General features: G+C 44.2%; 3 protein-coding genes, 1 non-coding gene and 1 pseudogene across 5 annotated transcripts; 4 read left to right on the top strand and 1 right to left on the bottom strand.

Annotated features, from left to right (window-relative positions):
- The first annotated feature begins 30,717 nt into the window (after nucleotides 1–30,717).
- On the top strand, nucleotides 30,718–45,462 carry LOC135527288 (uncharacterized; annotated as a pseudogene).
- A 6,781-nt stretch (nucleotides 45,463–52,243) lies between these two features.
- LOC135526782 (dynactin subunit 4) lies at nucleotides 52,244–69,262 on the bottom strand. 2 transcript variants are annotated; one of them, XM_064955439.1, is made up of 14 exons: nucleotides 69,095–69,262; nucleotides 68,006–68,076; nucleotides 67,275–67,453; nucleotides 66,766–66,809; nucleotides 66,066–66,173; nucleotides 64,773–64,793; nucleotides 64,332–64,405; nucleotides 63,796–63,908; nucleotides 61,741–61,850; nucleotides 61,482–61,555; nucleotides 61,309–61,363; nucleotides 60,319–60,426; nucleotides 55,115–55,212; nucleotides 52,244–53,455 (listed from the first exon to the last, which is right to left on the bottom strand). In XM_064955439.1, the coding sequence occupies exons 1-14, from the start codon at nucleotides 69,227–69,229 to the stop codon at nucleotides 53,239–53,241; spliced, it is 1,407 nt and encodes a 468-aa protein (XP_064811511.1). In that variant the 5' UTR covers nucleotides 69,230–69,262; the 3' UTR covers nucleotides 52,244–53,238. The 2 variants fall into 2 exon arrangements, with proteins under 2 accessions (XP_064811511.1, XP_064811512.1); XM_064955440.1 differs by lacking the exon at nucleotides 64,773–64,793.
- A 6,109-nt stretch (nucleotides 69,263–75,371) lies between these two features.
- LOC135526781 (DNA-directed RNA polymerase II subunit RPB7) lies at nucleotides 75,372–82,752 on the top strand. The gene is made up of 8 exons (XM_064955438.1): nucleotides 75,372–75,532; nucleotides 78,311–78,420; nucleotides 78,662–78,821; nucleotides 80,028–80,078; nucleotides 80,176–80,241; nucleotides 80,370–80,441; nucleotides 82,143–82,176; nucleotides 82,448–82,752. Exons 1-8 carry the CDS (start codon nucleotides 75,521–75,523, stop codon nucleotides 82,459–82,461), a joined length of 519 nt encoding a protein of 172 aa, XP_064811510.1. The 5' UTR covers nucleotides 75,372–75,520; the 3' UTR covers nucleotides 82,462–82,752.
- Nucleotides 82,753–83,842: 1,090 nt separating this feature from the next.
- On the top strand, nucleotides 83,843–105,049 carry LOC135526780 (elongation factor 1-gamma). Its single transcript, XM_064955437.1, has 11 exons — nucleotides 83,843–83,883; nucleotides 88,983–89,060; nucleotides 89,345–89,425; nucleotides 89,851–89,914; nucleotides 95,298–95,440; nucleotides 99,317–99,460; nucleotides 100,322–100,451; nucleotides 100,967–101,195; nucleotides 102,044–102,216; nucleotides 103,717–103,841; nucleotides 104,262–105,049. Exons 1-11 carry the CDS (start codon nucleotides 83,872–83,874, stop codon nucleotides 104,418–104,420), a joined length of 1,338 nt encoding a protein of 445 aa, XP_064811509.1. The 5' UTR covers nucleotides 83,843–83,871; the 3' UTR covers nucleotides 104,421–105,049.
- Nucleotides 89,643–89,720, top strand: LOC135527312 (small nucleolar RNA SNORD36). Its single transcript, XR_010453429.1, has one exon. It is a non-coding gene; the product is annotated as a small nucleolar RNA SNORD36 (small nucleolar RNA).
- Nucleotides 105,050–144,179: the final 39,130 nt, after the last annotated feature.

Raw genomic sequence — 144,179 nt, 5'->3', positions numbered from 1 at the left:
CGAGAGTTTGGGTCTGGGGCTGAGGTCCTAGGGGGTTAGTGGACTAGGATGGCTGGGGGCTCCCCTTCCAAAATACATTTGTGGGGGGCTGTAAGAAATGGCTAAAGGTTTCATCTTCCTGACCTACTTAATGGAGCCGGGTGGATGCCTGTGTGTTGGGTAACGCTCTAGAGAGGTCCTGGCTGGTCTGGCAGCAGAGTAGACACGTTCCTTCTGGCATAAAGCTACACTCTTATTTTACCTCTTAAATGAGAGGAAGGATGGATGGAGAGAGAGAGCGAGAGAGAGAGAGAGGGGAAGGGAAGGAGGGAGGGGGGAGAAGGAGGGGGGAGAGAAAGAGAGAGAGTAGGAGAGAGAGAGAGAGAGTAGGAGAGAGAGAGAGAGAGAGAGAGAGAGAGAGAGAGAGAGAGAGAGGGGACAGGAAGGAGGGAGGGAGGGGGGAGAGAGGGGACGGAGGGAAAGAGAGAGGGAGAGAGGGGACAGGGGAGAGAGGGAGGGGGGGAGAGAGGGGACAGAGGGAGAGAGAGAGAGGGAGAGAGGGGACAGGGGAGAGAGGGGTTGGAGTATAGGGAGAAAGAAAGAGGGGGAGTGGGGGAGGGAGAGGGAGAGAGAGAGAGGGGAAGGGGAAGGGAAGGAGAAAGAGAGTGAGAGAGAGAGGGGGGGGGCAGAGAGACAGGGGGGGAAGAGAGAGACAGAGAAAGGGGGGAAGAGAGAGAGAGAGAGAGAGAGAGACAGAGACAGAGAAAGGGGGGAAGAGAGAGAGAGACAGAGAGACAGAGAGAGACAGAGAAAGGGGGGAAGAGAGACAGAGAGACAGAGAAAGGGGGAAAGAGAGAGAGAGACAGACAGACAGAGAGAGAGACAGAGAGACAGAGAGACAGAGAGACAGAGAGACAGAGACAGAGACAGAGACAGAGAGACAGAGAGACAGAGAGACAGAGAGACAGAGAGACAGAGACAGAGACAGAGACAGAGACAGAGACAGAGACAGAGAGACAGAGAGACAGAGAGACAGACAGAGAGGGGGGGGTTCTAAATACCAAAGGAGATGGGGAGAGAGGGTTACTTTGTTTTGCCTATTCATAAGGTCATGTTATGATAACCTTCCACATGAAAATATTTACGAACTGTTTGGTTGCAGCAACAGACTGACCGACAGGAAGAACAGGCTCTTAACAACACAGAGCTGCTTGGACATCTACTGGCACTGGGTCCTGGGCGGACTGCTGTCGGGAATGTGGTGTTGTGGGGAATGTGGTACTGTCGGGAATGTGGTGTTGTGGGGAATGTGGTACTGTGGGAAATGTGGTCCTGGGTGGACTGCTGCGGACTGTCGGGAATGTGGTGTTGTGGGGAATGTGGTGTTGTGGGGAATGTGGTGTTGTGGGGAATGTAGTACTGTAGGGAATGTGGTGTTGTGGGGAATGTGGTGTTGTGGGGAATGTGGTACTGTAGGGAATGTGGTGTTGTGGGGAATGTGGTGTTGTGGGGAATGTGGTACTGTAGGGAATGTGGTGTTGTGGGGAATGTGGTGTTGTGGGGAATGTGGTACTGTAGGGAATGTGGTGTTGTGGGGAATGTGGTGTTGTGGGGAATGTGGTGTTGTGGGGAATGTGGTACTGTAGGGAATGTGGTGTTGTGGGGAATGTGGTGTTGTGGGGAATGTGGTGTTGTGGGGAATGTGGTACTGTAGGGAATGTGGTGTTGTAGGGAATGTGGTACTGTAGGGAATTTGGTACTGTAGGGAATGTGGTGTTGTGGGGAATGTGGTGTTGTGGGGAATGTGGTACTGTAGGGAATGTGGTGTTGTGGGGAATGTGGTACTGTAGGGAATGTGGTGTTGTAGGGAATGTGGTACTGTAGGGAATGTGGTACTGTAGGGAATGTGGTGTTGTGGGGAATGTGGTGTTGTGGGGAATGTGGTACTGTAGGGAATGTGGTGTTGTGGGGAATGTGGTGTTGTGGGGAATGTGGTACTGTAGGGAATGTGGTATTGTGGGGAATGTGGTGTTGTGGGGAATGTGGTGTTGTGGGGAATGTGGTACTGTAGGGAATGTGGTATTGTGGGGAATGTGGTGTTGTGGGGAATGTGGTGTTGTGGGGAATGTGGTACTGTAGGGAATGTGGTATTGTGGGGAATGTGGTACTGTAGGGAATGTGGTATTGTGGGGAATGTGGTGTTGTGGGGAATGTGGTGTTGTGGGGAATGTGGTGTTGTGGGGAATGTGGTGTTGTGGGGAATGTGGTGTTGTGGGGAATGTGGTGTTGTGGGGAATGTGGTGTTGTGGGGAATGTGGTGTTGTGGGGAATGTGGTACTGTAGGGAATGTGGTGTTGTGGGGAATGTGGTGTTGTGGGGAATGTGGTGTTGTGGGGAATGTGGTACTGTAGGGAATGTGGTGTTGTGGGGAATGTGGTACTGTAGGGAATGTGGTATTGTAGGAAATGTGGTGTTGTGGGGAATGTGGTATCGTGGGGAATGTGGTATAAACATAACAGAGAACAAGTTCAAGACCTCAGGGTCAATCTCATCCAACTGGTCAATGGACAGGAAATCAAATCTCCAGCCAGCCACCTCAACAGGAAATCAAGCATCTCATCCATCCACCGGTTAATGGGGACATGTCAGACAACATAGACATACTGCTACCACAGTCAGAGAGTCAGTCCCCATGTAAAGTGATGCATGTTTAGTATAGACATGCTGCTACCACAGTCAGAGAGTCAGTCCCCATGTAAACTGATGCATGTTTAGTATAGACATTCTGCTACCACAGTCAGAGAGTCAGTCCCTATGTAAACTGATGCATGTTTAGTATAGACATTCTGCTACCACAGTCAGAGTCAGTCCCTATGTAAACAGATGCATGTTTAGTATAGACATTCTGCTACCACAGTCAGAGAGTCAGTCCCCATGTAAACTGATGCATGTTTAGTATAGACATTCTGCTACCACAGTCAGAGAGTCAGTCCCTATGTAAACTGATGCATGTTTAGTATAGACATGCTGCTACCACAGTCAGAGAGTCAGTCCCTATGTAAACTGATGCATGTTAAGGATACCTTAGATACGGCTGTGTATCAGCTTCTTGCTGAAGTACAGCTGTTAGGTATTAGGTCTGTCCAGTACTTATGCAACTTTGATTGAATGCCTTTACCTGTACAGCACAGTAGATCGTTCTGTATGTTTACTATAGACATATGTCACGTTCTGACCTTAGTTCTTTTATTATGTCTTTGTTTTAGGTTGGTCAGGGCGTGAGTTGGGGTGGGTTGTCTATGTTCGTTTTTTCTATGATTTGGTATTTCTGTGTTTGGCCTGGTATGGTTCTCAATCAGAGGCAGCTGTCAATCGTTGTCCCCGATTGAGAACCATACTTAGGCAGCCTGTTTTCACCCTTGAGTTGTGGGTGATTGTTTTCCGTTGAGTGTTTTTTTAATCTTTTTATCTGTACCAGACAGAACTGTTTCGTTCGGTCACTTTGTTGTTTTTGTTCAGTGTTCATTTACTTTATTAAAAAGATGGACGCTTACCACGCTGCGCATTGGTCCTCACCTTCTTCCACCAACAACGGCCGTTACAATATGGCTGGGAATTTCCCTGAAGAATCAGTGTTCTGGCATTAACAAGGCAGAGTCGTCTGCGATTTGTTTTCAATGTAACCCACCCTACAGTAAATTGATCTGGATAAGAGTGTATGCAAAATGGCTGAAGAGTAAATAGCGGACTTCACATGAAACTAGTCTACTGTCATGAAACCAGTCTATTGTCATGAAACCAGTCTACTGTCATGAAACCAGTCTACTGTCATGAAACCAGTCTACTGTCATAAAACTAGTCTACTGTCATGAAACCAGTCTACTGTCATGAAACCAGTCTACTGTCATGAAACCAGTCTACTGTCATGAAACCAGTCTACTGTCATGAAACCCGTCTACTGTCATGAAACTCGTCTACTGTCATGAAACCAGCCTACTGTCATGAAACTAGTCTACTGTCATGAAACTAGTCTACTGTCATGAAACTAGTCTACTGTCATGAAACCAGTCTACTGTCATGAAACTAGTCTACTGTCATGAAACCAGTCTACTGTCATGAAACCAGTCTACTGTCATGAAACTAGTCTACTGTCATGAAACCAGTCTACTGTCATGAAACCAGTCTACTGTCATGACACTAGTCTACTGTCATGAAACCAGTCAAATCAAATCAAATCAAATTTTATTTGTCACATACACATGGTTAGCAGATGTTAATGCGAGTGTAGCGAAATGCTTGTGCTTCTAGTTCCGACAATGCAGTAGTAACCAACAAGTAATCTAACTAACAATTCCTAATCTACTGTCTTATACACAGTGTAAGGGGATAAAGAATATGTACATAAGGATATATGAGTGAGTGATGGTACAGAGCAGCATATGCAAGATAGAGTAGATGGTATCGAGTACAGTATATACATGTGAGATGAGTATGTAAACAAAGTGGCATAGTTAAAGTGGCTAGTGATACATGTATTACATAAGGATGCAGTCGATGATATAGAGTACAGTATATAGGTATGCATATGAGATGAATAATGTAGGGTAAGTAACATTATATAAGGTAGCATTGTTTAAAGTGGCTACTGTCATGAAACTAGTCTACTGTCATGAAACCAGTCTACTGTCATGAAACCAGTCTACTGTCATGACACTAGTCTACTGTCATGAAACCAGTCTACTGTCATGAAACCAGTCTACTGTCATGAAACCAGTCTACTGTCATGAAACCAGTCTACTGTCATGACACTAGTCTACTGTCATGAAACCAGTCTACTGTCATGAAACCAGTCTACTGTCATGAAACCAGTCTACTGTCATGACACTAGTCTACTGTCATGAAACCAGTCTACTGTCATGAAACTAGTCTACTGTCATGAAACCAGTCTACTGTCATGCAACTAGTCTACTGTCATGAAACCAGTCTACTGTCATGCAACTAGTCTACTGTCATGAAACTAGTCTACTGTCATGAAACCAGTCTACTGTCATGAAACCAGTCTACTGTCATGAAACCAGTCTACTGTCATGAAACTAGTCTGCTGTCATGAAACTAGTCTACTGTCATGAAACTAGTCTACTGTCATGAAACCAGTCTACTGTCATGAAACCAGTCTACTGTCATGAAACTAGTCTGCTATCATGAAACTAGTCTGCTGTCATGAAACTAGTCTGCTGTCATGAAACTAGTCTGGTGTCATGAAACCAGTCTACTGTCATGAAACCAGTCTACTGTCATGAAACCAGTCTACTGTCATGAAACTAGTCTGGTGTCATGAAACCAGTCTACTGTCATGAAACCAGTCTACTGTCATGAAACCAGTCTACTGTCATGAAACCAGTCTACTGTCATGAAACCAGTCTACTGTCATGAAACTAGTCTACTGTCATGAAACCAGTCTACTGTCAGGACAGGAACTGTGAAATGGAGTATGTGTTGGAGAGATGATACAGTATCTCGACATGACTCCTCTCTCTCTACCACCACCCCCCCCCCACTCTCACTCTCACCCTCTCTCTACCGCCCCCTCTCTCTCTACCTCCCCCCTCTCTCATTCTCTCTCTCTCTCTCTCTCTTTCTCTCTCTCTCTACCCCTCCCTCTCTCTCTCTACCCCGCCCCCCCCTCTCTCTCTCTCTACATCCCCCCTCTTTCTCATTCTCTCTCTCTCTCTCTCTTTCTCTCTCTCTATCCCCCCCTCTCTCTCTCTCTCATCATAAAGGGTATGTTACAGGAAGGAGCTGCCAGACTTCTCAATTGGTCCCAGACCAAAACATTCTACCCCCTTCATCAGCACACCTATTTCCCTCCCTCCCTCTGTTGCCCTTTCTTTCCTTCTCTGACCTACTTCCATGATGCACTCAAACCCAACAAGAGAAAGAACGAGAGAAAGAGAACCCACATCATCCAACACATGGTAGAGCCCAAGCCTGGCAACACTCTCAGCTAACGTCCTCTAGGAGGCCTGGCAACACAGACAGCGTCCACTAGGAGGCCTGGCAACACTCTCAGCTAACGTCCTCTAGGAGGCCTGGCAACACAGACAACGTCCACTAGGAGGCCTGGCAACACTCTCAGCTAACGTCCTCTAGGAGGCCTGGCAACACTCTCAGCTAACGTCCTCTAGGAGGCCTGGCAACACAGACAACGTCCACTAGGAGGCCTGGCAACACTCTCAGCTAACGTCCTCTAGGAGGCCTGGCAACACTCTCAGCTAACGTCCTCTAGGAGGCCTGGCAACACAGCTAACGTCCTCTAGGAGGCCTGGCAACACAGACAACGTCCTCTAGGAGGCCTGGCAACAAAGAGAGTCTCTCAGCTAACGTCCTCTAGGAGGCCTGGCAACACAGACAATGTCCTCTAGGAGGCCTGGCAACACAGACAACGTCCTCTAGGAGGCCTGGCAACACTCTCAGCTAACGTCCTCTAGGAGGCCTGGCAACACAGACAACGTCCACTAGGAGGCCTGGCAACACAAAGTGTCTCTCAGATAACGTCCTCTAGGAGGCCTGGCAACACAAAGAGTCTCTCAGCCAATGTCCACTTGGAGGCCTGACAACACAGAGATTCTCTGCAGCCAACCACCACAAGGAGCCGAAGCCTGGCAACACAGAGAGTCTCTCAGCCAACCTTCACAAGGAGCCGAAGCCTGGCAACACAGAGAGTCTCTCAGCCAACCTCCACAAGGAGCCGAAGCCTGGCAACACAGAGAGTCTCTCAGCCAACCTCCACAAGGAGCCGAAGCCTGGCAACACAGAGAGTCTCTCAGCCAACCTCCACAAGGAGGCGAAGCCTGGCAACACAGAGTCTCACAGACAGACATTTGAATACCTGAGCCGACAAGGTGAAAAATCTGTCGATGTGCCCTTGAGCAAGGCTGACCCTGTAAAACAAAATATTTAATTGCACCTATCCAGTGAGCCAATACATTATTTAAAATAAAATAAAATAATATATATATACAGTTGAAGTCGGAAGTTTACTTACACTTAGGTTGGAGTCATTCCACAAATGTCTTGTTAATTAACAAACTATAGATTTAGCAAGTCAGTTAGGACATCTACTTTGTGCATGCCACAAGTAATTTTCCAACAATGGTTTACAGACAGATTATTTCACTTATAATTTACTATATCACAATTCCAGTGGGTCAGAAGATTACATACACTAAGTTGACTGTGCCTTTAACTTAAACAGCTTGGAAAATTCCAGAAAACGGTGTCATGGCTTTAGAAGCTTCTGATAGGCTAATTGACATAATTTGAGTCAATTGGAGGTGTATCTGTGGATGTATGTCAAGGCCTACCTTCAAACTCAGTGCCTCTTCGCTTGAACATCATGGGAAAATCAAAAGAAATCAGCCAAGACCTCAAAAATTGTAGACCTCCACAAGTCTGGTTCATCCTTGGGAGCAATTTCCAAATGCCTGAAGCTACCACGTTCATCTGTACAAACAATAGTACGCAATTATAAACACCATGGGACCACACAGCCGTCATACCGCTCAGGAAGGAGACCCGTTCTGTCTCTTAGAGATGAACGCACTTTGGTGCGAAAAGTGCAAATCAATCCCAGAACAACAGCAAAGGACCTTGTGAAGATGCTGGAGGAAACAGGTACAAAAGTATCTATATCCACAGTAAAAACAAGTCCTATATCGACATAACCTGAAAGGTCACTCAACAAGGAAGAAGCCACTGCTCCAAAACCACCATAAAAAAGACAGACTATGGTTTGCAAATGCACATGGGGACAATGATCATACTTTTTGGAGAAATGTCCTCTGGTCTGATGAGACAAAAATAGAACTGCTTGGCCATAATGACCATCGTTATGTTTGGAGGGAAAAGGCGGAGGCTTGCAAGCCGAAGAACACCATCCCAACCGTGAAGCACGGGGGTGTCAGCATCATGTTGTTGGGGTGCTTTGCTGCAGGAGAGACTGGTACACTTCACAAAATAGATGGCATCATGAAGCAGGACAATTATGTGGATATATTGAAGTAACATCTCAAGACATCAGTCAGGAAGTTAAAGCTTGGACGCAAATGGGTATTCCAAATGGAAAATGACCCTAAGCATACTTCCAAAGTTGTGGCAAAATGGCTTAAGGACAACAAAGTCAAGGTATTGGAGTGGCCATCACAAAGCCCTGACCTCAATCCGATAGTAAGTTTGTGGGCACAAATGAAAAAGAGTGTGCGAGCAAGGAGGCCTACAAACCTGACTCAGTTACACCAGCTCTGTCAGGAGGAATGGGCAAAGATGTACCCAACATATTGTAGGAAGCTTGTGGAAGGCTACCCAAAACATTTCTCCCAAATTGAACAATTTAAAGGCAATGCTACCAAATACTAATTGAGTGTATGTAAACTTCTGACCCACTGGGGAATGTGATGAAAGAAATAAAAGCTGAAATAAATAATTATCTTTACTGTTATTCTGACATTTCACATTCTTAAAATAAAGTGGTGATCCTAACTGACCTAAGACAGGGAATTTTTACTAGGATTAAATGTCAGGAATTGTGAAAAACTGAGTTTAAATGTATTTGGCTAAGGTGTATGTAATCTTCTGACTTCAACTGTGTATATACAGTTGAAGTTGGAAGTTTACATACACCTTAGCCAAATAGTCTGGATTCAGAATAAAACAATAGTCTGGATTCAGACCTCCCAACAGTACAGATATGTTTGACAATCATGGAGGCCATTGTACCCTGCTGCAAGACTCAGTCTCCCGTGTCTCCCCCTCAGTCTTATTGTCCAGTCCTTTGTTGATATCTCTTGTGTTGTTTTTAAAACATGTGCCCCACCAAACAGTCCAAAACGGTAAATATTGCTATTCGACTGACGTTGTAGTCTCGGGCTGACATGAGAAAGTCATTTAGAGCGTTTGTTCAGATGGGGGGGAACTCAAACCCAGTGTAACCATTCTCTCTGCATCCTGATCTGTGTTTTCAGACTGGGCTTTTTTGCTGAAGCGTCGCTCCAACCGACTTGGGTTCAGGCAGTATTTGTTTTCTTTCTAAATGCTTTTGCTCCACATGATCGAGCTTGCCTGGCGCAGTGGAACCAATGGAATAGTCTCAAAAGTTCAAGCCCTTGCCCATCGGCACTACAGGCAATCTCAATCAAGCACTTAAAAAGATTTGAAAGGAAACAAATACTATTTGAAGACTGCTGTGCACAGCTTATGAAGGGTTTGTCCTCACGGCCCCCGTTCAAAAGTATTACACTATGTAGGGAATAGGGTGCCATTTGATACACCGGCTACAGGTCTGATTCCCAGCCTTCCCTCCTCTAAGATCTCAAATCCAAGCTGTGCGAAGGATCTCTGGAGTGAAAGGTAACTGTACAATAATACCTGCTTCAAATCAGATCCATAATACCTGCTTCAAATCAGATCCATAATACAGTACATGATTATATATATCCCATTTAGCAGACGCTTTTCTCCAAAGCGACTTACAAGTCGGCTGGGGCCACTACTTTTACATATGGGTGGCCCCAGCGGGAATCGAACCCACGACGCTTGGCGTTGCAAGCGCCATGCTCTACCGACTGAGCCACACAGGACCCATTATAACCATAATGGTTGTTATGTAAACTTCAAAATACTATATAGTTAACTTGCTCTACTATAAGCAGTTACATAATGCAATAATGCTTTTACATCCACTTTTTGGTAATTTAAATATTTTTACAAAAAAACAATTCTCACGACAATATACTTGTGTATATAGCAGTATGTGGACACCCCTTCAAATGAGTGGATTCGGCTATTTTAGCCACACCTGTTGCTGACAGGTGTATAAAATCAAGCAAACGGCCATGCAGTCTCCATAGACAAACATTAGCAGTAGAATGGTCTTAATGAAGAGCTCAGTGACTTTCAACGGAACCACCGGTTGCTGAGGCGCGTAGTGTGTAAAAAATGATCTGTCCTCGGTTGCAACACTCACTACCGAGTTCCAAACTGCCTCTGGAAGCAACGTCAGCACCAGAACTGTTAGTCGGGAAGCTACATGAAATGGGTTTCCATGGCCGAAGCAGCCGCACACAAGACTATGATCACCATGCGCAATGCTAAGCGTTGACAGGAGCGGTGTAAAGCTTGTACTCTGGAACAGTGGAAATGCATTCTCTGGAGTGATCAAATCGAATTGGTCTCATACACATATTTAGCAGATGTTATACAGTAGAATAGAATACAGTATATACATATGAGATGAGTAAAGCAGTATGTAAACATTATTAAAGTGACTAGTGTTCGATTATTAAAATGGCCAGTGATTCCATGTACAGTATATAGGGCAGCAGCCTCGAAGGTGCAGGGGTGAGTTGCCGTGTGGTAGCTGGCTAGTGTTGGCTATTTAACAGTCTGATGGCCTTAAGATAGAAGCTGTTTTTCAGTCTCTCTGTCCCAGTTTTGATGCACCTGTACTGACCTCGCCTTCTGGATGATAGCGGGCTGAACAAGCCGTTGCTCAAGTGGTTGATGTCCTTAATGATCTTTTTGGCCTTTCTGATAGTTTTCCCCTGGTGATGCGTTGGGCTGAACGCACCACCCTCTGGAGAGCCTTGCGGTTGCGGGCGGTGCAGTTGCCGTACCAGGCGGTGATACAGCCCGACAGGATGCTTTCAATTGTGTATCTGTAAAAATTTGTGAGGGTTTTAGGTGACAGGACAAATTTCTTTAGCCTCCTGAGGTTGTGTGACATCAGGTGCTGTAGATATCGTGGACTCGTCACCATCTGGCAGTCCAACGGACTAATATTGGTTTGGAGGATGCCAGGAGAACACTACCTACCCTAATGCATAGTGCCAACTTTTAAGTTGGTGGAGGAGGAATAATGGTCTGTGGCTATTTTTCATGGTTCAGGCTTTTTAGTTCCAGTGAAGGGAAATCTTAACGCTACAGCATACAATGATATTCTAGATGATTCTGTGATTCCAACTTTGTGGCAACAGTTTAGGGGCTCTTTACTGTTTCTGCATGACATTGCCCCCGTGCACAAAGCAAGGTCCATACAGAAATGGTTTGTCGAGATTGGTGTGGAAGAACTTGACTTGCCTGCACAGAGCCCTGAACTCAACCCCATCGAACACCTTTGGGATGAATTGGAACGCCGACTGCGAGCCAGGACTAATCGCCCAACATCAGAGCCCAACCTCACTAATGCCCTTGTGGCTGAATGGAAGCAAGTCCTCACAGCAATGTTCCAACATCTAGTGGAAAGCCTTCCCAGAAGAGTGGAGGCTGTTATAGCTGCAATGGGGGAGACTATCTGCATGTTAATGCCCATGATTTTGTAATGAGATGTTCGACGAGCAGTTGTCCCCTTACTTTTGATCACGTAGTGTATAATCTTTCTAGCATTCTTTGAGCATAAGCTTATGCCTTCCTATGATATGCTTTACATTCTCTCTCCAGCACTTATTCTGTGGTATCTCACATCCTACTCCTCTGCCAGCTAACTGTTAGTTTTGACTCTCCAATTAGCGTCTACAGCTCTGCTTTGCTGGCACGCACTCACAGACTCACACACACACTCACAGACACACACTCACAGACTCATAGACACACACTCACAGACTCATAGACACACACACACAGACTCACACTCACAGACTCACAGACACACACTCACAGACACAAAATCATCGACACACACTAACTACCGCACTCACTCTCACACACACACACACACACACGCACGCACGCACGCACGCACGCACGCACGCACACACACACACACACACACACACACACACACACACACACACACACACACACACACACACACACACACACACACACTCACAGACTCATAGACACACACTTACTCACACACACACACACACACACACACTCACACACACACACACACACACACACACACACACACACACACACACTGTTGACAGACTATTTCACCACCATCCCACGGGGTAGTTTTCTCTTTAACCCCACATTAACCCTATGGGGAAGGGGTTTATAGTTTACAGTGTGTGCAAGGACCACAGTCAGTAATCAGACCAACTGAGGTCAGGTTAATTAGCAGGTTACCCGGACACAGACCCCTGCATATATCACTCTCTATATCACTCTCAGCAGTCTATCAGCAGTCTATCAGCAGTCTATGAGTATCTATCAGCAGTCTATCAGTACCTATCAGTAGTCTATCGGTAGTCTATCAGCAGTCTATCAGCAGTCTATCAGCAGTCTATCAGTACCTATCAGTAGTCTATCGGTAGTCTATCAGCAGTCTATCAGCAGTCTATCAGCAGTCTATCAGTACCTATCAGTAGTCTATCAGTAGTCTATCAGCAGTCTATCAGTAGTCTATCAGTAGTCTATCAGTAGTCTATCAGTAGTCTATCAGTAGTCTATCAGTACATATCAGTAGTCTATCAGTAGTCTATCAGTAGTCTATCAGTAGTCTATCAGTACCTATCAGTAGTCTATCAGTACATATCAGTAGTCTATCAGTAGTCTATCAGTACCTATCAGTAGTATATCAGTACCTATCAGTAGTATATCAGTACCTATCAGTAGTATATCAGTACATATCAGTAGTCTATCAGTACCTATCAGTAGTCTCTCAGTACCTATCAGTACCTATCAGTAGTCTATCAGTACCTATCAGTAGTCTATCAGTAGTCTATCAGTAGTCTATCAGTACCTATCAGTACCTATCAGTAGTATATCAGTACCTATCAGTAGTCTATCAGTAGTCTATCAGTAGTCTCTCAGTACCTATCAGTAGTCTATCAGTACATATCAGTAGTCTATCAGTACCTATCAGTAGTCTATCAGTACCTATCAGTAGTCTATCAGTAGTCTATCAGTAGTCTATCAGTAGTCTATCAGTAGTCTCTCAGTACCTATCAGTAGTCTATCAGTAGTCTATCAGTAGTCTATCAGTAGTCTATCAGTAGTCTATCAGTACCTATCAGTAGTCTATCAGTACCTATCAGTAGTCTATCAGTAGTCTATCAGTAGTCTATCAGTAGTCTATCAGTAGTCTATCAGTACCTATCAGTACCTATCAGTAGTATATCAGTACCTATCAGTAGTCTATCAGTAGTCTATCAGTAGTCTCTCAGTACCTATCAGTAGTCTATCAGTACCTATCAGTAGTATATCAGTACCTATCAGGAGTATATCAGTACCTATCAGTAGTATATCAGTACATATCAGTAGTCTCTCAGTACCTATCAGTACCTATCAGTAGTATATCAGTACCTATCAGTAGTATATCAGTACCTATCAGTAGTATATCAGTACCTATCAGTACCTATCAGTACCTATCAGTAGTCTATCAGTACATATCAGTAGTCTATCAGTACCTATCAGTACATATCAGTAGTCTATCAGTACCTATCAGTAGTCCATCAGTACCTATCAGTAGTCTATCAGTACCTATCAGTAGTATATCAGTACCTTTCAGTACATATCAGTACCTATCAGTACCTATCAGTAGTATATCAGTACCTATCAGTAGTATATCAGTACCTATCAGTAGTCTATCAGTACCTATCAGTACCTATCAGTAGTCTATCAGTACCTATCAGTACCTATCAGTACCTATCAGTAGTCTATCAGTACCTATCAGTACCTATCAGTAGTATATCAGTACCTATCAGTAGTCTATCAGTACCTATCAGTAGTATATCAGTACCTATCAGTAGTCTATCAGTACCTATCAGTAGTCTATCAGTACCTATCAGTAGTCTATCAGTAGTCTATCAGTACCTATCAGTAGTATATCCGTACCTATCAGTAGTATATCAGTACCTATCAGTAGTCTATCAGTACCTATCAGTAGTATATCAGTACCTATCAGTAGTCTATCAGTACCTATCAGTACCTATCAGTAGTCTATCAGTAGTCTATCAGTACATATCAGTACATATCAGTAGTATATCAGTACCTATCAGTAGTCTATCAGTAGTCTATCAGTACCTATCAGTACATATCAGTAGTCTATCAGTACCTATCAGTAGTCCATCAGTACCTATCAGTAGTCTATCAGTAGTCTATCAGTAGTCTATCAGTACATATCAGTAGTCTATCAGTATCTATCAGTAGTCTATCAGTAGTCTATTAGTAGTCTATCAGTAGTCTATCAGTACCTATCAGTACATATCAGTAGTCTATCAGTAGTCTATCAGTACCTATCAGTAGTCTCTCAGTACCTATCAGTAGTCTATCAGTACATATCAGTAGTCTATCAGTAGTCTATCGGTACATATCAGTAGTCTATCAGTAGTCTATCAGTACATATCAGTAGTCTATCAGTACCTATCAGTAGTCCATCAGTACCTATCAGTAGTCTATCAGTACCTATCAGTAGTATATCAGTACCTATCAGTACATATCAGTACAAATCAGTACCTATCAGTAGTATATCAGTACCTATCAGTAGTATATCAGTACCTATCAGTAGTATATCAGTACCTATCAGTAGTCTATCAGTACCTATCAGTACCTATCAGTAGTCTATCAGTAGTCTATCAGTAGTCTATCAGTACCTATCAGTAGTCTATCAGTAGTCTATCAGTAGTCTATCAGTACCTATCAGTAGTCTATCAGTAGTCTATCAGTACCTATCAGTAGTCTATCAGTAGTATATCAGTACCTATCAGTAGTCTATCAGTAGTCTATCAGTAGTCTATCAGTAGTCTATCAGTACCTATCAGTAGTCTATCAGTAGTCTATCAGTAGTCTATCAGTACCTATCAGTAGTCTATCAGTAGTCTATCAGTACATATCAGTAGTCTATCAGTAGTCTATCAGTAGTCTATCAGTACCTATCAGTAGTCTATCAGTAGTCTATCAGTACCTATCAGTAGTCTATCAGTAGTCTATCAGTAGTCTATCAGTAGTCTATCAGTACCTATCAGTAGTCTATCAGTAGTCTATCAGTACATATCAGTAGTCTATCAGTAGTCTATCAGTAGTCTATCAGTACCTATCAGTAGTCTATCAGTAGTCTATCAGTAGTCTATCAGTACCTATCAGTAGTCTATCAGTAGTCTATCAGTACCTATCAGTAGTCTATCAGTAGTCTATCAGTAGTCTATCAGTAGTCTATCAGTAGTCTATCAGTACCTATCAGTAGTCTATCAGTAGTCTATCAGTACCTATCAGTAGTCTCTCAGTACCTATCAGTAGTCTATCAGTAGTCTATCAGTAGTCTATCAGTAGTCTATCAGTAGTCTATCAGTACCTATCAGTAGTCTATCAGTAGTCTATCAGTACCTATCAGTAGTCTCTCAGTACCTATCAGTACCTATCAGTAGTCTATCAGTACCTATCAGTAGTCTCTCAGTACCTATCAGTAGTCTATCAGTACCTATCAGTAGTCTATCAGTAGTCTATCAGTAGCTATCAGTAGTCTATCAGTAGTCTATCAGTAGTCTATCAGTAGTCTATCAGTAGTCTATCAGTAGTCTATCAGTACATATCAGTAGTCTATCAGTAGTCTATCAGTACCTATCAGTAGTCTATCAGTACCTATCAGTAGTCTATCAGTACATATCAGTAGTCTATCAGTAGTCTATCAGTAGTCTATCAGTACATATCAGTAGTCTATCAGTAGTCTATCAGTACCTATCAGTAGTATATCAGTACCTATCAGTAGTATATCAGTACCTATCAGTAGTCTATCAGTACCTATCAGTACCTATCAGTAGTCTATCAGTAGTCTATCAGTAGTCTATCAGTACCTATCAGTAGTCTATCAGTAGTCTATCAGTAGTCTATCAGTACCTATCAGTAGTCTATCAGTAGTCTATCAGTACCTATCAGTAGTCTATCAGTAGTCTATCAGTACCTATCAGTAGTCTATCAGTAGTCTATCAGTAGTCTATCAGTAGTCTATCAGTACCTATCAGTAGTCTATCAGTAGTCTATCATTAGTCTATCAGTACCTATCAGTAGTCTATCAGTAGTCTATCAGTACATATCAGTAGTCTATCAGTAGTCTATCAGTAGTCTATCAGTACCTATCAGTAGTCTATCAGTAGTCTATCAGTACCTATCAGTAGTCTATCAGTAGTCTATCAGTAGTCTATCAGTAGTCTATCAGTACCTATCAGTAGTCTATCAGTAGTCTATCAGTACATATCAGTAGTCTATCAGTAGTCTATCAGTAGTCTATCAGTACCTATCAGTAGTCTATCAGTAGTCTATCAGTAGTCTATCAGTACCTATCAGTAGTCTATCAGTAGTCTATCAGTACCTATCAGTAGTCTATCAGTAGTCTATCAGTAGTCTATCAGTAGTCTATCAGTACCTATCAGTAGTCTATCAGTAGTCTATCAGTACCTATCAGTAGTCTCTCAGTACCTATCAGTAGTCTATCAGTAGTCTATCAGTAGTCTATCAGTAGTCTATCAGTACCTATCAGTAGTCTATCAGTAGTCTATCAGTACCTATCAGTCTCTCAGTACCTATCAGTACCTATCAGTAGTCTATCAGTACCTATCAGTAGTCTCTCAGTACCTATCAGTAGTCTATCAGTACCTATCAGTAGTCTATCAGTAGTCTATCAGTAGCTATCAGTAGTCTATCAGTAGTCTATCAGTAGTCTATCAGTAGTCTATCAGTAGTCTATCAGTACATATCAGTAGTCTATCAGTAGTCTATCAGTACCTATCAGTAGTCTATCAGTACCTATCAGTAGTCTATCAGTACATATCAGTAGTCTATCAGTAGTCTATCAGTACATATCAGTAGTCTATCAGTAGTCTATCAGTAGTCTATCAGTACCTATCAGTAGTCTATCAGTACCTATCAGTACATATCAGCAGTCTATCAGTACAAATCAGTAGTCTATCAGTACAAATCAGTAGTCTATCAGTACCTATCAGTAGTCTATCAGTACCTATCAGTACATATCAGTAGTCTATCAGTAGTCTATCAGTACCTATCAGTAGTCTATCAGTACCTATCAGTAGTCTATCAGTACATATCAGTAGTCTATCAGCAGTCTATCAGTACAAGTCAGTAGTCTATCAGTACAAATCAGTAGTCTATCAGTACCTATCAGTAGACTATAGGATAGGATAAGTAATCCTTCTCACCACCCCCCCCCCCCCCCTTAATGATTTAGATGCACTATTGTAAAGTGGCTGTTCCACTGGATGTCAGAAGGTGAATTCACCAATTTGTAAGTCGCTCTGGATAAGAGCGTCTGCTAAATGACTTAAATGTAAATGTATATCAGTACCTATCAGTACCTATCAGTAGTCTATCAGTACATATCAGTAGTCTATCAGTACCTATCAGTAGTCTATCAGTACCTATCAGCAGTCTATCAGTACCTATCAGTACATATCAGTACCTATCAGTAGTCTATCAGTAGTCTATCAGTACCTATCAGTACCTATCAGTAGTCTATCAGTACCTATCAGTAGTCTCTCAGTACCTATCAGTACCTATCAGTACATATCAGTAGAATATCAGTAGTCTATCAGTACATATCAGTAGTCTATCAGTACCTATCAGTAGTCTATCAGTACATATCAGTAGTCTATCAGTACCTATCAGTAGTCTATCAGTACCTATCAGTAGTTTATCAGTACCTATCAGTAGTCTATCAGTACCTATCAGCAGTCTATCAGTACAAATCAGTAGTCTATCAGTACCTATCAGTAGTCTATCAGTACCTATCAGTACATATCAGTAGTCTATCAGTACCTATCAGTAGTCTATCAGTAGTCTATCAGTACATATCAGTAGTCTATCAGTACCTATCAGTAGTCTATCAGCAGTCTATCAGTAACTATCAGTGTGACAATACAGAGGCGGATGCAAGATGCAAGCAACGATGGTTTAATGAATACAGTTTACAGCAGCAACAGGACAGACAGACTGTACTCAGACGGAATCCGACCCAGTGACTCGGCGCATCTTCCGATGATAGCGTGCTGAGAAATCCAGGGGAGTGTGTGCGGATGGGTAAGAAGGAGCACAGCAGATAATCCACACAAGGGCGGCAAGAGAAGAGCACGGACACACGACACAACCTCAGGGAAGAAACAACGATCTGACAACAAGAAACACTGGTTACAGAACATATAAAGGGAAGATAAGTGGTTCCAGCTGGCGCAGACAATCAGGCCGAGATTGGGAACCACGCCAACACAAACACGGGAGAGAGAAAGAGAGAGGGAGGCAGTGGATTCATGAACCGTGACAATACCCCCCTAGGAACGCCTCTTGGCGTTCCCAGGCGAATTTACCTGTCGATTGAAATCATCGATAAGGGAGTGATCCAGAATGTCCCTAGCAGGCACCCAACTTCTCTCCTCCGGGCCGTAACCCTCCCAGTCCACCAGGTACTGGAATCCGCGTCCCCTCCTTCTAGAGTCCAAAATACGATTGACAGAAAATGTGGGTTCCCCATCAACAAGTCGTGGCGGCGGGGGAACCGGGACCGGCGGGTTAAAGCGTGCCTGAAACACAGGTTTTATTTTAGACACATGAAAGGTAGGATGAAATCTCCTATACGCCGGAGGAAGCTTGAGCCGGACCGCCACCGGACTAATGATCCTGGTGACTTTGAACGGGCCGATAAATTTGGGGGCAAGCTTGTTCGAAACGGATCGGAGTGGAATGTTCTTAGTAGAAAGCCACACTCTTTGGCCAACGACGTATACCGGAGGCTTCGACCGGTGGCGATCGGCCTTAGCCTTGGTGCGCGCCCCCACCCGGAGAAGAGTCTCACGGGCTCTGCTCCATGCGTGACGGCACCTCTGGATGAAAGCGTGAGCGGAGGGAACAGTGACCTCGGACTCCGTACTGGGAAAGAAAGGTGGCTGGTAACTTAAACTACACTCAAACGGAGAGAGACCCGTGGCTGCCACTGGCAACGAATTGTGAGCGTACTCAACCATAGAGAGTTGTTGACTCCAGGAAGAGGGATTCTTAGAAACCAAACATCGCAACACTCTCTCCAAATCTTGGTTGGCCCTCTCCGTTTGACCGTTGCTCTGGGGATGAAACCCTGAAGACAGGCTGACACTCGCTCCCAGTAACCTACAAAACTCTTGCCAAAACTTGGACATAAATTGGGGCCCCATGTCAGAAACTACGTCCATTGGCAGGCCATGTAAGCGAAAGACGTGATCCACGACAGTTACCGCTGTCTCCTTGGCAGATGGTAATTTAGGCAAGGGAATAAAATGAGCCGCCTTCGAGAACCGGTCCACCACGGTCAAAACAACCGTCTTGCCCTGGGAGGGCGGGAGGGCGGTAACAAAATCTAGCGCGATGTGGGACCAGGGTCTCGAAGGGACCGACAGCGGTTGGAGTAACCCATCTGGGGGTCGATTAGAAGTCTTCCCAGTGGCACAAACCGAGCAAGCCAAGACAAAACTGTGAATGTCACGAGCCATCAGTGGCCACCAAAAGCGTTGCTTAACCAAAAAGCTAGTGCGGCTGACTCCTGGATGACACGCTACGTTGGAGCAGTGCCCCCACCGAATAACATCGGACCGACACCCCTCCCGCACAAACAACCGATTAGGCGGGCAACTGGGCGGAGGCGTTACCCCTTCTAAGGCCGTTTTGACCCTCGATTCAACCTCCCATGTGAGTGTGGAGACCACTAGGGTCCCGGGTAGGATGCACTCGGGAGTGGATGGGCGTTCGGAATGGTCAAAAATGCGAGAAAGGGAATCGGGTTTGACAATCTTGGAACCCGGGCGATACGAGAGAGAGAAGTCAAAACGTCCGAAAAAGAGTGCCCACTGCGCCTGCCTGGAGTTGAGTCGCTTGGCGGTTCTGATATATTCCAAATTTTTGTGATCGGTCCAAACTATAAAAGGTACCCCCGAACCCTCTAACCAATGGCACCACTCCTCCAGTGCTAACTTCACTGCCAACAACTCTCTGTTGCCAATGTCGTAGTTGCGTTCCGCAGGTGATAACTGATGGGAAAGGAACGCGCAAGAGTGTATCTTGTCGTCAGAAGAGGAACGTTGGGAAAGTACCGCACCTACCCCCACCTCTGAATCGTCCACCTCCACCACGAACTGACGCGAGGGATCGGGAGCTATGAGGATGGGAGCCGAAACAAAGCGGCTCTTGAGTTTGGCGAATGCAGCCTCGGCTGTATCGGACCACCTGAACGTCACTCTGGGGGAGGTTAAGGCGGTAAGAGGAGGGACTATCTGGCTAAAGTTGCGAACGAAATGCCGGTAGAAATTGGCGAATCCCAGAAACCTCTGTAGGGCCTTACGGGAATCTGGGCTTGGCCAATCCACCACAGCCTTAACCTTGTCAGGATCCATGCGAATACCTTCAGTCGAGACGATGTAACCTAGGAATGGAACGGATTGTGCATGAAAAATGCATTTCTCCGCCTTGACAAAAAGTCCATTCTCCAACAACCTCTGAAGCACTCGTCTGACGTGCTGAACGTGTTCCTGGAGAGAAGAAGAAAAAATCAGTATGTCATCCAGGTAAACATATATGAACTGATCAATCATATCTCTCAGCACGTCATTGACGAGTGCCTGGAAAACCGCTGGGGAGTTGGATAGCCCAAAAGGCATGACCAAATATTCGAAGTGCCCTCTGGGGGTGTTAAACGCGGTCTTCCATTCGTCCACCCCCTTATGCGAACCAAATGATATGCATTACGTAAATCCAACTTAGTGAACACGGATGCTCCCTGTAACCTTTCAAAGGCTGAGGACATCAACGGTAAGGGATAGGTATTCTTCACTGTGATGTTATTCAACCCACGGTAATCAATGCAAGGACGCAGAGATCCGTCCTTCTTCCCCACAAAGAAGAACCCCGCCCCCGCTGGAGAAGAGGAAGGACGAATGAATCCAGATGCCAGAGAATCAGAGATGTATCTCTCCATAGCCTCCCTCTCAGGAACAGAGAGTGAATATAACTTGCCTTTAGGCGGAGACTCACCTGGCAATAATTCTATTGCACAGTCATAGGGACGATGCGGAGGAAGAGAAGCAGCACGGGACTTACTGAACACCTCCTTCAGGTCGAGGTATTCAACGGGCACGTTAGACAAATCCACTGCCTCCTCTAGAAACACAGAATCAGACACAGACGAACAAGCAGACACTAAACAGGACTCAAGACACTTGTTACTCCACATGGATATAGAGTTATGACCCCAGTCAACTCTGGGGTTGTGTTGGGTGAGCCAAGGGTGGCCGAGAACTAATGGTGCAAGGGGTGAGTCCATGAGTAGGAATGATAGTGTCTCAGTGTGATTGCCAGAAGTGATGAGTGTGATAGGTTCAGTGGTGTGAGAAATGTTGGGGAGTTCTTGACCATTGAAAGCGTTGACGGATATCTTGTGCGTGAGTGAGGTGATAGGAATCTGGAGTTTGTGAGCGAGCTTGAAGTCCATGAAATTACCCTCTGCTCCTGAGTCCAGTAAGGCTTGGGTGTCATGCGTGTGGGTGGCCCATTTTAGTCTTACCGGGAGGAGAGTAGATGATGAGGTCTGACACCACCCGATAGTAGCCTCATGCTTACTACCGGGCCTGATCTTTTACCGGGCAGGAGTGGATAAAGTGGCCCGCTCTACCACAGTAGAGACAGAGTCCTTGGGATCTCCGCCTCTCCCTCTCTTCCCGGGAGAGGCGAGCTCTCCCCAGCTGCATGGGTTCGTGAGCGGAGGCTGAACTGGCCGTGTTCCCGCCGCTGGCATGCCAGCCCTCCGTGTCGTTATACGGTCTGTTAGGGCATGCTCGGTGGCCAATACGACTCAGACGAGCGTCGACCCTCAAGGCTAGTTCCACTAGTCCATTTAAACTCCTGAGAAGGTCCAGAACATAAATCTCCTTCTGGATCCGGTCCTCCAGCCCATGCAGGAACATGTCCCACTGCGCCTCCTCGTTCCACTGACACTCTGCGGCCAGAGTGCGGAATTGGATGGAGTATTCCGATACTGAACGGTCTCCTTGGCGAAGGTCAGCGAGTAGTCTGGCCGCCTCCCTACCCGCCACGGCCCGATCGAAGACCCTTCTCATCTCCTCGGAGAGTGTCTGGAAAGAGGTGCAGCATGGGTCCTGGTTCGCCCACACCGCCGTTCCCCAAAGAGCCGCTTTGCCTGATAGCAGTGTGAGTACGAATGCTACCTTAGACTGTTCACGGTTGAAGGTCCGTGGCTGCAACGAGAAATGCATGGAACATCTCGTAAGAAAAGCTCTGCAATAGTCAGGATCACCTGAATAACCCTCTGGTGTCGGTAGCCATGGCTCTAGCTGGGAATCCGGCTCTGGCGGGGCGGGTTGAACTGCCGGTGTAGGTGGCGCAGCGGAACCCCTCAGATGTTGCAATTGTTGGGTCAGCTGGGATACCTGCGTCGCAAGAACTTGTACTGCCCGACCTGTGCTGGAGATGTTCTCCTCTTGTTGATCCAATCTCGTGATACTGCGGGAAATGAATTCGGTCAGACTCGTTGAACTCGCTGCATCCATGGTCTGGTCAGATCGTTCTGTGACAATACAGAGGCGGATGCAAGATGCAAGCAACGATGGTTTAATGAATACAGTTTACAGCAGCAACAGGACAGACAGACTGTACTCAGACGGAATCCGACCCAGGGACTCGGGCGCATCTTCCGATGATAGCGTGCTGAGAAATCCAGGGGAGTGTGTCCGGATGGGTAGGAAGGAGCACAGCAGATAATCCACACAAGGGCGGCAAGAGAAGAGCACGGACACACGACACAACCTCAGGGAAGAAACAACGATCTGACAACAAGAAACACTGGTTACAGAACATATAAAGGGAAGATAAGTGGTTCCAGCTGGCGCAGACAATCAGGCCGAGATTGGGAACCACACCCACACAAACACGGGAGAGAGAGAGAGAGAGAGAGAGAGAGAGAGAGAGAGAGAGAGAGAAAGAGAGAGAGAGAAAGAGAGAGGGAGGCAGTGGATTCAAGAACCGTGACAATCAGTAGTCTATCAGTAGTCTATCAGTACCTATCAGTACATATCAGTAGTCTATCAGTACCTATCAGTAGTCTATCAGTACCTATCAGTAGTCTATCAGTACCTATCAGTAGTATATCAGTACCTATCAGTACCTATCAGTAGTCTATCAGTACATATCAGTACATATCAGCAGTCAGATTCTCTGTTTCATGATTAATAAAACATGGGGTCCATTTCACTCCCCTGTGGATTCACCATTTGTAATGTGTACCGTTATTTTGGTCAGGTCTCTCTCGAAAAAGAGACGACTGGTTTCCATGAGAATAAACCTGGTATAATAAGTTGTGTTGTGGGGTTTGGATGCAGGCCTGGGGAAGGCTGAGAGAAGGAAACCAGATGGAGAACTCTTTCTTCAGCATCTCTCCTCACACTCACTCCCAACCACTAGCCCCTCTCTCCCCACTCTCCTCCCCGTAGCCTCTAGCCCCTCTTCAGTACAGACAGAGGACAATGATGCCAAAAGACATATGTTGTTATTACTAATGTTGGAAACATTAGCCTCCTGTATTGTCTACTCTGACCAGACTGTACTTAGTATCACGACTTCTGCCGAAGTCGGTTCCTCTCCTTGTTCGGCGGTCGACGTCACCGGTCTTCCAGCCATCACCGATCCATTTTTCACGTTCCATTTGTTTTGTCTGATTGTTACACTCACCTGGTTTCAATACCCTAATTACATGTTGTGTGTGTTCCCTCAGGTTCCCCCATGTCCTTGTCGGGAATTGGTGCGGGACGGGTTTGTGCCCATGTGTTTTTTTGTGATTTTTGTAAGTTATGTGTATTAAACGGCTCTGGCCATTTACCAAGTTCTGCTCTACTGCGTTTGACTTCCATGCCACCCGTTACGCACCCCTTGACAATTAGAAACAGTAGCCTCCTGTATTGTCTCCTCTGACCAGACTGTCATTAGAAACAGTAGCCTCCTGTATTGTCTCCTCTGACCAGACTGTCATTAGAGACAGTAGCCTCCTGTATTGTCTCCTCTGACCAGACTGTCATTAGAAACAGGAGCCTCCTATATTGTCTCCTCTGACCAGACTGTCATTAGAAACAGTAGCATCCTGTATTGTCTCCTCTGACCAGACTGTCATTAGAGACAGTAGCCTCCTGTATTGTCTCCTCTGACCAGACTGTCATTAGAAACAGTAGCCTCCTGTATTGTCTCCTCTGACCAGACTGTCATTAGAAACAGTAGCCTCCTGTATTGTCTCCTCTGACCAGACTGTCATTAGAAACAGTAGTCTCCTGTATTGTCTCCTCTGACCAGACTGTCATTAGAAACAGTAGCCTCCTGTATTGTCTCCTCTGACCAGACTGTCATTAGAAACAGTAGCCTCCTGTATTGTCTCCTCTGACCAGACTGTCATTAGAAACATGAGCCTCCTGTATTGTCTCCTCTGACCAGACTGTCATTAGAAACAGTAGCCTCCTGTATTGTCTCCTCTGACCAGACTGTCATTAGAGACAGGAGCCTCCTGTATTGTCTCCTCTGACCAGACTGTCATTAGAAACAGTAGCCTCCTGTATTGTCTCCTCTGACCAGACTGTCATTAGAAACAGTAGCCTCCTGTATTGTCTCCTCTGACCAGACTGTCATTAGAAACAGGAGCCTCCTGTATTGTCTCCTCTGACCAGACTGTCATTAGAAACAGTAGCCTCCTGTATTGTCTCCTCTGACCAGACTGTCATTAGAAACATGAGCCTCCTGTATTGTCTCCTCTGACCAGACTGTCATTAGAAACAGTAGCCTCCTGTATTGTCTCCTCTGACCAGACTGTCATTAGAAACAGTAGCCTCCTGTATTGTCTCCTCTGACCAGACTGTCATTAGAAACAGTAGCCTCCTGTATTGTCTCCTCTGACCAGACTGTCATTAGAAACAGTAGCCTCCTGTATTGTCTCCTCTGACCAGACTGTCATTAGAAACATGAGCCTCCTGTATTGTCTCCTCTGACCAGACTGTCATTAGAAACAGGAGCCTCCTGTATTGTCTCCTCTGACCAGACTGTCATTAGAAACATGAGCCTCCTGTATTGTCTCCTCTGACCAGACTGTCATTAGAAACAGTAGCCTCCTGTATTGTCTCCTCTGACCAGACTGTCATTAGAAACAGGAGCCTCCTATATTGTCTCCTCTGACCAGACTGTCATTAGAAACAGTAGCATCCTGTATTGTCTCCTCTGACCAGACTGTCATTAGAGACAGTAGCCTCCTGTATTGTCTCCTCTGACCAGACTGTCATTAGAAACAGTAGCCTCCTGTATTGTCTCCTCTGACCAGACTGTCATTAGAAACATGAGCCTCCTGTATTGTCTCCTCTGACCAGACTGTCATTAGAAACAGTAGCCTCCTGTATTGTCTCCTCTGACCAGACTGTCATTAGAGACAGGAGCCTCCTGTATTGTCTCCTCTGACCAGACTGTCATTAGAAACAGTAGCCTCCTGTATTGTCTCCTCTGACCAGACTGTCATTAGAAACAGTAGCCTCCTGTATTGTCTCCTCTGACCAGACTGTCATTAGAAACAGGAGCCTCCTGTATTGTCTCCTCTGACCAGACTGTCATTAGAAACAGTAGCCTCCTGTATTGTCTCCTCTGACCAGACTGTCATTAGAAACATGAGCCTCCTGTATTGTCTCCTCTGACCAGACTGTCATTAGAAACATGAGCCTCCTGTATTGTCTCCTCTGACCAGACTGTCATTAGAAACAGTAGCCTCCTGTATTGTCTCCTCTGACCAGACTGTCATTAGAAACAGTAGCCTCCTGTATTGTCTCCTCTGACCAGACTGTCATTAGAAACAGTAGCCTCCTGTATTGTCTCCTCTGACCAGACTGTCATTAGAAACATGAGCCTCCTGTATTGTCTCCTCTGACCAGACTGTCATTAGAAACAGGAGCCTCCTGTATTGTCTCCTCTGACCAGACTGTCATTAGAAACAGTAGCCTCCTGTATTGTCTCCTCTGACCAGACTGTCATTAGAAACATGAGCCTCCTGTATTGTCTCCTCTGACCAGACTGTCATTAGAAACATGAGCCTCCTGTATTGTCTCCTCTGACCAGACTGTCATTAGAAACAGTAGCCTCCTGTATTGTCTCCTCTGACCAGACTGTCATTAGAAACAGTAGCCTCCTGTATTGTCTCCTCTGACCAGACTGTCATTAGAAACAGTAGCCTCCTGTATTGTCTCCTCTGACCAGACTGTCATTAGAAACATGAGCCTCCTGTATTGTCTCCTCTGACCAGACTGTCATTAGAAACAGGAGCCTCCTGTATTGTCTCCTCTGACCAGACTGTCATTAGAAACATGAGCCTCCTGTATTGTCTCCTCTGACCAGACTGTCATTAGAAACAGTAGCCTCCTGTATTGTCTCCTCTGACCAGACTGTCATTAGAAACAGGAGCCTCCTATATTGTCTCCTCTGACCAGACTGTCATTAGAAACAGTAGCATCCTGTATTGTCTCCTCTGACCAGACTGTCATTAGAGACAGTAGCCTCCTGTATTGTCTCCTCTGACCAGACTGTCATTAGAAACAGTAGCCTCCTGTATTGTCTCCTCTGACCAGACTGTCATTAGAAACATGAGCCTCCTGTATTGTCTCCTCTGACCAGACTGTCATTAGAAACAGTAGCCTCCTGTATTGTCTCCTCTGACCAGACTGTCATTAGAGACAGGAGCCTCCTGTATTGTCTCCTCTGACCAGACTGTCATTAGAAACAGTAGCCTCCTGTATTGTCTCCTCTGACCAGACTGTCATTAGAAACAGTAGCCTCCTGTATTGTCTCCTCTGACCAGACTGTCATTAGAAACAGGAGCCTCCTGTATTGTCTCCTCTGACCAGACTGTCATTAGAAACAGTAGCCTCCTGTATTGTCTCCTCTGACCAGACTGTCATTAGAAACATGAGCCTCCTGTATTGTCTCCTCTGACCAGACTGTCATTAGAAACATGAGCCTCCTGTATTGTCTCCTCTGACCAGACTGTCATTAGAAACAGTAGCCTCCTGTATTGTCTCCTCTGACCAGACTGTCATTAGAAACAGTAGCCTCCTGTATTGTCTCCTCTGACCAGACTGTCATTAGAAACAGTAGCCTCCTGTATTGTCTCCTCTGACCAGACTGTCATTAGAAACATGAGCCTCCTGTATTGTCTCCTCTGACCAGACTGTCATTAGAAACAGGAGCCTCCTGTATTGTCTCCTCTGACCAGACTGTCATTAGAAACATGAGCCTCCTGTATTGTCTCCTCTGACCAGACTGTCATTAGAAACAGGAGCCTCCTGTATTGTCTCCTCTGACCAGACTGTCATTAGAAACAGTAGCCTCCTGTATTGTCTCCTCTGACCAGACTGTCATTAGAAACAGTAGCCTCCTGTATTGTCTCCTCTGACCAGACTGTCATTAGAAACAGTAGCCTCCTGTATTGTCTCCTCTGACCAGACTGTCATTAGAAACATGAGCCTCCTGTATTGTCTCCTCTGACCAGACTGTCATTAGAAACAGGAGCCTCCTGTATTGTCTCCTCTGACCAGACTGTCATTAGAAACATGAGCCTCCTGTATTGTCTCCTCTGACCAGACTGTCATTAGAAACAGTAGCCTCCTGTATTGTCTCCTCTGACCAGACTGTCATTAGAAACATGAGCCTCCTGTATTGTCTCCTCTGACCAGACTGTCATTAGAAACAGTAGCCTCCTGTATTGTCTCCTCTGACCAGACTGTCATTAGAAACAGTAGCCTCCTGTATTGTCTCCTCTGACCAGACTGTCATTAGAAACAGTAGCATCCTGTATTGTCTCCTCTGACCAGACTGTCATTAGAAACAGGAGCCTCCTGTATTGTCTCCTCTGACCAGACTGTCATTAGAAACAGTAGCCTCCTGTATTGTCTCCTCTGACCAGACTGTCATTAGAAACAGTAGCCTCCTGTATTGTCTCCTCTGACCAGACTTTCATTAGAAACAGGAGCCTCCTGTATTGTCTATATATATATATAGGTTTCTGTACAGCTCTTTGTGACATCTGCTGATGAATCACTAGAACGGGCATTCCTCTTCAAGTCTATGATTTTGTGATTGTAATTCTATGACCTGAACACCGGGCCTGAGCCTGTCGCTGTCCTATCAGCAACGCATCTTGACACGCGCTGCTGAAAAGTCACACCTTATTAAGACATTCCTAACCTGAAGAAGTCCCACCTTTCCACTCCTTTCCACTTACATTTTTCTCCTTATTTGTCCCCCTTGCTACCAAGTCTAGGTCCAAAAGGCTCCTTAACAGGCTCCTGGATGCTTTCCATTGCCCCACTTGGGTACGCCCAAATAAGGCCGCGTTTTTACCATCGTGATATTTGGCCACCAAACGGATAACTTGAAATAACATGATGTAGGTTAATTAATGAAATAATCCAAATAAAAATGTGTGATTATTTATTCGCCCTAGTCAGTTTAAGATGTAATTATCTGTTTTTATGCATGGGCTGTGGCTCAATCCACTGCATCCACCTCTGTCGCCCACCCCCTGTCTACTGTGGAAACATGACAGAGCTACAGAACTGGTGTCAGACCAGGAAACATCCCAAAAAAAATCTGTCATCTCTTTTTTTTTACCCCTTTTTCTCCCCAATTTCGTTGTGTCCAATTGTTTTAGTAGCTACTATCTTGTCTCATCGCTACAACTCCCGTACGGGCTCGGGAGAGACGAAGTTTGAAAGTCATGCGTCCCCCGATACACAACCCAACCAAGCAGCACTGCTTCTTTAAACACAGCGCTTCCAACCCGGAAAAAATCAGTCATCTCACGAAAACGTCTGTAGCGTCCACAGTCTGACCCAACCTGGTCTCATAGCACTTCGTATATTACTCTGTACTTAAATCCAAGACATCCATTTAGTGTATGTTATATTTCGTATGGCATGTATTAATTTCTTGATGTCCCATTTCATATGATATGTTACAAATTACAATTTGTACATTTAAGTTACAAATTCGCTAAACTTACTACAGTACCAGACAAAAGTTTGGACAAACCTACTCATTCAAGGGTTTTTCATTATTTTTTGCTATTTTCTACATTAAAGAATAATAGTGAAGACATCAAAACTACCAAATATGGAATCATGTAGCAACCAAAAAAGTGTTAAAGTCACTGGCTTACTGGTGCTCTTCCATGCCGTCCCTAGGAGGGCTGCGTCACTTGAGTAGGTTGAGTCACTGACGTGGTCTTCCTGTCTGGGTTGGCGCCCCCCCCCCCCCCCCCCTTGGGTTGTGCCGTGGTGGAGATCTTTGTGGGCTATACTCGGCCTAGTCTCAGGGTAGTAGGTTGGTGGTTGAATATATCCCTCTAGTGGTGTGGGGGCTGTGCTTTGGCAAAGTGGGTGGGGTTATATCCTGCCTGTTTGGCCCTGTCCGGGGGTATCATTGGATGGGTCCACAGTGTCTCCTGACGCCTCCTGTCTCAGCCTCCAGTATTTATGCTGCAGTAGTTTATGTGTCGGGGGGGGGGTAGGGTCAGTTTGTTATATCTGGAGTACTTCCCCTGTCTTATCCGGTGTCCTGTGTGAATTTAAGTATGCTCTCTCTAATTCTCTCTTTCTCTCTCTTGGAGGACCTGAGCCCCAGAACCATGCCTCAGGACTACCTGGCATGATGACTCATTTCTGTCCCCAGTCCACCTGGCCATGCTGCTGCTCCAGTTTCAACTGTTCTGCCTGCGGCTATGGAACCCTGACCTGTTCACCGGACGTGCTACCTGTCCCAGACCTGCTGTTTTCAACTCTCTAGAGACAGCAGGAGCGGTAGAGATGCTCTGAATGATCGGCTATGAAAAGCCAACTGACATTTACTCCTTAGGTGCTGACTTGTTGCACCCTCGACAACTACTGTGGTTATTATTTGACCATGCTGGTCATTTATGAACATTTGAACATCTTGGCCATGTTCTGTTATAATCTCCACCCGGCACAGCCAGAAGAGGACTGGCCACCCCTCATAGCCAGGTTCCTCTCTAGGTTTATTCCTAGGTTTTGTCCTTTCTAGGGAGTTTTACCTAGCCACCGTGCTTCTACACCTGCATTGCTTTGCTGTTTGGGGTTTTAGGCTGGGTTTCTGTACAGCACTTTGAGATATCAGCTGATATAAGAAGGGCTATATAAATACATTTGAAAAGATTTAAACAAATCAAAATATATTTTATATTTGAGATTCTTCAAAGTAGCCACCCTTTGCCTTGATGACTGCTTTGCACACTCTTGGCATTAGACGTGTGGAAATCTGTCCTTTGGTCTGATGAGTCCAAGTTTTAGATTGTTGTTTCCAATCTCTGTGTTTTTGTGAGACGCAGAGTAGTTGAACGGATGATCTCTGCATGTGTGGTTCCCACCGTGAAGCATGGAGGAGGAGGTGTGATGGTGTGGGGGTGCTTTGCTGGTGACGTCGGTTATTTATTTAGAATTCAAGGCTCATTTAACAAGCATATGGCTACCACAGCATTCTGCAGTGATACACCATCCCATCTGGTTTGCACTTAGTGGGACTATCATTTGTTTATCAACAGGACAATGACCAGACACACCTCCAGGCTGTGTAAGGGCTTTTTGACCAAGAAGGAGAGTGATAGAGTGCTGCATCAAATGACCTGGCCTCCACAATCACCCGACTTCAACCAAATTGAGATGGTTTGGGATGAGTGGACCACAGAATCCAAAGGAGATGATCGTGGACTTCAGTAAACAGTTGAGGGTGCACCACCCCCCCGCCCCCAACCTACATCGACAGAATGTGGAGAAGGTGGAAAGCTTCAAGTTACTTTGCGTAAACATCACTGACAAACTGAAATGGACCACCCACACAGACAGTGTGGAAAATAAGTGCAACAGAGTCTCTTCAACCTCAGGAGGCTAAAGAAATTTGTCACCTAAAACCCTCACAAACGGCATCTTTGTCACTTAATGTTTACATATCTGGCAGGACTCATCTCATGTGTATGTACTGTTTTCTATACTATTCTACTATATCTTATTCTGTTCCGCTCTGACATCGCTCGTCCATATGTAAAAAGAAACGTCCTCTCACTGTCAACTGTGTTTACTTTCAGCAAACTTAGAGTATAAATATTTGTATGAACATAAAAAGATTCAACAACTGAGACATAAACTGAACAAGTTCCACAGATGTTTGACTAACAGAAATGGAATAAAGTGTCCCTGAACAAAGGGGAGGTCAAAATCAAAAGTAGCAGTCAGTATCTGGTGTGGCCACCAGCTGCATTAAGTACTGCCGTGCATCTCCTCCTCATGGACTGCACCAGATATGCCAGTTCTTGCTGTGAGATGTTACACCCCACTCTTCCACCAAGGCACCTGCAAGTTCACTGACATTTCTGGGCGGAATGGCCCTAGCCCTCACCCTCCAATCCAACAGGTCCCAGACGTGCTCAATTGGATTGAGATCCGGACTCTTCGCTGGCCATGGCAGAACACTGACATTCCTGTCTTGCAGGAAATCAGCCATACCGCTCGTTCTGTGCGTGGTGGCATTGTAATGCTGGAGGGTCATATCATGATGAGCCTGCAGGAAGGGCACCACATGAGGGAGGAGGATGTCTTCCCTGTGACGCACAGCGTTGAGATTGCCTGCAATAACAACAAGCTCAGTCCGATGATGCTGTGACACACCGCCCCAGACCATGACGAACCTTCCACCTCCAAATCGATCCCGCTCCAGAGTACAGGCCTAGGTGTAACACTCATTCCTTCGACAATAAACGCAAATCCGACCATCACCCCTGGTGAGACAAAACCACAACTCGTCAGTGAAGAACACTTTTTGCCAGGACTGTCTGGTACAGCGACGGTGGGTTTGTGCCCATAGGTGACATTGTTGCCGGTGATGTCTGGTGAGTACCTGCCTTGCAACAGGCCTACAAGCCCTCAGTCCAGCCTCTCTCAGCCTATTGCGGACAGTCTGAGCACTGATGGAGGGATTGTGCGTTCCTGGTGTAACTCGGGCAGTTGTTGTTGCCATCATGTACCTGTCCCGCCAGTGTGATGTTCGGATGTACCGATCCTGTGCAGGTGTTGTTACACGTGGTCTGACACTGCGAGGACGATCAGCTGTCCATCCTGTCTCCCTCTAGTGCTGTCTTAGGCGTCTCACAGTACGGACATTGCAATTTATTGCCCTGGCCACATCTACAGTCCTCATGCCTCCTTGCAGCATGCCTAAGGCACATTCACGCAGATGAGCAGGGACCCTGGGCAGCTTTCTTTTGGTGTTTCTCAGCATCAGTAGAAAGGCCTCTTTAGTGTCCTAAGTTTTCATAACTGTGACCTTAATTGCCTACCGTCTGTAAGCTGTTAGTGTCTTAACGACCGTTCCACAGGTGCATGTTCATTAATTGTTTATGGTTCATTGAATAAGCATGGGAAACAGTGTTCAAACCCTTTACAATGAAGATCTGTGAAGTTATTTGGATTTTTATCTTTGAAAGACAGGGTCCTGAAAAAGGGACGTTTCTTTTTTTGCTGAGTTTCTATCGTCTTCTAGCCATCATTGATCCTTTTTTCATTTTCCATTGGTTTTGTCTTGTCTTCCCACACACCTGTTTTCAATCCCATTCATTACCTGTTGTGTATTTAACCCTCTGTTTCCCCTCATGTCTTTGTCAGTGTAGTGTGATTGCTGTATAGGTGCGCATCGGGGTCCTCGTACCCATGTTTGTTTGTTTATGTACATTTAGTGTTATGGAGCATACTCCGTGAACTTTATTAAAAGACTCCATTTTACACTCCATTTTACTCTCCTGCGCCTGACTTCCCTGCCACCTATTACACCTATGCATGACACTATGACCCCCAGATAACCCATACAACTTAATGGAGTATGGAGGTTGTTTTGTTTTGTTAAATTTGTGTTCAAAATATATATATATATATATATTTCCTGATTTTTCTTATATCTCCTAGATATAGGACAGACATTTCAAAACCATATTTCTTATTATTTATTTACTGACTGCTCTTTTCTTGCCATTTATGAATGTGTTATTCAAAACATTTCTAAGAGTAGGAGTAAAATGCCTCTATTCTCAGCACTTGAGACCAATTTTCCATCCTGAACCACCCTGTGATGTTCTCTAGAGCTCATTCTGAGGGAAAACTATATTTCTCCTTCCTTTGGCCGTTTTCTTCTTCTTCTTTCTCTCATTACCACCCTGTTCACCACCCTGTCACCACCCTGTTCACCACCCTGCTCACCACCCCGCTCACCACCCTGTTTACCACCCTGTTCACCACCCTGTTCACCACCCCGTTCACCACCCTGTCACCACCCTGTTCACCACCCTGCTCACCACCCTGCTCACCACCCCGTTTACCACCCTGCTCACCACCCTGTTCACCACCCTGTTCACCACCCTGCTCACCACCCTGCTCACCACCCTGTTCAAGACCCTGCTCACCACCCTGCTCACCACCCTGCTCACCACCCTGTTCACCAACCTGTTCACCACCCTGTTCGCCCCCCTGCTCGCCACCCTGCTCGCCACCCTGTTCACAACCCTGCTCACCACCCTGTTCACCACCCTGCTCACCACCCTGTTCACCACCCTGCTCACCGCCCTGCTCACCGCCCTGTTCACCGCACTGCTCACCGCCCTGTTCACCACCCTGTTCACCACCCTGCTCACCACCCTGTTCACCACCCTGTTCACCACCCCGCTCACCACCCCGCTCACCACCCTGTTTACCACCCCGTTCACCACCCCGTTCACCACCCTGTCACCACCCTGTTCACCACCCTGTTCACCACCCTGCTCACCACCCTGTTTACCACCCTGCTCACCACCCTGTTCACCGCCCTGCTCACCGCCCTGTTCACCGCACTGCTCACCGCCCTGTTCACCACCCTGCTCACCACCCTGTTCACCACCCTGCTCACCACCCTGTTCACCACCCTGCTCACCGCCCTGTTCACCGCACTGCTCACCGCCCTGTTCACCACCCTGCTCACCACCCTGTTCACCACCCTGCTCACCACCCTGTTCACCACCCTGCTCACCACCCTGTTCACCACCCTGCTCACCACCCTGCTCACCACCCTGTTCACCACCCTGCTCACCACCCTGTTCACCACCCTGTTCACCACCCTGCTCACCACCCTGTTCACCACCGTGCTCACCACCCCGCTCACCACCCCATTCATCTCCCTGTTCACCACCCTGTCACCACCCTGTTCACCGCCCTGCTCACCACCCTGTTCACCACCCTGCTCACCACCCTGTTCACCACCCTGCTCACCACCCTGTTCACCACCCTGCTCACCACCCTGCTCAACACCCTGCTCAACACCCTGCTCAACACCCTGCTCACCGCACTGTTCACCGCACTGCTCACCGCCCTGTTCACCACCCTGTTCACCACCGTGCTCACCACCCCGCTCACCACCCCGTTCATCTCCCTGTTCACCACCCTGTCACCACCCTGTTCACCGCCCTGCTCACCACCCTGTTCACCACCCTGCTCACCACCCTGTTCACCACCCTGCTCACCACCCTGTTCACCACCCTGCTCACCACCCTGCTCAACACCCTGCTCAACACCCTGCTCAACACCCTGCTCACCGCCCTGTTCACCGCACTGCTCACCGCCCTGTTCACCACCCTGCTCACCACCCTGTTCACCACCCTGCTCACCACCCTGCTCACCACCCTGTTCACCACCCTGCTCACCACCCTGTTCACCACCCTGCTCACCACCCTGCTCACCACCCTGTTCACCACCCTGTTCACCACCCTGTTAACCACCCTGTTCACCACCCTGTTCACCACCCTGCTCACCACCCTGTTCACCACCCTGCTCACCACCCTGTTCACCACCCTGTTCACCACCCTGCTCACCACCCCGTTCATCTCCCTGTTCACCACCCTGTCACCACCCTGTTCACCGCCCTGCTCACCACCCTGTTCACCACCCTGCTCACCACCCTGTTCACCACCCTGCTCACCACCCTGTTCACCACCCTGCTCACCACCCTGCTCACCACCCTGCTCACCACCCTGTTCACCACCCTGCTCACCACCCTGTTCACCGCCCTGCTCACCACCCTGTTCACCACCCTGCTCACCACCCTGTTCACCACCCTGCTCACCACCCTGTTCACCACCCTGTTCACCACCCTGCTCACCACCCTGTTCACCACCCTGCTCACCATCCTGTTCACCACCCTGTTCACCACCCCGCTCACCATCCCGCTCACCACCCTGTTTACCACCCCGTTCACCACCCCGTTCACCACCCTGTCACCACCCTGTTCACCACCCTGTTCACCACCCTGCTCACCACCCTGTTTACCACCCTGCTCACCACCCTGTGCACCACCCTGTGCACCACCCTGTTCACCACCCTGCTCACCACCCTGTTCACCACCCTGCTCACCACCCTGTTCACCACCCTGTTCACCACCCTGCTCACCACCCTGTTCACCACCCTGCTCACCACCCTGTTCACCACCCTGCTCACCACCCTGTTCACCACCCTGTTCACCACCCTGCTCACCACCCTGTTCACCACCCTGCTCACCACCCTGCTCACCACCCTGTTCACCACCCTGTTCACCACCCTGCTCACCACCCCGCTCACCACCCCGTTCACCTGCCTGTTCACCACCCTGCTCACCACCCCGCTCACCACCCCGTTCACCTGCCTGTTCACCACCCTGTCACCACCCTGTTCACCGCCCTGCTCACCACCCTGTTCACCACCCTGCTCACCACCCTGTTCACCACCCTGCTCACCACCCTGTTCACCACCCTGCTCACCACCCTGTTCACCACCCTGTTCACCACCCTGTTAACCACCCTGTTCACCACCCTGTTCACCACCCTGCTCACCACCCTGTTCACCACCCTGCTCACCACCCTGTTCACCACCCTGTTCACCACCCTGCTCACCACCCCGTTCATCTCCCTGTTCACCACCCTGTCACCACCCTGTTCACCGCCCTGCTCACCACCCTGTTCACCACCCTGCTCACCACCCTGTTCACCACCCTGCTCACCACCCTGTTCACCACCCTGCTCACCACCCTGCTCACCACCCTGCTCACCACCCTGTTCACCACCCTGCTCACCACCCTGTTCACCGCCCTGCTCACCACCCTGTTCACCACCCTGCTCACCACCCTGTTCACCACCCTGCTCACCACCCTGTTCACCACCCTGTTCACCACCCTGCTCACCACCCTGTTCACCACCCTGCTCACCATCCTGTTCACCACCCTGTTCACCACCCCGCTCACCATCCCGCTCACCACCCTGTTTACCACCCCGTTCACCACCCCGTTCACCACCCTGTCACCACCCTGTTCACCACCCTGTTCACCACCCTGCTCACCACCCTGTTTACCACCCTGCTCACCACCCTGTGCACCACCCTGTGCACCACCCTGTTCACCACCCTGCTCACCACCCTGTTCACCACCCTGCTCACCACCCTGTTCACCACCCTGTTCACCACCCTGCTCACCACCCTGTTCACCACCCTGCTCACCACCCTGTTCACCACCCTGTTCACCACCCTGCTCACCACCCTGTTCACCACCCTGTTCACCACCCTGCTCACCACCCTGTTCACCACCCTGCTCACCACCCTGCTCACCACCCTGTTCACCACCCTGTTCACCACCCTGCTCACCACCCCGCTCACCACCCCGTTCACCTGCCTGTTCACCACCCTGCTCACCACCCCGCTCACCACCCCGTTCACCTGCCTGTTCACCACCCTGTCACCACCCTGTTCACCGCCCTGCTCACCACCCTGTTCACCACCCTGCTCACCACCCTGTTCACCACCCTGCTCACCACCCTGTTCACCACCCTGCTCACCACCCTGCTCAAAACCCTGTTCACCACCCTGTTCACCACCCTGCTCACCACCCTGTTCACCACCCTGCTCACCACCCTGCTCAACACCCTGCTCACCACCCTGTTCACCACCCTGTTCACCACCCTGCTCACCACCCTGTTCACCACCCTGTTCACCACCCTGCTCACCGCCCTGTTCACCGCCCTGCTCACCACCCTGTTCACCACCCTGCTCACCACCCTGCTCACCACCCTGCTCAACACCCTGCTCACCACCCTGTTCACCACCCTGCTCACCACCCTGCTCAACACCCTGTTCACCACCCTGTTCACCACCCTGCTCACCACCCTGTTCACCACCCTGCTCACCGCCCTGTTCACCGCACTGCTCACCGCCCTGTTCACCACCCTGCTCACCACCCTGTTCACCACCCTGCTCACCACCCTGTTCACCACCCTGCTCACCGCCCTGTTCACCGCACTGCTCACCGCCCTGTTCACCACCCTGCTCACCACCCTGTTCACCACCCTGCTCACCACCCTGTTCACCACCCTGCTCACCACCCTGTTCACCACCCTGCTCACCACCCTGCTCACCACCCTGTTCACCACCCTGCTCACCACCCTGTTCACCACCCTGTTCACCACCCTGCTCACCACCCTGTTCACCACCGTGCTCACCACCCCGCTCACCACCCCGTTCATCTCCCTGTTCACCACCCTGTCACCACCCTGTTCACCGCCCTGCTCACCACCCTGTTCACCACCCTGCTCACCACCCTGTTCACCACCCTGCTCACCACCCTGTTCACCACCCTGCTCACCACCCTGCTCAACACCCTGCTCAACACCCTGCTCAACACCCTGCTCACCGCCCTGTTCACCGCACTGCTCACCGCCCTGTTCACCACCCTGTTCACCACCGTGCTCACCACCCCGCTCACCACCCCGTTCATCTCCCTGTTCACCACCCTGTCACCACCCTGTTCACCGCCCTGCTCACCACCCTGTTCACCACCCTGCTCACCACCCTGTTCACCACCCTGCTCACCACCCTGTTCACCACCCTGCTCACCACCCTGCTCAACACCCTGCTCAACACCCTGCTCAACACCCTGCTCACCGCCCTGTTCACCGCACTGCTCACCGCCCTGTTCACCACCCTGCTCACCACCCTGTTCACCACCCTGCTCACCACCCTGCTCACCACCCTGTTCACCACCCTGCTCACCACCCTGTTCACCACCCTGCTCACCACCCTGCTCACCACCCTGTTCACCACCCTGCTCACCACCCTGTTCACCACCCTGTTCACCACCCTGTTAACCACCCTGTTCACCACCCTGTTCACCACCCTGCTCACCACCCTGTTCACCACCCTGCTCACCACCCTGTTCACCACCCTGTTCACCACCCTGCTCACCACCCCGTTCATCTCCCTGTTCACCACCCTGTCACCACCCTGTTCACCGCCCTGCTCACCACCCTGTTCACCACCCTGCTCACCACCCTGTTCACCACCCTGCTCACCACCCTGTTCACCACCCTGCTCACCACCCTGCTCACCACCCTGTTCACCACCCTGCTCACCACCCTGTTCACCGCCCTGCTCACCACCCTGTTCACCACCCTGCTCACCACCCTGTTCACCACCCTGCTCACCACCCTGTTCACCACCCTGTTCACCACCCTGCTCACCACCCTGTTCACCACCCTGCTCACCATCCTGTTCACCACCCTGTTCACCACCCCGCTCACCATCCCGCTCACCACCCTGTTTACCACCCCGTTCACCACCCCGTTCACCACCCTGTCACCACCCTGTTCACCACCCTGTTCACCACCCTGCTCACCACCCTGTTTACCACCCTGCTCACCACCCTGTGCACCACCCTGTGCACCACCCTGTTCACCACCCTGCTCAACACCCTGCTCACCACCCTGTTCACCACCCTGTTCACCACCCTGCTCACCACCCTGTTCACCACCCTGTTCACCACCCTGCTCACCGCCCTGTTCACCGCCCTGCTCACCACCCTGTTCACCACCCTGCTCACCACCCTGCTCACCACCCTGCTCAACACCCTGCTCACCACCCTGTTCACCACCCTGCTCACCACCCTGCTCACCACCCTGCTCAACACCCTGTTCACCACCCTGTTCACCACCCTGCTCACCACCCTGTTCACCACCCTGCTCACCGCCCTGTTCACCGCCCTGCTCACCACCCTGTTCACCACCCTGCTCACCACCCTGCTCAACACCCTGCTCACCACCCTGTTCACCACCCTGTTCACCACCCTGCTCACCACCCTGTTCACCGCCCTGCTCACCACCCTGTTCACCACCCTGCTCACCACCCTGCTCAACACCCTGCTCACCACCCTGTTCACCACCCTGTTCACCACCCTGCTCACCACCCTGTTCACCACCCTGCTCACCACCCTGCTCACCACCCTGTTCACCACCGTGCTCACCACCCTGCTCACCACCCTGTTCACCACCCTGTTCACCACCCTGCTCACCACCCTGTTCACCACCCTGTTCACCACCCTGCTCACCACCCTGTTCACCACCCTGCTCACCACCCCGCTCACCACCCCGTTCATCTCCCTGTTCACCACCCTGTCACCACCCTGTTCACCGCCCTGCTCACCACCCTGTTCACCACCCTGCTCACCACCCTGTTCACCACCCTGCTCACCACCCTGTTCACCACCCTGCTCACCACCCTGCTCAACACCCTGCTCAACACCCTGCTCAACACCCTGCTCACCGCCCTGTTCACCGCACTGCTCACCGCCCTGTTCACCACCCTGCTCACCACCCTGTTCACCACCCTGCTCACCACCCTGCTCACCACCCTGTTCACCACCCTGCTCACCACCCTGTTCACCACCCTGCTCACCACCCTGTTCACCACCCTGCTCACCACCCTGTTCACCACCCTGTTCACCACCCTGCTCACCACCCTGTTCACCACCCTGCTCACCACCCTGTTCACCACCCTGTTCACCACCCTGCTCACCACCCTGTTCACCACCCTGTTCACCACCCTGCTCACCACCCTGTTCACCACCCTGCTCACCACCCTGCTCACCACCCTGTTCACCACCCTGTTCACCACCCTGCTCACCACCCCGCTCACCACCCCGTTCACCTGCCTGTTCACCACCCTGCTCACCACCCCGCTCACCACCCCGTTCACCTGCCTGTTCACCACCCTGTCACCACCCTGTTCACCGCCCTGCTCACCACCCTGTTCACCACCCTGCTCACCACCCTGTTCACCGCCCTGCTCACCACCCTGTTCACCACCCTGCTCACCACCCTGCTCAACACCCTGTTCACCACCCTGTTCACCACCCTGCTCACCACCCTGTTCACCACCCTGTTCACCACCCTGCTCACCACCCTGTTCACCACCCTGCTCACCACCCTGCTCACCACCCTGTTCACCACCCTGTTCACCACCCTGCTCACCACCCCGCTCACCACCCCGTTCACCTGCCTGTTCACCACCCTGCTCACCACCCCGCTCACCACCCCGTTCACCTGCCTGTTCACCACCCTGTCACCACCCTGTTCACCGCCCTGCTCACCACCCTGTTCACCACCCTGCTCACCACCCTGTTCACCACCCTGCTCACCACCCTGTTCACCACCCTGCTCACCACCCTGCTCAAAACCCTGTTCACCACCCTGTTCACCACCCTGCTCACCACCCTGTTCACCACCCTGCTCACCACCCTGCTCAACACCCTGCTCACCACCCTGTTCACCACCCTGTTCACCACCCTGCTCACCACCCTGTTCACCACCCTGTTCACCACCCTGCTCACCGCCCTGTTCACCGCCCTGCTCACCACCCTGTTCACCACCCTGCTCACCACCCTGCTCACCACCCTGCTCAACACCCTGCTCACCACCCTGTTCACCACCCTGCTCACCACCCTGCTCAACACCCTGTTCACCACCCTGTTCACCACCCTGCTCACCACCCTGTTCACCACCCTGCTCACCGCCCTGTTCACCGCCCTGCTCACCACCCTGTTCACCACCCTGCTCACCACCCTGCTCAACACCCTGCTCACCACCCTGTTCACCACCCTGTTCACCACCCTGCTCACCGCCCTGTTCACCGCCCTGCTCACCACCCTGTTCACCACCCTGCTCACCACCCTGCTCAACACCCTGCTCACCACCCTGTTCACCACCCTGTTCACCACCCTGCTCACCACCCTGTTCACCACCCTGCTCACCACCCTGCTCACCACCCTGTTCACCACCGTGCTCACCACCCTGCTCACCACCCTGTTCACCACCCTGTTCACCACCCTGCTCACCACCCTGTTCACCACCCTGTTCACCACCCTGCTCACCACCCTGTTCACCACCCTGCTCACCACCCCGCTCACCACCCCGTTCATCTCCCTGTTCACCACCCTGTCACCACCCTGTTCACCGCCCTGCTCACCACCCTGTTCACCACCCTGCTCACCACCCTGTTCACCACCCTGCTCACCACCCTGTTCACCACCCTGCTCACCACCCTGCTCAACACCCTGCTCAACACCCTGCTCAACACCCTGCTCACCGCCCTGTTCACCGCACTGCTCACCGCCCTGTTCACCACCCTGCTCACCACCCTGTTCACCACCCTGCTCACCACCCTGCTCACCACCCTGTTCACCACCCTGCTCACCACCCTGTTCACCACCCTGCTCACCACCCTGTTCACCACCCTGCTCACCACCCTGTTCACCACCCTGTTCACCACCCTGCTCACCACCCTGTTCACCACCCTGCTCACCACCCTGTTCACCACCCTGTTCACCACCCTGCTCACCACCCTGTTCACCACCCTGTTCACCACCCTGCTCACCACCCTGTTCACCACCCTGCTCACCACCCTGCTCACCACCCTGTTCACCACCCTGTTCACCACCCTGCTCACCACCCCGCTCACCACCCCGTTCACCTGCCTGTTCACCACCCTGCTCACCACCCCGCTCACCACCCCGTTCACCTGCCTGTTCACCACCCTGTCACCACCCTGTTCACCGCCCTGCTCACCACCCTGTTCACCACCCTGCTCACCACCCTGTTCACCACCCTGCTCACCACCCTGTTCACCACCCTGCTCACCACCCTGCTCAAAACCCTGTTCACCACCCTGTTCACCACCCTGCTCACCACCCTGTTCACCACCCTGCTCACCACCCTGCTCAACACCCTGCTCACCACCCTGTTCACCACCCTGTTCACCACCCTGCTCACCACCCTGTTCACCACCCTGTTCACCACCCTGCTCACCGCCCTGTTCACCGCCCTGCTCACCACCCTGTTCACCACCCTGCTCACCACCCTGCTCACCACCCTGCTCAACACCCTGCTCACCACCCTGTTCACCACCCTGCTCACCACCCTGTTCACCGCCCTGCTCACCACCCTGTTCACCACCCTGCTCACCACCCTGCTCAACACCCTGCTCACCACCCTGCTCAACACCCTGCTCACCACCCTGTTCACCACCCTGTTCACCACCCTGTTCACCACCCTGCTCACCACCCTGCTCAACACCCTGCTCACCACCCTGTTCACCACCCTGCTCACCGCCCTGTTCACCGCCCTGCTCACCACCCTGTTCACCACCCTGCTCACCACCCTGCTCACCACCCTGCTCACCACCGTTTTCACCACCCTGCTCACCACCCTGCTCACCACCCTGTTCACCACCCTGCTCACCACCCTGCTCACCACCCTGCTCACTCCTCACGGAATTACAAGTCTGTCATATTGACTGACCGCACCCGGCCAGGAACTCTCCTTTGTCCACCATTACGTCATTCACAATGTCTGTGTCTCAAACGGCATCCTATTCCCTATAAAGTGCACTACTTTTGACCCGGGAGCCACAGGGGATAGGGTGCCATTTGGGCTGTAACCTAACCCTCACTCCAATACCTCACCACCAGACTATGCTGCACAACACAGCAGAACAACTATAAGGAAAGGTAGACATAACACACCTGAAGGCAGTAAATCACAAGGATAGGATCTGTGGAAGAGCCTGGACATAGACAGGGAACACAGAACTAATCAAGGATAGGATCTGTGGAAGAGCTTAGACATAGACAGGGAACACAGAACTGATCAAGGATAGGATCTGTGGAAGAGCCTGGACATAGACAGGGAACACAGAACTAATCAAGGATAGGATCTGTGGAAGAGCCTGGACATAGACAGGGAACACAGAACTAATCAAGGATAGGATCTGTGGAAGAGCCTGGACATAGACAGGAACACAGAACTAATCAAGGATAGGATCTGTGGAAGAGCCTGGACATAGACAGGGAACACAGAACTAATCAAGGATAGGATCTGTGGAAGAGCCTGGACATAGACAGGGAACGCAGAACTAATCAAGGATAGGATCTGTGGAAGAGCCTGGACATAGACAGGGAACACAGAACTAATCAAGGATAGGATCTGTGGAAGAGCCTGGACATAGACAGGGAGCACATAACTAATCAAGGATAGGATCTGTGGAGGAGCCTGGACATAGACAGGGAACACAGAACTGATCAAGGATAGGATCTGTGGAGGAGCCTGGACATAGACAGGGAACACAGAACTGATCAAGGATAGGATCTGTGGAAGAGCCTGGACATAGACAGGGAGCACATAACTAATCAAGGATAGGATCTGTGGAAGAGCCTGGACATAGACAGGGAACACAGAACTAATCAAGGATAGGATCTGTGGAAGAGCCTGGACATAGACAGGGAACACAGAACTAATCAAGGATAGGATCTGTGGAGGAGCCTGGACATGCACAGGGAAGACGACAAGTATCCCTGTGACTGCCGTGTTCAGTCACAGTCACATCCCCCCTCACAAATCAGATGTACAGCAACATACAGTTCACTGTCAGACACACCGAACACGGACATGTTTTCTCCACTAATAGAAATCACTATGGCAGTCTCACAAATAATACTCAATTAGTGCACTACTTTTGGCCACGACCCAAGTGGTGCACTATGGAAGGAATAGGGTACCATTTTGAGTAACAACCTAGCGGTCAGGTGGGCCGATAGATTGCCCACATAGAGCACTTAGAGGGGCCTATACCCTCTGCTGTTTGTGTTCCATGATGATTCAATATATCACACACCTTACCTCCGGGGTCAACCAACCAGAGACCAACTACAGAATACCAAGGGTATGTTTTTATACACAACCCCTTCAGGTTGAGTGGAGGGTCTGATTAATCACTGCACATCGTTCTCTGCTCAGCGGACCATCACCAGGCTAATTACAGGTAATAGATGATGTGTGGGTCAGATGGATGGATAGAGTACAGACAGTCCTCAGGGTCTTCTGTTCTGACTAGAACCTGGCTCTAGAACCTGGCCTTAGAACCTGGCCCTAGAAACTGGCCTTAGAACCTGGCCCTAGAAACTGGCCTTAGAACCTGGCCCTAGAAACTGGCCTTAGAACCTGGCCCTAGAACCTGGCCTTAGAACCTGGCCCTATAACCTGAGAAACCTTAGCTCTGGAATAAATCTACCTATTTTCCCCCTTTCTCTGTGTCCATCATTCTCTCTTTCTCCCTCTCATTCTCTCTTTCCATACTCTCTCTCTCCCTACTTCTATCTCTCTTTTCATCATTCTCTCTTTCTCCCTCTCATTCTCTCTTTCCATACTCTCTCTCTCCCTACCTTTCTCTCTCTTTCCCTCTCTCTCTCTTTCCATACTCTTTCTTTCTCTCTCTTTTTTTCCCTCTCTCTCTCTCTTTCCCTCTTTCCCTCTCTATCGGTCTTGATCACTGCAGCCATCAGAATGTTGACTTTGGACCTGGGAGTGAAAATGAACACTGAGAAAGCAGCTGACGTCCCCTTAAACTCCCCCTCCCCCCTCACTATCCCTCTACACCCCACCCTACCCCCTCACTATCCCTCTACACCCCCCCTACCCCCTCACTATCCCTCTACACCCCCCATCCCCACACTATCCCTCTACACCCCCCACCCCCTCACTATCCCTCTACACCCCCCCCACCCCCTCACTATCCCTCTACACCCCCTACCCCCTCACTATCCCTCTACACCCCCCCCCCTACCCCCTCACTATCCCTCTACACCCCCCTACCCCCTCACTATCGCTCTACACCCCCCATCCCCTCACTATCCCTCTACACCCCCCCACCCCACTGCCCCTCTACAACCCCCCGTCCCCCCACTGCCCCTCTACACCCCCCCCCCCACTGCCCCTCAACGACCACCCCCACTATCCCTCTACAATCTCCCCCCCACTATCCCTCTACACCCCCCTCTCTCTCTGTAGTCTAGTTGACATTCATCCGTCCTGTTTGGGTTAGCAGTCATCTCTGGGGCTTTCTCATGTCTCTCTGTAGTCTAGTTGACATTCATCCGTCCTGTTTGGGTTAGCAGTCATCTCTGGGGCTTTCTCATGTCTCTCTGTAGTCTAGTTGACATTCATCCGTCCTGTTTGGGTTAGCAGTCATCTCTGGGGTTTTCTCATGTCTCTCTGTAGTCTAGACGCTGCTTGATGTGAGGTTTTTGACTGACGTTTGCCTGATGTTGACAGATCACTATTCCACACAGCCTTTAAGTAGTTCTATAGTATCAGAACAGTAACAGTAGTCGTATAATATAGTAGTTTAACTACTGAGTCTTAAAAACACAACTACCACACAGCTCAGCCACCCACATGTTAACCTGCCTGCCTTCCTGGCTCGGTCTGGCTCCATTTACTGAAATTAGTTTACAGAACATTTACCCTACCAGATGTGAGATCGTTAGGCCATTATTTACAGTAGGGATACAACGGCCTCTATCAGCAGCAGCTGTGAGTGTGTGTGTGTGTGTGTGTGTGTGTGTGTGTGTGTGTGTGTGTGTGTGTGTGTGTGTGTGTGTGTGTGTGTGTGTGTGTGTGTGTGTGTGTGTGTGTGTGTGTGTGTGTGTGTCTTGTTCCTCTGCTGAAGCAACATCTCCTCCTCTAAAGTGTATTATCCCATGAGACGTGTTCCAATTTGTAAACAGCACTGACCTCCAACCATCGTTGGTAATGAATCATATTTGATCTCTCTATGAGGACACTGTGCTTCTAAGAAAACTGGCTATGACACCTACATAATGACACCTACATAAAAACTAGGTATGACACCTACATAATGACACCTACATAATGACACCTCCATCATGACACCTACATAATGACACCTACATAATGACACCTACATAATGACACCTACATCAAAACTGGTTATGACATCTACATAATGACACCTACATAATGACATCTACATAATGACACCTACATAATGACACCTACATAATGACACCTACATCAAAACTGGCTATGATACCTACATAATGACACCTACATAATGACACCTACATCAAAACTGTCTATGACACCTACATAATGACACCTACATAATGACACCTACATAATGACATCTACATAATGATACCTACATAATGACACCTACATAATGACACCTACATCAAAACTGTCTATGACACCTACATAATGACACCTACATAATGACACCTCCATAATGACACCTACATAATGACACCTACATAAAAACTGGTTATGACACCTACATAATGACACCTCCATAATGACACCTCCATAATGACACCTACATAATGACACCTACATCAAAACTGGTTATGACACCTACATAATGACACCTACATAATGACACCTACATAATGACACCTACATCAAAACTGGCTATGATACCTACATAATGACACCTACATAAAAACACCTACATCAAAACTGGTTATGACACCTACATAATGATACCTACATAATGACACCTACATAATGACACCTACATCAAAACTGGTTATGACACCTACATAATGACACCTACATAATGACACCTCCATAATGACACCTACATAATGACACCTACATCAAAACTGGTTATGACACCTACATAATGACACCTACATAATGACACCTACATAAAAACACCTACATAAAAACTGGTTATGACACCTACATAATGACACCTACATAATGACACCTACATAATGACACCTACATAATGACACCTACATCAAAACTGGTTATGACACCTACATAATGACACCTACATAATGACACCTACATAAAAACTGGCTATGACACCTACATAATGACACCTACATAAAAACTGGCTATGACACCTACATAATGACACCTACATAATGACACCTCCATCAAAACTGGTTATGACACCTACATAATGACACCTACATAATGACACCTACATCAAAACTGGTTATGACACCTACATAATGACACCTACATAAAAACTGGCTATGACACCTACATAATGACACCTACATAATGACACCTACATCAAAACTGGCTATGACACCTACATAATGACACCTACATAATGACACCTACATAATGACACCTACATAATGACACCTACATCAAAACTGGTTATGACACCTACATAATGACACCTACATAATGACACCTACATAAAAACTGGCTATGACACCTACATAATGACACCTACATCAAAACTGGTTATGACACCTACATAATGACACCTACATAATGACACCTACATAAAAACTGGCTATGACACCTACATAATGACACCTACATAATGACACCTCCATAATGACACCTACATCAAAACTGGTTATGACACCTACATAATGACACCTACATAATGACACCTACATAAAAACTGGCTATGACACCTACATAATGACACCTACATAAAAACTGGCTATGACACCTACAGTGCCTTGCGAAATTTTTCAGCCCCCTTGAACTTTGCGACCTTTTGCCACATTTCAGGCTTCAAACATAAAGATATAAAACTGTATTTTTTTGTGAAGAATCAACAACAAGTGGGACACAATCATGAAGTGCAACGACATTTATTGGATATTTCAAACTTTTTTAACAAATCAAAAACTGAAAAATTGGGCGTGCAAAATTATTCAGCCCCTTTACTTTCAGTGCAGCAAACTCTCTCCAGAAGTTCAGTGAGGATCTCTGAATGATCCAATGTTGACCTAAATGACTAATGATGATAAATACAATCCACCTGTGTGTAATCAAGTCTCCGTATAAATGCACCTGCACTGTGATAGTCTCAGAGATCCGTTAAAAGCGCAGAGAGCATCATAAAGAACAAGGAACACACCAGGCAGGTCCGAGATACTGTTGTGAAGAAGTTTAAAGCCGGATTTGGATACAAAAAGATTTCCCAAGCTTTAAACATCCCAAGGAGCACTGTGCAAGCAATAATATTGAAATGGAAGGAGTATCAGACCACTGCAAATCTACCAAGACCTGGCCGTCCCTCTAAACTTTCAGCTCATACAAGGAGAAGACTGATCAGAGATGCAGCCAAGAGGCCCATTATCACTGGATGAACTGCAGAGATCTACAGCTGAGGTGGGAGACTCTGTCCATAGGACAACAATCAGTCGTATATTGCACAAATATGGCCTTTATGGAAGAGTGGCAAGAAGAAAGCCATTTCTTAAAGATATTCATAAAAAGTGTTGTTTAAAGTTTGCCACACGCCACCTGGGAGACACACCAAAACATGTGGAAGAAGGTGTTCTGGTCAGATGAAACCAAAATTGAACTTTTTGGCAACAATGCAAAACGTTACATTTGGCGTAAAAGCAACACAGCTCATGACCCTGAACACCCTATCCCCACTGTCAAACATGGTGGTGGCAGCATCATGGTTTGGGCCTGCTTTTCTTCAGCAGGGACAGGGAAGATGGTTAAAATTGATGGGAAGATGGATGGAGCCAAATACAGGACCATTCTGGAAGAAAACCTGCTGGAGTCTGCAAAAGACCTGAGACTGGGACGGAGATTTGTCTTCCAACAAGACAATGATCCAAAACATTAAGCAAAATCTACAATGGAATGGTTCAAAAATAAACATATCCAGGTGTTAGAATGGCCAAGTCAAAGTCCAGACCTGAATCCAATCGAGAATCTGTGGAAAGAACTGAAAACTGCTGTTTTTTATTTATTTTTTACCATTATTTAACTAGGCAAGTCAGTTAAGAACAAATTCTTATTTTCAATGATTGCTTAGGAACAGCGGGTTAACTGCCTGTTCAGGGGCAGAACGACAGACTTGTACCTTGTCAGCTCAGGCATTTGAACTTGCAACCTTCCGGGTACTAGTCCAATGCTCTAACCACTAGGCTTCCCTGCCGCCCCATTTGTTCACAAATTCTCTCCATCCAACCTCACTGAGCTCGAGCTGTTTTGCAAGGAGGAATGGGAAAAAATTTCAGTCTCTCGATGTGCAAAACTGATAGAGACATACCCCAAGTGACTTACAGCTGTAATCACAGCAAAAGGTGGAGCTACAAAGTATTAACTTAAGGGGGCTGAATAATTTTTCAGTTTTTGATTTGTTAAAAAGTTTGAAATATCCAATAAATGTTGTTCCACTTCATGATTGTGTCCCACTTGTTGTTGATTCTTCACAAAAAAATACAGTTTTATATCTTTATGTTTGAAGCCTGAAATGTGGCAAAAGGTCACAAAGTTCCAGGGGGCCGAATACTTTCGCAAGGCACTGTACATAATGACACCTACATCAAAACTGGCTATGATACCTACATAGGAGTGTCAAAACCCACATAACCTGCCACACAAGGCAACACATTCCATTACTCCATAGTCTACTTGTCAACAGTTTATTTATGTTATATTGTTTTTAAATTGACCATATTAAATTATCATTGTAATTGTTCACCACATTGATGTCCGACATGCAGCTACACGCCAACGCTGTTACTGATGACTGGGATGAATGTAGCAGCAGATTTTAGGAACAGGACAACGCGTCCTCTTTGTGACTGATAACTGGCATAAGGTCATGTACGTGATTGGCCTATCTGGCTGCTATGATTATGATGTCATAATGCTTCTTTAAAGTGTCATAAAGTGTATTTTCTAACAAGTTATTTTAAAGATGATGAAGGAAAAAAAAATGAATTACAACAAAGGACTTAAGAAACAAACTTTCGAATGAAAGGAAATTTCTTGTCAGGAACCACATTTGAATAAACGTGGGTTGACACTTATGTACGGGACATAACCAGCCATAAATAACACAACAGGTGTAGATATATGGGTCATGACAGTGATACGGCATATTATGACATGGTTATGACCGTGTTATGACTCTGGGTGTCAAGTGTTACCAAAGACGTTTATAATAATATTTTGACAGTTTATTTATAGAGACGCAAGAGAGAATAGCTATTAAACATTATGTAAGATTCGTACATCGGTCGGCAGGTAGTCTAGCGTTTAGAGCGTGGAACCAATTACCAAATGATTGCTGGTCAGGATACCCGAGTCGACTAAGTGAAAAATCTGTTGACGTGCTCGAGCAAGACACTTAACCCATGTCGCTCTGTATAAGAGCATCTGCTAAATGACTCAAATGTTAATTGTCAATTCGCACTTAAAGACGTCTTCCAGCGATGTTTTTCTTTTAAACTTCTACTGTTGAATAGCGATACTCCAAATATAAATACAGTAAAGTACCAACAATAAATAAAGAAAAAAAATAACATAAAAAAATTGTAGCATTTTGAGCAAAATTGTTGTTTTTTAGACAACTGCAAACTTCAAGGAGTTTCAAAGAATTCGTGACGTCATCGGCCTCCCCCTTGCTCGAGGAACAATAGGACCGCTCTCTTCCGTGTTTTCTAGAAGGAATCCGAGTAGTACATTATTAAGAACATTCAACATTCTTCTAATCAGAAAGCTGTTAAAACAATCAATATGTCTGCATTCTCTAAGATCTTTGTATAATCTGTAATTTGTTATAACTCTTTCTAGCATATTTTATCATTGTCTGTTTGTATACTTCTTGTTAGTATACTGGTTTTTCTGCAATAACCAAATACAATTTAAATATATATATATATATAAACAACAAACTATAAGATCACGATATTGGTCAATTGCACACAAGTTTCAACTGAAATTTGGCTTCTGTTTTTAACCCAACCCCTGTTTAAGACACCATAGAGGAGCAATGGAGAACCCACCCACTTGTGCCATTTTTTTAATTTAACCTTTATTTAACTAGGCAAGTAAGTTAAGTACAAATTCTTATTTACAATGATGGCCTACACCATCCAAACCCTCCCCTGGCAACGTGATCCAATTGTGCGCCGCCCGATGGGACTCCCGATCACAGCCGGTTTTGTGATACAGCCCGGGATCAAACCAGGGTCGGTAGTGACGTCTCTAGCGCTGAGATGCAGTTCCTTAGACCGCTGTGCCACCTATTGAGGTGCTTTTTGTTAAGTGAATCAAATATAAAATGTCCATCTCTAATGTATACTGGACAAAGAAATATATAAACTCAACACGCAACAATTTCCCAAAAGTTACAGTTCATATAAAGGACATCAGTCAAATGAAATAAATAAACACCAGGCTCTAATCTATGGATTTCACATGACTGGGCAGGGGCACCGCCATGGGTGGGCATGGGAGAGCATAGGCCCACCCACTAGGGAGACAGGCCAAGTCAATCAGAATTTGTTTTTCCACCCACAAAAGGGCTTTATTACAGACAGAAATCCTCCTCAGTTTCATCAGTTGTCTGGTGGCTGGTCTCAGACGATCCTGCAGGTGAAGAAGTCAGATGTGAAGGTCCTGGGTTGGCATGGTTACACATGGTCTGCGGCTGTGAGGCTGGTTGGACATACTGACAAATTCTCTAAAACGATGTTGGAGGTGGCTTATGGTAGAGAAATTAATATTTGGACTAGTAACTGGAAGGTTGCTAGATCAAATCCCCGAGCTGACAAGGTAAAAAAAGAAAATATATCGTTCTGCCCCTGAACAAGGCAGTTAACCCACTGTTCCTAGGCCGTTACTGAAAATAATTTGTTCTCAACTGACTTGCCTAGTAAAATATAAACACTGTTGACAGTGACTCACAGCTGCCATCTACAGGAGGCAGCATGCCATTACACCATATCATAAACAACCCTACAGCTCCACCTTGTGGTCGCACTGTCAACATGCACTAAATGACAAACGGAAATTGATTAGAAAACAGTTTAAAGACAACCAATAAACAATACATTAATCAAAAGGTAAAAACACAAACTTATTCTAATAAAGGACATTGACAGCCAAAAAGTCCTGATTTTAACTTTAATTAGAGAAATAAACTGTAAGTGAGTTGTGTTTGTGATATTTGTTTGTTTGGTCCTCGTCTCTCGTTTGAGCCCATTGCCTTCGACTCCTCTCCAATAAACACAACACACACACACGGTGTTTTTAAAACATTCATTTTATTAGCCAGTACAGGTTAACCGTGATATAAGGCTCTGTCTAACAAATTAGGGGGGGGGGGGGGGGGGGGATTCCTTCCAGACAAGTCAAAACAGCGCCAGTGAAAGGTTGCTACCAGCCCCTACCTGTTGGTCACATCTTCAGTAGAAACTCTCCAATCAATATAAACTTCACATGTAATTCAAATGTATGATTGACCGATAGTGTTAAAGTAATATCTAATATCTTACCGCTGCAGAGTGCCTCAGACAAACTGACACGTTTACAGGTCTCACTACTTCAATACTGGTAATAGAACAACTGACTGGACTTTAGTACTGAAGACAACAGCAAAAATAACTCCCAACTCCTTAGTCTCACCCTACCTTCAACCCAGAGAGGAGATACAGTAATGACAGTCTCATCCTACCTTCAACCCAGAGAGGAGAAACAGTAATGACAGTCTCACCCTACCTTCAACCCAGAGAGGAGATACAGTAACGACAGTCTCACCCTACCTTCAACCAAGAGAGGAGAAACAGTAATGACAGTCTCACCCTACCTTCAACCCAGAGAGGAGATACAGTAATGACAGTCTCACCCTACCTTCAACCCAGAGAGGAGATACAGTAATGACAGTCTCACCCTACCTTCAACCCAGAGAGGAGAAACAGTAATGACAGTCTCACCCTACCTTCAACCCAGAGAGGAGAAACAGTAATGACATCATCTAAGAGACATTTATTAGTAGGTAGACGTAGCCTGGCATAGCATGCAGGTAAATACTCTTCATCCTTAGAGGATGATGAAGATAATGCTTAAATTGAAGCGTGAAGCAGGAAAGGGTCTCTGGAACTGCTTGGGGGTACAGAGAAGTGTGTGAGTGTGTGAGAGAGAGAGAGATATATGTGATCCAATGCATGTACAATGTGTGTGTGTGTGTGTGTGTAAAATATATGTATTTGGTGTGTGTGTGTGTGTGTGTGTGTGTAAGCTCTTCACGCTATGATCGGCCCCAGGCTGAGCTCTACGTGGTGTGTGAGCCAGATGGCCTCGGTGGGGGCGTCGCCCTCCTCGCTCGGCCTTATGGGAGCCGCCAAGTTGCGGAAGTCGTGGCGGATCTTAAAGGACACCGTGACATCCCCGTCCTCCTCACGCTGAGGGACCACCTTGATGAAGAAACCGATCTTATTGGATTTCCTGAAGGCCACCACACTGGAGGAGAGACAGGAGCAGAGAGGAAAGGTTAGGAGACAAGATTAGGAGACCAGGGCCAGAGGGGGCAGGTTAGGAGACCAGGGCCAGAGGGGGCAGGTTAGGAGACCAGGGCCAGAGGGGGCAGGTTAGGAGACCAGGGCCAGAGGGGGCAGGTTAGGAGACCAGGGCCAGAGGTAAAATGTCATCCTTCTCCCTATAAAGTACACGTGTTCTAAACTAATGTCCTCGCTCCTCAGTTCATATAGCATGAGGATCTCCTTCCAGAGAGACATCAGGGACTGTAACATACTCTGTTTCACGGAATCATGGCTCTCTCTGGATATACTGTACTGGTCCATACAGCCAGCTGGGTTCTCAGTTCATTGCACAGACAGGAATAAAGAACTCTCCGTGAAGAAGAAAGGCGGAGGTGTATGTATCATGATTAACTACTCATGGTGTGATTGTGATAACATACAGGAAGTCAAGTCCTTTTGTTCACCTGACCTAGAATACCTCACAATCAAATGCAGACCATATTACCTCCCAAGATAATGCAGACCATATTACCTCCCAAGAGAATTCTATTCTGTTATAGTCACAGCCGTGTATATTCCCCCTTATGCTGATACAGCGACGGCCCTCAAACTACACTAGACTTTATGCAAACTGGAAACCACATATCCTGCGGCCGCATTTATTGTAGCTGGGCATTTTAACAACGCAAATTTGAGGAAAATTTAACCGAAGTTCTAACAGCACATTGACTGTAGTACTCGCTTAGAAAAATAAAACACACGAGGCCACTGCTACTCGCCCTTTTGAAGATGCCTACAAGGTCCCTCCCCCGACCTCCCTTTGGCAAATCAGATCACAACTCCATTTTTCTCCTCCCTTCCTATTGGCAGAAACTCAAACAGGAAGTACCCGAGCTAAGGTCTATTCAACGCTGGTCTGAACCATCTGAATCCACGCTTCAAGATTGTTTTTTGATCACCGGACTGAGATATGTTCCCGGGTAGTCTCTGAGAAGAACATTGACGTTTACACGGACACGGTTCATCAGGAAGTGTATAGAGGATGTTGTTCCCACTGTGACTATTAGAACCGACTCTAACCAGAAACCGTGGAGAGACGGCAGCATTCGCGCAAAACTGAAAGTGTGAACTACCGAATTAAACCATGGCAACGGGGAACATGGTTGAATACAAACGGTGTAGTTAATCCCTCTGTAAGGCAATCCAACAGACAAAACGTCAGGACAGAGACGATGTGGAGTCGCAATTCAACGTCTCAGACGAGACATGTGGCAGGGTCTACAGACAATCATGGATTACATGAAAACCAGCCATGTTGCGGACACCGATGTATTTGTATTCATTATGGATCCCCAGTAGCTGCTGCCAAGGCAGTAGCTACTCTACCTGGGGTCCAGCAACATTAAGGCAGTTTAAAATATACCACACCTCCTCGGGCCTTATTGCTTAATTCTACTGTATAAATGTGATTTTTTTTATTTAACCAGGTAGGCTAGTTGAGAACAAGTTCTCATTTACAATTGCGACCTGGCCAAGATAAAGCAAAGCAGTTCGACACATACAACGACACAGAGTTACACATGGAGTAAAACAAACATACAGTCAAATATGAGATGACCGTATTGTACTTCCGACTCACTCTGGGTCGTCCTGGAAGTCTTGTGGCTCGGCCAACTCGTCGTAATCTGCTGCAGCATCCTTCCCTGCCAGGACCAACTCCTTGGTAGGAACCATCACCTATAAAACATCATCATCATCATCAACAACAACAGAGGTCAGGGGTGAGAGGTCAGCAGTAGCTTTGTAAAGGGAGGGTGTATTACTGGAAACTTTCGAAAATTTACCAGTAAACTACCAGAATTGCCGGATCTTTCAAGGCTTTTTGGGGCGGCAGGTAGTCTAGTGGTTGAAGCGTTATGCCAGTAACCGAAAGGTTGCTCGATCGAATCCCAGAGTTGACAAGGTAAAAATCTATCGTTCTGCCCCTGAACAAGGCAGTTAAGCCACTGTTCCCCGGTAGGCCGTCATTCCAAATAAGAATTTGTTCTAAACTGACTTGCCTAGTAAAAGTTAAATCAAAATGAAGTAATCTATCACAAGATAGCTAGTGACCCTTTTGGGTACTTTAGCTTATCATAGGAGTCTAATCATTTCTGGCCCTCTGTATGGCCTTATCACAAAATAATTAAATTATTTGTAAAAAACAAATTAAGAATGAGAAAGCTGTAAAAAAAATATATATCCTAAATGTAAACCATCAACTAAGTGATTACCATTGGTGTTAACTATGTGGGTTTCGGCCATTTGTATTTGAGATTCTTCCACCCTTTGCCTTGATGACAGCTCTGCACATTCTTGGCATTGAATGAGTAGTTTGTGTCCACACTTTTGACTGGGACAGCATGCATATTTTATTTAAAAAAAAATAAAAAAAAATATATATATATATAATCTTCCGGTTCCGGGTTGGAGCGAGCGGTCGCATCTACACTTCGGTCCGCAGGTAGTATAACTTTTCATTACATTTTCATTACATTTCATTATAGTACAACGGTTTGATTTGTCTAATCTTAGCAATTTCTTCTTAGCTAGCTACATAGCCGTCTTTGTATCAAAGATAATTGCGTAATTATCGTATTTCGTCATCCTAACGTAGTCTACACTGCTATCTGCCCAGCAGCTAGCTAACGTCCACCAGCACTGTAGAAACTATTACACTCAACTGAACGACTCGATTAGTGTAGTGTTAGCTAGCTACATAGTTGTCTTTGCTGTCTTCGTATCCAAGATAATTGTGTAGTTTAGAGTGTGTAGACTTAGAGTGATTATCTTAATTTACCGAGGTTAGCTAGCCAGCTATTTGACGTACTTAACGTAGGAGATACTGCTAGCTAGCTAGCCAACAGCTAGCCAACGTCTACCGAATAGAACTTCAACAACCCGGTCAACATTCCGCTTCGCTCCACAGGTAGTATCACATTTTCATTTCACTTCATTACAGTACAACGGTTTGATTTGTTTGATCGTAGCTAGCTAGCTACATAGCCGTCTTTGTATCTAAGACAATTGTGTAGTCTAGAGCGATTTTCTAGGTTAGCTAGCCAGCTATTGTCGTTCTTTTAACGTAACGTAATCAACACTGCTAGCTAGCCAGCTAGCCCCCGAATAGCAGCACTGTAGAAACTATTACACTCGACGGAACGACTTGATTAGTGTAGTGTCAACAACGCAGCCACTGCCAGCTAGCCTACAAAGTCAACAACGCAGCCACTGCCAGCTAGCCTACTCCAGCAGTACTGTATCATTTCAATCATTTTAGTCAATAAGATTCTTGCTACGTAAGCTTAACTTTCTGAACATTCGAGACGTGTAGTCCACTTGTCATTCCAATCTCCTTTGCATTAGCGTAGCCTCTTCTGTAGCCTGTCAACTATGTGTCTATCTAACCCTGTTCTCTCCTCTCTGCACAGACCATACAAACGCTCCACACCGCGTGGCCGCGGCCACCCTAATCTGGTGGTCCCAGCGCGCACGACCCACGTGGAGTTCTAGGTCTCCGGTAGCCTCTGGAACTGCCGATCTGCGGCCAACAAGGCAGAGTTCATCTCAGCCTATGCCTCCCTCCAGTCCCTCGACTTCTTGGCACTGACGGAAACATGGATCACCACAGATAACACTGCTACTCCTACTGCTCTCTCTTCGTCCGCCCACGTGTTCTCGCACACCCCGAGAGCTTCTGGTCAGCGGGGTGGTGGCACCGGGATCCTCATCTCTCCCAAGTGGTCATTCTCTCTTTCTCCCCTTACCCATCTGTCTATCGCCTCCTTTGAATTCCATGCTGTCACAGTTACCAGCCCTTTCAAGCTTAACATCCTTATCATTTATCGCCTTCCAGGTTCCCTCGGAGAGTTCATCAATGAGCTTGATGCCTTGATAAGCTCCTTTCCTGAGGACGGCTCACCTCTCACAGTCCTGGGCGACTTTAACCTCCCCACGTCTACCTTTGACTCATTCCTCTCTGCCTCCTTCTTTCCACTCCTCTCCTCTTTTGACCTCACCCTCTCACCTTCCCCCCTACTCACAAGGCAGGCAATACGCTCGACCTCATCTTTACTAGATGCTGTTCTTCCACTAACCTCATTGCAACTCCCCTCCAAGTCTCCGACCACTACCTTGTATCCTTTTCCCTCTCGCTCTCATCCAACACTTCCCACACTGCCCCTACTCGGATGGTATCGCGCCGTCCCAACCTTCGCTCTCTCTCCCCCGCTACTCTCTCCTCTTCCATCCTATCATCTCTTCCCTCTGCTCAAACCTTCTCCAACCTATCTCCTGATTCTGCCTCCTCAACCCTCCTCTCTTCCCTTTCTGCATCCTTTGACTCTCTATGTCCCCTATCCTCCAGGCCGGCTCGGTCCTCCCCTCCCGCTCCGTGGCTCGACGACTCATTGCGAGCTCACAGAACAGGGCTCCGGGCAGCCGAGCGGAAATGGAGGAAAACTCGCCTCCCTGCGGACCTGGCATCCTTTCACTCCCTCCTCTCTACATTTTCCTCTGTCTCTGCTGCTAAAGCCACTTTCTACCACTCTAAATTCCAAGCATCTGCCTCTAACCCTAGGAAGGTCTTTGCCACCTTCTCCTCCCTCCTGAATCCTCCTCCCCCTCCCCCCCTCCTCCCTCTCTGCAGATGACTTCGTCAACCATTTTGAAAAGAAGGTCGACGACATCCGATCCTCGTTTGCTAAGTCAAACGACACCGCTGGTTCTGCTCACACTGCCCTACCCTGTGCTCTGACCTCTTTCTCCCCTCTCTCTCCAGATGAAATCTCGCTTCTTGTGACGGCCGGCCGCCCAACAACCTGCCCGCTTGACCCTATCCCCTCCTCTCTTCTCCAGACCATTTCCGGAGACCTTCTCCCTTACCTCACCTCGCTCATCAACTCATCCCTGACCGCTGGCTACGTCCCTTCCGTCTTCAAGAGAGCGAGAGTTGCACCCCTTCTGAAAAAACCTACACTCGATCCCTCCGATGTCAACAACTACAGACCAGTATCCCTTCTTTCTTTTCTCTCCAAAACTCTTGAACGTGCTGTCCTTGGCCAGCTCTCCCGCTATCTCTCTCAGAATGACCTTCTTGATCCAAATCAGTCAGGTTTCAAGACTAGTCATTCAACTGAGACTGCTCTTCTCTGTATCACGGAGGCGCTCCGCACTGCTAAAGCTAACTCTCTCTCCTCTGCTCTCATCCTTCTAGACCTATCGGCTGCCTTCGATACTGTGAACCATCAGATCCTCCTCTCCACCCTCTCCGAGTTGGGCATCTCCGGCGCGGCCCACGCTTGGATTGCGTCCTACCTGATAGGTCGCTCCTACCAGGTGGCGTGGCGAGAATCTGTCTCCTCGCCACGCGCTCTCACCACTGGTGTCCCCCAGGGCTCTGTTCTAGGCCCTCTCCTATTCTCGCTATACACCAAGTCACTTGGCTCTGTCATAACCTCATATGGTCTCTCCTATCATTGCTATGCAGACGACACACAATTAATCTTCTCCTTTTCCCCTTCTGATGACCAGGTGGCGAATCGCATCTCTGCATGTCTGGCAGACATATCAGTGTGGATGACGGATCACCACCTCAAGCTGAACCTCGGCAAGACGGAGCTGCTCTTCCTCCCGGGGAAGGACTGCCCGTTCCATGATCTCGCCATCACGGTTGACAACTCCATTGTGTCCTCCTCCCAGAGCGCTAAGAACCTTGGCGTGATCCTGGACAACACCCTGTCGTTCTCAACTAACATCAAGGCGGTGGCCCGTTCCTGTAGGTTCATGCTCTACAACATCCGCAGAGTACGACCCTGCCTCACACAGGAAGCGGCGCAGGTCCTAATCCAGGCACTTGTCATCTCCCGTCTGGATTACTGCAACTCGCTGTTGGCTGGGCTCCCTGCCTGTGCCATTAAACCCCTACAACTCATCCAGAACGCCGCAGCCCGTCTGGTGTTCAACCTTCCCAAGTTCTCTCACGTCACCCCGCTCCTCCGCTCTCTCCACTGGCTGGTGCTTGCCTACGGAGCTGTGAGGGGAACGGCACCGCAGTACCTCCAGGCTCTGATCAGGCCCTACACCCAAACAAGGGCACTGCGTTCATCCACCTCTAGCCTGCTTGCCTCCCTACCACTGAGGAAGTACAGTTCCCGCTCAGCCCAGTCAAAACTGTTCGCTGCTCTGGCCCCCCAATGATGGAACAAACTCCCTCACGACGCCAGGACAGCGGAGTCAATCACCACCTTCCGGAGACACCTGAAACCCCACCTCTTTAAGGAATACCTAGGATAGGATAAAGTAATCCTTCTCACCCCCCCCCTTAAATGATTTAGATGCACTATTGTAAAGTGGCTGTTCCACTGGATGTCATAAGGTGAATTCACCAATTTGTAAGTCGCTCTGGATAAGAGCGTCTGCCAAATGACTTAAATGTAAATGTAAATATATATATATATACCCATGTATTTTATTATTTTACTGTGACTGTGTATTTGCTGTCAATGTTTTGGGGACAAAAAAGTAGTTGTGAAAGAAGGTAAATAGATAGAAGAGTTAGAGTGAAAATAAAGACATTGTTGATTAGATGTGTTTTTTTTCAATTCATTTGTCTATTTTCTCTTGAACCACATGATCCATCTATCAGAATCTCATGGATACAGAAAGAAAAACTAGATATAAATATATGTTTTCAAGTATAAATTACTGAAGATACAATAGAAAATCTGTTACTTATCAAACTTACTAAAGATCCCGGTAACCTTGGTAAATTACCGGTAGCTTTGCAACATTAGTCAGCAGTACCTTAGCAGTGCTATTGATGTCCTCTGGGTCTCCTTCCTCACAGCCCACCAGGGTGACGTGGGTAATATTCTCCACGGGGTTGGTCAGGGTGAGCAGCACCTGGCACTCCTACAGACAACATGATACCACTCATACTGTAAGTCATTCTGCTACCCTACAGACATGATACCACTCATACTGTAAGTCATTCTGCTCCCCTACAGACAACATGATACCACTCATACTGTAAGTCATTCTGCTCCCCTACAGACAACATGATACCACTCATACTGTAAGTCATTCTGCTCCCCTACAGACAACATGATACCACTCATACCGTAAGTCATTCTGCTCCCCTACAGACAACATGATACCACTCATACTGTAAGTCATTCTGCTCCCCTACAGACAACATGATACCACTCATACTGTAAGTCATTCTGCTACCCTACAGACATGATACCACTCATACTGTAAGTCATTCTGCTCCCCTACAGACATGATACCACTCATACTGTAAGTCATTCTGCTCCCCTATAGACATGATACCACTCATACTGTAAGTCATTCTGCTCCCCTACAGACAACATGATACCACTCATACTGTAAGTCATTCTGCTACCCTACAGACATGATACCACTCATACTGTAAGTCATTCTGCTCCCCTATAGACATGATACCACTCATACTGTAAGTCATTCTGCTCCCCTACAGACATGATACCACTCATACTGTAAGTCATTCTGCTCCCCTATAGACATGACACCACTCATAACGTAAGTCATTCTGCTACCCTACAGACAACACGATACCACTCATAATGTAAGTCATTCTGCTACCCTACAGACAACATGATACCACTCATACTGTAAGTCATTCTGCTACCCTACAGACAACATGATACCACTCATACTGTAAGTCATTCTGCTCCCCTATAGACAACATGTGACATGTGATTGTCTTCAAACATGTTTTTGGGGCCTGTTCCATTACTTGAATAATCGACTTGCCTTCTGGAAGCGCAGGTTTGGAATGGACATTATTCTGATCTCAGGGATGTAACTCCTTTAGGATGGAAAATAACATCACTTTACTGAGAAATTATGCAACACTACCAACATTCAAGAGTAGAAAACAAAGGTGAATAAGTTTCGGTACAGAGGAGATGCTAAGCAATACTTACACAGCCACCAGCTGGATTTTGAACTTTATTGAGGTTGGGTTGAATTCTGGCTTGCTCAGATTGTGCTCACATTTCTAGGAAGAAAATAAACATTTCTACCATCAAGAAAAACTGACAGAAAAACATTTACATTTACATTTAAGTCATTTAGCAGACGCTCTTATCCAGAGCAACTTACAAATTGGACAACAGTAAAATGATAGAAAAATTGTAATTTCTTGAAAAGGTTAGTGTAAAGTACTGGGTGTCGTAAACTGACCCTGCATCGCAGAGAGCGCTTGATCAACAGGTGTTTGTGTTTGGGGTGGAGCTGAGAGGCTCCGGCTGGCTGGAAGTCAGGCTGGAGCAGCCGCTGACGCAAGGATGTCACTGGATTACACACACCAGGAAGTAAACACATGGTCAACCACACCACAAAACATGGTCAACCAGACAACAAAACATGGTCAACCAGACAACAAAACATGGTCAACAACAAAACATGGTCAACCACAAAACATGGTCAACCAGACAACAAAACATGGTCAACCAGACAACAAAACATGGTCAACCAGACAACAAAACATGGTCAACCAGACAACAAAACATGGTCAACAACAAAACATGGTCAACCAGACAACAAAACACGTCAGATTACAAAACAACCACAGCATACCCTGGTTATTGATATAGCAGAATATAAGCTTGTTTTACTCAAAATGTTTGGAAAACAACATAAATGTAAAACACTGTATAGCCTCATAACATTGTTAAAACAATCATTTTTACTATCAGTCCTTGCATCCACAGCTCTGTCTATTAATCTGAGAGTGGTTACATTTCTCCAGCCCCATCGCTCAGATTTTTATCGAAACAGTGGAGGGGAGGACACTTTGTTATTGTTTCAATTAACGATTGTAGATTTTTATTTTATTTTTTGTAAGTACTAATCATTGTTACCCTCAGGTAGGTGGATAGGTCTGGGTTAGTGTAGAGATCAAGGTCCGGGGTTAGGCTTAGGGGTTGTTGTCTCTTACCCTCAGGTAGGTTGATGGGTCTGGTGTAGGGTTAGTGGTTAGGGGTTGTTGTCTCTTACCCTCAGGTAGGTTGATGGGTCTGGTGTAGGGTTAGTGGTTAGGGGTTGTTGTCTCTTACCCTCAGGTAGGTTGATGGGTCTGGTGTAGGGTTAGTGGTTAGGGGTTGTTGTCTCTTACCCTCAGGTAGGTTGATGGGTCTGGTGTAGGGTTAGTGGTCAGGGGTTGTCTCTTACCCTCAGGTAGGTTGATGGGTCTGGTGTAGGGTTAGTGGTCAGGGGTTGTCTCTTACCCTCAGGTAGGTTGATGGGTCTGGTGTAGGGTTAGTGGTCAGGGGTTGTCTCTTACCCTCAGGTAGGTTGATGGGTCTGGTGTAGGGTTAGTGGTCAGGGGTTGTCTCTTACCCTCAGGTAGGTTGATGGGTCTGGTGTAGGGTTAGTGGTTAGGGGTTGTTGTCTCTTACCCTCAGGTAGGTTGATGGGTCTGGTGTAGGGTTAGGGGTTGTTGTCTCTTACCCTCAGGTAGGTTGATGGGTCTGGTGTAGGGTTAGTGGTCAGGGGTTGTCTCTTACCCTCAGGTAGGTTGATGGGTCTGGTGTAGGGTTAGTGGTCAGGGGTTGTCTCTTACCCTCAGGTAGGTTGATGGGTTCTGGTGTAGGGTTAGTGGTTAGGGGTTGTCTCTTACCCTCAGGTAGGTTGATGGGTCTGGTGTAGGGTTAGTGGTTAGTGGTTGTTGTCTCTTACCCTCAGGTAGGTTGATGAGTCTGGTGTAGGGTTAGGGGTTGTTGTCTCTTACCCTCAGGTAGGTTGATGGGTCTGGTGTAGGGTTAGGGGTCAGGGGTTGTCTCTTACCCTCAGGTAGGTTGATGGGTCTGGTGTAGGGTTAGTGGTTAGGGGTTGTCTCTTACCCTCAGGTAGGTTGATGGGTCTGGTGTAGGGTTAGGGGTCAGGGGTTGTCTCTTACCCTCAGGTAGGTTGATGGGTCTGGTGTAGGGTTAGTGGTCAGGGGTTGTCTCTTACCCTCAGGTAGGTTGATGGGTCTGGTGTAGGGTTAGTGGTTGTTGTCTCTTACCCTCAGGTAGGTTGATGGGTCTGGTGTAGGGTTAGTGGTCAGGGGTTGTCTCTTACCCTCAGGTAGGTTGATGGGTCTGGTGTAGGGTTAGTGGTTAGGGGTTGTTGTCTCTTACCCTCAGGTAGGTTGATGGGTCTGGTGTAGGGTTAGTGGTTAGGGGTTGTTGTCTCTTACCCTCAGGTAGGTTGATGGGTCTGGTGTAGGGTTAGTGGTTAGGGGTTGTCTCTTACCCTCAGGTAGGTTGATGGGTCTGGTGTAGCAGTCTTCAGGCAGTGGCTCCACTTCATCTAAAGCCTGAGCTGGTTCTATATTAATCTCCTTCTGGTCTTCACCTTCCTTCAGACTGGAATAGGGACAGAAACAGTGAAGGCCATTATAGGAGACAGGGACAGAGATTATAGCAGACAGGGAAAGATGTATTTATGAACTACCAGCATGGCTTTATCCCAACCTGCACCCTATTCAGTGAACAACATGATTTGTCATATGCATGTGTACAATAAAGCAATGGTGCATTATTTACATTTACATTACATTTAAGTCATTTAGCAGACGCTCTTATCCAGAGCGACTTACAAATTGGTGAATTCACCTTCTGACATCCAGTGGAACAGCCACTTTACAATAGTGCATCTAAATCATTTAAGGGGGGGGGGGGAGAAGGATTACTTATCCTATCCTAGGTATTCCTTGATTATAGTATCAGGATGTGATACATCATACGTTATGGACAATACCGTTTTCGTGAATGGGATGTAATACTCACGAAAGACCAGCCAGACTGGTGATAGGAGCTCCAGGTCTCTGTCTCTGTAGTCTGGTACCCAGACCATACTTCTCCTTTACACAGCAACACAACCACAAATGTCAACTAACTCACAGACAAGACACCACCGTGTGGTAGACTTACAGGGGAGGAAGCACTGGCATTTCTATTGATAACTGTTAAAATGTTTCGATTTTTCAAATATCTAAATTGGGAAAACATTTACTAGCATAAATACCTAAAAAATACAATTCTGATCGAAGCCAAATAAATAAACCAAACCTAGAGAAATATTTTTGGGGGGTTTGAATGAAGAGAACACAAATCTTTATGTTAACAATGAGTTACAACCTTCTACTATACTACAGGAATTAACATTACATTTCCGAGAGAGCGAGAGAACAGTGTTTGTCTATCAAAGTTGTGAAAAATACAACTCACCACCACATGAATAGTGTGTTGCTGGGGGACGGAGGGGTTAAAACCAACATATCAGCGTGCAGAAGCAAAGACAAAGAAGAAAGTATCAAGTGAAACCAAAGCAGCAAACATGGCAGGTAACTGACAACATGCAACAGCAACAGAAAAGCATTAGTGGTATAGCTGAAGACTTCAGCTGCAGTAGCTAGTATCTAGCTAGCACACAGCTAGCAGCTAGATTATAGTGACTCTTCAGCTGCAGTAGCTAGTATATAGCTAGCTAGCACACAGCGAGCTTGTAGTGACTGTTCAGCTGCAGTAGCTAGTATATATCTAGCTAGCACACAGCTAGCTTATAGTGACTCTTCAGCTGAAGTAGCTAGTCTAAAGCTAGCTAGCACAGAGCTAGCTTATAGTGACTCTTCAGATGCAGTAGCTAGTATATATCTAGCTAGCACACAGCTAGCTTATAGTGACTCTTCAGCTGCAGTAGCTAGTATATAGCTAGCTAGCACACAGCTAGCTTATTGTGACTCTTCAGCTGCAGTAGCTAGTCTATAGCTAGCTAGCACACAGCTAGCTTATAGTGACTCTTCAGCTGCAGTAGCTAGTCTATAGCTAGCTAGCACACAGCTAGCTTATTGTGACTCTTCAGCTGCAGTAGCTAGTCTATAACTAGCTAGCACACAGCTAGCTTATAGTGACTCTTCAGCTGCAGTAGCTAGTATATAGCTAGCTAGCACACAGCTAGCTTATTGTGACTCTTCAGCTGCAGTAGCTAGTCTATAGCTAGCTAGCACACAGCTAGCTTATAGTGACTCTTCAGCTGCAGTAGCTAGTCTATAGCTAGCTAGCACACAGCTAGCTTATAGTGACTCTTCAGCTGCAGTAGCTAGTCTATAGCTAGCTAGCACACAGCTAGCTTATTGTGACTCGTCAATGTTCCAGTATGCCCCAGGTTCTAACCTAAACCAGTCCTTCTGTCCATACACATGAACTATACATGCAGTTCAATCAATGTCAACATACTGGAACATAACATTACATCATGTAGGCTATTCAGAAATAGTTGCCTTGTTAATTTCAGATCCCGCAACCAGCAGGGTTAATAACACAGCCATAACCATCACAACAAAATAAAGATTAAAAGCATATGTGAAAATGCTCATTATAAAAATAAAAAAGTGGGAGCTGGGTTGTGGTTATTGAGAAAGGTTTAACGTGTAAAACGGTCAAGTACGTATTCCAGAGAGAAGTGTGAAAGCGGAGTATGTTATCTGCCGGAGTGTGTGTGTGTATGTGTGTGTGGTGTACCGAGAAGGCCAGTGGCATATAAGGTCGTCTCCTGGCCAGCTTCTTCCTGTCCCTCTCCAGTTTCTCCCTCTGGGCCAGCTGCTGGTAATACTCTATCAGTTTATTGATCTGAAAGAAAAATACCCAACATAACATGAGTCTGACTGTCATAGGATAGTATTATTATAATAGAAGAGGAAATGACAGGTCAGAGAACCATGTATATATATACACACACCTCTCATCAGCATACCCCTTTTATTATTTAATTTAACTAGGCACGTCAGTTAAGAACAAATTCTTATTTAGAATGACGGCCTAGGAACAGTGGGTTAACTGCCTTGTTCAGGGGGCAGAACGACAGCTTTTTACCTTGTCAGCTCGGAGAATTCGATCTAGCAACCTTTCCGTTACTGGCCCAACGCTCTAACCACTAGGCTACCCTGCCGCCCCACCCATGTATGTTACCAGCAGAAAACAAATTGTAGAAAGCACAAGTCAAAGCCACCACTTAAGCCTGGGGCCTGTATCAGGAGTGTGTCTATTTGTGGTTGATCACACAGTGTTTTTTTATTTTATTTTAAATACAGCATCAATTACAATAGAGACTCTATGTAACTTCCAGTGTCACAGCATTCTACTGCCTGGGGTTGTCGAGCTCGACATGTGAGAAACACATGAAAATGAGAAAATAGATCCGACCAAAAGGAAGGCAACATACCCGTTGAGTATGAGGGTTGTCCGGCTCCTGCCACCCTCCACTGGCTGAAGTGAAGACAAAAATATATATATAAAAGAAGTGACATAGTCCTCCATAAAACACCTAACAAGTCAATCACACAACAGACACATAGGCTACTAGTCAAGTACATGATAAGGGACACATCTCTATTCAGAGTTACAATTACAAGCAAAACTCCATACATCAGATATGAATTAGTTTAGCATTTGAGCCATTCTAACATAGCCTATTAACAAGTCAGTCCCATACATCTCCCCCTCATCACCAATGCTGGGGGGGGGGGACACTTTCTTCAGTAGCTTAGTAACTAGGATCACCAGCAAGGTTTGCTATTTGATTTGGTTGAAGCCACTTCTCACACTCACTCAGCCACAGGATAGCAGATCATGCTTAACATAGGCCCAATATACAAAAAAAACAACAAAACAATTGTCAACAGTCCATTTTCTCCCCCTCATCATCAACAGTAAAGTAGGCCTGTCACTCACCCACAGACTTGTCAGCCATGCCCACATCTCTGGATGTCCAGCGACAGAAGCCACAGGCCAGGTAGTAGGCCTTCTTCATGGTCGTCTTGCTGGGGTCGTCGGGAAGAGGGGCTGGGATGTTGGTTGCCCGGGTGGACAGGGTGTGCATGCAGCACGGGCAGTCGAAGCAGTTGGCACACCTGGGACACGACGAGGAAGAAGGTATAGCTAGTTATAAAACACTACCTTTGTTCTTCAACTGGAAGAAATAGTCGCAGTACTCAAACCCAACGCAAGCTTTTATGGCTTTCCATAACCCTAAACTAGGCTAGAACTAACCTTAACCTAATCTTCGACCCCATAGAATTACATATGTAATAGTAATGGGAAGGGTCAAGTTACATATCGGGATATTAATTGAAGCAATATTATTTTTGCGATAATTGGCTGTAGCTGCACCAAAACGCCAATATTTTTCCTTCAGAACTTGTTCACCGTCTTTTGAAATAGGGAGTCAAATAAACATGAATGATAGATAACCCTAAGCTTAACCTCTATGCCTAACCTGAAGTTTTCGTTCAGCTGGTTGCATATCCTCTTCCTAGAACAAAACAGAGAGCTGGGAAATGTAGGCTGGATGCAGCAGAACATTGTCAATGGCTACACAATAAGGAATAGGTCTATGCCATAGACCGTATATATATATATATATAACAGGTCTAAGCCGATGCTCAGTTGCAAATGTTTCTCACCTGTTCTTCTTCAGCTTTGCCTCTGCTGAAGGCATATTCTCCAGGCAGCTCGGACAGTAATGTGAGTCCACCTAGAAAACAGAGGCACCATTCAACAATCTGTTAGTGGCACCTTATTTGGGGAGAACGGGCTTGTGGTAATGACTGGAGCGGAATTCGTGGAATGGTATCAAATACTTCAAACACCTGGTTACACCTGGTTACCAGGTGTTTGATGCCATTCCATTTGCACCGTTCAGGCCATTATGATCCGTGGTTAGTGAGGATACATGAATGTGCATTGCTATCCATCGTAGCTAGTTACAACTGCACAGATAGATACTGGTTCATGCTGAAACATGATTAGTATGCGTTAGCAACCTGGTTCATGCTGAAACATGATTAGTATGCGTTAGCAACCTATCAGCTTCAGTATAATAACAATTAAGAGTTTCTGTGGGTGAGGGTCACTGTCAGTTGTGTGGCTGTGTAAATGAACAATCTTGGCTGTCTGACGTGGCACGTATCGACTAGATAAACAGGTAGCCAGCTACATAAATAAGATATTTCACAAGAATAATGACCTCTGTGAAAATGTGTTGATCTGAGACCGCACTGTGGTCGATCTGTCTGGGTGTGGTGATGAAGAGAGTACGTTAGCCAGCTAGGAGGCTGTGAAGCTAGCCAACAATTAAAAAAGCTTTTCGAATGCTCGTTGGGTTTAAATTGTATTTCCAGTGGGAATTTGTGTCACTGTTAATTGGACAACATAAGTTAATAGTGAACACAAACGATGTATTGTGTTGTTTGGTTAGCTGTCTTGCTTGATTGTTAACAGTTAGCTTAGCTAGGTAGCTAGCTAAAACGTACAAAATTATGAAAGTAGGACGGAAGTAAAGACGACATATCCGACCAATCACACGACAGAGCTGTTTAATAAATGTTGATTGACGTGCGATATGGCCAATAAGATTACAATGTTTATTGTACGGGAGCTGGACGATGTTGACCAATCCCTCCCAAACCGCTAACGCTACGAGCTTGCTAGCTAGATATCTCTAGGATTAAGATAGTTAGCCACACGGTACTGTTGACATTTTCGTCACTTACCTCGTGAGACACACATTCTAGGGAACGCAATTCACTGCAATACCGACAAAAATAAAGTGTCGACAACGGCGATCGGATCTTTTTCTCTCCATGAACGAGGTAGAGAACCCTGTCAGGCTGCAAAAGGGACGCCATCTCTAACTGATGCCGCGTTCAACTCAACTGAGAACACGGAAGAATACGAGATCAAATAATGACGTCAGTGATCTTCAGGTCGGAAATGTTATAAGCTCCGGAAAGAGGCCCGAGTTCCTGAGTTGGGTGGCCGTACAAATGGATTTTTTTCTCAGTCTGAGCTCGTTTTTTTTTTCAAAATCCCAGTTGTTTTGTAGGCGCTGACGTATGAAGTCGGAGATTTTCGAGTTCCCGAGCTCCCAATTGTTTTGAACGCGGCATGAATCCTCAGGCGTCGACGTCTCCTACTGTTGTCGTTTGGTCGATGGCGCCACCGGTTGGTGGGTTATGATAATGTTTTTGTTGGTGAGGTGAAGTTTTATTTTAAACCAGCTTTGTTCAAGGGTTTTTCTTAATTTTTTAACTATTTTCTACATTGTAGAATAATAGTGAAGACATCAACACTATGAAATAAGACATATGGAATCATGTGGTAACCAAAAAAGTGTTAAACAAATCTAAATATATTTTAGATTATTCAAAGTAGCCAAATCAAATTAAAAAATGTTAATCAAATTTTATAGGTCACATACACATGGTTAGCAGATGTTATTGCAAGTGTAGTGGAATGCCGATGCCTCAAGATCCGACAGTGCAGCAGTATCTAACAGGTAATATCTAACTATTCCACAACAAAACCTAATTTCTAACAAATTCCACAAAACCTAATACAGATAAGAATATAAAGTATAAAGTATATGGATGACCCACCCTTTGCCTTGATGACAGCTTTGCACACTATTGGCATTGTCTCACCCAGCTTCACCTAGAATGCTTATCCAACCGTCTTGAAGGAGTTCCCACATATGCTGGACACTTGTTGGCTGCTTTTCCTTCATGCTGCGGTCCAACTCATCCCAAAGATGGCGCCGGAGGGTATGCCTGCTATTTTATGGCCTCTTAACCAACTGTGCTATTTTGTTGTTTTTTCACATTTTTTGTAACTTATTTTGTACATAATGTTGCTGCTACTGTCTCTTATCAAATCAAATCAAATTTATTTATATAGCCCTTCGTACATCAGCTGATATCTCAAAGTGCTGTACAGAAATCCAGCCTAAAACCCCAAACAGCAAGCAATGCAGGTGTAGAAGCACGGTGGCTAGGAAAAACTCCCTAGAAAGGACAAAACCTAGGAAGAAACCTAGAGAGGAACCAGGCTATGAGGGGTGGCCAGTCCTCTTCTGGCTGTGCCGGGTGGAGATTATAACAGAACATCGCCAAGATGTTCAAATGTTCATAAATGACCTGCATGGTAAAATAAAAATAATCACAGTAGTTGTCGAGAGTGCAGCAAGTCAGCACCTCAGGAGTAAATGTAATTCGGCTTTTCATAGCCGATCATTAAGAGCATCTCTACCGCTCCTGCTGTCTCTAGAAAGTTGAAAACAGCAGGTCTGGGACAGGAAGCACATCCGGTGAACAGGTCAGGATTCCATAGCCGCAGGCAGAACAGTCACTGGCTTCATCAATAAGTGCATCGATGACGTCGTCCCCACAGTGACTGTACGTATATACCCCAACCAGAAGCCATGGATTACTGGCAACATCCTCACTGAGCTAAAAGGTAGAGCTGCCGCTTTCAAGGAGCGGAACTCTAACCTGGAAGCTTATAGGAAATCCCACTATGCCCTCTGACGAACCACCAAACAGGCAAAGCGTCAATACGGGGCTTGTCGGATGTGGCAGGGCTTGAAAAATATTACAGACTACAAAGGGAAACACAGGCGAGAGCTGCCCAGTGACACGGGCCTACCAGACGAGCTAAATTACTTCTATGCTCGCTTCGAGGCAGGTAACACTGAAACATGGATGAGAGCCTCAGCTGTTCCCGGACGACTATGTGATCAAGCTCTCCGCAGCCGATGTGAGTAAGACCTTTAAACAAGTCAACATTCACAAGGCCACAGGGCCAGACGGATTACTAGGACGTGTACTCCGAGCATGTGCTGACCAACTGGCAAGTGTCTTCACTGATATTTTCACCCTCTCCCTGCCTGAGTCTGTAATACCAATATCTTCCAAGCAGACCACCATAGTCCCTGTTCCAAAGAACACTAAGGTAACCTGCCTAAATTACTATCGACCCGAAGCACTCACGTCTGTAGTCATGAAGTGCTTTGAAAGGCTGGTCAACACAATTATCCCAGAAACACTAGACCCACTCTAATTTGCATACCGCCCCATCAGATCCATAGATGATGCAATCTCTATTTCACACCTGGACAAAAGGAACACATTTGTGAGTATGCTATTCATAGACTACAGCTCAGTGTTCAACACCATAGTGCCCTCAAAGCTCATCAGAAAGCTAAGGACCATGGGACTCAACACCTCCCTCTGCAACTAGATCCTGGACTACCTGACAGGCCGCCCCCGGGTGTTAAGGTTAGGTAACAACACATCCACCACGCTGATCCTCAACACAGGGGCCCCTCAGGGGTGCGTGTGCAACAGTATAGCTTCTGTCCCCTCGCCCGAACCAGGAACCCTCTGCACACATCAACAACTGACACCCACAAAGCATCGTTACCCATCACACCACAAAAGCTGCGGCCTTTGCAGAGCAAGGGGAACAACTACTTCAAGGTCCCAGAGCAAGTGATGTCACCGATTGAAACGCTATTAGCGCGCACCACCGCTAACTAGCTAGCCATTTCACATCAGTTACATGTGCTCAGGCCCTTCCTGTACTCCCTGTTCACTCATGACTGAATGGCCTTCTCATGGGATTTGTTTTTCAGGTTATGCATGCATACTCTGTAAATGACTTGCAAATGACTGATATGTGGTTGTCTGTCCTACCTTAGTTGAATATAATGACTGTAATATGTGGTTGTCTATTCTACCTTAGTTGAATATAATGACTGTGATATGTGGTTGTCTGTCCTACCTTAGTTGAATATAATGACTGTGATATGTGGTTGTCTGTCCTACCTTAGTTGAATATAATGACTGTGATATGTGGTTGTCTGTCCTACCTTAGTTGAATATAATGACTGTGATATGTGGTTGTCTGTCCTACCTTAGTTGAATATAATGACTGTGATATGTGGTTGTCTATTCTACCTTAGTTGAATATAATGACTGTGATATGTGGTTGTCTATTCTACCTTAGTTGAATATAATGACTGTGATATGTGGTTGTCTATTCTACCTTAGTTGAATATAATGACTGTGATATGTGGTTGTCTATTCTACCTTAGTTGAATATAATGATTGATATGTGGTTGTCTGTCCTACCTTAGTTGAATATAATGACTGTGATATGTGGTTGTCTGTCCTACCTTAGTTGAATATAATGACTGTGATATGTGGTTGTCTGTCCTACCTTAGTTGAATATAATGACTGTGATATGTGGTTGTCTGTCCTACCTTAGTTGAATATAATGACTGTATTCGCTCTGAATAAGGGTGTCTGCTAAGTGACCTAAATGTAAACGCCAGTGTTGAAATACTATATCATTCAAACATATGTTTTAAGATTGCTTGTTGTGTGTTTCTAACCTTTCTAACCTAACTTCCTTTCCGTGTTCAGGTGCAGAGTTACGGGAGGTGGATCTCCAGTCAGTGGCGGGAGGTATAATCCACACCAAGCTGTGGGTCGTGGATCAGAGAAACACCTCTACCTGGGCAGTGCCAACATGGACTGGGCGGTCCCTCACACAGGTATTTCCTAAAGTACTGATATAAAATACCCTCCTCTCTGGGTCATTTTGTTTTTATAGAAAACATCATCTGAACCGATGAAAACAGCATGTCAGTTGGAGTCCAGCCTGTATAAAAGATGAGCCATGTAGGAACTGATGAAAACAGCATGTCAGTTGGAGTCCAGCCTGTATAAAAGATGAGCCATGTAGGAACTGATGAAAACAGCATGTCAGTTGGAGTCCAGGCTGTATAGAAGCTGCATCTCCTTATCCTATATCTTCCAATGCATTGATTGGTGGATTGATTGTTCATCTCAGGAGAAGGACGTGGGAGGTTCCATGGAGGACTGCAGCTTGCCTGGCACAGGATGCGTTAAGGATATTCGGGGTGTACTGGAACATTGGTGCTCAGAAAAATGGTTCCTTTACCCCCCCCCCCCCCCCCCTTGTGGCCTGCACGATACTTTGCCCCCTCCCTGCACAAGTACATCTTTCTGTGAGTTGGATCTTCTAGCTTTCTGTGTCCCAATTGGCACCCCATTCCCTACATAGTGCACTACTTTGGACCAGAGCCCTATGGGAGGAAATGGTGTCTTTGACTATTTAACGCCTTCCACTCGTATTTTGCATAATGCTACTGATAGTTAAACTTTCCTATTGTTTCAGCGCGCTCCACCCCAGATATCAGTATATGGACGCTCAGATGACCTATCCACCATGCTCTCTGTCATCGCAGACGCCCATAAATATGTCTCCATCTCAGTCATGGACTATATTCCACTGTCCCAGTTCACTGAGCCATTCAGGTGACTGTCAGTACTCGAGTGAATCCTATTGATATCAACGTCTGAGTGAAAATTGAACTTAAGTGAAAGTTATGATTCGCTCCTCAATGATTCTCTAAATATATGTAATAGTGTATCATATTTTTTTCATGAGGACAATTATTGGATGTATGTTGTGTATATGTTTTAAACATCTAACCAATCAAGTCCATTTCTGTATTAGGTTCTGGCCTGCGATTGACTCAGCCATACGGGCAGCAGCGTGTTCTAGAGGGGTAGAGGTCATCCTACTAGTGAGCTGCTGGTCACACTCTGTTCCTCTTTCCACAGGCCCTGACTCTCCTCAACAGACCTCCCCTGGGTTGCAACATCAATTTGGTACGTTTGCTGTTTCCATTTCTCCGCATTTTTTAAACCATAAATATATGTGTAGACCGTTGAAGCACACAATTTTCTTCCCGGAAATACCTTACTGTTTCCATGATGTGTCCTACAGAATCTGTTTGATTTGCCGTCAACAGCAGAGCAGAAGAAGATCATTTTCTCGAGTGAACCATGCCAAGTACATGGTGACAGACCGAGTCGTCTATATACTTCACAATCACTACTCATTGGACAAAATGTCAGTTTTTATGGATTTGATTCTGCTTCAAAACTGTCTGCTGTTTTTTTTTTTTTACAATATAAACATCACTTTGCATTCTGATGTACACATAAATGTTGACCTGCCATATCAATGCACTAACTTGTATCTTGTATTGTGTGGTCACAGGAACCTCCAACTGGTCAGAGAATTATTTCACGCACACTGCAGGTGTTGAGCTGGTGGTGAACCAGACTGGTTCTGTGGTGGCAGAGAGAGAGAGCCAGAGGAGTTAACAGGTGTTGGGCTGGTGGTGAACCAGACTGGTTCTGTGGTGACTGAGCCAGAGGAGTTAACAGACTCAGCTACAGGAAGTTTTCTTTAAGGGACAGAACATCTCAATACTCCCAATCCCTTTCCAATGACAATGTCAACCACTGTGGTAGATGATGCTAACGGTGATGACCCATTGGGTGCATCCCAAATCGCACCATACTCCATATATAGTGCATTATTTTTTAAACTGAGAAAATAGTGTACTATGTAGGGAATAGCATGGGTGCCATTTGGGACATATTCCCATATTAGTCTTAGATAATTGTTTTGGCATATACTTCCACTGGTCCTCAGTATGCTGCCTATCACAAGCGCTTACATTGCATTGATTGCTTACAATCAACCGCTCATTTCATAATTATGTTGTTACACTCAGCATTTTGCTGTATATATTTGAATTTATTGGTGTATACATATTTTCTACTTGAGTTATTTTCTGTAACTTTTTTGCTTCTCAATGGAAGTGTCAATATTGAATGAATCTTGAAGTTCTGTTTTTGATCAATTATTTTTGCTTTGGCTGACTGACACTCAGTGAATCAAGGTATGTGTTGTCTATATGGGAAAAGTCTGATGGCCTGTCAGTGTCATGTCGGATGCATTTTTGTCTTATGTCATCTGTTGCTTCTTTTTAAAACCAAAGACATTTCAACTTCATTCTTGTTCTTAAAATGAAATATTTTTTTATTTTTAAGCCCACGAATCCTTGTCTTGAATCATAATTGGACCAAAAAGCTGTGAATCTAATGCTCCGGAAGTAAAACTTTTTCCGGAAGTCAAACATTACCGTCTTCCTGTGATGTGCCGCTGGACTTAAATAATAATTTAGAAAAGATAACCATTACTTGCTGATAAATTAAACAGAAGGCTACAATCAAGTAGGCGTCAACGGGAAATCATGTTTTATCATGTAAGATGTACGATTTGTATGATCTTGTGACGATAACACCCATGGCTAACTATGCTATCGCTAGTGCTAGCTTTGTTAGCCGGTTGGCTAGCTAACTGCTCTGTTAACTATTACCAAAATGAAAACCTAAACGTACCATAATAGCATATTTAACTGTTTGATACATGTCTGGCGATGATAGTTTAAGAAAGCTACATGTTACTTTAGGGTGTTTTCACACATGCACCCTTTCAGCCAATGTTTGTGAACTCCAGGTGTTTTTGTTTGTGCTGTGTGATACACACCAAAGGAACTCGGACCCCTCCAAAGAGCCCCCCCGAAGCGAACCGAATTGAGGCTATCTCGAGAGGTGATCTGAGTTCGGTTCGCTTGAATTACGCGGATCGGTTCCCGTTTTTAGGATAATGTGAATTTAAAGCTCCCCAATGTTAGCTTGTCATTGTTCCCGCAACACACACTAAACTACTTCAACAACACCGTTCACCCCTGCCATGATTCCTCACACTGGAGTCACAAAAGAGAGATGAAGTGCAGGGAAAATGTGTAGTTAAATTTTTATTTTTTTTTGCAATATGTGATCAATAGGCTGAGAGCTTCATACGCTATTCTAATAGTGTGAGAAGACAATATATTTGGTGATAATCGCAACAGTGGTTACAAAATATATTCTCGTTTTTAAAGGGGCAAGCAGCCTACCTTGGGTGTACAATTTTCAATTACATTATTACTTATTCTGCAGTTATTATTCTACTATTTATTTTGTTAGCCATCAAATGTACATGTTAACAGTATCTTCCGATTAGAATGATATCTAATAGTAGCAGTCGGATAACACATTGATTGAAAGGCTTGTCCTGCACTTTGTAAAAACCCAGAGTGAATGTTGGAAAAAGATTTTGGTTCCTTTCTTAACATAGCAATGTGAAAGCAAAGGGGACTCTGTCCACAAAATATGTGAAGTGAACTGGCAAAAGAGTTGAGTCCTTATTCAAATGCAAGGGCAGTGTAAATGTAAATGTAAATGCAGTGTGAATGCAAAGATACCGGAGTTCTTTAGCTTTTTTTTTAACCTCAGAGTTCACTTTAAAGAGGACTATATGTGAAAACACCCTTAGACTCAATGAAAGTAACTGCTGTCATTCTCAGTCATAAACAGTATGACTTGTTCAGAACTAAGTTACCCACTGTAAAAACAAACTGTACACTAACTAAATATACAGTACCTGTCAAGTTTGGACACAAACTCATTCAAGGGTTTTTTCTTTATTTTGACTACTTTACACATTGTCGAATATAGTGAAGACATCAAAACTATGAAATAACACATATGGAATCATGTAGTAACCAAATCAGTGTTAAACCAATTAAAATATATATTTTTTTTGTTGATTCTTCAAAGTAACCACCCTTTTCCTTGATGACAGCTTTGCACACTCTTGACATTCTCTCAACCAGCTTCATGAGGTAGTCACATGGAATGCATTTCAATTAACAGGTGTGCCTTGTTAAAATTTAATTTGTGGAATTTTTTCCTTAATGCGTTAGAGCCAATCAGTTGTATTGTGATAAGGTAGGGGTGGTATACAGAAGATAGTCCTATTTGGTAAAAGACCAAGTCCATATTATGGCAAGAACAGCTCAAATAAGCAAAGAGAAACAACAGTCCATCATTGCTTCAAGAAATGAAGGTCAGTCAAACAGTAAAAATGTCAATAACTTTGGAAGTTTCTTCAAGTGCAGTCGCAAAAACCATCAAGCGCTATGATGAAACGAGTTCTCATGAGGACCGCCACAGAAAAGGAAGACCCAGAGTTACATCTGCTGCAGAGGATAAATTCATTAGAGTTAAATGCTTCACAGAGTTCAAGTAACAGAAACATCTCAATATAAACTGTTAAGAGGAGACTGCGTGAATCAGGCCTTCATGGTCGAATTGCTGGACACCAATAAGAAGAAGAGACTTGCTTGGGCCAAGAAACACAAGCAATGAATATTAGACCAGTGGAAATCTGTCCTTTGGTCTGATGAGTCCAAATTAGAGATTTTTGGTTCCAACCTCTGTGTCTCTGTGAGACACAGAGAAGGTGAATGGATGATCTCTGCATGTGTGGTTCCCACTGTGAAGCATGGAGGAGGAGGTGTGATGGTGTGGGGGTGCTTTGCTGGTGAAACTGTCAGTGATTTATTTAGAATTCAAGGCACACAACCAGCTGATTACCACAGCATTCTGCAGTTATACGCCATCCCATCTGGTTTGAACTTAGTGGGACTATCATTTGTTATTTATCAGGACAATGACCCAACACACACCTCCAGGTTGTGTAAGGTCTATTTGACCAAGAAGCAGAGTGATTGAGTGCTGCATCAGATGACCTGGCCACCACAATCACCCGACCTCAACACAGTTGAGATCGTTTGGGATGAGTTGGACCGCAGAGTGAAGAGAAAGCAGCCCAAAAGTGCTCAGCATATGTGGGAACTCCTTCAAGACTGTTGGAAAAGCATTCCACGTGAAGCTTGTTGAGAGAATGCCGAGAGTGTGCAAAGCTGTCATCAAGGCAAAGGGTGGCTACTTTGAAGAATCTAAAATCAAAAATATATTTTGGTTTGTGTAACACTTACTTGGTTACTACATGATTCCATATGTGCTATTTCATAGTTTTGATGTCTTCACTATTATTCTACAATGTATAAAATAGTAAAAATAAAGAACTATTAAATGAATAGGTGTATTTATAAACTTTTGACTGGTACTTTATATATATATATCATTCACAGATTTCCCTGGAGCATGAGATCCTGCTCCACCCTCGGTACTTTGGTCCCAATCTCCTGAACACTGTGAAACAAAAGCTCTTCACAGAAGTGGAGGGAACATGCACAGGGAAGTGAGTAGTATTGAACCAGGGCAGCTTCCCTTTCATTAACCTGGAACCCACACTCAGTATTGCTCAGTGTAGTGAAACAAAGTCATATTCAGTTTGGACTCCAGGCTACATTTCAATGTAGACAAGAGACCACAAATTGTCTTTACAGTGTGCACACTTCCACAACACTGGGTAGGTTGTTTTGACCAGTAACAAGTTGATATGCTTGTTCAGTTATTGACTCAGTTATTCTCTGTTTCAGATATGGATTCGTCATTGCGGTGACCACCATTGACAACATTGGTGCAGGTGTCATCCAACCAGGCAGGGGATTTGTGCTTTACCCCGTCAAGTACAAGGCTATTGTCTTCCGTCCATTCAAAGGCGAGGTGGTCGATGCCGTGGTTACCCAGGTCAACAAAGTAAGGAAACAACACAAGGGTTCCCTCCCAAATGGAAATCTATTCCCTATGTCAGGGGTCATCAACGAGATTCAGCCACTGGACGATTTAAAAAAATATTACAAATAATTTGTTGCCTGCAAATTGACCGTATTGAAGCCCAAACAGATATAATATTTGACTAAAACATTATTTCAAACATTGCTACCATTTCTATACAATCACATATCTCTCTAGTATGCATGGGAATACTTTGGAATATATTTCCAAAATTTAAATCAGAGCTAATTTCCTGGTTTTTATAGTCTTTTATCCCCAACAATTAATTATTTTTTGGGGGCCAAATAAAATAATCCGTGGGCCAAATTCATTGTTCTAGGTACAAAAGATTACCGTATGTACAAATGTAAAAAATAAAATAATAAATATTGTATATGAAAACAATCTGAGAGGTTGCCCTGAAAACATGGAGTGCTGACAGTCACCTGAGTGACTCAGTGACCTGGGACGTTTGAAGATAGTCTATGACTGAGATGTAGACATATTTCTGGGCGTCTGCCATGACGAAAAGGATGGGGGATAGATTGTCTTGAGTGTCCATAAGTTGATATTTGAAGTGGAGCAGTCTGAAACAATGGGACAGTTTAACTATCAGTAGCATTATGCAAAAAGGGTTAGCTCTTCAGACTGTGTGGAACAATAACACCCTATTCCCTTTATAGTGCACTACTTTTGACCAGAGTCAATAGGGTAGTGCACTACTTTTGACCAGAGTCAATAGGGTAGTGCACTACTTTTGACCAGACTCAATAGGGTAGTGCACTACTTTTGACCAGACTCAATAGGGTAGTGCGCTACTTTTGACCAGAGTCAATAGGGTAGTGCGCTACTTTTGACCAGAGTCAATAGGGTAGTGCGCTACTTTTGACCAGAGTCAATAGGGTAGTGCGCTACTTTTGACCAGAGTCAATAGGGTAGTGCGCTACTTTTGACCAGAGTCAATAGGGTAGTGCGCTACTTTTGACCAGAGTCAATAGGGTAGTGCGCTACTTTTGACCAGAGTCAATAGGGTAGTGCACTACTTTTGACCAGAGTCAATAGGGTAGTGCACTACTTTTGACAAATCTTCTTTAAATCTCATTACCATCTGAAGTAAGGTTTGACAATAATAGATCATTGTGTTCATGGTGAAATTTAAAATAATTTAAGATGTCCTGTTCTTTTCAGGTTGGACTGTTCACAGAGATCGGCCCCATGTCCTGTTTCATCTCTCGTCACGTAGGTCCACATGGAAATGTCTCCTTTTAGTTGTTGAATGGTTTTATTCAGGAACTCTTTAATACATGTCAATGTGGTTTACTTACTGTTTCTGCAGTCCATTCCCTCAGAGATGGAGTTTGACCCCAACTCAAATCCTCCCTGTTATAAGACCACTGATGAGGTGAGATCTAAAACTTGTTCTTTACTAAATAGTGGTGGCTTGGTTGTCATTTTACTAACTGAATATTTAGTAAACACAACTCTTGGATACATGTCTTCTTATTAAGGATTCTGTCTTCTCCACATTAGGACATTGTAATCCAACAGGATGATGAGATTCGGTTAAAGATCGTGGGAACAAGAGTGGATAAAAACGACATTGTGAGTATGCTGTCAAATCCCCATCAACTAAGGATGCTACCTGACAGACCTATACAATGGATTCAGAAAGTATTCAGACCCCTTGACCTTTTCTACATTTTGTTACGTTACATTGCCTTATTCTAAAATGGATTAAATACATTTAAAAAAAAATCAGCAATCTACACACAATACCCTACAATAACAAAGCGAAAACAGGTTTTTAGAAATGTTAACTAATTTATAAAAAAAAATAAAAAAAACAGAGGTATTCAGACCCTTTGCCCTATGAGACTCAAAATTGAGCTCGGAAGCATCTTGTTTTCAATGATCATCCTTGAAAAGTTTCGACAACTTGATTGGAGTCCACATCTGGTAAATACAATTGATTGGACATGTTTTGGAAAGGCACACACCAGTCTATATAAGGTCCCACAGTTGACAGTGCATGTCAGAGGAAAAACCAAGCCATGAGGTCAAACAAATTGTTCGTAGAGCTCCGAGACAGGATTCTGTCGAGGCACCGAGCTGGGGAAGGGTACCAAAAAATGAAAGTGGCCTCTTTCATTCATAAATGGAAGAAGTTTGTAACCACCAAGACTCTTCCTAGAGCTGAGCACCCGGTCAAACGGAGCAATCGGGGGGAGAAGTGCCTTGGTCAGGGAGGTGACCAAGAACCCGATGCTCACTCTGACAGAGCTCTAGAGTTCCTCTGTGGAGATGGGAGAAACTTCCAGAAGGACAACCATCTCTGCAGCACTCCACCAGTCAGGCCTTTATGGTAGAGTGGCCAGACGGAAGCCACGTCTAAGTAAAAGACACATGACAGCACGCTTGGAGTTTGCCAAAAGGCACATGAAGGACTCTCGGACCATGCGAAACAAGATTCCCTGGTCTGATGAAACCAAGATTGGCCTGAATGCCAAGCGTCACGTCTGGAGGAAACCTGGCACCATCCCTACAGTGAAGCATAGTGGTGGCAGCATCACGTTGTGGAGATGTTTTTCAGGAGATTGGGAGACTAGTCAGGATCAAAGGAAAGATGAACGAAGCAAAGTACAGAGATCCTTGATGAAAACCTGCTCCAGAACAACGACCCTAAGCACACAGCTAAGACAATGCATGGGTGGCTTTGGGACAAATCTCTGAATGTCCTTGATTGGCCCAGCCAGAGCCCGGACTTGAACCCGATCGAACATCTTTGGAGACACCTGTAAATAGCTGTTGCAGCAACACTTCCCATCCAACCTGACAGAGCTTGAGAGGATCTGCAGAGAAGAACGGGAGAAACTCCACAAATACAGGTTTCCCAAGCTTTTAGCATCATACCCAAGAAGACTCAAGGCTGCTGAAGGTGCTTCAATAAAGTACTGAGTAAAGGGTCTGAATAATTTATTTGAATGTGATATCCTGTTTTTTTTCTCAAATGTATTTATAAATTAGCAAAAGTTCTAAAAAAAACTGTTTTTGCTTCACCATTATGAGGTATTGTGCGTAGATTTGTTTTTTCCCCCTCATCAATGTAATCAATCCTAGAATAAGGCTGTAACGTAACAAAATGTGAAAAAGTCAAGGTGTCTGAATACTTTCTGAAGGCCCAGTAAATCCTCACAGATTGCAAGCCACCGCACACTATCTAAAGTATGAAATATTTCCATAGTCTCATCCCCGTAAAGAGCCCTGTACGTTGCAATATTGAATATTTGCTTTCCTCTTTTTCAGTTTGCTATTGGATCCCTCATGGACGATTACCTGGGTATGTTGTTTTCACTTTTATTAGTCTTCTTTTTTTTAGGAAGAGTCTTGGTGGTTACAAAGTTCTTCCATTTATGAATGAAAGAGGCCACTTTCATTTTTTGGTACCCTTCCCCAGCTCGGTGCCTCGACAGAATCCTGTCTCGGACCTCTACGAACAATTTGTTTGACCTCATGGCTTGGTTTTTCCTCTGACATGCACTGTTAATTAAAAAAAAGAAGAAGATTGAATTGATCTGCAAATCATTTTTTTTCTCTCTTTCTCTTCTCAGGTCTTGTCAGCTGATGTCCCTGCAGTGCTATGCTGATGTATCAACATACATCCCTCATATTTTATGTAAATGCCTCGACAATACAGTACTGTCAGTACAAATATTTTTCTAGGTTGATAATGTGGTATTGCTACAAATCCTGTACTAAATGGGGACACCGTATGAATACATACTATTGAAACCACACACAGCCTGTTGATAAGCAGGTGGTTATGTTGCTGTATCGTCTGAGTTACCCTTCCAGTTGCTGTTGTATATTGTATTTCTACAACTTGAACTGAAATAAATGTTTATTTTTTTGGTAATGTTGACCTTGTCTTCATTGAATATTTTGCAAAATATGTTTTGCATTGAGGTCTGCTTCATTTCGTATGTGTTGTGCTTTTTAAAATACACACAAATAACAAATGGGATACAGACCTATCCATCACATTCAGTCACTGGAAATTCTTTGAAACCAACTTCGAAAAATACATTACATTTTATTGTTGTAACGCAAAATCGTCCCCACTTTGTATACATTGATTTTTGGGCCCATAATGCAATTCTACATCAAATGGTTGAGGCTTCACTGCGTTTTCAGTTTTTGAAGAAAATGGCGGAAAATATGCAGACGGAGTCTGACGAGTTCCGATACAAATTCATTGCTCTAACTAATTATGACAAATGTTAACATGTTCGAGCAATGTAATAACTTTTCAAATAAGTTACATTACACGTTATTTTGGCTGAAAATTTGTTATCTACGCTATCCTTACGTACAACTGTTAAGAGTTGCGTAAATTCGAATCTGGTATCAGGATAAATATAACAATGAGTCACCGATTGTATACTATGTATTTTTTTATTAGCTGGGTAATAAATGGCAAATGCAACTTTCGTATATACGGGCTCACTGTAATACCATGCAGGGCAGAACAGAGAACTGACAGGATGTATGTAAACAGTTGTTCTTATACTGTGATGGATAGGAACCCAAACCGGCTGCGCGCGTGCGCCATCGAGCCCTTGGCGTCGCAGACGCTGGATGGCGCGCAATAATTTAATAACATGGATTTCTAAATGCATTTTGCGACGCTCGCACAAGCGACGTGTCCGATCTGGTCGGCATGTTACGCTAACAAACTCGCAAGTGGTTGCATAGCAACAGCGTCAACTTCCGGCAGACGGACGAAGCGCTAGTACAGTGTTCGCTTACCGTATACTCAAATGAACTAATAGTATACCAATAGTATGTAGTATATACTCAAGTACATCGTATAATAGTATGGGTATTAAAACACAGCTCATGTCTTTTTTGGGGGCAGAAATGCCCATTTATTTTCATAATTTTCAGTCAACGTTTGATTTCAGCGACGCGCCCCAACAGGCAGTAAATACGTCACTGTTGCGCGCCCTGAGTCTTCCTTTCTCTCGTCCTAAAGATGGCGGCAGGGGTGAGTAAGATGGAGAGATGCCTTGTCACTTAATTGTTTTTTGCTTTTCAGCAACCATCTGTACAAAATCTCCCCCATCCGTTTACTTATCCATTACCTTTAGTATTCCTGACACATTTAGCCACTTTAAACTTCATTGCTATGTTTATTTTATTTTTTAACCCCTCATAAAGTATTCCTTGACGATGCAGCATAATAGCATTTGCGATGGTAAAATGACGCCTCTTTCCGTACCTTGTGCCACGTTGGGTTCCGAGTCCGTGACGATTAATGAATGAAATTACTTGCTGTCGATTTTGTACCTTGTGTGTCATGGCTTATTTACAGTTTTTATTTGCAAAGTATCCATATATTGCCATCCGGAGTCTCTGGGGAGCATACTTGTGGCTACTAAATATCTAGGTACTTAATGGAAAGTAGGTGGTACTAGGTAACAGTAGGTATCCAACTAACTAGTTCGCTTGCTGTTTGGATAGGATTGTGGTCAACTTTAGGGGTAGGCCACTACCAATACAGGATATGAATTGATTGCCAAAGTATCTTTGTGAATCCGCAAGTGATGTGCCCTAATGACTTGGCATAACTTTGACTTTAGCAAGCTCAGTTGCCAATGCACTGGTTGTAACAATGGGCATATCCTGTACATTCCCAACACCAAGGGGCTAACTGAGTTGCTTGTTGTGAGATGTAAAAAATAAATAAAATGTTTTAAGCTGTTTTACTGACATTCTTCTGATGTATTATTAAAATGTTGTTGTTTTTTTTACCAGCAATCAGCTTCTAGGCTAGCCCAAAGGCTGACAGATGGCGATATTCAGTCGTTTCATCTTACCGTCCGAAGTTAGTGTATACAGCTGGCTATACATCCCTATCCCTTGTGGTTAGCACTTAAAACATCCATAAAGTGACTAATATCAAGGGATGCAAGTCTCGGATGTTGCGTTTAGCCAATTGGGCTGCAGCAGTCTGTTTACCACTGGTTAAACGCAGGGCACAAATAAGGAAGTGGCATTAGCTTAAAATGTTGGTAAACTATTTAGGCTATTTCGTCACTTTATAAGCGTAGCAATGAGCACAGGACAGTAGGCTGTAAGTGCACATTTTCCAAAATGCAATCAATTTTCTGGAACACTCCATTCTCAAAATACACTGCAAATTTGATGATGCCTTTTAGTGCTTTATTATAAAGGTTTTTTTATTTTTTATGGTGAAAATGATCTTCCCCAAATTTGGTATTTGACTGCGGTCATGACTCGTGACTGACCGGTGACAGTAACAGCCCTAAGTAGGACTAAGCTTTTTATCTGTGGCTGGGGAAACTGTCCCATACTGTAGGGCACATATGTCAGAGTCAAGGCCCGCGGGCCACATCCGGCCCGCGAGAAGGTTTTTTACGGCCCCTGGGATGATCTTGATTTATTATTAGAACCGGCCCGCAGACCGCAGCAAGCCGGCAGCCCGCAGATCTTTTACACGCACCAATACTACATTTCCCACAATGCAACGGTGACGCACCGAGCAGTAGGCTGCTTCATTTCAATATTTATTGGCACAGCAGTCGTCAGCATCACAGTAAAATTAACTTTCAGATACCCATCAAAAATGGCAAAACGGAAGGTGGACACTGAGAACCGGGGTTTCAAACAAGGTGGGAGTCGGAGTATATGTTCACGGAGGTAGCTGGAAAACCTGTGTGTCTTCTGTGTGGAGAAAGTGTGGCGGTACTGAAAGAGTATAATCTGAGACGACATTATGAAACGAAACACGCGGACAAAAACAAGAATATGGACATGGAACAAAGGCTACAAAAGGCAGAGGAATTAAAACGAGGCCTCAAATCTCGACAGGCTCTGTTCAAAAAAGCCAAATCACAAGGCCAGGCTGCTGTCAAGGCCAGTTTTATTTTGGCAGAAGAGATCGCTAAATCAGCCCGGCCATTTACGGAGGGGATTTCATCAAAAACTGCATGATTAAAGTTTGTGACGAAGTTTGCCCAGAAAAAAGGCAACTCTTTTTAAATGTGAGTCTGAGCAGAAACACCATTGCCGAGAGAGTAGACCAGTTGTCCATCAATCTAAAAGAGCAGCTTGTGAAAAAGGGAAAAGATTTCATTGCATATTCCTTGGCTGTGGATGAGAGCACCGACATTTCTGACATTGCCCAGTTGTCAATTTTCATCCGCGGAGTGGACTCCAGCCTAAGCGTGACAGAGGAGTTTTTGGCTTTACGTCCTATGCATGGCACAACTACGGGGCATGATTTGTATGAAGAGGTGTCAAGATGTGTAAATGAGATGGAGCTGCCTTGGGAAAAACTCGTGGGTTTGACAACCGACGGAGCACCTGCGATGTGTGGACACAGGAGCGGACTGGTGGCGAAGATACGGGAAAAGATGCAAGAGGAAAACGCGACAGGTGAGCTGACAGCTTATCATTGTATCATACACCAGGAAGCGTTGTGCGGTAAAGCCTTGAAAATGGAGCATGTAATGAGCATCATCACGCGCACAGTTAACTTTATCAGAGCCAAAGGTTTGAATCACCGCCAGTTCAAGGCATTTCTGACGGAGTTAGAAACGGAGCATGGTGATTTGCCTTATCACACAGAGGTGCGATGGCTAAGCCAGGGAAAGGTGCTTCAAAGATGTTTCGAGCTTCGTGAGGAGATTTGTCTGTTCTTGGACAGCAAAGGGAAAGACACAACACAACTCCGAGACGAAATGTTTCTGTGTGAAATGGCTTTTCTGTGTGACATTACGAGTCATCTGAATGCAATGAACTTGCAGCTGCAGGGTCGGGATCATGTCATCTCTGATATGTACAGTACAGTGAAGGCATTTAAAACCAAACTGACTCTGTGGGAGACGCAGATGCGGAAAGAAAATTTGAGCCACTTTCCCAGCTGCCAGACCATGAAAGAGAAGCTCTCTACCAGTGCGTTCCCGAGCGCACAGTTGGCTGATAAAATAGGTATGCTTGCCGCTGACTTTCGACGCCGATTTGCTGACTTTGAAGCACAAAAAAGCAGGTTGGAACTGCTCGGTAACCCATTTGCTGTTGACGTGGAAAGCTCACCACCAAACCTCCAAATGGAGTTGATTGACCTCCAATGCAATGATGCACTGAGGGCAAAATATGCGGCAGTGGGTGCTGCGGAGTTCGCCCGTTTCCTCCCCGACACAATGCCCCAGCTGCGCATCCAGGCTGCTCAAACGTTGTCTATGTTTGGCAGCACATACCTGTGTGAACAACTTTTTCTTTGATGAACCTGAACAAAACATCACACAGAAGTCGACTTACTGCTGAACACCTCCACTCAATTCTGAGGATTTCCTCAGCTCAGAGCCTTACCCCGAACATTGATGAACTTGTGGAAAAGATGGGACACCACCAAGTATCACCCTCAACCTCAAACAAGTGAACAGTACTGTGCAATCACATATTTAGAGTTTTTACTCAGTTCAAGTTTAAAAGTTAAAGTTTAATATTTGTTTTCACTGCATGTTACTTCTCCTTAAACAAAGTGTTGTTTTTGATTAATAGATTTTTGCACTTTATTTTATTGTATTTCAATCCAATTATATTTTAAAAATATTTCAGTTGAGTGGATGATAGAAAATTGCTATTATTGTTTTTTTCTTTGAAGTAAATTTAGCCCACTTTTGCTAAAATAGAAAATATAGGCTACTGATGGTGCCTTGAATACCGGTTTCTTTCATTTAATGTTCATGTTATGGGGATTTTTATATAAAGGAAATTTGTCTTTTGTGTCTGTTGAAAATTAAAGATTACTGACAGAGCCATAAGAAAATATTGCTTTATTTATCTGATCATATTGGAATATATTTGTTAGGTTTTCAGTAGGTTCAATTAGGTTCACTAGACTATATGCGTCATTTAAAAATTTTTCAATGAACATTCGAACAGTCCGGCCCTCGGCTTGTAGCTAAATTTTTTATTTGGCCCTCCGTCCATTTGACTTTGACACCCCTGCTGTAGGGTGTCTACACTGCCCCAAGTGGTTGAAAACAAGATTAAATTAAATTTCACTTCCTTGTGCTATAAAATACATTTTACCAAGACAAATATAATTATTCATATTAATCTTTGAGTGGGATTTTTCTCTAACACATCAAAAAAGTAGATTTTGGTAACCTAATACAATCGTTAATAAGCAGTGGCGCTGTTTACATGTTGTGTTTAACGTCTGCAAAGTTGTTTCTTCAGGTCACTGAATTAACATGACACGGGCTGAATTCAATGTAAAAGGCTATGAAAATAAAAAGCTTGCTGTACGCTCAGTGCACCGTTGACATTTTACAGAGATAGGCTTGTTTCTGTGAGAAATTGTTGAAAAAGAACAGGAATTTGGCATTAATATGAAAGGCGTATGCTAAATTATTAAAATACTACATTTTAAAATGTATTTGACTTTTATTTAACTTGGGGCGGCAGGGTAGCCTAGTGGTAAGAGCGTTGGACTAGTAATCGAAAGGTTGCAAATTCGAATCCCCGAGCTGACAAGGTACAAACCTGTCGTTCTGCCCCTGAACAGGCAGTTAACCCACTGTTCCTAGGCCATCATTGAAAATAAGAATTTGTTCTAAACTGACTTGCCTTGTTAAATAAAAGGTAATATAAATGAACTCTGCATGTCTAAAAATCGATATCTGTCCTATGGTTTATATCTGCCGGATCCAAGAAGATGAGTTCAAGGAAGAGCCTGTCAGTTCGCCTTCATTTTCTCGCAGCATCCAGCCGAGCTGACGTGATACTTTTTTCCAGATGATTTTTTTTACCAGTTAATTCTTTCTCTGGCCTCAATTGATTAAGGCACCCTAATTTTGGTCATCCTACAAGGGTAAAAACTCCCAATAAGTTAACATATTAATAACATAATTTGACCCATTGGTCAAAAGGTGTTTTTGATTGAACACCCTGCATAAGCCTATTGTTAGAAACAACTAATTATGTAGCGACTAGTGATTCTACTTGTTGTTCCTGCCTAAACCACCACCTGGATCTAGAAGCGCTACCGTGTACAGGGTTTTCCTCTCCATTTAATATAGTTGTGATTGTTCTCTCTTCTCCCTTCCGTAGACTCTGTACACGTATCCAGAAAACTGGAGAGCCTTCAAGGCTCAGATTGCAGCCCAGTACAGCGGTGCCCGCCTCAAGGTACTACCTGTTTAAAACTGCCTTATCATATTTATTTATTCTTATTGCCCAGTCATTTTGTTTTTAAATGTTGTATTTATATTGGTTTTTACTACGGCTGTAACAATGACAACGTAACTCTGTTTACACAAGCAGCCCAATTCTGATCCATTTGCCACCAATTTGTAATTTGACCGATCAGCTCTATTGGCCATAATTGGGCAAAAGATACGAATTGGGCTGCCCGAGTAAACGCAGCCTTATTTCTCTTGGTGTGAATAAAGTATCATCTCTTCTCTCTTAAGGTGGCCAGCAGCGCCCCCGCCTTCACCTTCGGGCAGACGAACCGTACCCCCGCCTTCCTCAACAACTTCCCCTTGGGCAAGGTCAGTTTCTGTATTCATTTTGTAACGTGATCCATCTGAAATGGCACCCTATTCCCTACACCGTGCACTACTTTCGACCAGGGTCTTGTATAGGGAATAGGGTGCCACTTGGAATACAAACATGGGTTACCTTGTACATATCCTTGAACTTGGATGATAAGATGTTGTATTATTGTCTGTGTTAGCAGCGCTATATTCCCCATAAATAGTTTGTATGATGCAATGATGTTTTGAATTTCTTCACCTGAAATAATCATGAAGTTTTTTTTAATTGAGCTTTTTAACCCTGAGCATCAGACGTAAACATTGGCTATTGGTTGGTGTCTCCCATCTAGGGACAGGTGTTGAAAATGGACTCCCAACGAATTAAATAAATGACTGACTCTGTTTTCCTTTTTTTTTATATAACTGTTCCCCCTCAACAGGTTCCAGCTTTTCAGGGCGATGACGGCTTCTGTCTTTTCGAGAGTAATGCCATTGCTCACTACCGTAAGTCTGCTATTCTGCATCTGGAGTAGACAGGTGGAACCCTGTCCTTTATATAGTGCACTACTGTTGACCAGGGGCCATAGGGTAGTGCACTACTGTTGACCCGGGGGCCATAGGGTAGTGCACTACTGTTGACCCGGGGGCCATAGGGTAGTGCACTACTGTTGACCCGGGGGCCATAGGGTAGTGCACTACTGTTGACCCGGGGGCCATAGGGCAGTGCACTACTGTTGACCCGGGGGCCATAGGGTAGTGCACTACTGTTGACCCGGGGGCCATAGGGTAGTGCACTACTGTTGACCCGGGGGCCATAGGGTAGTGCACTACTGTTGGCCCGGGGGCCATAGGGTAGTGCACTACTGTTGGCCCGGGGGACATAGGGTAGTGCACTACTGTTGACCCGGGGGCCATAGGGCAGTGCACTACTGTTGACCCGGGGGCCATAGGGCGGTGCACTACTGTTGACCCGGGGGCCATAGGGCGGTGCACTACTGTTGACCATGGGGCCATAGGGCGGTGCACTACTGTTGACCATGGGGCCATAGGGCAGTGCACTACTGTTGACCCAGGGGCCATAGGGCGGTGCACTACTGTTGACCATGGGGCCATAGGGCAGTGCACTACTGTTGACCATAGGGCGGTGCACTATTGTTGACCATGGGGCCATAGGGCGGTGCACTACTGTTGACCCATGGGGCCATAGGGCGGTGCACTACTGTTGACCCATGGGGCCATAGGGCGGTGCACTACTGTTGACCATGGGGCCATAGGGCGGTGCACTACTGTTGACCCATGGGGCCATAGGGCAGTGTTCGCTCAATAGTCAGGTCTGCTGGGCGCAAACTTGGAACGTTGTGAAAATTCTGTTCAACTTCTGGCGTGCGTTTACTGTGAACTCCGAGGCTGTACCAGCTTTGACTTAGTGGCCATGTATCCCATAACATTTTAACATGGAAATAGCTGTTCTATCATTCAGCCTACAGTAGCAGCCAATGTGTGGTGTTCAATGTAGGCCTACATTCCATGAGACTTTTGAGGAGAAAAAAACAAACATGCAGAGCTTGGCATTAACCTGATTATCCACTTGGGGGTGACTAAAAAATGTTGTGGTGGTTGATGCAAGAAACAAAATAAAATGCATTATTCCCATACCATTATTATAGACAATCAGAATCTATGCTACTCTCTGCCTATTGGCTACTTGGCATATTCAAGCCTGTCTCAAAATAAATCACTTCCACTTTGAGGCAAAAGAAAAAGCTCTTTACCTTACTCGCTTTTCAAAGATGGCTAGAAATGCACACGTTTTGTCTTGTTAGAAGCAACCACTCCCTCTATTGCTGACTACAAATTATCTATAACTGGGCTAACAACTCAAAGTAGCAAAGGATATGAACAAAATGTGCATGTGGCTACATTCAGCTCTTCCTTTGATCTCAAAACAAGCGCAAAATCTACCCACGACAGCTCATGCTGTGAACACAGTCCAGTTCTAAGTAAATGACACAGATCCATATATGGCAGTGGTCTATTTGCATATAGGACTACTGCAGCACTGATTGGTTATGGTGCACCGGTCTGTAGAGTATGGGCTTAGTTGTTCAATAGAATCTGATTTGTTATGCCTAAAACCAAAATCTCTTGCAAAATAGGCTTTGCGTACGAAGTCTTGCATGGTTTTGTTTCGTTATGTTGGATTGAAAGTGACTAATATTGTGTTGATTCGATCACAATTCCCACAGTAAAGGGAAACGTGCTTCTCTGTGTGGGGGGGGCCCTGTCCTCTCAGGTAGTGTGTCAGAGAACTGAGGTGGTTTGAGGCCCTGTCCTCTCCGGTAGTGTCTAATAAAGCAGGGGTTCTAAACTCTGTCCTGCACCTCCCCTTGTTTGAAAGTTTAGTTTTTTGACCTAGCACTACACAGCTGATTCAAATAACCAACTCATCAAGTATTGATTATTTAAATCAGCTGTTTAGTGCTAGTGCAAAAAAACAAAATGTGCACCCAGAGGTGGGTGATTGAAAGACGAACTGTGTTGCCAGTCGGTGTTGTAATACTGTGAAGGTTTTGGTGCCAATCACCATATAAGTTCAAAGATGAAAAAGCTGGGAAGGAGGAGAGATGACTAGAAACAATTCGGTTGACCGTTGTATGTGTAGATTAATTGTCGGAGTAGAGGACCTTGTGCATTTCAGGTAAAATAACAACTCAATGTTTATATCCCAGGACAAATTAGCTAGCAAGCTCACTAGCTAAATTGCCATAAATGTTTAATGCTTTTCGACCTGTTCCCAAATTAATGTAATTGGTTCAGATTTTGTTTAGATAGTTTAACCTGCGTGTTGTGATTGCATTTGGTGTGGGGGGGACAAAATAAATGTATGCTCGATGGTGCACGCAAGCAGCCGGTTTGGGTTCCGTGTGATAGGATCAGGGATTGAATCACCCGAATCAGAGTTCTAGATGTTACATCCTCTGAACATTTCCATATAGCAGCAATTCCCTTACCCATCTTAACCTGTCTAGGACTAGCCGGAACCACCGCTCCGCTAGCGGAACCCCTCGCCAACAGCCAATGAATTTGCAGGGCACCAAATTCAAATCAACAGAAATCTCATAAATCAAATTTCTCAAACATGCAAGTATTAGGCACTATTTTAAAAATACAATTCTTGTTAATCCAGCCACAGTGTCTGATTTCAAAAATGCTTTACAGCGAAAGCTCCGCAAACGATTGTTAGGTCACCACCAACTCACAGAAAAACCCAACCATTTTTCCAGCCAAAGACAGGAGTCACAAAAAGCACAAATGGAGAGAATTTATCACTAACCTTTGATCTTCATCAGATGACACTCATAGGACTTCATGTTACACAATAAATGTGTTTTGTTCGGTGAAGTTCATATTTATATCCAAAAATCTTATTATACATTGGCCTGTTACGTTCAGTAGTTCCAAAACAGGCAGTGATATTGCAGAGATTCACATGAATTCACAGAAATACTCATTATAAATGTTGATAAATTCAAGTGTTATGCATGAGACTTAAGATAAACTTCTCCTTAACCTGTTATAGCTGCAATCCCGATTACCGGGATCGATATGACAACTACCAGTGAAAATAGAGGGCGCCAAATTCAAACCACAGAAATCTCATAATTACAATTCCTAAAACATACATCATTTTAAAACGTTTCTGGTTGTTAATCCCACCAAATTGTCCGATTTTCAAATATGCTTTTCAGCGAAAGCACTACAAACGATTGTTAGGTCTCCACCAAACTACAATAAGCACAGCCATTTTCCAGCAAAATACAGCATTCACAAAAAGCTGAAATAAAGAAAATGAATCACTATCCTTGCATTATCTTCATCAGATGACACTCATAGGACTTCATGTTACACAATACATGCATGTTTTGTTTGATAAAGTTCATATTTATATAAAAAAAAAAATCTGAGTTTACATTGGCGCGTTAGATTCACTAGTTCAAAAACATCAAGTGATTTTGCATAGCCGCATCATTCAACAGAAATACTCATCATAACTGTAGATGATAATATAGTTATACACATGGAATTATAGATATACCTCTCCTTAATGCAACCGCTGTGTCAGATTTAAAAAAAAAAAAAAAAAAATACCTTTACGGAAAAAGAAACGCATGCAATCTGAGACGGAGCTCAAAAGTAAAAACATCACAGCCGCAAAGATGGCGTCAGCATAAACAAGAAATTAAATTAAATATACCCTTACCTTTGATCTACATCAGAAAGCACTCCAGGAATCCCAGGTCCATAATAAATGTTTGTTTTGTTCGAAAATGTCTGTTATTTATGTCCAAATACCTTCTTTTGTTAGTGCGTTTGGTATACATATCGAAACGCTAATTCTGGTCAGCGTTTTATATCGGACAAAAACTTCAGAAAGTGATATTACCGGTCGAAGAAACATTTCAAACTAAGTACAGAATCAATCATTAGGATGTTTTTAACATATGGCTTCAATAAAGTTCCAACCGGAGTATTCCTTCTTGTCTTCGTGAGCAATGGAACGCAAGTGACTAACATGAGGAAAAAGGATCACAAAATGGCTGCTTGATGGACATCTGATATATTCTGTTCTCATTCACTCCCACAACAACATAGAGGCCTCATTATAATCTCTATTAATGGTTGACATCTAGTGGAACCCCTAGGCAGTGCAACATCATTCATATCTCAAGGGGATTTCATTGGGGACTCTGATGAATACATACAAGCTCAGATTTCTGACTTCCTGTTTTCAACTCAGAATTTCGCCTGCCAATATGAGTTCTGTTATACTCACAGACATCATTCAAACAGTTTCAGAAACGTCAGTGTTTTCTATCCAATACTACTAATAATATGCAAATATTGGCAACTATGACTGAGGAGCAGTTCGTTTGATATGGGCGCCTTTCATCCAAGCTACTCAATACTGCCCCTGCAGCCATAAGAAGTTAATGCATCCGCTGTGTCAGATTTCAAAAACACTTTACGGAGAAAGCAAACCATGCAATAGTCTGAGGCGGCGCTCAGAGAAATAATAAAATTAGCCGCCATGGAGTCACCAGAAATCACACAAATATTCCCTTTGATCTTCATCAGAATGCACTCCCAGGAATCGCAGTTCCACAATAAATGCTTGATTTTTTTCGATAATGTCTGTTATTCATGTCCAAGTAGCTACTTTTGTTAGCGTTTAGGTACACATCGAAACGCTCGTGCATTACTTTGGACAAAAACTTCTAAAAGTTATATTACAGGTCGAAGAAACATTTCAAACTAAGTATAGAATCAATCATTAGGATGTTTTTATCATAAATCTTCAATAAAGTTCCAACCGGAGAATTCCTTTGTGTCTAGAGAAGCAACGGAACGAAGGGCAATGTCATGTGGACTGCGCATGACCAGGAAATGGCGCTCTGCCAGTAACCTGACTCATTCAGCTCTTATTCAGTCCCACAACACAGAAGTCTCATTCAAGTTTCTAAAGACGGTTGACATCTAGTGGAAGCCCTAGGAAGTGCACCTTCATTCATATCCCAATGTGAATTCATTAGAGCCTGGGTTGAAAATATACCAACCTCAAGATTTCTCACTTCCTGTTTGGATTTCTTCTCAGGTTTTTGCCAGCCATATGAGTTCTGTCATACTCAGACATCATTCAAACAGTTTTAGAAACTTCAGAGTTTTCTATCCAAAACTACTAATAATATGCATATATTAGTAACTGGGACTGAGAAGGCAGTTTCCTCTGGGCACCTTTCATCCAAGATACTCAATACTGCCCCTGCAGCCATAAGAAGTTAAGATCTGTGCCCACATTCTCATCGTAATGTACTGTCTTCTCCTCCAGTGAGCAATGAGGCCCTGCGTGGCAGCAGTCCCCAGGCCCAGGCCCAGGTGCTTCAGTGGGTAAGCTTTGCTGATGCTGAGATCATCCCTCCAGCCTCTACGTGGGTCTTCCCTACCTTGGGAATCATGCAGTTCAACAAGCAGGTATGTACTGCTTATCACTGTATACCGGCGCGCTTTAATTACACTGTAGACGATCAGATATCACAACCATGGTTTTAATCTACCAGCCACTCACATTGTTTATGAAGCAAATCATTTGGATTTTTTTCCACTTACTCGAGCTAACAAATTCATGCTGTTGCCTATTTCTCCCTGATTTAGAAGATACTGTTGCACAAACATGCTAATATAAGCCTACAGCAGCACTGGCATCAGGCTGTATAGACTAGCTCGATGTGCTCTGACTCAGTACATTTATTAGCTAACTAGCGATTTAGCATCAGGCTGTATAGACTAGCTGGGTGTGCTCTGACTCAGTACATTTATGAGCTAACTAGCTATTTATCGCATTAGTCTAATACGGATTTATTTTCGCCACAACATGCTAAGAAAAGACAGACTAGCTGTTTGCAGAAATCCTGCTTTCTGGAATATTCCAATGGGTACAAATTGTATTTGTTTTGTTAAACATCTGAGTGCTGAGGTCTATCCTGACGGACTCGTCTCTGGGGGCTCTAGTGCTGAGGTCTATCCTGACGGACTCTGGGGGGCTCTAGTGCTGAGGTCTATCCTGACGGACTCGTCTCTGGGGGCTCTAGTGCTGAGGTCTATCCTGACGGACTCTGGGGGGCTCTAGTGCTGAGGTCTATCCTGACGGTCTCTGGGGGGCTCTAGTGCTGAGGTCTATCCTGACGGACTCTGGGGGGCTCTAGTGCTGAGGTCTATCCTGACGGACTCGTCTCTGGGGGCTCTAGTGCTGAGGTCTATCCTGACTGACTCGTCTCTGGGGGGCTCTAGTGCTGAGGTCTATCCTGACGGACCCTGGGGGGCTCTAGTGCTGAGGTCTATCCTGACGGTCTCTGGGGGGCTCTAGTGCTGAGGTCTATCCTGACGGTCTCTGGGGGCTCTAGTGCTGAGGTCTATCCTGACTGACTCGTCTCTGGGGGGCTCTAGTGCTGAGGTCTATCCTGACGGACTCTGGGGGGCTCTAGTGCTGAGGTCTATCCTGACGGTCTCTGGGGGGCTCTAGTGCTGAGGTCTATCCTGACGGTCTCTGGGGGCTCTAGTGCTGAGGTCTATCCTGACGGTCTCTGGGGGCTCTAGTGCTGAGGTCTATCCTGACGGACTCTGGGGGGCTCTAGTGCTGAGGTCTATCCTGACGGACTCTGGGGGCTCTAGTGCTGAGGTCTATCCTGACGGTCTCTGGGGGCTCTAGTGCTGAGGTCTATCCTGACGGACTCGTCTCTGGGGGCTCTAGTGCTGAGGTCTATCCTGACTCGACTCTGGGGGGCTCTAGTGCTGAGGTCTATCCTGACGGACTCTGGGGGGCTCTAGTGCTGAGGTCTATCCTGACGGACTCTGGGGGCTCTAGTGCTGAGGTCTATCCTGACGGTCTCTGGGGGGCTCTAGTGCTGAGGTCTATCCTGACGGTCTCTGGGGGCTCTAGTGCTGAGGTCTATCCTGACGGTCTCTGGGGGCTCTAGTGCTGAGGTCTATCCTGACGGACTCTGGGGGGCTCTAGTGCTGAGGTCTATCCTGACGGTCTCTGGGGGGCTCTAGTGCTGAGGTCTATCCTGACGGTCTCTGGGGGCTCTAGTGCTGAGGTCTATCCTGACGGACTCGTCTCTGGGGGCTCTAGTGCTGAGGTCTATCCTGACGGACTCGTCTCTGGGGGCTCTAGTGCTGAGGTCTATCCTGATGGACTCGTCTCTGGGGGGCTCTAGTGCTGAGGTCTATCCTGACGGTCTCTGGGGGCTCTAGTGCTGAGGTCTATCCTGACGGACTCGTCTCTGGGGGCTCTAGTGCTGAGGTCTATCCTGACGGTCTCTGGGGGGCTCTAGTGCTGAGGTCTATCCTGACGGTCTCTGGGGGGCTCTAGTGCTGAGGTCTATCCTGACGGACTCGTCTCTGGGGGCTCTAGTGCTGAGGTCTATCCTGACGGACTCGTCTCTGGGGGCTCTAGTGCTGAGGTCTATCCTGACGGTCTCTGGGGGGCTCTAGTGCTGAGGTCTATCCTGACGGTCTCTGGGGGCTCTAGTGCTGAGGTCTATCCTGACGGTCTCTGGGGGCTCTAGTGCTGAGGTCTATCCTGACGGTCTCTGGGGGCTCTAGTGCTGAGGTCTATCCTGACGGTCTCTGGGGGCTCTAGTGCTGAGGTCTATCCTGACGGTCTCTGGGGGGCTCTAGTGCTGAGGTCTATCCTGACGGACTCTGGGGGGCTCTAGTGCTGAGGTCTATCCTGACGGTCTCTGGGGGGCTCTAGTGCTGAGGTCTATCCTGACGGACTCTGGGGGGCTCTAGTGCTGAGGTCTATCCTGACGGACTCTGGGGGGCTCTAGTACTGAGGTCTATCCTGACGTACTCTGGGGGGCTCTAGTGCTGAGGTCTATCCTGATGGACTCGTCTCTGGGGGGCTCTAGTGCTGAGGTCTATCCTGACGGTCTCTGGGGGGCTCTAGTGCTGAGGTCTATCCTGACGTACTCTGGGGGGCTCTAGTGCTGAGGTCTATCCTGACTGGTCTCTGGGGGCTCTAGTGCGGAGGTCTATCCTGACGGTCTCTGGGGGGCTCTAGTGCTGAGGTCTATCCTGACGGACTCGTCTCTGGGGGGCTCTAGTGCTGAAGTCTATCCTGACGGACTCGTCTCTGGGGGGCTCTAGTGTTGAGGTCTATCCTGACGGACTCGTCTCTGGGGGGCTCTAGTGTTGAGGTCTATCCTGACGGACTCTGGGGGGCTCTAGTACTGAGGTCTATCCTGACGGACTCTGGGGGGCTCTAGTACTGAGGTCTATCCTGACGTACTCTGGGGGGCTCTAGTGCTGAGGTCTATCCTGACGGACTCTGGGGGGCTCTAGTACTGAGGTCTATCCTGACGGACTCGTCTCTGGGGGGCTCTAGTGCTGAGGTCTATCCTGACGGACTCTGGGGGGCTCTAGTGCTGAGGTCTATCCTGACGGACTCTGGGGGGCTCTAGTACTGAGGTCTATCCTGACGGACTCTGGGGGGCTCTAGTACTGAGGTCTATCCTGACGTACTCTGGGGGGCTCTAGTGCTGAGGTCTATCCTGACGGACTCGTCTCTGGGGGCTCTAGTGCTGAGGTCTATCCTGACGGTCTCTGGGGGGCTCTAGTGCTGAGGTCTATCCTGACGGACTCGTCTCTGGGGGCTCTAGTGCTGAGGTCTATCCTGACGGTCTCGTCTCTGGGGGCTCTAGTGCTGAGGTCTATCCTGACGGTCTCGTCTCTGGGGGCTCTAGTGCTGAGGTCTATCCTGACGGTCTCTGGGGGGCTCTAGTGCTGAGGTCTATCCTGACGGACTCGTCTCTGCGGGCTCTAGTCGTTGGAAAAGCCTCATAGCTTTACCCTCAAACCTACTGCCGTCAGCCCTGTGGGATAATAGTGCAGAACATTACTAATCTACAAATTTACCGAAGTAGTTTTAAAGTTCACCTCTTCCCCTCTCGTTTTATTTAAATTACCATATCAATTATTTAATGTAAACCTTCTCCAGGCCTTCATAGCCTATCGTCTATTTGGGTTATAACACAAAACATGTTTTGTGACGACTCCACTGTGATCTTGCATTTTGGTTTTAACGTTCACACCCATAGTCTGTATTGCTGTTATTAATGTATCTCACAACAGCTAGATAATGTTAAGTCACATACTGTAGCAATCATCTGGGATGTGTCGCATGACAATTTTAACATTTTTTTTAGTTGACTAATGCTAAATGAAGTGTCTTAGGCGCAAACTTATCTGTTCTGGTTTAAGGTTACTCTGCTCAATTTTGTGCCATGTCTCTCACCCTGTAGCCTCTAGACTTGCACAATGTAATGTATTTATTGTTGCCCCCCCCAGGCAACAGAGCAGGCCAAGGAGGAGATGAAGAAGGTTCTGTCTGTCCTCAACCATCACCTCAACACCAGGACCTTCCTGGTTGGAGAGCGAGTCAGCCTGGCTGATATCAGCGTGGCCTGTAGCATGATCTGGCTCTTTAAACAGGTTTGATCTTCTTTTTTTTCCACTGTTATGACAACATATACCTAGGGGCTTCATGTCCTCTGACTTCGTCTAGGTGGGTGTTTCCATGTCCATTCCTCAAGAAAGTACCTCTTGAACTGCACACTTTTTGCTTCGGTTAACTACTCAATGGCTTGTTGAATCAGGGAAGCCATTATATTTAAATATAGGCTGTGTCTCAAATTGGCTCCCCATTAAGTGCACTTATATATGGAAGTGTTCCGTTAGGGTTTACCAGAGACAGGGTAACCATGGTGATGGACTGCAACAGTGTTCCATTCAGGATGGTTTACCAGAGACGGGGTAACCGTGGTGATGGACTGCAACAGTGTTCCATTCAGGATGGTTTACCAGAGACGGGGTAACCATGGTGATGGACTACAACAGTGTTCCATTCAGGATGGTTTACCAGAGACGGGGTAACCATGGTGATGGACTACAACAGTGTTCCATTCAGGATGGTTTTACCAGAGACGGGGTAACCATGGTAATGGACTACAACACAGTGTTCCATTCAGGATGGTTTACCAGAGACAGGGTAACCCTAAAACACACTTTCAATGGAGATTGAAAAAAACCATGGAAGGGTTTTGAATCCAGGACTGGGCTTAATCTGGGTCCTGGGAAGCTGGCCTATATGTGGTTAAGATGTCTTATGACTTTAGCCGAGGGTCAGTTTTTCTCTCGTCATTCCTCGAGGCAGAACCCTTATGACTGCACATATCACCTCTAGCTACGAACTTGACCAATGTATGGGAGACATTGGCCTAAATGCTGCGTCTTTTGTTTAGATTTAGCGGAGCTGTCCTCGTGGCTTTAAATGTCCCTCTCCTCCTCCTGTAGGTCCTTGAGCCTTCCTTCCGCCAACCTTTCCCCAACGTGACGCGCTGGTTCCAGACCTGCGTCAACCAGCCCCAGTTCAAGACCGTGCTCGGAGAGGTCAAGCTCTGCGACAAGATGGCTCAGTTTGATCGTAAGGACCAACTGTAGAAGAAAGGATTCTACCACATATTGTTCTAGTTCCATGATACGACACAATGCTTCATAGAAAACATTTATTTATTTGCGCATTTTACATATGTTGATAGATTTCTAAATGAGAAGTAATTGGGAGTTTTGTTTTCATGGAGGAGATCGGGAAAAAGTTATATGAAATAATTTGTCACCCACCCAAGACCGTACTATCATGACAGAGGCATCCACCTCGTTGTGAAATCTAATCCTTGGGAGAATAACGCAGGACTTTGGCACAGGTTAAAGTAGACCCAATCTACAATAATCTGACTTGAAGACCTGGGACAATAGTTTCTATATTGTGAGAGGTGCCGGTACGCCCCCTCTTAAAGCACTGATGTATGTTAATGTGGTCAAATGGTAATGACATTTTGTTTTGATGTTAAAAGATACAAACACAGGGAAGCACTCGGTGTCGTACACTACACAGGATTTGTTATTCAATGTCTTTTATTGGATGTATTTATACTCCAGCCAAGAAGTTCTCTGACATGCAGCCCAAGAAGGACAGCCTTCCCAAGAAAGACGCCCCTGCCAAGAAAGAGAAGGCTGGAAAGGAGGCAGGCAAACCTCAGGAGAAGAAAGAGAAGAAGAAGAAGGAAGAGAAGGAAGCTGCTCCTGCCGAGGAGGAAATGGACGAGTGTGAAGCAGCTCTGGCTTCAGAACCCAAAACAAAGGACCCCTTCGCTCACCTACCGAAGAGGTACACCATATGTCCACATACATCAGACCTGAGGGTTATACTTGCAAAGCTGGATTAATGAGTTAGCCACCTAACTTGCCTAAATATTGTGATATAACTTTATTTTATTTTTTAAATGTAAAGATGAGCTTGTCATGGTGTAATTGACTCAACAATTTAAAACACTTGGGAGTATTTTTGTAGTCATTTGTATTATGTTGTATTATAAATTGTGTAGATGCAGAGCTCCCTCATAAAATGGATGAGACTCCCTGCTAAAAAGAAAAAAAGGTTTATTTTTCTTAATGAACCAGAAAAAGTTATTTTGGGTTGTTTATCAAAGTTAGCTGGCAAACTCATTGACCCAAAGGTGGTATATTGCTCCAGTGCGGAGGTCTGTCCTGACGGTCTCTGGGGGGCTCTAGTACGGAGGTCTGTCCTGACGGTCTCTGTGGGCTCTAGTGGGAGATCTGTCCTGACGGTCTCTGGGGGGCTCTAGTACGGAGGTCTGTCCTGACGGACTCGTCTCTGGGGGCTCTAGTCGTTGGAAATGCCTCATAGCTTTACCCTCAAATCTACTGCCATTAGCCCTGTGGGATATTACTGCAGGACATTACTAATAATATTTTAAACTGTTTTTCGCTTTGTCATTATTGGGTGTGTGTGTGTGTGTGTAGATGAATGAGGAAACACATGAATTTAATTAATCCATTTTAGAATAAGGCTGTAAAATAACAGTGGGAAAAGTTGAGGGGTCTGAATACTTTCCGATTGCACTGTATATATTTTAACCTCTGGAGTTATTAGGTGACGAGGGAGTGTACAATCTCTCCCCCTGTTCTCCTGATTCCTCGCTCCTCTTCCTGCAGTGCGTTTGTCATGGACGAGTTCAAGAGGAAGTACTCTAACGAGGACACGCTGACTGTAGCCCTGCCCCACTTCTGGGAACACTTTGACAAGGAGGGCTACTCCATCTGGTACGGCGAGTACAAATTCCCCGAGGAGCTTACCATGACCTTCATGAGCTGCAACCTCATCATGGGTGAGATAGCTACCACAGCCGTCCGCAGGCTCTATACCCACAGCCGTCCGCAGGCTCTATACCCACAGCCGTCCGCAGGCTCTATACCCACAGCCGTCCGCAGGCTCTATACCCACAGCCGTCCGCAGGCTCTATACCCACAGCCGTCCGCAGGCTCTATACCCACAGCCGTCCGCAGGCTCTATACCCACAGCCGTCCGCAGGCTCTATACCCACAGCCGTCCGCAGGCTCTATACCCACAGCCGTCCGTAGGCTCTCTGCACCCACAGCCGTCAAATCAAATTTATTTATATAGCCCTTCGTACATCAGCTGATATCTCAAAGTGCTGTACAGAAACCCAGCCTAAAACCCCAAACAGCAAGCAATGCAGGTGTAGAAGCACGGTGGCTAGGAAAAACTCCCTAGAAAGGACAAAACCTAGGAATAAACCTAGAGAGGAACCAGGCTATGTGGGGTGGCCAGTCCTCTTCTGGCTGTGCCGGGTGGAGATTATAACAGAACATGGCCAAGATGTTCAAATGTTCATAAATGACCAGCATGGTCGTATAATAATAATAAGGCAGAACAGTTGAAACTGGAGCAGCAGCACGGCCAGGTGGACTGGGGACAGCAAGGAGTCATCATGTCAGGTAGTCCTGGGGCATGGTCCTAGGGCTCAGGTCCTCCGAGAGAGAGAGAGAAAGAGAGGAGAGAATTAGAGAGAGCACACTTAAATTCACACAGGACACCGAATAGGACAGGAGAAGTACTCCAGATATAACAAACTGACCCTAGCCCCCCGACACATAAACTACTGCAGCATAAATACTGAAGGCTAAGACGTGTATAGGCTCTATACCCACAGCCATCTATAGGCTCTATACCCACAGCCGCCCGTAGGCTCTATACCCACAGCCGCCCGCAGGCTCTATACCCACAGCCGCCCGCAGGCTCTATACCCACAGCCGCCCGCAGGCTCTATACCCACAGCCGCCCGCAGGCTCTATACCCACAGCCGCCCGCAGGCTCTATACCCACAGCCGCCCGCAGGCTCTATACCCACAGCCGCCCGCAGGCTCTATACCCACAGCCGCCCGCAGGCTCTATACCCACAGCCGCCCGCAGCCTTCATGATCTGCAACCTCATGGGTGAGATGGTGAACAGTCGTAGCTCCACACGTATCAGACTCCAGCTGCTGGTCATTTCAGAAGTAGTGTGATCCCATGTACGCCGTGCTGTAAGTGATAGTTATGTCAACAGTTCATAGGGACGACCCGATAGTAAAGATTTAACTTTCGTGCCCATCTCACTTTTCACGCCGCATTGCGACTGTGTATTTCGTCAAGGATTTCACATGTAGCGATCATTGTCAAAGACGGAATGTTTGAGTCCGGGGGAGGCGGGGGGTGTACCTGAGAATGTCCGGGGGGGGGGGGTGTACCTGAGAATGTCCGGGGGGAGGCGGGGGGGGTGTACCTGAGAATGTCTGGGGGTACTGAGAGCTGCTTCATCTTTCAGGAATGTTCCAGCGACTTGACAAACTCCGCAAGAACGGCTTTGCCAGCGTGATCCTGTTCGGAGGGAACAACGACAGTAGCATTTCTGGAATCTGGATCTTCAGAGGACAGGACTTAGCTTTCACTGTGAGTTTCTGTTTACCCTTGGGCTGTTTAGGGGTGGAAGGTCATTTCAGTAGACAATTCTTGGCCATTACTCCCCTGTGGAATAATACAGTTGACTAAACAGTCTTCGGGATACACTGAGGACTGGTTTCCCAGACACATGTATATTAAGTGTAGACCAGGATTAAACATTTTTAAATGTTCCCTTGACCAAGCTTTTTTAGTCCTGGACTGAAGTTGATCTTTGTCTGAAGAACTGGGCCTAAGGGTGTCAGAGAATTACCGCTGCAGTTCTGAATTGAAAACGTGCTCTTGGAGAACCATGTGCTACAACTGTATACAATTGACCCTACAGGTTCATTCTTCTGTCCCAATGTTGGGAATTCAATGATTGTATGATTGCGTTTAGTTGACCACCTATAATTTCTCCCTCATGTGTAGCTGTCTGATGACTGGCAGATTGATTACGAGTCGTACGCCTGGCGCAAACTGGACCCCGACAGCGACGAAACCAAGACCATGGTCAAGGAGTACTTTGCTTGGGAGGGAGAATTCAAACACGTGGGAAAACCCTTTAGCCAGGGCAAGTGCTTCAAGTGAGCAGCGTGGAGGATGATGGCACCATGACCCCTATACGTCCGACGCTACACATCAACACCTTAACCTAAAGGACATTCAAACACCTTGTGCTTGGACCTTCTCAAACTGATCTTCAGTTGGAGTGGATTGTGTCTCAATGGTCCTAACAGAAGCGGTTGTTTTGAGTTGACAAATAAACATGTTTTCCACAATGCCATTTTCTGGATTTTATTTTTTTGGTGATGGAATCCCCCCGCCCCCCCAAAATAAAAATAAAACAACATATAATGCTAGATGACTTGTTTTACTTCGCAAAATGTCAATCAGTTTCTGTTTTGTGGCCTTGTTGTTCCCATCACCTAGCTCCCCTGTTTTATAAGCCTGAATTTCCTTTCATTTCTAGCCAGTCTGTTTGTGCCTGGTCAGTCATCATGTTTGGCTGAACAATGAGCAATGTATTTGGTAAGAGCACAAACAGATCTGGGAGCAGGCTAATTCAGTGGGAAATAATTGTTTTCTCTTTTGATACAGCCAGCAATCATGGAGCTGAAATCTGGACAATGAATAAATGGTTAAATTGCTGTCCATAAAATAATTGGTTGCGTACATTAAAGCCTTTTAATGTGGTGAAAAATAAATAATTGAACATCTAGTGCCTCCTGTCCCTCGACCTTAGACCCACTGTATGCACAGAAGAATCCTGTCGTACCATATTCCTTACACATAAAAGTGTTTTTGACATTTTATTTAACTAGGCAAGTCGGTTTAGAACAAATGATTTACGATGACGGCCAAACCCAGACACCACTGGGATGATTTTGCGCCGCCCAAACACAGCTGGTTGTGATACAGCCTGGAATCGAACCGGGGTCTGTAGTAACACCTCTAGCACTGAGATGCAGTGCCTTAGACCGCTGCACTACTCGGGAGGATGCTACTTTTAACCAGGGCTCATAGGGTGTAATTTGGGTGTCGTGTGAATATAATCTTGAGTAAAAACCAGCCTTTTCCTAACAGAATAATTGTATATGATTTAATTAGCTACATGAAACCAAGCTTTTGGAAAATAATTTGATTTCATCTGAATACATCAAAAGGATTTAAAAGTTTCTAAATTAGTCAAATAAAGTTGACTGGAGCTAGTTTCAACACACGCTACAAAATGGCAGCTTTGGTATTTAAATGAGCAACACTTTTTTGGGGGGGTCAAAATGATGATGCAGTATTTTTGTTTGTCCGCCAGGGGATGTAAAACCCCTTGGATTAGATGCACTACATGACTAACAGTCGTTCCAAAGTCATGGGCATTAATAAGCAGTTGGTCCACCCTTTTCCTGCTACACTATATACAAAAGTATGTGGACACCCCTTCAAATCAGTGGATTCTGCTATTTCAGCCACACCCGTTGCTGACAGTTGTATAAACTCTAGAACACAGCCATGCAATCTACATAGACAAACATTGGCAGTAGAATAGCCTTACTGAACAGCTCTGTGATTTTCAACGTGGCACTGTCATTGGATGCCACCTTTCCAACAAGTCAGTTTGTCAAATTTCTGCCCTGCTACAACTGTAAGTGCTGTTATTGTGATGTGGAAACATCTAGGAGCAACAAGGGCCACACAACCTCACAGCACGGGTGCTGTAGCACATAAAAATCTGTCCTTGGTTGCAACACTCACTACCGAGTTCCAAACTGCCTCTGGAAGCAACAGCACAAGAGCAGTTTGTTGGGAGCTTCATGAAATGGGTTTCAATGGTTGAGCAGCCGTACACAAGCCTAAGATCACCACGTGCAATGCCAATCGTCGGCTGGAGTGATGTAAAGCTCGCAGCCATTGGACTCTGGAGAAGTGGAAACACGATCTCTGGAGTGATGAATCACGCGTCATCATCTGGCAGTCCGACAGACAAATCTGGGTTTGGTGGATGCCAGGAGAACACTACCTGCCCCAAAGTATAGTGCCAGCTGTTAAGTTTGGTGGAGGAATAATGGTTTGGGCCCCTTAGTTCCAGTGAAGGGAAATCTTAACACAACAGCATACAATGACATTTTAGATGATTCTGTTTCCAACTTTGTGGCAACAGTTTGAGGAAGGCCCTTTCCTGTTTTAGTATGACAATGCCCTCGTGCACAAAGCGAGATCCATACAGAAATGTATTGTCGAGATCAGTGTGGAAGAACTTGACAGGCCTGCACAGAGCCCTGGCCTCAACCCCTTCGAGCTCCTTTTGGATGAATTGGAACACCGACTGTGAGCCAGGTCTAATCGTCCAACATCAGTTACCCAATCTCACTAATGCTCTTCTGGCTGAATGGAATCAAGTCCCCCACAGCAATATTCCAACATCTAATGGAAATCCTTCCCAGAAGAGTGAAGACTGTTATAGCAGCAAAGGAGGGGAGGGGGGACCAACTCCATATTAATGCCAATGATTTTTGGAATGAGATGTTTGGCGAGCAGGTGTCCACATACTTTTGGTTGGTCCTCAAGTGGAAGTACAAAGAAAATAAACAAACACCAAAATTGCCCTTTTCGTTTTTTTAACAGTCAACATTCAGGTCGAATCGCTCCACAGCCAGACCACTCACTGGTTAGTTAACCAGCTTCCTATAGCATGGTTACAACGAGGAACACGGAACAGATCCTTTGCATATTATCAAGCCCTCAGGCTTCACTTACATCTCCATGCACTAAGTGGCAGTGCAGGGAGTGTTTTTCAATTCATCTCACCAGTCCAACGACATGCATGTCAGTCTTTTGTTCTTTTTGACGGTCGACGAGATGAACTGCTTCTCTTCTACTTTCCATCAGACATATTACTGTAAATGAATATTCCAGATTTCTGCATAATCAAATAGCATTAATTTTCAGACACCTTGTCACGTACCCCACAAGACGTGCCACCAGGGGTCTCTTCACAGTCCCCAAGTCCAAAATGAATTCAAAACAAAGTGCAGTATTATTACAGGGAATAAAACTCGTTCATCTCCCACTACTCCGGAAAACAGTCAAATCACCAAGGCAACCACATCTGAAATGGTGGTGACTGTGAGGACACACTTATGGGACACAAACATAGACATTCATTTTTGTTGTACCATTTAAAAAATATATATATATATCGTATTTTAAATTTGTGTGACTGGCAAATTGTCAGATGAATATTTTAAAATCTGCATAAAATAATATAGGCATTTTCCCATCAGAGATGTGTTTCCATCAAACGAATTTATTGCGGATAAAAGGTTGTAGGTGATGACGTACCGCACATACAAATAACTTTTTTGCAGTTAAATTCCAATGTGTCGAATGAAAAAAATACAAGTTAAATGAGTTTCCTTCACATTTTCAACTCTACTGATGGTTTAGTCACAAAAACGGTTGCGTTAAATAGCGAATGTGCCCACTCTGGTCTTGGGACATACGCTCTAGTCACAGCTCGCACATAGAGCGCGGGTAGCCAGCCTACATTATGAGATTATTATGGATAAGAGTGATATTATTTTATATGTCAAACGGCAGCCAAGCATCGATCATCATGTCACCAGAGTAAGACCCTCTATATTTATTGGAAAAGAGCATCCAGCTCATCACCTTGCTCTTTTCACCACCCTGTGAAGTCATTTATTTGATCTGTAGACTAACAAACTGCATGCTTTGACGGTGAGTCGTAGCGGGAGGACCACACAACATGTCATAGCGTGACTCCCAAGTTTACTTCGATATGATGGTTATTATATCAACATTTGCCCATAAAGGCGTTTCCGACGTAATTTCTCGTATAATTAATTTTAATTAATGTCAAATATTGTCTAGGCATTTATAAAACTACCTGTATATCCTGTTTACATCAGCCTGGTTGTGACATTCAATCGTTACTTTTTTTCTCTCAATTTAACTCAAGTCAGTTAAGAACACATTTTTATTTTCAATAACGGCCTACGGGGGAAAAGTTCCTTGTTCAGGGGCAGAACGACAGATTGTCAGCTCAGGGATTTGCTCTAACAACCTTTCAGTTACTAGTCCAACGCTCGAACCACTAGGCTACCTGCTGCTATAACCAGGCTCCGAACCAGGTCTCCATCCAACCTTTTTATGGGAGTAAATCAAGTAGGCCTTACATGTCGAATAAAACATGACCTGATGGAAACAGAACATTTTCCCGTAAACTTCCAAAATGTCGATAAAAACAAAATACGCCAGACAAGGTGTGGAGAAATGGCAGTGGAAACGCATTTAAGTGAATATATTGATATAATAAACATATTGAAGTAAACTTGGGTGTCGCACGATGACTCTGAAATAATGCCAACACTATACTACATATACTACCGCTGCAGGCGGTACTACTACCGCCCTAACCTGGCCCCTATACTACCGCCCTAACCTGGCCCCTATACTACCACTGCATGCGGTACTACTACCACCCTAACCTGGCCCCTATACTACCTGCTGCAGGCGGTACTACTACCGCCCTAACCTGGCCCCACCACGCCTTAACCTGCTTTTGCTTTGCTTCGCCTTTGCTCCAACCTTAACTCTATTCTGTTTCACTCTGCCCTGTGTGCCAACCTCAGCCACATGAAGTTCCCTCCCAATAAGCATCTACGTCTCCATGGCACCATCAAATCAAGTTTTATTTCACACCCTTTATTAATTCACTACTTTCTCCTACACACTTTATAGTGCGCTACTTTGACCAGAGCTTATTGATCCACTGTAGTTTGTCCTTTCATTACAACATGCTGGTGACTGTTGGAGCCGAGTTCAAACAATTTTTTCCCCCACTAACTTGTCCCGTTGACATTATTGTATTCCCAATGGACCGTGAAGAATGAACTGATCTTATATTGAGAACGGTAAATCTGTCTTGGCAACGGACAACTGGCTGACTCTTTATGCCTGATTTCTTTTGCCAGTGTAGTGGGTCATGCCTGGTTTCTTTTGCCAGTGTAGTGGGTCATGCCTGGTTTCTTTTGCCAGTGTAGTGGGTCATGCCTGGTTTCTTTTGCCAGTGTAGTGGGTCATGCCTGGTTTCTTTTGCCGGTGTAGTGGGTCATGCCCGGTTCCTCTTGCCGATTTCTTGAATGCTATGCAAAGAGTGCTGCACAAATATGTTTAGATTTAAATTGATTGAACGTCTTTATTCCCTGAAGAGGATTAATAATCACACAAATGAATGTCAATAAGACAGAACTGTACTGGAGGCTTTCAGTACAGCCTGGACAAAGGGATGATATGCATATCAAATCATTTTCTAAGTGCTCCTATTTTATATAAAGAGGGAACAGCCATCATCGAAGTAGAAATATAACCACTCTAGTATTATACTGTATATCTATGGCAGTCACATAACCACTCTAGTATTATACTGTATATCTATGGCAGTCACATAACCACTCTAGTATTATACTGTATATCTATGGCAGTCACTTGACCACTCTAGTATTATACTGTATATCTATGGCAGTCACATAACCACTCTAGTATTATACTGTATATCTATGGCAGTCACATAACCACTCTAGTATTATACTGTATATCTATGGCAGTCACATAATCACTAGTATTATACTGTATATCTATGGCAGTCACATAACCACTCTAGTATTATACTGTATATCTATGGCAGTCACATAACCACTTCTAGTATTATTACTGTATATCTATGGCAGTCACATAACCACTCTAGTATTATACTGTATATCTATGGCAGTCACATAACCACTCTAGTATTATACTGTATATCTATGGCAGTCACATAACCACTCTAGTATTATACTGTATATCTATGGCAGTCACATAACTACTCTAGTATTATACTGTATATCTATGGCAGTCACATAACCACTCTAGTATTATACTGTATATCTATGGCAGTCACATAACCACTTCTAGTATTATTACTGTATATCTATGGCAGTCACATAACCACTCTAGTATTATACTGTATATCTATGGCAGTCACATAACCACTCTAGTATTATACTGTATATCTATGGCAGTCACATAACCACTCTAGTATTATACTGTATATCTATGGCAGTCACATAACCACTCTAGTATTATACTGTATATCTATGGCAGTCACATAATCACTAGTATTATACTGTATATCTATGGCAGTCACATAACCACTCTAGTATTATACTGTATATCTATGGCAGTCACATAATCACTTCTAGTATTATTACTGTATATCTATGGCAGTCACATAACCACTCTAGTATTATACTGTATATCTATGGCAGTCACATAACCACTCTAGTATTATACTGTATATCTATGGCAGTCACATAACCACTTCTAGTATTATTACTGTATATCTATGGCAGAAACATAACCACTCTAGTATTATACTGTATATCTATGGCAGTCACATAACCACTCTAGTATTATACTGTATATCTATGGCAGTCACATAACCACTCTAGTATTATACTGTATATCTATGGCAGTCACATAACCACTTCTAGTATTATTACTGAATATCTATGGCAGTCACATAACCACTTCTAGTATTATTACTGTATATCTATGGCAGTCACATAACCACTCTAGTATTATACTGTATATCTATGGCAGTCACATAATCACTAGTATTATACTGTATATCTATGGCAGTCACATAACCACTCTAGTATTATACTGTATATCTATGGCAGTCACATAATCACTAGTATTATACTGTATATCTATGGCAGTCACATAACCACTCTAGTATTATACTGTATATCTATGGCAGTCACATAACCACTTCTAGTATTATTACTGTATATCTATGGCAGTCACATAACCACTCTAGTATTATACTGTATATCTATGGCAGTCACATAACCACTCTAGTATTATACTGTATATCTATGGCAGTCACATAACCACTCTAGTATTATACTGTATATCTATGGCAGTCACATAACCGCTCTAGTATTATACTGTATATCTATGGCAGTCACATAACCACTCTAGTATTATACTGTATATCTATGGCAGTCACATAATCACTTCTAGCATTATTACTGTATATCTATGGCAGTCACATAACCACTCTAGTATTATACTGTATATCTATGGCAGTCACATAACCACTCTAGTATTATACTGTATATCTATGGCAGTCACATAACCACTTCTAGTATTATTACTGTATATCTATGGCAGTCACATAACCACTCTAGTATTATACTGAATATCTATGGCAGTCACATAACCACTCTAGTATTATACTGTATATCTATGGCAGTCACATAACTACTCTAGTATTATTACTGTATATCTATGGCAGTCACATAACCACTCTAGTATTATACTGTATATCTATGGCAGTCACATAACCACTCTAGTATTATTACTGTATATCTATGGCAGTCACATAACCACTCTAGTATTATACTGTATATCTATGGCAGTCACATAATCACTTCTAGTATTATTACTGTATATCTATGGCAGTCACATAACCACTCTAGTATTATACTGTATATCTATGGCAGTCACATAACCACTCTAGTATTATACTGTATATCTATGGCAGTCACATAACCACTTCTAGTATTATTACTGTATATCTATGGCAGAAACATAACCACTCTAGTATTATACTGTATATCTATGGCAGTCACATAACCACTCTAGTATTATACTGTATATCTATGGCAGTCACATAACTACTCTAGTATTATTACTGTATATCTATGGCAGTCACATAACCACTTCTAGTATTATTACTGAATATCTATGGCAGTCACATAACCACTTCTAGTATTATTACTGTATATCTATGGCAGTCACATAACCACTCTAGTATTATACTGTATATCTATGGCAGTCACATAATCACTAGTATTATACTGTATATCTATGGCAGTCACATAACCACTCTAGTATTATACTGTATATCTATGGCAGTCACATAACCACTCTAGTATTATACTGTATATCTATGGCACTCACATAACCACTCTAGTATTATACTGTATATCTATGGCAGTCACATAACCACTTCTAGTATTATTACTGTATATCTATGGCAGTCACATAACCACTCTAGTATTATACTGTATATCTATGGCAGTAACATAACCACTCTAGTATTATACTGTATATCTATGGCAGTCACATAACCACTTCTAGTATTATTACTGTATATCTATGGCAGTCACATAACCACTCTAGTATTATACTGTATATCTATGGCAGTCACATAACCACTCTAGTATTATACTGTATATCTATGGCAGTCACATAACCACTTCTAGTATTATTACTGAATATCTATGGCAGTCACATAACCACTTCTAGTATTATTACTGTATATCTATGGCAGTCACATAACCACTCTAGTATTATACTGTATATCTATGGCAGTCACATAATCACTAGTATTATACTGTATATCTATGGCAGTCACATAACCACTCTAGTATTATACTGTATATCTATGGCAGTCACATAATCACTAGTATTATACTGTATATCTATGGCAGTCACATAACCACTCTAGTATTATACTGTATATCTATGGCAGTCACATAACCACTTCTAGTATTATTACTGTATATCTATGGCAGTCACATAACCACTCTAGTATTATACTGTATATCTATGGCAGTCACATAACCACTCTAGTATTATACTGTATATCTATGGCAGTCACATAACCACTCTAGTATTATACTGTATATCTATGGCAGTCACATAACTACTCTAGTATTATACTGTATATCTATGGCAGTCACATAACCACTCTAGTATTATACTGTATATCTATGGCAGTCACATAACCACTTCTAGTATTATTACTGTATATCTATGGCAGTCACATAACCACTCTAGTATTATACTGTATATCTATGGCAGTCACATAACCACTCTAGTATTATACTGTATATCTATGGCAGTCACATAACCACTCTAGTATTATACTGTATATCTATGGCAGTCACATAATCACAAGTATTATACTGTATATCTATGGCAGTCACATAACCACTCTAGTATTATACTGTATATCTATGGCAGTCACATAACCACTCTAGTATTATACTGTATATCTATGGCAGTCACATAACCACTCTAGTATTATACTGTATATCTATGGCAGTCACATAACCACTCTAGTATTATACTGTATATCTATGGCAGTCACATAACCACTCTAGTATTATACTGTATATCTATGGCAGTCACATAACCACTCTAGTATTATACTGTATATCTATGGCAGTCACTTGACCACTCTAGTATTATACTGTATATCTATGGCAGTCACATAACCACTCTAGTATTATACTGTATATCTATGGCAGTCACATAACCACTCTAGTATTATACTGTATATCTATGGCAGTCACATAATCACTAGTATTATACTGTATATCTATGGCAGTCACATAACCACTCTAGTATTATACTGTATATCTATGGCAGTCACATAACCACTTCTAGTATTATTACTGTATATCTATGGCAGTCACATAACCACTCTAGTATTATACTGTATATCTATGGCAGTCACATAACCACTCTAGTATTATACTGTATATCTATGGCAGTCACATAACCACTCTAGTATTATACTGTATATCTATGGCAGTCACATAACTACTCTAGTATTATACTGTATATCTATGGCAGTCACATAACCACTCTAGTATTATACTGTATATCTATGGCAGTCACATAACCACTTCTAGTATTATTACTGTATATCTATGGCAGTCACATAACCACTCTAGTATTATACTGTATATCTATGGCAGTCACATAACCACTCTAGTATTATACTGTATATCTATGGCAGTCACATAACCACTCTAGTATTATACTGTATATCTATGGCAGTCACATAACCACTCTAGTATTATACTGTATATCTATGGCAGTCACATAATCACTAGTATTATACTGTATATCTATGGCAGTCACATAACCACTCTAGTATTATACTGTATATCTATGGCAGTCACATAACCACTCTAGTATTATACTGTATATCTATGGCAGTCACATAACCACTCTAGTATTATACTGTATATCTATGGCAGTCACATAACCACTCTAGTATTATACTGTATATCTATGGCAGTCACATAACCACTCTAGTATTATACTGTATATCTATGGCAGTCACATAACCACTCTAGTATTATACTGTATATCTATGGCAGTCACATGACCACTCTAGTATTATACTGTATATCTATGGCAGTCACATAACCACTCTAGTATTATACTGTATATCTATGGCAGTCACATAACCACTCTAGTATTATACTGTATATCTATGGCAGTCACATAACCACTCTAGTATTATACTGTATATCTATGGCAGTCACATAACCACTCTAGTATTATACTGTATATCTATGGCAGTCACATAATCACATTTACATTTAAGTCATTTAGCAGACGCTCTCTTCTAGTATTATTACTGTATATCTATGGCAGTCACATAACCACTCTAGTATTATACTGTATATCTATGGCAGTCACATAATCACTAGTATTATACTGTATATCTATGGCAGTCACATAACCACTCTAGTATTATACTGTATATCTATGGCAGTCACATAACCACTCTAGTATTATACTGTATATCTATGGCAGTCACATAATCACTAGTATTATACTGTATATCTATGGCAGTCACATAACCACTCTAGTATTATACTGTATATCTATGGCAGTCACATAACCACTCTAGTATTATACTGTATATCTATGGCAGTCACATAACCACTCTAGTATTATACTGTATATCTATGGCAGTCACATAACCACTCTAGTATTATACTGTATATCTATGGCAGTCACATAACCACTCTAGTATTATACTGTATATCTATGGCAGTCACATGACCACTCTAGTATTATACTGTATATCTATGGCAGTCACATAACCACTCTAGTATTATACTGTATATCTATGGCAGTCACATAACCACTCTAGTATTATACTGTATATCTATGGCAGTCACATAACCACTCTAGTATTATACTGTATATCTATGGCAGTCACATAACCACTCTAGTATTATACTGTATATCTATGGCAGTCACATAACTACTCTAGTATTATTACTGTATATCTATGGCAGTCACATAACCACTCTAGTATTATACTGTATATCTATGGCAGTCACATAACCACTCTAGTATTATTACTGTATATCTATGGCAGTCACATAACCACTCTAGTATTATACTGTATATCTATGGCAGTCACATAATCACTTCTAGTATTATTACTGTATATCTATCTATGGCAGTCACATAACCACTCTAGTATTATACTGTATATCTATGGCAGTCACATAACCACTCTAGTATTATACTGTATATCTATGGCAGTCACATAACCACTTCTAGTATTATTACTGTATATCTATGGCAGAAACATAACCACTCTAGTATTATACTGTATATCTATGGCAGTCACATAACCACTCTAGTATTATACTGTATATCTATGGCAGTCACATAACTACTCTAGTATTATTACTGTATATCTATGGCAGTCACATAACCACTTCTAGTATTATTACTGAATATCTATGGCAGTCACATAACCACTTCTAGTATTATTACTGTATATCTATGGCAGTCACATAACCACTCTAGTATTATACTGTATATCTATGGCAGTCACATAATCACTAGTATTATACTGTATATCTATGGCAGTCACATAACCACTCTAGTATTATACTGTATATCTATGGCAGTCACATAACCACTCTAGTATTATACTGTATATCTATGGCACTCACATAACCACTCTAGTATTATACTGTATATCTATGGCAGTCACATAACCACTTCTAGTATTATTACTGTATATCTATGGCAGTCACATAACCACTCTAGTATTATACTGTATATCTATGGCAGTAACATAACCACTCTAGTATTATACTGTATATCTATGGCAGTCACATAACCACTCTAGTATTATACTGTATATCTATGGCAGTCACATAACCACTCTAGTATTATACTGTATATCTATGGCAGTCACATAACCACTTCTAGTATTATTACTGTATATCTATGGCAGTCACATAACCACTCTAGTATTATACTGAATATCTATGGCAGTCACATAACCACTCTAGTATTATACTGTATATCTATGGCAGTCACATAACTACTCTAGTATTATTACTGTATATCTATGGCAGTCACATAACCACTCTAGTATTATACTGTATATCTATGGCAGTCACATAACCACTCTAGTATTATTACTGTATATCTATGGCAGTCAGTCACATAACCACTCTAGTATTATACTGTATATCTATGGCAGTCACATAACCACTCTAGTATTATACTGTATATCTATGGCAGTCACATAACCACTTCTAGTATTATTACTGTATATCTATGGCAGTCACATAACCACTCTAGTATTATACTGTATATCTATGGCAGTCACATAACCACTCTAGTATTATACTGTATATCTATGGCAGTCACATAACCACTCTAGTATTATACTGTATATCTATGGCAGTCACATAACTACTCTAGTATTATACTGTATATCTATGGCAGTCACATAACCACTCTAGTATTATACTGTATATCTATGGCAGTCACATAACCACTTCTAGTATTATTACTGTATATCTATGGCAGTCACATAACCACTCTAGTATTATACTGTATATCTATGGCAGTCACATAACCACTCTAGTATTATACTGTATATCTATGGCAGTCACATAACCACTCTAGTATTATACTGTATATCTATATCTATGGCAGTCACATAATCACAAGTATTATACTGTATATCTATGGCAGTCACATAACCACTCTAGTATTATACTGTATATCTATGGCAGTCACATAACCACTCTAGTATTATACTGTATATCTATGGCAGTCACATAACCACTCTAGTATTATACTGTATATCTATGGCAGTCACATAACCACTCTAGTATTATACTGTATATCTATGGCAGTCACATAACCACTCTAGTATTATACTGTATATCTATGGCAGTCACATAACCACTCTAGTATTATACTGTATATCTATGGCAGTCACATGACCACTCTAGTATTATACTGTATATCTATGGCAGTCACATAACCACTCTAGTATTATACTGTATATCTATGGCAGTCACATAACCACTCTAGTATTATACTGTATATCTATGGCAGTCACATAATCACTAGTATTATACTGTATATCTATGGCAGTCACATAACCACTCTAGTATTATACTGTATATCTATGGCAGTCACATAACCACTTCTAGTATTATTACTGTATATCTATGGCAGTCACATAACCACTCTAGTATTATACTGTATATCTATGGCAGTCACATAACCACTCTAGTATTATACTGTATATCTATGGCAGTCACATAACCACTCTAGTATTATACTGTATATCTATGGCAGTCACATAACTACTCTAGTATTATACTGTATATCTATGGCAGTCACATAACCACTCTAGTATTATACTGTATATCTATGGCAGTCACATAACCACTTCTAGTATTATTACTGTATATCTATGGCAGTCACATAACCACTCTAGTATTATACTGTATATCTATGGCAGTCACATAACCACTCTAGTATTATACTGTATATCTATGGCAGTCACATAACCACTCTAGTATTATACTGTATATCTATGGCAGTCACATAACCACTCTAGTATTATACTGTATATCTATGGCAGTCACATAATCACTAGTATTATACTGTATATCTATGGCAGTCACATAACCACTCTAGTATTATACTGTATATCTATGGCAGTCACATAACCACTCTAGTATTATACTGTATATCTATGGCAGTCACATAACCACTCTAGTATTATACTGTATATCTATGGCAGTCACATAACCACTCTAGTATTATACTGTATATCTATGGCAGTCACATAACCACTCTAGTATTATACTGTATATCTATGGCAGTCACATAACCACTCTAGTATTATACTGTATATCTATGGCAGTCACATGACCACTCTAGTATTATACTGTATATCTATGGCAGTCACATATCCACTCTAGTATTATACTGTATATCTATGGCAGTCACATAACCACTCTAGTATTATACTGTATATCTATGGCAGTCACATAACCACTCTAGTATTATACTGTATATCTATGGCAGTCACATAACCACTCTAGTATTATACTGTATATCTATGGCAGTCACATAATCACATTTACATTTAAGTCATTTAGCAGACGCTCTCTTCTAGTATTATTACTGTATATCTATGGCAGTCACATAACCACTCTAGTATTATACTGTATATCTATGGCAGTCACATAATCACTAGTATTATACTGTATATCTATGGCAGTCACATAACCACTCTAGTATTATACTGTATATCTATGGCAGTCACATAACCACTCTAGTATTATACTGTATATCTATGGCAGTCACATAATCACTAGTATTATACTGTATATCTATGGCAGTCACATAACCACTCTAGTATTATACTGTATATCTATGGCAGTCACATAACCACTCTAGTATTATACTGTATATCTATGGCAGTCACATAACCACTCTAGTATTATACTGTATATCTATGGCAGTCACATAACCACTCTAGTATTATACTGTATATCTATGGCAGTCACATAACCACTCTAGTATTATACTGTATATCTATGGCAGTCACATGACCACTCTAGTATTATACTGTATATCTATGGCAGTCACATAACCACTCTAGTATTATACTGTATATCTATGGCAGTCACATAACCACTCTAGTATTATACTGTATATCTATGGCAGTCACATAACCACTCTAGTATTATACTGTATATCTATGGCAGTCACATAACCACTCTAGTATTATACTGTATATCTATGGCAGTCACATAATCACATTTACATTTACATTTAAGTCATTTAGCAGACGCTCTCTTCTAGTATTATTACTGTATATCTATGGCAGTCACATAACCACTCTAGTATTATACTGTATATCTATGGCAGTCACATAATCACTAGTATTATACTGTATATCTATGGCAGTCACATAACCACTCTAGTATTATACTGTATATCTATGGCAGTCACATAATCACTAGTATTATACTGTATATCTATGGCAGTCACATAACCACTCTAGTATTATACTGTATATCTATGGCAGTCACATAACCACTCTAGTATTATACTGTATATCTATGGCACTCACATAACCACTCTAGTATTATACTGTATATCTATGGCAGTCACATAACCACTTCTAGTATTATTACTGTATATCTATGGCAGTCACATAACCACTCTAGTATTATGTACTGTATATCTATGGCAGTCACATAACCACTCTAGTATTATACTGTATATCTATGGCAGTCACATAACTACTCTAGTATTATTACTGTATATCTATGGCAGTCACATAACCACTTCTAGTATTATTACTGAATATCTATGGCAGTCACATAACCACTTCTAGTATTATTACTGTATATCTATGGCAGTCACATAACCACTCTAGTATTATACTGTATATCTATGGCAGTCACATAATCACTAGTATTATACTGTATATCTATGGTAGTCACATAACCACTCTAGTATTATACTGTATATCTATGGCAGTCACATAACTACTCTAGTATTATACTGTATATCTATGGCAGTCACATAACCACTCTAGTATTATACTGTATATCTATGGCAGTCACATAACCACTTCTAGTATTATTACTGTATATCTATGGCAGTCACATAACCACTCTAGTATTATACTGTATATCTATGGCAGTCACATAACCACTCTAGTATTATACTGTATATCTATGGCAGTCACATAACCACTCTAGTATTATACTGTATATCTATGGCAGTCACATAATCACTAGTATTATACTGTATATCTATGGCAGTCACATAACCACTCTAGTATTATACTGTATATCTATGGCAGTCACATAACCACTCTAGTATTATACTGTATATCTATGGCAGTCACATAACCACTCTAGTATTATACTGTATATCTATGGCAGTCACATGACCACTCTAGTATTATACTGTATATCTATGGCAGTCACATAACCACTCTAGTATTATACTGTATATCTATGGCAGTCACATAACCACTCTAGTATTATACTGTATATCTATGGCAGTCACATAACCACTCTAGTATTATACTGTATATCTATGGCAGTCACATAACCACTCTAGTATTATACTGTATATCTATGGCAGTCACATAACTACTCTAGTATTATTACTGTATATCTATGGCAGTCACATAACCACTCTAGTATTATACTGTATATCTATGGCAGTCACATAACCACTCTAGTATTATTACTGTATATCTATGGCAGTCACATAACCACTCTAGTATTATACTGTATATCTATGGCAGTCACATAATCACTTCTAGTATTATTACTGTATATCTATGGCAGTCACATAACCACTCTAGTATTATACTGTATATCTATGGCAGTCACATAACCACTCTAGTATTATACTGTATATCTATGGCAGTCACATAACCACTTCTAGTATTATTACTGTATATCTATGGCAGAAACATAACCACTCTAGTATTATACTGTATATCTATGGCAGTCACATAACCACTCTAGTATTATACTGTATATCTATGGCAGTCACATAACTACTCTAGTATTATTACTGTATATCTATGGCAGTCACATAACCACTTCTAGTATTATTACTGAATATCTATGGCAGTCACATAACCACTTCTAGTATTATTACTGTATATCTATGGCAGTCACATAACCACTCTAGTATTATACTGTATATCTATGGCAGTCACATAATCACTAGTATTATACTGTATATCTATGGCAGTCACATAACCACTCTAGTATTATACTGTATATCTATGGCAGTCACATAACCACTCTAGTATTATACTGTATATCTATGGCACTCACATAACCACTCTAGTATTATACTGTATATCTATGGCAGTCACATAACCACTTCTAGTATTATTACTGTATATCTATGGCAGTCACATAACCACTCTAGTATTATACTGTATATCTATGGCAGTAACATAACCACTCTAGTATTATACTGTATATCTATGGCAGTCACATAACCACTCTAGTATTATACTGTATATCTATGGCAGTCACATAACCACTCTAGTATTATACTGTATATCTATGGCAGTCACATAACCACTTCTAGTATTATTACTGTATATCTATGGCAGTCACATAACCACTCTAGTATTATACTGAATATCTATGGCAGTCACATAACCACTCTAGTATTATACTGTATATCTATGGCAGTCACATAACTACTCTAGTATTATTACTGTATATCTATGGCAGTCACATAACCACTCTAGTATTATACTGTATATCTATGGCAGTCACATAACCACTCTAGTATTATTACTGTATATCTATGGCAGTCACATAACCACTCTAGTATTATACTGTATATCTATGGCAGTCACATAACCACTCTAGTATTATACTGTATATCTATGGCAGTCACATAACCACTTCTAGTATTATTACTGTATATCTATGGCAGTCACATAACCACTCTAGTATTATACTGTATATCTATGGCAGTCACATAACCACTCTAGTATTATACTGTATATCTATGGCAGTCACATAACCACTCTAGTATTATACTGTATATCTATGGCAGTCACATAACTACTCTAGTATTATACTGTATATCTATGGCAGTCACATAACCACTCTAGTATTATACTGTATATCTATGGCAGTCACATAACCACTTCTAGTATTATTACTGTATATCTATGGCAGTCACATAACCACTCTAGTATTATACTGTATATCTATGGCAGTCACATAACCACTCTAGTATTATACTGTATATCTATGGCAGTCACATAATCACAAGTATTATACTGTATATCTATGGCAGTCACATAACCACTCTAGTATTATACTGTATATCTATGGCAGTCACATAACCACTCTAGTATTATACTGTATATCTATGGCAGTCACATAACCACTCTAGTATTATACTGTATATCTATGGCAGTCACATAACCACTCTAGTATTATACTGTATATCTATGGCAGTCACATAACCACTCTAGTATTATACTGTATATCTATGGCAGTCACATAACCACTCTAGTATTATACTGTATATCTATGGCAGTCACATGACCACTCTAGTATTATACTGTATATCTATGGCAGTCACATAACCACTCTAGTATTATACTGTATATCTATGGCAGTCACATAACCACTCTAGTATTATACTGTATATCTATGGCAGTCACATAATCACTAGTATTATACTGTATATCTATGGCAGTCACATAACCACTCTAGTATTATACTGTATATCTATGGCAGTCACATAACCACTTCTAGTATTATTACTGTATATCTATGGCAGTCACATAACCACTCTAGTATTATACTGTATATCTATGGCAGTCACATAACCACTCTAGTATTATACTGTATATCTATGGCAGTCACATAACCACTCTAGTATTATACTGTATATCTATGGCAGTCACATAACTACTCTAGTATTATACTGTATATCTATGGCAGTCACATAACCACTCTAGTATTATACTGTATATCTATGGCAGTCACATAACCACTTCTAGTATTATTACTGTATATCTATGGCAGTCACATAACCACTCTAGTATTATACTGTATATCTATGGCAGTCACATAACCACTCTAGTATTATACTGTATATCTATGGCAGTCACATAACCACTCTAGTATTATACTGTATATCTATGGCAGTCACATAACCACTCTAGTATTATACTGTATATCTATGGCAGTCACATAATCACTAGTATTATACTGTATATCTATTGCAGTCACATAACCACTCTAGTATTATACTGTATATCTATGGCAGTCACATAACCACTCTAGTATTATACTGTATATCTATGGCAGTCACATAACCACTCTAGTATTATACTGTATATCTATGGCAGTCACATAACCACTCTAGTATTATACTGTATATCTATGGCAGTCACATAACCACTCTAGTATTATACTGTATATCTATGGCAGTCACATAACCACTCTAGTATTATACTGTATATCTATGGCAGTCACATGACCACTCTAGTATTATACTGTATATCTATGGCAGTCACATATCCACTCTAGTATTATACTGTATATCTATGGCAGTCACATAACCACTCTAGTATTATACTGTATATCTATGGCAGTCACATAACCACTCTAGTATTATACTGTATATCTATGGCAGTCACATAACCACTCTAGTATTATACTGTATATCTATGGCAGTCACATAATCACATTTACATTTAAGTCATTTAGCAGACGCTCTCTTCTAGTATTATTACTGTATATCTATGGCAGTCACATAACCACTCTAGTATTATACTGTATATCTATGGCAGTCACATAATCACTAGTATTATACTGTATATCTATGGCAGTCACATAACCACTCTAGTATTATACTGTATATCTATGGCAGTCACATAACCACTCTAGTATTATACTGTATATCTATGGCAGTCACATAATCACTAGTATTATACTGTATATCTATGGCAGTCACATAACCACTCTAGTATTATACTGTATATCTATGGCAGTCACATAACCACTCTAGTATTATACTGTATATCTATGGCAGTCACATAACCACTCTAGTATTATACTGTATATCTATGGCAGTCACATAACCACTCTAGTATTATACTGTATATCTATGGCAGTCACATAACCACTCTAGTATTATACTGTATATCTATGGCAGTCACATGACCACTCTAGTATTATACTGTATATCTATGGCAGTCACATAACCACTCTAGTATTATACTGTATATCTATGGCAGTCACATAACCACTCTAGTATTATACTGTATATCTATGGCAGTCACATAACCACTCTAGTATTATACTGTATATCTATGGCAGTCACATAACCACTCTAGTATTATACTGTATATCTATGGCAGTCACATAATCACATTTACATTTACATTTAAGTCATTTAGCAGACGCTCTCTTCTAGTATTATTACTGTATATCTATGGCAGTCACATAACCACTCTAGTATTATACTGTATATCTATGGCAGTCACATAATCACTAGTATTATACTGTATATCTATGGCAGTCACATAACCACTCTAGTATTATACTGTATATCTATGGCAGTCACATAATCACTAGTATTATACTGTATATCTATGGCAGTCACATAACCACTCTAGTATTATACTGTATATCTATGGCAGTCACATAACCACTCTAGTATTATACTGTATATCTATGGCACTCACATAACCACTCTAGTATTATACTGTATATCTATGGCAGTCACATAACCACTTCTAGTATTATTACTGTATATCTATGGCAGTCACATAACCACTCTAGTATTATACTGTATATCTATGGCAGTCACATAACCACTCTAGTATTATACTGTATATCTATGGCAGTCACATAACTACTCTAGTATTATTACTGTATATCTATGGCAGTCACATAACCACTTCTAGTATTATTACTGAATATCTATGGCAGTCACATAACCACTTCTAGTATTATTACTGTATATCTATGGCAGTCACATAACCACTCTAGTATTATACTGTATATCTATGGCAGTCACATAATCACTAGTATTATACTGTATATCTATGGTAGTCACATAACCACTCTAGTATTATACTGTATATCTATGGCAGTCACATAACTACTCTAGTATTATACTGTATATCTATGGCAGTCACATAACCACTCTAGTATTATACTGTATATCTATGGCAGTCACATAACCACTTCTAGTATTATTACTGTATATCTATGGCAGTCACATAACCACTCTAGTATTATACTGTATATCTATGGCAGTCACATAACCACTCTAGTATTATACTGTATATCTATGGCAGTCACATAACCACTCTAGTATTATACTGTATATCTATGGCAGTCACATAATCACTAGTATTATACTGTATATCTATGGCAGTCACATAACCACTCTAGTATTATACTGTATATCTATGGCAGTCACATAACCACTCTAGTATTATACTGTATATCTATGGCAGTCACATAACCACTCTAGTATTATACTGTATATCTATGGCAGTCACATAACCACTCTAGTATTATACTGTATATCTATGGCAGTCACATAACCACTCTAGTATTATACTGTATATCTATGGCAGTCACATGACCACTCTAGTATTATACTGTATATCTATGGCAGTCACATAACCACTCTAGTATTATACTGTATATCTATGGCAGTCACATAACCACTCTAGTATTATACTGTATATCTATGGCAGTCACATAACCACTCTAGTATTATACTGTATATCTATGGCAGTCACATAACCACTCTAGTATTATACTGTATATCTATGGCAGTCACATAATCACATTTACATTTACATTTAAGTCATTTAGCAGACGCTCTCTTCTAGTATTATTACTGTATATCTATGGCAGTCACATAACCACTCTAGTATTATACTGTATATCTATGGCAGTCACATAATCACTAGTATTATACTGTATATCTATGGCAGTCACATAACCACTCTAGTATTATACTGTATATCTATGGCAGTCACATAATCACTAGTATTATACTGTATATCTATGGCAGTCACTTGATCATACTGCTGAACATTCACTCAGTCTGTATTTGGACAGTGAAGCTAACGTTTGTACATTCGTTCCTATAGTCCAGCATTTTGGATTTGACATCATGTTTCATATTACACAACATTACTTAATGTCAGTTTTTATTTGAGGGTATTTTCATGCATCCAGCACCTTGCAAAAGTGTTCATCCCCCTTGGCATTTTTTCCTATTTTGTTGCATTACAACCTGTAATTTAAATACATTTTTATTTGGATTTCATGTAATGGACATACAGAATAGTCCAAATTGGTGAAATGAAATGAAAAAAAAAACGACTCGTTTCCCAAAAAATTGAAAATAATTAAATATGTAAAAGTGGTGCGTGCATATGTATTCACCTCTTTGCTATGAAGCCTCTAAATAAGAGGTACTCTGGTCAGATGAAGCTAAAATGTAGCTTTTTGGCCATCAAGGAAAACGCTATGTCTGGTGCAACACCTCTCATCACCCTGAGAATACCACCCCCAAAATAAGAGGTACTCTGGTCAGATGAAACTAAAATGTAGTTTTTTGGCCATCAAGGAAAACGCTATGTCTGGTGCAACACCTCTCATCCTCCCGAGAAAACCATCCCCAAAATAAGAGGTACTCTGGTCAGATGAAACTAAAATTTAGCTTTTTGGCCATCAAGGAAAACGATATGTCTGGTGCAACACCTCTCATCACCCTGAGACCACCATCCCCAAAGTGAAGCATGGTGGTGGCAGCATCATGCTGTGGAGATGTTTTTCATCGGCAGGGACTGGGAAACTGGTCAGAATCGAAGGAATAGTGGATGGCACTAAATACAGGGAAATTCTTGAGGGAAACTTGTTTCAGTCTTTCAGAGATTTGAGACTGGGACAGAGGTTCACCTTCCAGCAGGACAATGACCCTAAGCATACTGCTAAAGCAACACTTGAGTGGTTTAAGGGGAAACATTTAAATGTCTTGGAATGGCCTAGTCAAACCCCAGACCTGAATCCAATTGAGAAACTGTGGTATGACTTAAAGATTGCTGTACACTAGCGGAACCCATCCAACTTGAAGGAGCTGGAGCAGTTTTGCCTTGCAGAATGGGCAACAATCCCAGTGGCTAAATGTGCCAAGCTTATAGAGACATGAGACTTGCAGCTGTAATTGCTGCAAAAGGTGGCTCTACAAAGTGTTGACTTTGGGGGGGGGGGGGTGAATAGTTATACACATTCAAGTTTTCTTTAAAAAAAATATTATTTCTTTTTTGTTTCACAAGAAAAAATATTTTGCATCTTCAAACTGGTAGCCATGTTGTGTAAGTCAAATGATACAACCCCCCCCCCCCAAATCCCTTTTAATTCCAGGTTGTAAGGCAACAAAATAGGAAAAATGCCAAGGGGGGGTGAATACTTTCGCAAGCCCCTGTATCTAGAAATGAAGGCACTTTATGTATCTTGTCCCCTAATTTGATGAAGTGTATTTTTGAACAAATTCACTTATATTGTATTGAAGTAGTTGAACAGTTTAGTATATACTTTGTGAAGTGATTTGTTGGACAATCAGATGACAACATCATGACTGGTTGTGTTCATGCCACATTAAAAGGAAATACAAGGTTCCCATTTTAATATGTATTTCTGTCACTTACAGCTCCACGTGAATTTGTCCAAATATTTATGAACTATTCAATTGGGGGGGACTAGATTCATGGATTGCTTTCAGTTCTGAAGGGTGAAACAGATATGCATGAAAATACCCTCAAATAAAATGTGACGTTCTGTACTGTTGCATCATATGAAACATTTGATACCAAATTCAAAATGCTGGAGTATAGAGCCATATTAATTGTTTCACTGTCCAAATACATACATAGGGGAGTGTAGATCCACACTCAAGGACAATATCCCAAAGTTAAGTCTTGTCTTGTGTGCTAAGACCCACGTGATGTGTGGCTGGTGACTATCTGAGACTATATCCAGATATTTCTTATGAGTAACACTAGTTATTAGTTATACAATCTGACTGGCATTTTAGTTTGTTCTGTGGTCCCATGGAAATCACACACACACACACACACACACACACACACACACACACACACACACACACACACACACACACACACACACACACACACACACACACACACACACACACACACACACACTATGGAAATGTTCCCACAACACAAGACAGTGGTGCCAGACCTGAGTGCTACAGCGGTTCAATGACTCACTCGTCCTGTGGATCACGGCTAAAGCCTACCCTAACATAATAATTTGTTGACACACACCAAATTCATTATGATAGTCACCATAGCAACAATACTTTGGGTGCTACCAACATAGACAACATCTATGGTTCCCTATTTCTTGATCCCATTCCTACAATAAGGACTGGTATTGTTGAACTGAACTCTACGTGTATCTAAAGCATATTGGTATGTTAGAGCATAGAATTACAGGGATATATGGCATTAATAAAAGTGTACAGGCTGTACAGCGACCAGAACAAGCCTAGTCTCTAAAGACTGTACAGCGACCAGAACAAGCCTAGTCTCTAAAGGCTGTACAGCGACCAGAACAAGCCTAGTCCCTAAAGGCTGTACAGCGACCAGAACAAGCCTAGTCCCTAAAGGCTGTACAGCGACCAGAACAAGCCTAGTCCCTAAAGGCTGTACAGCGACCAGAACAAGCCTAGTCTCTAAAGGCTGTACAGCGACCAGAACAAGCCTAGTCTCTAAAGGATGTACAGCGACCAGAACAAGCCTAGTCTCTAAAGGCTGTACAGCGACCAGAACAAGCCTAGTCTCTAAAGGCTGTACAGCGACCAGAACAAGCCTAGTCTCTAAAGACTGTACAGCAACCAGAACAAGCCTAGTCTCTAAAGGCTGTACAGCGACCAGAACAAGCCTAGTCTCTAAAGACTGTACAGCGACCAGGACAAGCCTAGTCTCTAAAGGCTGTACAGCAACCAGAACAAGCCTAGTCTCTAAAGGCTGTACAGTGACCAGAACAAGCCTAGTCTCTAAAGGCTGTACAGCGACCAGAACAAGCCTAGTCTCTAAAGGCTGTACAGCGACCAGAACAAGCCTAGTCTCTAAAGACTGTACAGCGACCAGAACAAGCCTAGTCTCTAAAGGCCGTACAGCGACCAGAACAAGCCTAGTCTCTAAAGGCTGTACAGCGACCAGAACCTAGTCTCTAAAGGCTGTACAGCGACCAGAACAAGCCTAGTCCCTAAAGGCTGTACAGCGACCAGAACAAGGCTAGTCTCTAAAGGCTGTACAGCGACCAGAACAAGCCTAGTCCCTAAAGGCTGTACAGCGACCAGAACAAGCCTAGTCTCTAAAGGCTGTACAGCGACCAGAACAAGCCTAGTCTCTAAAGGCTGTACAGCGACCAGAACAAGCCTAGTCTCTAAAGGCTGTACAGAGACCAGAACAAGCCTAGTCTCTAAAGGCTGTACAGCGACCAGGACAAGCCTAGTCCCTAAAGGCTGTACAGCGACTAGAACAAGCCTAGTCTCTAAAGGCTGAACAGCGACCAGAACAAGCCTAGTCTCTAAAGGCTGAACAGCGACCAGAACAAGCCTAGTCTCTAAAGGATGTACAGCGACCAGAACAAGCCTAGTCTCTAAAGAAGAACAGCGACCAGAACAAGCCTAGTCTATAAAGGCTGTACAGCGACCAGAACAAGCCTAGTCTCTAAAGGCTGTACAGCGACCAGAAAAAGCCTAGTCTCTAAAGGCTGTACAGCAACCAGAACAAGCCTAGTCTATAAAGGCTGTACAGCGACTAGAACAAGCCTAGTCTCTAAAGGCTGTACAGCGACCAGGACAAGCCTAGTCCCTAAAGGCTGTACAGCGACCAGAACAAGCCTAGTCTCTAAAGGCTGTACAGCGACCAGAACAAGCCTAGTCTCTAAAGGCTGTACAGTGACCAGAACAAGCCTAGTCTCTAAAGGCTGTACAGCGACCAGAAAAAGCCTAGTCTCTAAAGGCTGTACAGCGACCAGAAAAAGCCTAGTCTCTAAAGGCTGTACAGTGACCAGAACAAGCCTAGTCTCTAAAGGCTGTACAGCGACCAGAACAAGCCTAGTCTCTAAAGGCTGTACAGCGACTAGAACAAGCCTAGTCTCTAAAGGCTGTACAGAGACCAGAACAAGCCTAGTCTCTAAAGGCTGTACAGCGACCAGAACCTAGTCCTTAAAGGCTATACAGCGACCAGAACAAGCCTAGTCTCTAAAGGCTGTACAGCGACCAGAACAAGCCTAGTCTCTAAAGGCTGTACAGCGACTAGAACAAGCCTAGTCTCTAAAGGCTGTACAGCGACTAGAACAAGCCTAGTCTCTAAAGGCTGTACAGAGACCAGAACAAGCCTAGTCTCTAAAGGCTGTACAGCGACCAGAACAAGCCTAGTCTCTAAAGGCTGTACAGCGACCAGAACAAGCCTAGTCTCTAAAGGCTGTACAGCGACTAGAACAAGCCTAGTCTCTAAAGGCTGTACAGCGACTAGAACAAGCCTAGTCTCTAAAGGCTGTACAGCGACCAGAACAAGCCTAGTCCCTAAAGGCTGTACAACGACTAGAACAAGTCTCTAAAGGCTGTACAGCGACCAGAACAAGCCTAGTCTCTAAAGGCTGTACAGCGACCAGAACAAGCCTAGTCTCTAAAGGCTGTACAGCGACCAGAACAAGCCTAGTCTCTAAAGGCTGTACAGCGACCAGAACAAGCCTAGTCTCTAAAGGCTGTACAGCGACCAGAACAAGCCTAGTCTCTAAAGGCTGTACAGCGACCAGAACAAGCCTAGTCTCTAAAGGCTGTACAGCGACCAGAACAAGCCTAGTCTCTAAAGGCTGTACAGCGACCAGAACAAGCCTAGTCTCTAAAGGCTGTACAGCGACCAGAACAAGCCTAGTCTCTAAAGGCTGTACAGCGACCAGAACAAGCCTAGTCTCTAAAGGCTGTACAGCGACCAGAACAAGCCTAGTCTCTAAAGGCTGTACAGCGACTAGAACAAGCCTAGTCTCTAAAGACTGTACAGCAACCAGAACAAGCCTAGTCTCTAAAGGCTGTACAGTGACCAGAACAAGCCTAGTCTCTAAAGGCTGTACAGCGACCAGAACCTAGTCTCTAAAGGCTGTACAGCGACCAGAACAAGCCTAGTCCCTAAAGGCTGTACAGCGACCAGAACAAGCCTAGTCTCTAAAGGCTGTACAGCGACCAGAACAAGCCTAGTCTCTAAAGGCTGTACAGCGACCAGAACAAGCCTAGTCTCTAAAGGCTGTACAGCGACCAGAACAAGCCTAGTCTCTAAAGGCTGTACAGTGACCAGAACAAGCCTAGTCTCTAAAGGCTGTACAGCGACCAGAACAAGCCTAGTCTCTAAAGACTGTACAGCGACCAGGACAAGCCTAGTCTCTAAAGGCTGTACAGCAACCAGAACAAGCCTAGTCTCTAAAGGCTGTACAGCGACCAGAACAAGCCTAGTCTCTAAAGGCTGTACAGCGACCAGAACAAGCCCAGTCTCTAAAGACTGTACAGCAACCAGAACAAGCCTAGTCCCTAAAGGCTGTACAGCGACCAGAACAAGGCTAGTCTCTAAAGGCTGTACAGCGACCAGAACAAGCCTAGTCCCTAAAGGCTGTACAGCGACCAGAACAAGGCTAGTCTCTAAAGGCTGTACAGCGACCAGAACAAGCCTAGTCTCTAAAGGCTGTACAATGACCAGAACAAGCCTAGTCTCTAAAGGCGGTACAGCGACCAGAACAAGCCTAGTCTCTAAAGGCTGTACAGCGACCAGAACAAGCCTAGTCTCTAAAGGCTGTACAGCGAACCAGAACAAGCCTAGTCTCTAAAGGCTGTACAGCGACCAGAACAAGCCTAGTCTCTAAAGGATGTACAGCGACCAGAACAAGCCTAGTCTCTAAAGGCTGTACAGCGACCAGAACAAGCCTAGTCTCTAAAGGCTGTAAAACGACCAGAACAAGCCTAGTCTCTAAAGGATGTACAGCGACTAGAAGAAGCCTGGTCTCTAAACGATGTACAGCGACTAGAAGAAGCCTGGTCTCTAAAGGCTGTACAGTCTAGAGTTTGGCCAGAAACTTTTAGGTTAAAAGTCCAACCCAAGCAGCTACAATCCCACAGCAATGTTAGTTTGTTCCACAAAGACGTCCTAAAATGGCCCCGGCAATGTTATTGGCACCTTCTAGAAGTAGTTCTAAATCATTTTTAGCAGGTGATTCTCCTTTACTTTGGAATTGAACTCACCTGTGGTGAGTTGCAGGTGCTTGCAATATAACAATCCCTAATTCAACCAGTTTGAATAGAGAAAAGGACTCATTCTCCTGTTGTCTGTCACTGTTTGTACTGCAACGAGCACGGAGAACATAAAGAAAACCAGAGAATTATCTGAGGAGGTCAGACACAACATTGTAGCCGAGCCTGGACAATCTCAAGGCTACAAGTCCACCTCCAGAGACCTTGATGTTTCCTGTCTCCACCGTACGTAATGTTATCAAGAAGTTTAAGGCCCATACCACTGTAGCCAGCCTCCCTGGATGTGGACGCAAGAGAGAACTTGATGGAAGATTGTAGCGATGGATTGTTATAATGGTGGAGAAAGCACCTCGATGAACTTGCCCCTCTCCCACCCCCACCCTCCGCTTCCTTTCTTACTTTGACTTCCTCTCTCATTGCTCAACTTTACAATAATTGATCTTCTTCTGTACTCTATGGGATCTTTTTGAAAATTTGAGAAAAGCAGTTGCAAAAAAAGTGTGTTTGGCCAATTTGAAAAAAATAACATAAGCTATGTATTGTTCATTTACTTTTCCCTTTCTTTCTCTTTGTTAATCCCATGTGAATGTTTAGGCATGGTAAGCATGAGCTCGGCATCTGTTTCTGTCCACACATCTGGAGAGAGTGGGATGGTTGTAGTCAAAGTTTGGTTTGGGTCTGGAGAGAACAACCACAGCAGAAGTAGAAACCAACCTCACCCCAATCCCTACTTCCCTGTTCTCTAAATCTTTCACTTCAACTCACGCCCTTTATTTCACTGTCATACTTGTCCTATGGTAGAGTGACAGTTATGTTACTCTAGTTTTATATATATATATATATATAGTTTTGGTTGTTATTGGTTGAACCAATGTGTCAGAATCTTTAGAGGAAGTGGGTTTAGACAACATTGTGTCTAAATTGGGATCTTTTTCCGTCTTGACATATTCATTTCAGAAAGAGTGGTTTTAATTGTCAATACCAGACAGTTTTAGAAATGTTAATGAATTAGACAACGGATTACAACCCAGTACAATTGTTCATATATATCTTTGTTAACATCCTGCAAATGTTACTATTTATTATGGGAGACAGAAGATACAATTTATTATGGGAGACAGAAGATACTATTTATTATGGTATACCGTGGTAAGGATATACTAACATATTGGCATTCTTCTATAATCATTCATATTTGTCTAAAATATGTAAGACCATATTCATCAACATTAATATTCTTCTTTTGCTTTATAACAAAATTACAAACTTTTATTTTAAGTATTCCACCCGGCCCACCGTAGGATATGACTTCAACCTTTCAAATTCCATTTTACAATAATTCTTTTTACAAAACAATCCTGGCTGGTTTGAGTGTGGGTGTGGTTGTCTCCCTCCCCTCTGCCCTGTTCCCCCCCCCCCCCCTGCGCTGTCTCCCTCCGCTCCCTGCCAGCCTCCAGTCAGTTGGTACACACACTTAAAGAGGTCATGAGGCTGTGTTTTGCAGTGGCAATAAAACACAACAGCAGAGTCATTCTGCATTGGAATGGAATGGTGCGGGTCAGAGGGCAAGGGTTATGACTGTCGCAAGGGTGAAATAGCTGAATGGGGCTGTGGAAGAAGAACAGGTCCCTTGTCCCAAATGGCACCCTATTCCTTATGTACTGCACTACTTTTGACCAGGGCAATAGAGCATGTTCATTGTTCTCAGTTCCCGCTCAGCCCAGTCAAAACTGTTCGCTGCTCTGGCCCCCCAATGGTGGAACAAACTCCCTCACGACGCCAGGACAGCAGAGTTAATCACCACCTTCCGGAGACACCTGAAACCCCACCTCTTCAAGGAATACCTAGGATAGGATAAGTAATCCTTCTCACCCCCCCCCCCCTTAAATGATTTAGATGCACTATTGTAAAGTGGCTGTTCCACTGGATGTCAGAAGGTGAATTCACCAATTTGTAAGTCGCTCTGGATAAGAGCGTCTGCTAAATGACTTAAATGTAAATGTAATGTAAATGTTCTCTGGTTAAAAGTAGTGCACTTCATAGGGAATAGGGTGCCATTTGTGATGCATTACACTGTCTGATATGAACATCTCAACACTCACCAGGTAGGGAGCCACGGCAACATAGTCTGATATATTGAGTACGTAGACAATGTTTCATTTAATTTCGTGTCACTCTTGCACTTTTTTCAAATAATGTACAATTTCTTCCAGAAAAATGTTGAAATTTATAAAATCCTTTGGTATCCACATATGTATGTCTTTGTTTTGCAACAAAACAAAAAAAAATCAGATTAATTTACTAAATGATAGCTTATTTCATAAATACGTCCTAAAATGGCACAACAATGTTATTGACGCCTTCGAGAAGTAGTTTTGATTTTTAGCAGGTGATTCTCCTTTACTTTGGAATTGAACTCACCTGTGGTGAGTTGCAGGTGCTTGCAATATAACAATCCCTAATTCAACCAGTTTGAATAGAGAAAAGGACTCATTCTCCTGTTGTCTGTCACTGTTTGTACTGCAACGAGCACGGAGAACATAAAGAAAACCAGAGAATTATCTGAGGAGGTCAGACACAACATTGTAGCCGAGCCTGGACAATCTCAAGGCTACAAGTCCACCTCCAGAGACCTTGATGTTTCCTGTCTCCACCGTACGTAATGTTATCAAGAAGTTTAAGGCCCATACCACTGTAGCCAGCCTCCCTGGACGTGGACGGAAGAGAGAACTTGATGGAAGATTGTAGCGATGGATTGTTATAATGGTGGAGAAAGCACCTCAATGAACTGCCACACAGTTTCAAGTTGACCTTCACACACAAGGCATGACAGTTTCAAGGTGACTTTCACACACAAGGTATGACAGTTTCAAGTTGACCTTCACACACAAGGTATGACAGTTTCAAGTTGACTTTCACACACAAGGTATGACAGTTTCAAGTTGACTTTCACACACAAGGTATGACAGTTTCAAGTTGACCTTCAGACACAAGGTATGACAGTTGCCAACTCAATGAAAGGGGGTTATGTGGTAGGAGACCCAGAATGACCTCACTGCTGAGAGAGAGAGAGAAAAAGAAAACCAGACTGCAATTTACCAAAACACACCTGAACATGCCTAAATCCTTTCTGGGAGAATGTCCCGTGGACAGATGAGACCAAATTAGAGCTTTTTGGTAAAGCACACCATATCTATATTTACAGAAAACAAAATGAAGCCTTCAAAGAAAAGAACATCTTCCCTAGAGTCCAACATGGTGGAGATTCAGTGATGTTTTGGGGTTGCTACGTCTGGCACTTGGTGCCTTGAAGTTGTACATGGCATTATGACATTAGGAGAATACCAAGGCATTTTCTGGAGCGCAATGTCGGATCCAGTGTCAGACAGCTGGGTCTCCCCGTCAAAGGTAACAGGTATTCCAACAGGACAATGACCCCCGAAAACACACTTCAAAACAGCACGAAGAATGGTTCATCACAAAAACGCTGGACGGTTCTGAAGTGGCCAGCAATGAGTTCAGATCTAAGTATAATTGAACATTTTACGGAGGGATCTGAAATCAGAAGTTGGGAGAAGGCATCCTTCAAAACGGGGAGAACTAGAGCAGTTTGCACAAGAGGAGCGGACCAAACTGCCAGTACAGAGGTGCAGGAAGCTCATTGATGGTTATAGGAAGCTCATTGATGGTTATAGGAAGCTCATCGATGGTTATAGGAAGCTCATTGATGGTTATAGGAAGCTCATTGATGTTTATAGGAAGCTCATTGATGGTTATAGGAAGCTCATTGGTGGTTATAGGAAGCTCATTGATGGTTATAGGAAGCTCATTGGTGGTTATAGGAAGCTCATTGATGGTAATAGGAAGCTCATTAGGGGTATAGGAAGCTCATTGATGGTTATAGGAAGCTCATCGATGGTTATAGGAAGCTCATTGATGTTTATAGGAAGCTCATTGATGTTTATAGGAAGCTCATTGATGTTTATAGGAAGCTCATTGATGGTTATAGGAAGCTCATTGATGTTTATAGGAAGCTCATTGATGGCTATAGGAAGCTCATTGATGTTTATAGGAAGCTCATTGATGGTTATATGAAGCTCATTGATGGTTATAGGAAGCTCATTGATGGTTATAGGAAGCTCATTGATGTTTATAGGAAGCTCATTGATGGCTATAGGAAGCTCATTGATGTTTATAGGAAGCTCATTGATGGTTATAGGAAGCTCATCGATGGTTATAGGAAGCTCATCGATGGTTATAGGAAGCTCTTGATTGCAGTTATTTTGACCAAAGGCTGTGCCACCAAATATTAAGTCTAGGGTGTCGATAATTTTGTCAATGCCATTCCTGTTTATTTTCTGATTTAAATTGATATATTAACTTCTGAATCAAAAACAAACATTATTTAATATAATACTTTGGTCAATTTCAACTTATTTTTAGTCAAAATTGTGAGTTAAAAGGTAAAAAGGGTGACAATATTTTTGGCCACGACTGTATATCATTCAGAGAGAGAGAGAGAGAGAGAGAGAGAGAGAGAGAGAGAGAGAGAGAGAGAGAGAGAGAGAGAGAGAGAGAGAGAGAGAGAGAGAGAGAGAGAGAGAGAGAGAGAGAGAGAGAGAGAGAGAGAGAGAGAGAGAGAGAGAGAGAGAGAGAGAGAGAGAGAGAGAGAGAGAGAGAGAGAGAGAGAGAGAGAGAGAGAGAGAGAGAGAGAGAGAGAGAGAGAGAGAGAGAGAGAGAGAGAGAGAGAGAGAGAGAGAGAGAGAGAGAGAGAGAGAGAGAGAGAGAGAGAGAGAGAGAGAGAGAGAGAGAGAGAGAGAGAGAGAGAGAGAGAGAGAGAGAGAGAGAGAGAGAGAGAGAGAGAGAGAACACTATGTCATTGCTACATACCAGAGAGAGAGAGAGAGAGAGAAGAGAGAGCGGGAGAGAAGAGAGAGGGAGAGAGAGAAGAGAGAGAGAGAGCAGAGAGAACACTGTCATTGCTACATACCAGAGAGAGAGAGTGGGAGAGAAGAGAGAGAGAGAGAGAGAGAGAGAGAGAGAGAACACTGTCATTGCTACATACCAGAGAGAGAGAGAGAGAAGAGAGAGCGGGAGAGAAGAGAGAGGGAGAGAGAGAAGAGAGAGAGAGAGCAGAGAGAACACTGTCATTGCTACATACCAGAGAGAGGGAGAGGGAGAGAAGAGAGAGAGAGAGAAGAGGGGGACGGAGAAGGAAAACAGACAGGCAGCCCCTGCATTTTTGGATATGAGACCCCTTAGTTCCTCAGGCTCATATTTCCAAAGTTGGGAGGTGGGGCGTTGAAGTTGACGTCGTCTACCAAAGCACAACTGCAATACTCACTAAAGTCACAGGCTCAGCCGAGAACTATTGATCATTGTTTTGTCAATATCTCGGATTTGATATTGATCAAACAAAGAGCAAAAGGGAATGTGACGTGTGTAAATAGTATGTGCGTCTCAGTGTCTGTTTTTGAAATAGATAAATGCCATAGCTTACATTCTGCAGAGATATAGAATCATTTAAATACTTCTCAATATAGGTTTCTCGGGCGAGGCCTGCGGGATGGTGGAGGGTAGTGGTAAGTGAGCACACTATTGGACCTAAATACACTCAAGACACTCGGGTAAAACCAGGGTATTGGTGTATTTGAGACTTGGTTTGTTTAAGGTCTAGCTACCACAGGTGGTGTCCAAAATGAGTCCTTGGGGATACGTTTGAGTCACATAGATAAAGATGGCTGAGACTGGTTTAGTTCACTCCCTCAACAGATATAATTACAACAACACCTACTTTTAACAGGACTCATTGCCATTCGTTGCCACACTGCAGTGTTGGGTTTCTGGAACACGGCCAACCAATAGAGGAATGTGGAGCTCACGGGATGGTATCTGTCTAAGTAAAGACCTAAAGGAGCGTTGACGAGGGCTACACCAAACTGTTGCAAAGTGTTTAAATTTTTTTTTTTTATCACACACTGGGTCAATAGTAAAAAAAAAACTTTAAAAAACTCTGACTCGAGGAACAACGGCTCGGGGAGGGGGGCATCCACATTGAGAAACGGTTTATCTGTGACCAGAATGAACTACTGATGTGACACGTCAGATAAAACTCAAACTATCATTGCCTTTAGCCCTAAAGTAGCTAAATAAAGGGGTGTTGCAACTTTTCCGTCTGGCTGTTGAAATTCTAGGTGGAGTGTTACGCACCTTGAGCAAAGTGCTGAGCCAACTGTGTTCCCTAAGTGGAGGGTGGTTGATTGTTCAGTCCTGTGGTCGGCTATAACAAGACGTAACATGCCAGAGCTGTTAGCTATGAGAGGGTAATCCCGGAAAAGCTCAAAGTACCGGGACATATTCTCAGTCCTATAGACAAACTATCTATTCACCACGCAATAATAGTATAAAGAAAAGTTTATTTTTTTTGACTGCACTTCATTTCTGCATAGTTTGTCACAGCACTTACAACCTCTTTTTGGCATCCGATATTTATATACACACACAGGGCATTGCTATGGAAACATCCCTGCCCCCTTGCTTATTATGTTGCTATAGCAGCCAACCATCCCAGAATAGTATTTTTTTTCAGCCTCCTCTCTGTCCCTCCCTCGTGTCCGTGACTCACAACTTCGCAGTGGAAACCACAATTCAATCTGTCTCTCATTCCCTGCTTTTTTCCCCCTTCTTCATTATCTTCTCTGCAGCCTATCAGAAGAAGGGATAGGGGTGGGGAGGCTCTGGGGAAGGCTTTCCTGACTATCTGAATCATGTGAGTGTGGTGGGGGAAATCCCGAAAACATCCCATCATCAAATGACAAAGTAACTATGACAACAACATAACAATAGCCTGATTTCCGTGATCTAGGATATGCGCGTTGGAAGATGGTTAGATATTTGTAGCTGTCATTGCTGGTTCGTCTGTTTTTAAAAAAAGTTTAAACCCTACATGTTCAGTGGAGGGATTTTGATGTATGATATAACTCTGTCTTCCTGACCTACAGTAGCGTAGGACCTCCATTGGAGGGATAAGACACCCTTCTTCCACCAGAAATGCCATAATTCGATAGTGGTGGAAAACACTGTCTCCGGCGCCGCTGTAGAATCTTCCGTAAGTGGTTTGAGATCTGGTGACTGAGACGGCCATGGCATATGGTTTACATTGTTTTCATGCTCATCAAACCATTCAAAACCACTCGTGCCATGTGGATGGGGGCATTGTCATCCTATGGGGGCATAGCCATGGTAGCCAAAATAATGTCCTGCCCAGCATTTTCATACATGACCCTAAGCATGATGGGATGCTAATAGCTTAATTTTTTTTTTTTTTTTTAAATTAAGTTTTATTTACCCATGATGCATCATCTAGAGTTGTAAGTCCTGAGATGAGCACAAGTTCATGTGTTGTCTTGTTCAGAATGAGGTTCCTATTCTCCAACTACCCCTTAACCCCACTTCTCATTACTGAAGCGGCAGCAACAAAAAGCTCAAATCAGGTAAAGGTGAGAGAACGATGTCCTTACCAATATGGACGCATGAATGGGCTTTAGTGATATGGTCCATTGTTTGCTGACTCATAATGGCTGTACTCTATTATTTGCTGATTGAGCTTAAGGGCCTATCATTACCGAAACACACAGTTCTCATTACCGCGTCATTTTTTAGGTCAGTTTCGGTAACGAGGACCTTCATTTAGGTAATGATAATAAGCTAATTCATATGTATTGTCAATGGGTGTGTTGTGCTGATAACTTTTTATTTTCTTGGACCACTCTTTAAACCCAATATGTAGATTTTCTTTAGTTGTTGTTGTAGTGTTTGTGAAGATGTATGGAGTTTAAAACCATTTAGCTTACTTTAAGCCACAATCAACAGTTTGTGTTTTAGCAAAGAGCAACCCCACCACCCAAATGAGGATATCCCCAATTTTGACATGTGTATCTGTTTTTATATGTACCTATACTATTAATATCCCAAACTGAGCAATTGAGGGAGAAGGGCCTTGGTCAGGGAGGTGACCAAGAACCCGATGGTCACTCTGACAGAGGTCCAGAGTTCCTCTGTGGAGATTGGAGAACCTTCCATAAGTACAACCATCTCTGCAGCACTCTACCAATCAGGCCTTTATGGTAGAGTGGCCAGACGGAAGCCACTCCTCAGTAAAATGCACATGACAGCCCGCTTGGAGTTTGCCAAAGGGCCCCTAAAGGACTCAGACCATGAGAAACAAGATTCTCTGGTCTGATGAAACAAAGATTTGGCCTGAATGCCAAGCGTCATGTCTGGAGGAAACCTGGCACCATCCCTACGGTGAAGCATAGTGGTGGCAGCATCATGCTGTGGGGACGCTTTTCAGCGGCAGGGACTGGGAGACTAGTCAGGATAGATGAAAGGAGCAAAGTACAGAGAGGTCCTTGATGAAAACCTGCTCCGGAGGGCTCAGGACCTCAGACTGGGACGACGGTTCACCTTCCAACAGGACAACGACCCTAAGCACACAGCCAAGACAATGCAGGAGTGGCTTTGGGACAAGTTTCTAAATGTCTTTGAGTGGCCCAGCCAGAGCCCGGACTTGAACCCGATCTAACATCTCTTGAGAGACCTGAAAATAGCTGTGCAGCGACACTCCCCATCCAACCTGACAGAGCTTGAGAGGATCTGCAGAGAAGAATGGGAGAAGCTCCCCAAATACAGGTGTGCCAACCTTGTAGCGTCATACCCAAGAAGACTCGAGGCTGTAATCGCTGCCAAATGTGCTTCAACAAAGTACTGAGTAAAGGGTCTGAATAGTTATGTAAATGCGATATTTCAGTGTATTATTTGTAATAAATTTGTAACAATTTTTATTGTTTTTTCCTCCCCCCACATCAAATCTACACTCAAAATCCCATAATGACAAAGCAAAAAAAAAAAAAAAAAAAAATGTTGCTTTGTCATTATGGGATTTTGAGTGTAGATTTGATGTGGGGGAAAAAAATAACTTAGTCCGTTTTATAAAAAGTAACGTAACAACATTTTGAAAAAGTCAAGGGGTTTGATTACTTTCCGAAAGCCCTGTACATCTAAAATACCTTTACAACCCCAAATATCCACATCCTAATACACCAAATTAGCTGTCAAGACCTTGGATAATTCTTTATTTGTTTAAGTCACTTGGTTAAGTTTAAGTCCTTTTGACTTTTGAAAAATACATTCATTTAATTACAGTACTTGTACTTAAACTGAAATAAAGGGGTATTTTAGTAAATTGCATTTAAGATCAGTGATTTTAGTACTATGGAAGTAATTGGGGATTAATAAGTGATACAGTCGGATGATGGTTTGGGTTACTGAGTCTCTGATGGAGATCAGTACAGGTTTTAAATGGCAAGTTATACAACACTCATTACCGGAAAAATTCAATCTAATCTCTGAAACCTGCTCATCATTACCGTAATGCACCAATATTTAGGAAATGTCAGGACAAATAAAATGTATACTTTAGCAATTTTGGCTTAATCTTTATCCAAATATGTGTAAGTAAAGATTAATAACATGCATACACAAGTGGAAACAAAAATACAAAAAGTTATGCCACAGTAATGAGATATATTATAAAATACATTTTAAAGAATAAAAATAAATATCAGTGTTATGTTTAACTCAGGCTAACGTAACGTAGCAGGCGTAAGAGAAGCTAGGTTTAAAGGAAACGAAAGCTAGGTTGCAAATAGCTTTATCCTTGAAAACCGGAACATCCAGTTATTGGGGACTCTGCTGAGGGCTAAACTCAGGCCTTCTGACTCTGCTGAGGGCTAAACTCAGGCCTTCTGACTCTGCTGAGGGCTAAACTCAGGCCTTCTGACTCTACTGAGGGCTAAACTCAGGCCTTCTGACTCTACTGAGGGCTAAACTCAGGCCTTCTGACTCTACTGAGGGCTAAACTCAGGCCTTCTGACTCTGCTGAGGGCTAAACTCAGGCCTTCTGACTCTGCTCAGGGCTAAACTCAGGCCTTCTGACTCTGCTGAGGGCTAAACTCAGGCCTTCTGACTCTACTGAGGGCTAAACTCAGGCCTTCTGACTCAGGGTCAGACTCAGGCCTTCTGACTCTACTGAGGGCTCAACTCAGGCCTTCTGACTCTACTGAGGGCTAAACTCAGGCCTTCTGACTCTGTTGAGGGCTAAACTCAGCCCTTCTGATTCTGCTGAGGGCTAAACTCAGGCCTTCTGACTCTGCTGAGGGCTAAACTCAGGCCTTCTGACTCTGCTCAGGGCTAAACTCAGGCCTTCTGACTCTACTGAGGGCTAAACTCAGGCCTTCTGACTCTGCTGAGGGCTAAACTCAGGCCTTCTGACTCTGCTGAGGGCTAAACTCAGGCCTTCTGACTCTGCTGAGGGCTAAACTCAGGCCTTCTGACTCTGCTGAGGGCTAAACTCAGGCCTTCTGACTCTGCTGAGGGCTAAACTCAGGCCTTCTGACTCTGCTCAGGGCTAAACTCAGGCCTTCTGACTCTGCTGAGGGCTAAACTCAGGCCTTCTGACTCTGCTCAGGGCTAAACTCAGGCCTTCTGACTCTGCTCAGGGCTAAACTCAGGTCTTCTGACTCTACTGAGGGCTAAACTCAGGCCTTCTGACTCTACTGAGGGCTAAACTCAGGCCTTCTGACTCTGCTCAGGGCTAAACTCAGGCCTTCTGACTCTGCTGAGGGCTAAACTCAGGCCTTCTGACTCTGCTGAGGTCTAAACTCAGGTCTTCTGACTCTACTGAGGGCTAAACTCAGGCCTTCTGACTCTACTGAGGGCTAAACTCAGGCCTTCTGACTCTGCTGAGGGCTAAACTCAGGCCTTCTGACTCTACTGAGGGCTAAACTCAGGCCTTCTGACTCTGCTGAGGGCTAAACTCAGGCCTTCTGACTCTGTTGAGGGCTAAACTCAGGCCTTCTGACTCTACTGAGGGCTAAACTCAGGCCTTCTGACTCTACTGAGGGCTAAACTCAGGCCTTCTGACTCTGCTGAGGGCTAAACTCAGGCCTTCTGACTCTACTGAGGGCTAAACTCAGGCCTTCTGACTCTGCTGAGGGCTAAACTCAGGCCTTCTGACTCTGCTGAGGGCTAAACTCAGGCCTTCTGACTCTACTGAGGGCTAAACTCAGGCCTTCTGACTCTGCTGAGGGCTAAACTCAGGCCTTCTGACTCTGCTGAGGGCTAAACTCAGGCCTTCTGACTCTACTGAGGGCTAAACTCAGGCCTTCTGACTCTGCTGAGGGCTAAACTCAGGCCTTCTGACTCTGTTGAGGGCTAAACTCAGGCCTTCTGACTCTGCTGAGGGCTAAACTCAGGCCTTCTGACTCTGCTGAGGGCTAAACTCAGGCCTTCTGACTCTGTTGAGGGCTAAACTCAGGCCTTCTGACTCTGCTGAGGGCTAAACTCAGGCCTTCTGACTCTGTTGAGGGCTAAACTCAGGCCTTCTGACTCTGCTGAGGGCTAAACTCAGGCCTTCTGACTCTGCTGAGGGCTAAACTCAGGCCTTCTGACTCTGCTCAGGGCTAAACTCAGGCCTTCTGACTCTGCTGAGGGCTAAACTCAGGCCTTCTGACTCTGCTGAGGGCTAAACTCAGGCCTTCTGACTCTGCTGAGGGCTAAACTCAGGCCTTCTGACTCTACTGAGGGCTAAACTCAGGCCTTCTGACTCTACTGAGGGCTAAACTCAGGCCTTCTCACTCTACTGAGGGCTAAACTCAGGCCTTCTGACTCTGCTGAGGGCTAAACTCAGGCCTTCTGACTCTGCTCAGGGCTAAACTCAGGCCTTCTGACTCTGCTGAG

This window comes from Oncorhynchus masou, chromosome 32, assembly GCF_036934945.1.
Source record: "Oncorhynchus masou masou isolate Uvic2021 chromosome 32, UVic_Omas_1.1, whole genome shotgun sequence".
Lineage (NCBI taxonomy): Eukaryota > Metazoa > Chordata > Actinopteri > Salmoniformes > Salmonidae > Oncorhynchus > Oncorhynchus masou.
The sequence above is the reverse complement of the archived record's forward strand: the minus strand, read 5'-3'. Positions and strand labels throughout refer to the sequence as shown.

What these genes read in the sequence shown, in the direction of transcription:
- LOC135526781 (XM_064955438.1), top strand. An exon ending in GAGGGAACATGCACAGGGAA is followed by an intron (nt 78,421 to 78,661) that starts GTGAGTAGTATT and finishes TCTCTGTTTCAG; the next exon opens with ATATGGATTCGTCATTGCGG. An exon ending in CCTGTTTCATCTCTCGTCAC is followed by an intron (nt 80,079 to 80,175) that starts GTAGGTCCACAT and finishes CTGTTTCTGCAG; the next exon opens with TCCATTCCCTCAGAGATGGA.
- LOC135526782 (XM_064955439.1), bottom strand. Translation starts at nt 69,229, where the DNA reads ATGGCGTCCCTTTTGCAGCCTGACAGGGTTCTCTACCTCGTTCATGGA. An exon ending in ATATGCCACTGGCCTTCTCG is followed by an intron (nt 64,794 to 66,065) that starts GTACACCACACA and finishes TCCGTCCCCCAG; the next exon opens with CAACACACTATTCATGTGGT. An exon ending in AGCGCTCTCTGCGATGCAGG is followed by an intron (nt 61,556 to 61,740) that starts GTCAGTTTACGA and finishes TTTTCTTCCTAG; the next exon opens with AAATGTGAGCACAATCTGAG.
- LOC135526780 (XM_064955437.1), top strand. An exon ending in ACAACTTCCCCTTGGGCAAG is followed by an intron (nt 89,426 to 89,850) that starts GTCAGTTTCTGT and finishes CCCCCTCAACAG; the next exon opens with GTTCCAGCTTTTCAGGGCGA. An exon ending in TCATGCAGTTCAACAAGCAG is followed by an intron (nt 95,441 to 99,316) that starts GTATGTACTGCT and finishes TGCCCCCCCCAG; the next exon opens with GCAACAGAGCAGGCCAAGGA.